At 40.5% G+C, this 120729-nt stretch overlaps 2 protein-coding genes across 2 annotated transcripts; one reads left to right on the forward strand and one right to left on the reverse strand.

Moving 5' to 3' along the window:
* Positions 1-29728: 29728 nt before the first annotated feature.
* On the reverse strand, positions 29729-96306 carry KRBA1 (KRAB-A domain containing 1). Its single transcript, XM_074269543.1, is given in 23 exon segments — positions 29729-30817; positions 32092-32265; positions 32525-32635; positions 32928-32987; positions 34112-34252; positions 35189-35293; positions 35709-35855; positions 35941-36159; positions 37465-37638; positions 38774-38935; positions 45680-45853; positions 46740-46931; positions 48663-48842; positions 54125-54280; positions 55684-55857; positions 57796-57936; positions 58799-58978; positions 59173-59328; positions 60296-60412; positions 61434-61461; positions 61464-61563; positions 94893-95116; positions 96262-96306. Coding segments are annotated over 23 exon segments (3981 nt in total). The 3' UTR covers positions 29729-29996.
* ZNF746 (zinc finger protein 746) lies at positions 95005-108222 on the forward strand. The gene is made up of 7 exons (XM_074267580.1): positions 95005-95435; positions 98146-98445; positions 98574-98700; positions 101021-101134; positions 104280-104465; positions 105461-105586; positions 106838-108222. The coding sequence occupies exons 2-7, from the start codon at positions 98161-98163 to the stop codon at positions 107896-107898; spliced, it is 1899 nt and encodes a 632-aa protein (XP_074123681.1). The 5' UTR covers positions 95005-95435; positions 98146-98160; the 3' UTR covers positions 107899-108222.
* The last annotated feature ends 12507 nt before the right edge of the window (positions 108223-120729 follow it).

The following is a 120729-nucleotide window of genomic DNA, read 5'->3' on the forward strand; positions in this document are numbered from 1 at the left end:
ATAAAGGAAAGCAAAAGATGTCCCTGCCCTCAAGGAGTTCACCATCAAGTGGAGGAGACAAAAAACTATGTACAAACAAAATACAGGATAAATTGGAAATAATAGAAAGAAGGCACTAGGATTAAGAGGGACTGGGAGAGACTACCCAAATTTTAACTGGGACCTGAAGGAAGCCAGGGAAGTCAGAAGACCCAGGGAGGAAAGTGTATTGCAGACTAGGAGAAAAGTCAGGGAAAACACCTGGAGTTGGGAGCCAGTATTTTGTTTAATGAATGGGTTCACAGATTATGTGGAAAGCAGTGTAAAATGGCTGGAAAGTTGTCTGGGAGTGGGCTGGAAGTAGGGTTAAGCAGAGGAATTTTTATTTGATGCTGGAGACAATAGGAAAACATTGGAATTTATTGAGTGAGGGAAGAGGGGATTTAGGAAGCTCACTTTGACAGAGGAATGCATGATGGACCAAAGTGGGGAAAGACTTTTAACAAGGGACACCAAAGACAAAGTTTGCCCACTTCCTCTCATGGCCATCCATTGTCAGAGGAATTCAGGCAAAGGAGTTGAGGCTTATTTTATTCGTTCAGAATTATAAGAGGAATAACACAGTCCCAGTTAATAGTCCTCCCTGGGACCCAAGATATAACAAAGAACACACCTCACACAGACTTGCCCCCCAGGGCTGAAGGAGACACAGAAACACAAACTTGGCTGTCATGGTCACACCGTGGAGACACACTCATCTCCATCCAACCAGTCAGTGGATAAACATTTTATCAAGCACTCTACTAAGCATCCGGACACAAAGAAAAGCAAAAGAGGGTTGCTGCTCTCAAGGGGTTCTCAACAAGCAAACAGCAATCTATAAAGTATATAGAACGGAAGAAATGGAGAAAAGCAATAGAAGGGAGGCTCTAGGATGAAGAGAGATTGGGAAAGGCTTCCTTATAGAACACAGAATTTTAGACAGGAATTGAATGAAGTGAAGAAGCAGAAAGGAGGCAGTGTGGAGAGAACCAGTAAAAATGCCCAGAGCCCAGAGATGGAAGAGCAAGGAGGCAAATGTCACTGGACTGAAGATGAGTCTGTGTGTTGTGAACAAGCAATGGTGGGTCTCCCCGACATCCCCATTACTGTCATTGCCCACCCACAGACACACACAGATCTGTTACACGGATCTCATTCTAGATGGAGGGCAGTGTAAGGAGTCTCAAAAGTTGCGGAGAGGGATGAGGTTACAAAGGGCCCTGAATGCCAAACAGCATTCTGTGGTTAAAGGATCTGGACATGAGAGAGGGCATTGGAGCTGATTGAGTTTGGGGGAGAAGGGACTCTCTCAAAAAGATCCCTTTGAGATCTTAAAGAAGGGAAAGGGACCTGTATGTGCCAAAATGTTTGTGGCAGCCCTTTTGTAGTGGCCAGAAACTGGAAAATGAATGGATGCCCCTCAATTAGAGAATGGCTGAATAAATTGTAGTATATGAATATTATGAATATTATTGTTCTGTAAGAAATGACCAGTGGGATGATTTCAGAAAGCCCCAGAGAAACTTACATGAGCTGATGCTGAGTGAAATGAGCAGGACCAGGAGATTAATATATACTTCAACAACAATACTGTATGATGATCAATTCTGATGGATGTAGCCATCTTCAACAATGAGATGAACCAAATCAGTTCCAATAGAGCAATAATGAAGAGAACCATTTACACCCAGCAAAAGAATTATGGTAAATGAGAGTGGACCACAACATAGCACATTTTTACTACTCCTGTTTTTTTCTACTTGCATTTTTGTTTTTCTTCTCAGATTATTTTTACCTTCTTTCTAGATCCAATCTTTCTTGTGCAGCAAAATAACTGTATAACTATGTATACATATATTGTATTTAACATATACTTTAACATATTTACCATGTATGAATCTATCTGCCATCTAGGGGAGTGAGTGGGGGGAAGGAGGGGAAAAGTTGGAACAAAAGGTTTTGCAATTGTCAATGCTGAAAAATTACCCATGCATATGTCTTATAAAAAGCTATTAAAAAAAAAAAAGATCCCTATGATTGTGAAATACTGGAGTGGGGAGAGACTTGTGGCAAGCATTCCAAGCAGCAGGCCATCACAAGAGGCCAGGTATAAAGTGATAAGGGCCCGAATGAGTGTTGTGAGAAAAGGGGGCTTATAGGAAAGATGTTCTGAAAGTAGGAACAAAAGTTACACAGACAACACCACCATGCCAAAAAGATAGCTATTTGTGTCATCCACATTCAGCAAGTGGAAATAAGATTTAAGTGAACCATACTGACTCCATCTTTTCTTTTTTAATCTTTTTTTATTTTAAATGTTTAAAAACATTTTATTTTTCCAATTTCATGTACATTCAATTTTTTTAAGATTTTGAGTTTTAAATTTCAATGGGGAAAAAGCTGTCCTTTTATTTCCCTGAATGTGGATGACCTCACTTCAGGGAGTCCCTTTTTCCTACAATCTACACAGACTCACAAGCCTCATAGTGCCACCCTGTGGTTCAGACTCCTATCAAAAGGTAAAACTACTTTGGGTTTTGCTGAACAAGCAAAATCTTTCTCATTTGGTATAAATGTCTGAATAACTTGCTGGCTTTGCTCCCCAGATAGGGCACGTCGTAAGAATCATGTAGACAAACTCTTCTTCCAAGAAGCCCTATTACACCGAGAAATTCTCTCTCTTCCTCTAGCAAGTTTGGTGCCTAGACTCCTCAAAAATGGTTAGAGACCCTTAAGGGTCTCTTAGAACAGTGGAACGGGGGGAGGGGGGGGCTAACCCTGCTCCTCTTCTTCCTCTACGCAGGATTTTGGGGCTCCTTTTTGGGCCACATGCAAGTATAAGCTTCCCACTGCCACGAGTTCCTGTTCCAAGTGGCCACTGCTACTTCCTGGCGGGAGGTGCGAGAAGAGAGATAAAGCTTCATTAATTCACCCTCTTACAAGATTTTAGAAGAAGTGTAAAAGTTGAGTTCTCAAGATCTGAGAGCCCAGAGGGTGGGTCTTACTTGTTTTTAAAAAGAGAGGCAGATTCTGAGTAAGTCATTTCCTAAGAGTTTTCTGTGTTCCCTCTGTTGTCTTCAGATAATACTCAGAAAACTGCTCACCAGTTTCACCAGAGAACTCTTCAGTTTGGTCAGGGACCTTTCTGATCTGCTCCCTTTATACTGGAATTTAGAATAACATTATCTTTATTTTTCAACATGATTTTCTAAAGGGAACTAGCAATGTCTGAGCAACCACGCCTCTGTCTATTAAATTATTTCTGTGGAGTATGGTGGGTAGAGAAAAGGCGGGGGGGGGGGGGGGGGGGGGGGAGTGTGGAATGAGGAGGAAGAATGGGAAGAATGATTAAGATTTGCATGAGTGTTGGGGGAAAAAAAGATATTAATATTATACTCTTTGACTTTGGCCCGAGTCAACCAGAAACAATTTTACTTATCATTAATCCATATCCAAGTCATTTCTACCTTGGAGAGATAGATTTCCATACTGTCATAATTTCTTCATCCCCTTTGCCATGACTGTCTGATCCAAGACAATGTCAGATAATATTTATAAGAATTTTGAACCAGGAAACTATATTTAAACTATCGTCTGGGTTAACATTCCAGAATCTGAGAAGCAAGTCACTCTTCCACTCCTTCCAGTCCACTCCTCCTGTAGGAATCAATGGTGAAATTGGTTTTCAATTTGTTTATTCTGAGAATCCATTCTGATTAAATATTTTACTGTTTAAAAGACTCTTTCTTTCCTGGCCTGTTAGCATGGTAAAATTTGGCTTTGGAAAATAAAATAAAGGATAAGTAGAGGCAAAATGGAGACAATTATAGTTTACTTAGAAAATCCTAAGGAATCGACAAAAAATTTAATCAAGATGAGCAAGTAATTAAGACAAGTAAAGTGACAGGATACAAAGCAAATAGCATTATTATTATAAATTAGCATTTCTATATGGTAATATGCCATATGTAATACAAAATAAAAAGGCAAAAAGAGAAAATTTAAAATAACAAAATGTAATAAATATCTGGGAACAAACCTAACAGGAAATATGTAGAATTTACATAAATATAACTATAGAACAATTTTCATCATCATAAAGGAAGACCTAAATAAGTGGGAAAATATCCACTGTTCTTGGTTAGAATAGTCAGGTAAATATCATTTTAAAATGGTGTCACTTCCTTAATTAACCTAAAGATTAAATATTGTTAATCAAATTTCCAACAGGATACTATATAAAATTTGACAAGATAATAGCGAAATGTATATAAAAGAAAATCAAAAGTCAAAAATATTTAAAGAAAATTCTAAAGAAGAAATAATGAAGAAGCTGCATTAGAAAGCAATAATTATCAAAACTATCTGTTTTATAAAGATAAAAGTTTAGAAAAAAAAGAAACAAACATAAAAAAAAATTAACCAATATTCTACATATAAGTAAAACTTAAGAGGAAATACATATTGAAGTCTAGTAAACCAAGAATACTAAGAATTGGGGAAAGAACTCATTATTCAACAAGAACAGCTGGGAAAGCTGGATCATGGTCTTTTAAAAAATAATAAATTTAGACTAGCATCTTATATTACACACCAAAATTAATCTCAAATAACTCATTTAAGCTAAATATGAAAAGTTGTGAAGAGTTTAAAGGAGAATAGAAGATTATAGATCTCATGGCTGTGAACAGGAGATGAATTTACAATCATTAACATAGGGATTATAAGATACAAAATAAACCGCCTTGATCACATAAAAATATATATTTTATTCAAATAAAATAACGTCTAGAACAAAGACAAAAGATATAAATGTGACATCAATCTTTGCATAAAATATCTCTGCTAAAATTCTTGATATCCAGTGTCTATAGAGGAATCAATGAAAATGCCTAAGGGAATCAACACAAACCTATAAAATCAAAACCCATTTCCCAGTAGGCAAAAAGTCAAATAATTATCAAAGAAGAAATATAATCAGCAATCATCTTTAAAAGTGCTCTCAGTGCTTTGCTAATTTAAACTATAGTATGGAAGAATGGAACCTGAAAATAAATAACGTGCTCTTAAGATTGCTGTCAGAGAAATTCTAATTAAAACAACCCTAAGATATCACTTCACACCCATAAAATTGGCAAATATTTTTAAAACTGGAAAAATTCAATGTTTGAAAATGAGGAAACAAGCATTTTAGTTCAGTGTTGATCAAGTTGTGAACTGATGAAACTATATGAAAAACAACTTAAAATTAAGCAAAAAAGGTAATATAGTAAGTCAGTAAACATTTGTTAAATTCTTTCTATGTATCAGGCACTAGGCTAAATGCTGGGGATACAAAGAAAGGAAAAAGCCCCTATCCTAAAGGAACTCAGTCCTAATAGTGGAAAAAACATGCAAATGACTATGTAGGAACAAGCTGTACATGGAGTAAACCGGAAATAAACAAAGGAGAGGCACTAGAATGAGGGGGACTGAGAAAAAGGCTTCCTGTAGGAGGTGAATTTTAGCCAGCACTTAAGGCAGTCCAGGAGGTGGAGATGAAGGTAGGGCACATTCTAACCGCAAGGAAGCCATGTCATTGGATCACAGAGAACATGTGGGGGAGGGGCTGTGGGGAGTAGTTAGGAAGTAAAAGTATGGGGGCTGAAGAGGGACAGGTTTTAGAGGGCTTGGAAGGCCCAACGGAGGATTTTATATTTGATCCTGAAGGTAACTGGTGCTGAGTAGGGGAGTAACATGGTCAGCTATGTGCCTTAAGTCACTTTGGGGGAAGCTAGGTGGTGCATTGGATAGAGTACCAGCCCTGAGGTCAGGACCACCTGATCAAATTTAGCCTCAGATACTTAACATTTCCTGGCTGTGTGACCCTAGGCAAGTCACTTACCCCCATTTGCCTCAGTAAGTCACTTTGACAGATGAGTATAGGACAGACTTTGCTGATGCAATAGTCCAAGCATGAGGTGAGGGCTGGAATCAGGGTGGTGGCAATGGCAGATGAGGCTTTCCCTCCTTTTGAGGCATTTGAGAGAATATATAAAGGTAAAATTGGCAACAGAGTGGATATGGGGAGAGGAGAAGGGAAAAAGTAAGAAGTCAGGGAATGGTAGTCATAGTTAACATTTATATAACATTTACTATGTGCCAGGCATTTTGCAATTAAATCTCATTTGATCCTCAGAACAAATTGAGGGGTGTTTCTAGAGGAGTTCTTGGGTGTTAAAGTCTGGAAGATTCATCTTCATGTGTTCAAATCTGGCTTCGGATACTTACTAGTATATGATTCTGGGCAAGACATTTCAAGCTGTTTGCCTCAGTTTCCTCATCTGTAAAATGAGCTGGAGAAGGAATAACAAACCACTCCAGTCTCTTTGTCTAGAAGAGGCAGTGCTACTGTTATGCCCATTTTACAGATGAGGTCAGGGTCACTTGAGGTCACATTTGAATTCAGGTATTCCTGACTCCAGCCTCAGAGCCACTGTACCACTTAGCTCCCTCTAGAGATACAGCCAGGTTTCAAACCCAGATAACTGAGAAGATGGTGGTGCCCTCAAAAGTGATAAGAAAATTAGAAAGAGAGGAAGATTTGGTGGGAGGAAATAATGTTTGGTTTGGGACATGATGAGTTTAAGAGATCTATGGGACCATCACTGAAGATGACCACTAGGCGCCTGGAGATGTGAGTGGGTAAGTAAATTTGAGAATCATCAACACAGTTATAAAAACTGAATCTATGGGAGTTGATGAGATCACCAAGTGAAATAGTATAGAGGGAGAAGAAAAAAGGGCACCAGACAGAACCCTATGAGACACTCAAGGTGTGACCTGAATGAATATATAAGGAGATTGAAAAGAGGTTGAATTGGAAGAAAGAGAATCAAAAAAAAAGTAATCTCCAGAAACTTCTCAGAAAGAATTATTTACATCCTTTTGTATGGAATAGAAAGATAAGGTGAAGAACTTACAAGAATGTATGAATTCTTTTTCTGTATTTTATTGTCATTATTTCTGTGTTTCTCCTATGACCTGTTAATATGTGCAGGCCCATATTTACTTAAGCCTTGGCCAGCTATAAACTTATTTACTTAACTTGAGCTGATGACATTTATCAGTATTTGACATTTATCGATATTTAGTCTATTAGCTTGACCACTAATCTGAAGCCTGAAGGCCTGATTTTCTGATTTTGGGGAAACAGAAACCTTCCATTCCAATCTCTCCAAATAGCAACAACCAATTAGATGCCTCCCCCTCCCCTTCTCAATGCTCTCTTCCTTGTGATGTAATCTCTTGTATAAAAGCTGTGTATCTTTACTACTTCTTTAGCCCTCCTACCACAAGCTTTCTCTTTCTTATCTTGTGTTGGGAAGGCTCATCCTCCGGAGGTTTTTAATAAACAACTTTTCGGTTTTCTACGAGTGATCTTTGAATAGTCATTTTGGGTAAGGGTCTTCTACATCCCTTACACTTTTACCCAGAAATCCAATTACTGGCTGTATACCTTGGGGGATTATTGACCACAAGACCTATAATTAGACAATACCTACAACAATATAATAGCCCTATTTTAGAAAACAATTTCTATTGATGTCTTTGTTCTTATATTGCCTAAATTTCCTCTTTTCTCTCCCAGAAAAACATCCTTTATAATTTTTTAAAAGAAAGAAAAAAAAAATAAGAAGAGAAAAAATGTCAGCAAAATTGATTGCTATTTTGAAAAAACTAAGCTTTGTTCAACATTAATGGCCCCCCTGGAACCATTACCACCTTGAGAGCACTATTTTTAATAGCAAATTTTTAAAATTAGAAACAAACTTCATACCTAATTATAGTGAGAAGACTGGTACAGTACAGTGCATAACTGCAATAGAAAATTACTGAGCCATAAGAAGATGGATGTAGATATATAAGAAAACAATTAACATATTTAACCAAACTTTACCAAAAGGTCATTGTACAAATTTGCTATAACTACATAAATGAAAACAATTTTAAAAAGCAGCAAAACTCAGAATTTTAAACAATGTCATTGTTGTTGATTAAACCTCTTTTGAGTTGAAAGCTTTCGCGCTTTGAGGTTAGGTTTAGGATTGCATTTGAAACCTAAGATTTAAAGCAGAGGTGATCATTTTCATTTGAAAGAAGAAACTGAAGGCTAGCTAAAATTTAAATTAAATTAAAATTTAATTTAAAACCATTCTCTGTGAGGAGACACTTCTCCGCAGCCACTTCTCCCTAGGAAGCTTACTTCCACCTGGGAAATCGTACAGTGAATCACCTTTGTTCCTCTACCTCCCGAAGGTTTCTGTTTAAGTAGGGTTCGGGAGCCAGACGTGGGATCCGAGCTCTCCACGGATAACCCCGGACTTTCTCTACCGTGCCTCAGGGCTGAATATTTCCATAAACTCCGCTTTCTCTTTTTAAGTATCAAGTTCCCTCTAGAATATAAACTCCCTGAGGGTAAAGACGGATTTTCTGCAGGTTTTTTAATTTCCTAAATTCAGCACAGCGCCTGCCTTTTATAAGTGCTTAATAAATATTTGTTGATTGAGAAAACTACTAGGAGTTGGATTCAAGTATTTAAGGGCTCTTTTGTAGAAAAGGAGTGACTTGGCCCCCGAGGGCAAAACCAGAAACCGCTATATATAGAAGAACCCAGGAGTTACGGGGAGATTTCATGTCAATGTAAGGGGAATCTGTGCCACAGTTGCAGCGCTCTGGCTGCCCCCGAAAGCACTGGGGCCCTGCCGGGGATGGAGGACGGGTTGTGATTCGGGGGCAGCTCGGATTGGAGGAGGCCGTTTTAATCTGAGTTCCGTGAAATTGCTTCCAATTCTTACATCCTGAGTCTGTGACATCTAACTTAGATTAAAGAAACTGGAAAACACCTCATTCTAGGCAAACTTTACAAACGAGAAACAGATTCAAAAAGAGAGGTAGCTCTTGGCCACCCGAGTGACCACAATGACCAGCAGGGGTAGAGGCTTCAACTCCCGCTTGACCGGGCTTTTTCCCATCTCCTCCTCGGTCCCTTCTTATCCACTTTCTCCTAAGGACAACTACGTGATGTCAAAACTCCAGCCTCCCGGCCAATAGCTGGGGTCAATGTCTAGAAGAAGGGGGAAGGGAATCTTGTAGGAACTACAATTCCCGACGTCCACTGCCGCTCAAATTGACCCTTCACTTCAAGGAGAAGCATTGCATACTGGGACACTTAGCACCTTTAACGGGTCAATACAGTGTATCCTGGGAGATGTAGTCTTTCACTATGACTACAGCCACTTCTGTAGTCTGATTTGAGATGGAGGCTCAACTTCAAAGGAGGAGAGGCGGAGGCATTCTTCGAAAGGGGATGGAGCACATCAAAGGAAGCAGAACGCTTATCTTTCAAAGAGATGGTTATCTCTTCCGGGGGAGGAGAAAGAAGGCGCGTTTAGAACGAAGCGGTTGCTAAGAGCTGGTTGTTTAGACAATAGAGACTGTCCTGGGTACCCGGATGTTTGTTTCTTTGTCCTCAGTCCCGGAGTACAGATGGTATCTCCTCTGACCAAGATCCGCCCCCAAAATAGCTTCCTCCTCGCTACATTCTCGCTTGGGGGAGGGGGGAGGGGCTAAATGTCGGTGCCTAGTTTTTTCGAGGAGCTTAATACATTAGATATCCTCCATTTAGAACCTCAGGCTTTTCTAACCTTAGAGAAGCCCTCTGCCGGCCCTCTTTTGTTTCTCCAGACCAGGAAACTGAGGCACAGGAAAGTAAGTCATCTCGCCAAAATCCAAGGCAAGAACATTTGCTCCATACGTCATTTGCTCCTCAGGACAACGTTTAAACTTTAGATTTGAGGCAGAGGTGATCATCTGAACTTGAAAGAGGGCAAGGCACCTTATGGGGAGGGGAAAGTTTAGAATGGTAGAAAAAATGCCAGCTTGATAAGGGTACACAGAGCACATTTAGCACAATTCATATATGGGGGATAATCCCCTCAAGATATATGGTCAAATACCCAAGGAGTAGGGGGTGTTCCTTGCTCCCTAGAGCAACCTACTCCATTTAAATTATTACATTATTTTATTGTACAGTAAGCCTAAATCATCTTCCCTGACATTTTCACTTATTGGGCCTACATCTAGCTTTTATAGAAAGTTAAGTCATGACCTGCCATCTGGGGGAGGGGATGGGGGGAAGGAGGGGAAAAGCTGAAACAGAAGTTTTTGCAAGGTCAATGTTGAAAAATTACCCATGCACATGTTTTGTATATAAAAAGCCATAATAAAAAAATTAAAATTAAATAGGTAAATAAATAAAATTTTAAAAAGAAAGTTAAGACACGAAGAATTTTTTAAGTACCTACTATTTGGCAGCCAGTGGTGGGGTGACAAAGGCCCCCCAAAAATCCTTTCAAGGAACCCCAGTCTAATAGGGAAAACAACAATGCACAGAGTTGATATATACAGGAAAAAAACAGAGACATCACCAAGTAGACAGAAGTCTCATCTTTTTTTTTTTTTTTTTTTTTTTTTTTTCCCCCAATTAACAGATCTTCAAATAGATCAAAGCCTGCATGTAAATAGTGGAATTAAAAAGTGAATCAAGTTCTTGTACACTAAATTAAGGACACTAGAAAGATGGTCCTTTTTCCTTCTAATATTTTTAAAAGGCAAAGGAATTTAAATATACTGAAAAAAGTACTACAAAAATGGAGACTTTCCTCTTTCTTTTTCTTCCTTTTTTTCTTTCTCTCTTCCTTCTTTCCTTCCTTCATTTTCCTTTCTTTGTTTCTTCCTTCCTTGCCTTTTTTCCGTTGAGCTAAAATTTCCATCTATGAAATTTTTATCAATCGCCACTAATTCAGCCTTTTGGGGGCAAGCAGGATACACTTGTTGAGAATCAAAAGGGACCCCAAAAGATTGGAGTCACAGACAGGTGTTGTGAGGTATCTCAAAAGAATTTTCAGGTTTGAACCCATCTCCAAGTTAAGGGACAAAGTTTATTGTAATTGGAACACCAGTGAGCTATGTTCCAAAAGGATTTTAGCAAAGAACCTGGAGCAAGAAGACAAATTTAGAGGACAAGACAGAGATCTGGTTCTTCATGTCACTAATATGCTCTTTTCATGGCCCAGAGATAAAACTGAGGAGTAGTCTGGTATGCACCTCACCATTTGTTATCACTGACCAACATCTTATCTGGCAGTCAGCAAAGTTTCTAGGACCATACTATATTTCTAAAGCCAGGAGACTGACAAATATTGCTAGAACAATACCACTCCTAAGGTCTGGGGGCCTCAGAATTACTGCTATATTTCTCCTACAAGCTTCTTAGTAACACACCAGATATTTGGAGAGCTATAATTCCTCCCTAAAACAACTCCAGACAAAACATTCTCATTTCCTTTAACCAGTCCAGCCAAAGTCTTCAGTTCCCTCACTGTCCTTTTCATCTTTTGCTGAGCATATTCCAGCAGGACAGTCTTTTTCCAATCTCCTACCATCTAGCTATGTCCTTAGGGAATGAAACACAAGATAGGTAAATTTGAAGAGAAAGTAGACGATGCCATAGAGAAGAGTACATCCTGAAAGGGACATCTCAGGAAAGACCTGTGTTCTACACTCCAGTGGTTCAATTTCAAGCTGATGGAATTATTGACCATGTTGCTGACCATGGCCCCAACCATTACAGATAAGGAAATGGATGCTCTCTTCTGTGAATGTGCTGATGCTTCTTTAGATGATGTATTTCAGTGAAGAGAGACGTGTATTCAGGGAAGAGGAAGGACCATCTGCCAGTGGTGATTATCATTAGGTCCCATTTCTGGTCACAATGGTGTCCACAGGGTAATGGTCACATATTAGTGTGCACACACTGGTACTTCTTTAGTTCCTGCTTTTAAATCAAGTGATGCTCAGCACTCTAAGGAATGGTCCTTAGTGTTCCCCCAACAGACTGCAGAGACCACCAAGGCCTGCCTTTGTCAAAAACCAAAACCTTTCTTGCACTCGGGGAGTCCAATGAACATGACAATCACATGACAATCACTTCTGCTGACAGCACTCAACACAAGAAAATGGCTGTAACTCATACAGCCTCACCAGAGCTCACTTCACCCAAAAGCACCTCTCACATTTGTGGCAAGAAAGGAGGTTTTCACCACTCTGAATCCACTGGTGCTTTTTCAAATCCTACTTTTGGATGAAGTGCTAAAGGGTAAAATGGGTACGCACCATTGTGCATATGCTACTATTTCTTGATGTCTTGATTTTAGGACAAATACCACCTGTTCCAGGCAAGGAAAAAGATGTTAATTATTTTACATCCCTTTTGGTATTGTTTCTGGGTAAAGCACCACCTGAGCTTAAAAAGGGGAGGAGATATGTATAGAAGAATTGTACATGTTTAACATATATTGGATTACTTGTCTTCTAGGAGAGGGGGTGGGGAGAAAGGAGGGAAAAAATTTGGAACACAGGTTTTGCAAGGATGAATGTTAAAAACTATGCATGTATTTTGAAAATAAGCTTTATAAAAAATTTTAAATAGATTATTAAAAATGTCAGATTTGAAAACTCATTAGCAGTGGGGTTTTAATTATGAATTCTTTATACAAGAGAAAACTGCTTTTCCTATGGCAGCAACATTTTATATAATACATAAACTCCGAAGTAGAAATATGCTCAAAGACTTTTGAAATAATATAAATTACTTGTGATGCTAAAAAAAAAAATAGAAAAGGGGAGGGGGTACTCATTACTATAGTGAGTCATCAGGACTGAGTTCTGTTGGAAGCACTTTCCATGTTCTGGGCAGGAAAAAGGCTATTCCTTTGCATGCCATCTCATGACACTTCCTGAATGGTTTTTTAGGGTCAAGACAAGGCTAAGGTTTCAAGGGGACATTAGGTCCCTTGGTGCTTTGAGATTAATATTTCTTGATATTTAAGCTTCTCTGTGTCAGCTATTTCACCTGAAGAAAGGATGAGAAAAGTCCTATCATGTATCCCAAAGCCTCTATTACTAGTTCCCACCAAGCTATCTATCTGTCCTAAAGACATGGTTTCTATCCCCTAGACTATATATGGTTTAGGACTAGAGAACTTGCCTCATCTTGTCCCACTGGGAAATCCCCACCTAATTGCCATTTCTCAGGATCATCCTGAAAAGCCCATAAGAGAAAAAGAAGCCAGAATTACTTGCAGAATTCTTAATCCAAGGTCCCTGAGCTTGTTTTCTTAATATTTTGATAATTATGTATCAATATAATTGGTTTCCATCATAATCCCATATGTAGTCTATTTTATGTCTTTAAAAACATTACTCTAGAATATCTAAGAATAAAACTGTCAGAGAGGTCTGTGACATGAATGAATGAGGGTGGGGCTGCTAAAAATTGTATAAACATAGAATCATAGGACTAGATTTAATATAAAAAGGTCTGGCAAAGGAAAAATTGATTTGCCCAAGTCACATAGGGTGTGACACTGTGTGACATACAGTGTAGCTATAAAATTAAGTAGGCTTCAAACTTTACTAGGCTAACATGAATACATGTGGGACATACTCGTTCATCCAAAATCCTGATTTTCCTTCAAGGTTTTCCTCAGTTGCCATCTCCTTGACACATTCTCCCAATAGTAAATGCCAATCCCAGTTGCAAACATAAAATTTCCCCCTTCTCAAATTACCTTCTATGCACTTATCTCTGTACTTGTCCCAGTGCCCTTTGTTTGCCAGCAAAATGGAATCTTATTGCCCTGACTAGTGTCTTACTGTTTTTGTATCTCTGGTACTTACCTAGATCAGTACTTTGCAAATAATGTTTAATATATATTTATTCAATTTAATTTCTCTTGATAAATCATAAGATGTCCAGCTTTTTGAGGGTAAAGACATTCTTTTCTCTGTATTTTTCCTTGATAGCTAGTATTATAAACACATGGGTACTCAATCCAAGGTATTTGTTGAGTAAGCTCCTGGCCCAAATTGGTAGTCCCACAGGAAGATGGAGGAACATAATCACTCAAGCATTCACTCTCCAGCTACCTCTTATCAGATCCTGCCTTTCTGTGTTCCAGAAAACCTTTACTAGCCTACAGAACATGTCTGGAAGGACTCCCAACCTGTCCATTAGAAGCAAAGTCAACAAAATATCAACATGTGATTCTATTATGCCAAGGTTTATATCTAACAAACATCTGCTTTCTTTCTTTTTTGTGCTGAGGAAGTCATTGCTCAACCCAAGCCATTATTGGTTCAGATTAAGAGAAAAAGAAATATATCCATTGCTCTCTGCACTTGCATCAACACATCCATCTTAACATCCTCTTGTACTTTCTAAGAGTTCATCCTAATCTGGTTCTTGCTATTTCCTCTTTACTGCCCTCCCATTACCAAAATCTGTTCTTTTTTAATTCACACTCTTGGGGACTTCACCCAGACAGATTTCCTTATTCCCTAAATGAATGTGTCAAAAATCTCTACTTTTTCTAAAATGTTATCTTCCCCAGAGCATAGAACACCAAATTTAGCAATACTCTAACAACTCAAGTCATCATCTTTCTCGTCCATCACATCCTAGTACAGCTCTTGTCTTCAGATAGTCAATATTCCTAACTTAGTCTAAAAGTGACAGCGACATCCTTCATCTTTAGGAAGACCTGAAAATACCAGTCATACAATTTTCCCCCAGAGGAAAACCTGTTCAGAGGAACACCTGTTTGCAAGAGTTACTGCCCAAGGTCTAGAATATTTCTGATCCCTCAACCCCATTTTGAGATCTTTTCTTTTTATTATTTTCTCCTCAGTTCCCTTGCTATGGATCCATGAAGACAATACTGATTCCCAGTTGATTTGAACAAGTTATCGTTTTAGATAACTTATGTTTGAAAAATAAATAAGAAGATAGTCCAAGTATTATCCCATTTTACAAATCAAGAAACTGAGATAGTAGTAGTTTGACTTGCCCATGATCACAGAGGTAGTCAGTGTGTGAGAAAAGTCTTGAACCCAAGATTTCTGTCTCTGTCCACTTATTTCCTACAATCTGTATTCCTGACAAGCAGGAAAACAAGCAAGATTGTCCTCAAGTAGAGAGCTCTCAGATTCTTGGTGGCTTCCCAACTCAAGTCCTCCTTCCAATCTTCCACCATTACTCTTCTTCAGAGCATTAACACCATATGGGGCAGGAATGACATATAATGGATACAATGCATATATATGCTTATAAATGCTCATAGACACTAAAATAAAAATATATTTGCTTAGCCCTGAAAGGAAACATATTCCTTTGGACAAACTATTAGATCCACAGTTAAAATAGCAAGTAAATTCTTATATTAACCCCTATAAACCCATCAGGGCCTTGCCTATAACTAGTTATTCTTATACTAAAAGAAAGGAATAATTGTCCAATGAGTCTTGTTTCCTAGTCCAAAGCCACCCAGGACTGGATTATTATATAGAATGACATAGCTAGTCATATTTCTATTAGGCTGCTTTTACGGTAACTCAGTCTGTTCATAACTTTTGTGTTGCTGATTCAGCCTTTAAAAAGGAATTAACCCACATACAAAAATGAACTTGTAATTTCAGTAAAATCTCAGCTAGTGATTGCTTCTGTTTAGTGACATCTACATGGCTCAGTGGACAGAATTTGGGACTTGAGTCAGGTAAACCTGAGTTGAAATGTAGTCTCAGATGCTTCTTAGCTATATGATCCTGAGCAAGTCACTTAACTCACATTTGCTAACATCTCTTTAATCTGTAAAATGGGAATAATAATAGCCCCTACCTGAACAGGTTGTTGCAAGGATCAAATGAAATATTTCATTTTTGGTTCCTGTTTTGGGAAAGAATTATGATTTTAAAGAAAAAAATTTAAAAATACAAAATACAAAAAAAAAAAAAACTTAAAAAATAAATAAAATAACAAACAAAAATAAAATACTTGAACAGGATATATGATGTATAATTTATGTCTCTCAAATAACTATTCCTATGAAAAGCTTCACAGTTTTATGCCATACACAAAAATAGCACCACCCACATTATAGTAGCTCATCCTTACTGCTAATTGAGTACCTACCTAGGAGGGAAAAAAAGCCCTCCTGAGTTATTGTATTTCAAAAACAAACTTATAAAAGAATTGTAAATATAAGCATTTGTTTAATATGTTTTTATTTCTCTTTAAGGGTTTATCATTATTCTTTCTGGATTCAGTACCAACCAGTAAACATTTATTACGGGACTATCCCATGTCAGGCTCTATGCTAAGCACTGGGGATATAAATACAAAAAGGAAACTCAACTCCAGACCTAAAGAGTCTATAATTTAGTGGAGAAGACACACAAAAGGAAATTGAAAGGGGGAAAGAAGATGAAGGATTCTGAGGATCTTCTTTGTTTTTCTGCTTCCACAGAGGCTATATTATTTTTAGATATTGCAACTAATCTTCATCTAGAATTCCATCACTAGGTGCAAGTTTTTTGCACCTTTATTAAGGCTTGATGTTTGCACCTTTTTAGGTATTGTTTTTGTATTCTCTATCATTCTTTGGCTCCTCCCTCTTTGACTGGTACACAGAATCCTAAGATTGGACTTCTGAGATGTCTCAGGCTTCTATTGAAGGATATGGGATCTCTAGGATAGGACCCTGCTTTGAGGAACTTCCAGAGAGAGAGGCTAGCCCTAGTTGCTTTTCCAGTCTCATTTCCATCAAGTTTGACACTTTGCTTCCTTCTGCCTCATACTTCTGAACATTTCCACATAACCTGCCACATCTGCAGCCCTACCCTATTCTTCCACCCTCTCTCTTCCTTTCATTTTCTGAACAGAATACGAGGGAGGTAAAATTCAGGTATAGTCACTGATAAAAAAGAATTCTTTTATAGGGAGCCCAGTCACAAACCTGGGACTTTACTTTTATAAATTTTATACATACAGAACCTGTGAAGCTGAGTGAAGACTAGTAAAAAATTCTAATCAGGAAGCTGAGTGGAGATTGATAAAAATTCTAATCAGGAAAATTCCTTGGTGTAAATTATGGAATTTTAAACTTTTTAACTTTCACTTATTTTGTGGAATGATCTGTACTTTAAGATAAGTCCTTTGTTTTAAGGTTTAGGGGTTGAAAAAATTTGTAGAAAGTGACTATTTCACATCCTTCTTAGAAGCTTCTCAGATAATCTGTCTGGACAAAAATGTAAAATATCCCTATTTGAGTGCAGAGCCAAGAAGGCAGAGCAAGGAAAAAAAATATGATTTAAGCTTAAAAAAAAATTCCTTCAGAGAGATCTGGAAAACATACTAAATCAAATTCTGATAGAAAAAATGGAAGGGAAGAGGAAGAAATCACAGTGAATCATTTTTCCAATCTATGTCAGTTCAGGGAGCCAGAGAGGTCTGCAGACATTGGAGATGAGATCTGTCTAGAAATTCATTGTATCAGACATCTCAGAATAGGAAGATATTGTGCTCCAGGACAAAAAAAAAGTTCCTAAATCCGACATAGTGGGAATTAAACTTATGCATAGTTTGGGAACCGATGCCAGTTGGAAATTTTATTATTATTCACTTCCAAGTCACAGATCCAAAGTGGACTGAGAAGACTTGAACTTACTGATGGAATTCTAGGTGAAGAGTAGTTGCAGTAACTAAAAGTAAGCAGCAGTTGTGTCTCAGATCCCAGGAATATAGCATATTTAGCATATATATGTTTTTAAAATTGAAATGTTTATTTTTCTAAATTAAATGAGAACACTAATGGGGAAAATTGGGAAAGGAAAGTTATAGAAGAAATAATTAAAAAGGGAATTAACATAGGGGAGAGAGAGAGAATTAACCCAGAGATATAAAGACTTATCCAAGAAAAAAAAAAAAAATACTTGGAAATTAAGAGGGAAACAAGTCTCTGAGATAAAAAATGAGACAAATAACTGAAAAATAGAACATATAAGGTATTTCGTAACAGCCTATCTGGAAAATAGATCAAGGATAGATATTTAAAAATCTTAGTCTTCCCTAAAAGCTACAACCAAAAAAACCCCTGAGATATCCTATTTGAAAAACATCATTGAAGAAAACTGTTCACATCTCTTAGAATCAGAGGACAAAGTGGAAGTATAAAGAATCTACCAGTTGCTTCCTGAAATTGACCAATGAATGAACATATTAAGCACCTACTCTTTGCCAGGTACTGGGCTAAGCACTAAAAGAAACCCAAAATGAAAACTCTGTCCTGGGATATATTGGCTTGTACATATCTCCTGACCCTTTCCCATCAGGATGAAAGTTTAAGGACAGAGATCTTTATCTCTAGCAGCTAGCTCAATCCCTTTCACATAGTAGGTACTTAGCAAAAAAAAAAAAAAAAAAAAAAAAAACATTGAATGAAATTTCCAAACTACATGGACTGCTGGTGCAGGGTATCCAACACAAACTTTGCCTGACAGCTTAGAAATAAACCAATCATGTGGTCACTAGGATCTTTAAGTTTGCAAGCACACACCCACAAAGCAAGATACATAAATAACTATCCTAGATTCATAGATAATGTTGCAGTTAGACATAGTACATAACACACAATGTGGAGGGAACAGTCCTCATGAAGGAACAGTCTAGTTCAAATTGCTTTTTTTACCCCATTCTCTACCCTTCCTTCCCACTCTGGAAAGATTTGTATATTTGTATATTCTAGTTAATATAAAAATTACAAGTAACTTTGATAGAGCAAATAAATGAGAAAGGGCAACATGGCAACCAGGTGGGTAGAGTGTTTGTGAAAGAAAAAGAGAAGGGATACGACCTCTTAGTCTTGAGGGGGATTGAGGAAAGATATAGAGTGGGACAGAGGCTTTAGCATCAGCTGAATAAGCCATCTCTTCCTCTAGCAACTGCTCTTCAACTAAGTCAGTTACCAATCTGGAACTATGGCCAGAGGGCTATCAAACTGTGCATACCCTTTGACCCAGCAGTGTCTCAGAGAGATCATAAAGGAGGGAAAGGGATGAACATGTGCAAAAATGTTTGTGGCAACTCTTTTTGTAGTGGCAAGAAACTGCCTATCAATTGGAGAATGGCTGAATAAGTTATGGTATATGAATGTTATGGAATATTATTGTTCTGTAAGAAATGATCAGGAGATTTTAGAGAGGCCTGGAGAGACTTACATGAACTGATGCTGAATGAAATGAGCAGGACCAGGAGATCATTGTACACAGCAACGGCAAGATTATACGATGATCAATTCTGATGAACATGACTCTTTTCAACAGCAGGGTGATTCAGGGCAGTTTCAAAAGTCTTGTGATGGAGAGAGCCATCTATACCCAAAGAGAGGAATGTGGGAACTGAGTGTGAATCGTAACATAACATTTTCACCTTTGTTGTTGTTTCCTTGCTTTTTGATCTGATTTTTCTTGTGCAGCATGATAATTGTGGAAATACTTATAGAAGAATTGCATATATTTTTTTCCAACATTATCGCTTTTTTATTAATTTTATAATTGTACACTTTTTGACAGTATATATGCATGAGTAATTTTTTATAACATTATCCCTTGTATTCATTTTTCCAGATTTTCCCCTCCCTCCCTCTACTCCCTTCCCTAGATGACAAGCAATCTCATACATTTTACATGTGTTACAATATAACCTAGATATAATATATGTGTGTAAATCCAATTTACTTGTTGCACGTTAAGTATTGGATTCCGAAGGTATAAGTAACCTGGGTAGATAGACAGTACTGCTAATATTTTACATTCAATTCCCAGTGTTCCTTCTCTGGGTGTAGTTGTTTCTGTCCATCATTGATCAGCTGGAAGTGAGTTGGATCTTCTTTATGTTGAAGATATCCACTTCCATCAGAATACATCTAGAAGGATTGCATATATTTGACATATTAGATTGCTCACTATCTAGGGGACGGGGGGGGGGAGGGAGAAAAATTTGAAACACAAGGTTTTGCAAGGATGAGTGTTTAAATCTACCTATGCATGCATTTTGAAAATAAAAAGCTAAAAAAAAAAATTTAATTACTAAAAGACCCCATCGCAGCAGGGGAGGTTAATGAGGATAAGGTCTCCAAAAGGGAAAGGATAGTTCTAGTCCCATTAATACAATTGTCATCCAGATAACACTCATTCAACATGCATCCAGTACAGAATACAGTACCTTCAGGAAGCATGCTACACATTATGGTCAAACACTCAAGAGTCACAGCCAGAAGTTCTCTTCACCCTTCCAGTGCCACAGTGATATTCAAGGAACTGAGCTGAGCTGCCTTGACCTCTGCCATGTCTCCTCCTGTTTCTTCTTAACCAGCCTGCTTAGGGGTGAATCCATGCCTGTGCAATAATGATGGGACCTTGTCTGGAAGAAATCCAAGAGCTACATGCTTCTCCTGTCTCTCTGGCTTCAATAGAGCAAAGATAAAGGGATTTTAGGAGGGGATTAAGGTTGTTGGTACTTTGGTACATAATCACATCAATTCTTCCTTTACCAGTGCTGGAAAAGAAAGGGAAAGGAGAAAGGGAAGAATTAGGGCTAGAAAGAAGGGAAGAGAGAGTAAAGAGAAAATATAAAAGGTCCACAGAAAGGGCTCATCAGTCCCCCTTATCCTCTCATCTGGGCATCCTATACAAAGGTGATCAATGAATACTTGTTGAGGGGTTCAGTTTCCTTCGGGGTCATATCACTGAGTCACACAACTTAGTGCCCGGGCTTGGAGAGAAACTTTGGGTTGTCCTGGAAAGAAAGCATAGAACTCCAGATCATCTGCCAAAATGATCTGCAGATCTGAGGAAGTGCAAGTAGCATTGGAACCCCCCACACACACACACAGATTTCTAGGAATAGAGATGGAAGATCATGTTGCTGGCTTCAATTGTTATAAAGTTGGTGTGGCTCAAAGGAGGGGAAAAAATATCCAATCCTTGGCTGTTCAGGAATGCACTCTGCCACCCAAAGCAAAACATTTCATTTCTCTGGGACTCAGTCTTCTCTGCTGTATAGTCAGAAGTGTGCCCTGGAAGCCCTTCAGTTTTGAATAACCAACGATTCCACAGATTTACTGAGGGGAATGCAGGAGGGAAAAGGAAAAGAAAAATATTTCTGGGAGCTGAGAGAAAAAAAGCAGACTCCTGACTTCTACTTAGCAGCTATGATGTTATTGCATAGAAGAGAGAGAAAATGATAATCAGGATTGCCAGGTATGACTCTGGGCAAATAATTTCATTTCTTTGGCTGAAAAAATGAATATACAAAAACATTAATTTATTTGAGCAGATAGGCAAATAGTACATGGATAGTCCCTTCTAGCTCTGATGTCTTATGATTCTATATCTGTCAGTATTTCAAAAATATCTTGATATCAGTACTTATCCTAAAGAGAGGCTTAAAAGAAGCTACAGAAGTCCTTTCAAGTCCTGTACCATCTCTTCCTTCTGGGACTCAATCTGCAACCATCTATAAGGGGTCTCTTACTATCATCTTAGCCATTCCCTCTGCAAAAGCCATTGAGTATCCATTTTTTATTGGCTCAATAAGAAGGAAAGAAATAACCACTTTCTCTAATGATTGGGAAGCATGGGAGAAATTCCTACCTGGTTAAAGTCCAAACTGATCCTCAGTTTTTGTATTTAAAAATCTATGTTATTAGTTCAGAGTGAACTGATTTGTGTTAAATCATGTCTCACTAAGAACAAGATGGTGCTCTTAGAAATTACTGGGACATGAAATATAAATTAGAATAGGGATTAGTCCATAAGATGGTTATAAAATGCTATGAGAATAGTTGAAGGAAAAATCATTTCCATCTGGGGGAATCAAAGAAAGTTTCATGGAGAAGATGGTATCTGAGTTGACAGAAATGGAGGACTTTCCAGGTATAAGGAATGTTGCGAGCAAAGACACAAATGTGAAAGGAAAGGACATATTTACTTTATTCTCTTACGTGTGACATCTGTTTACAAAAGAAAAAGTAGAGAGAGAAAAATCTAGTGAGTTAGACTGAAGAGGATCCAGAATACCAGAATCAGAAATTTGTACTTTATTCAGTAAATAATAGAGATATGGAAAGGTTTTGAGCAGTGATACAATTGACTATATATATTAAAGGCTGGAGCCATAAGTGCCCTACAGAGTTTCTCTTAATCTTAATGCCTTGCTACACTCACCACAGTAAAGCAAAGTACCAGAAATTCCCCGTTCATAACAAACCAACTATAGCATGTACTTTGAAGAGCAATGGGAACAGAGGGAGAAAGAAATAGAATTGATGAAGACAAAATTCTTGGGGGACACTGTGCTAGTAGCATCAAAGGGGAAGTTGCATTGGCATATTTTAAAAATCTTTATTAGTAAAACTGAAAAAAAAAGAAATATTTTCTCTAGAGTGATAAAAAAAAAAGCCTTTTACTTTCTAGTTTGAACATGGGATAGATCAAGATAAAATGAAAAAAGGCCTTTTATAGATGAATGCATGAGGCATTATTTGGCTGAGTGGATAGAATGTTGTCTGGAGTCAGAAATTCAAATTTACCCTCAAATGCTTCCTAGTTATGTGACTCTGCAAAAGTCATAACCTCTGTTTGCCTCAGTTTTCTCAACAATAAAATGGGGATAACAAGATAATCAATAAACACTTATTAAGGGCCTACTCTGTAGCCTGAGTGCTAGGGACACAAGAAGAGGCAAAAGGCAGTCGCTGCCCTTGAGGAGTACTAAGCATTGTTCCTTTCTCTTTGTGACCCCATTTGGAGTTTTCTTGGTTTGTCATTTCCTTCTCCAGCTTGTTTTATAGTTGACAACTAAGGCAGACAGAGCTAAGTGACTTGCCCAGGATCACACAGCTAGTAAGTACCTGAGGCTGGATTTGAGCTCAGGAAGAGGAGTCCTACTTCAGGCCCAGCATTCTACCCACTATATACTACCTTGTTGTCCTGCATTAGACTTGCAAACAAATAAATGCAAATGTGATATTTGTAAAGAGCTTAGTATGCTGTTTGGCACATAGTAGGTGCTGTACAAATGCTTGTTTCCTTCCCTGAGCGGATGAATGGATGAGCGGCAACTTTAAAATTTACCTCTTGTTTAGCTACTGCTTTTCCCCATCCTATGATATTATGATACCCATAGATAATCTCTTTCTATCAACTGAAGGGATTAGACTGGAGTTCCCCTCTTCACATTCAACCATACCTATTCAATTTTTCTTCTGATGTAGATCTTTGGGAAAAACCCTCCAGGAGAATGGTTTAGACTCTAGGTAGAAGAAGATAGAAATTGGTTGCTAACTATTCTGAATGCTAACCTATGACTATCATGTTATATATCTTGATATTATTTCTTGGATTCCTATGAACATTACCTAAAATTGCCTTAGGACAGAGACATATAAGAAGGAAAGGGAAAACTCTGCCCTTTTTGAACATCCAAGTCAGAAATGACTTGGCATTAGACTAAAAGGAAAAATTTTCTGGCAGACAGGTGCAGAGAGCAGTTAATTATTTTTCTTTGGCAGAATGGGATGGCAAGGGGAAGGGGAGCCAGCTTGAAACTAGGGATTGCTGTTATTGGTCCTTCATTCTGACTTCTCACATAATTAAAACATAACCAGAACCAATGACACGGAAGAGATCTCTTGACTTTCAAGGGAAGTAGATTTAAGTGAGGCAAAACCACCAGCCTCACTCTTTCCTCCCCGGTAACCTCAGTCTAGAGGCAAAAGCTGCTTCTGGGAAGCCAGCATGACAAGAAATGGAAGTGTCCTACTCCCAGACTGGAGTATGAATAGCCATTCTTTAGCTGATTCTAGGCTGCTCACCATGAGATAGGGAGTCAAAACAAATGATTGATTGCACAGCCAAAAACTGGGCTGCTTTCAAAAAAGCACTTATCAGTCAGAGCCTGGCTCTTACACGGCTCTTATTTTCCCTGCTTGGCTGCTGTTCGGATGAGAGCCAAGAATATAAGCTGTGGTGAACATGTTGCCCATGATTAGGAAGCTCTCTGTTCTTTGCCTCTTTGCATTTGCTGTTTCCTATTTTAGGTGAAGAAGATTGAGATGTCTAGGATCTTGCCTTTAGAAAGCTCAGGATTTGGGACCACTAGGAGGCTCAATTGAATAGAACACTAGCCTGGAATCAGGGAGCTGAATTTAAATATGGCTTCAATCACTTACTAATGTGTGACTCTGGGCAAGTCACTTAATCCCCAATTGTCTCTCACACACACACACACACACACACACACACACACACACACACACACACACACACACACACATTCAGGAGAATGAGCCACCAGAGTCCTGGAGCAGTAGTACATGCTGGGATTTGTGAAAAGTCAGATGGAAAGGAGAAAAATTCTCAAGTAACTTGTTTAACCTAATTCAACAGGAGCAGAGATGTGGGCTCCTCTGTCCATTGGCTATACCAATGGTGGGGCTAATACTATGTAGAAATTTCATTTGAACCCATTCTCCCTAGGGAACTAGATGGCATATAGAATATACCCTCAAATGTCTGGGGGAAATGTATTTCTGTTTTGTCATATTTTCTAAGTCAATATCGATTTGTAAAAGCCAAATGATGTTAACAGGTTAAATGGAAAGGAGAGAGAGATAGTGGGAAGATAATACAATAAATAGAATGGGCTAAAGCTGAGAGCACGAGAGAAAAGAGACATTCAAATTCTTCAGGGAAGAATGAGGCCAGAGTTAAATCAAAATATTAAAAAAATCATGTAAAACTTAAAACAATATCTAAACAGTATTATTACCTTACCAGTCTTCTCACACTTTGCTCTCTTCCACATTCTCTATAATACATCAATTCTAGACTTCTTGCTACTTGCAGTTTCCCCTGTAATTCTGTTTTCTGGCTTCCTTCAAGATTCAGTCCAAATCCTATTCAAATTCCTAAATCTAAATTCCCCACACTGAGGAAATCCCTATGAGATTACTTTCCATTTACACATGTTTCTTCTGTAAAACTTTTTGCATGTTGTCTCTCCCCTTGAAACAAAAATTCTTTGAGGGGCAGCACTGTATCCCCAGTTCTTGTTGAACCATTTTTTCAGTCAAGTCTAACTCTTCATGACCCCATTTGGGGATTTCTTGGTAAAGATATTAGAATGGTTTGTCATTTCCTTCTCCATCTTATTTTACAGATAAGGAAACTGAGGCAAACAGGGTTAACACAAGAATTGAAAGATGAGTCTTCTAGATTTCAACCCCAGTGTGCTATCCACCGCATCCCTCGCTACCCTATCCTCAGTTCTTAGCACATACTAAGATGTTTTTAACTTACCAGTTTGTTATATGACTTGTCTAAGGTCACATAACTAAGGTCCTTTTGACTTTAAGTCTAGTACCTTGTTCACTACATCATCCTACCTCTTTAAAATTTCCTGAAAAGGCACTACTCGGTTCATAACTTTTTCTCCTAGCCCTTTCCTATCATTCCACAAGTATGGATTAATGTATCAGATTACATAATTGATGGTTGAGGGATACGATAATGTTAAGAGTTCTGTGATAATGAATAAATTCTTGATGGACAGAGATGACTTTATGGAGGTAAGGTTTATAAAGGAAGGAACTGAGACCCAAAAAAAGGAACTGATTTGTCTATGATTTACGACAAAATTGAAAGTAAATCCTGTTTTCCCTCTTAACCCAGTATTTTTTTAGTAGAGAGCCTGGTTTAGGAGGTTACAGTGTTGGACAGATAGATTTCAGTGTTTTTTTTAAGAGCAATGGGAAGAGAGGATGGGCTGGAACATGGGGAGGACAAACACTAAGTGGGAGCCATATGTCGTTTTATAGGATTTAGAGCTAGAAGGAAGCTTAGAAATTCATCTGTTCCAACCACCCTAATTTAAAGAAAAGGAAACTGAATTATATAGAAGAAAACTTTTGTTCTCAATATCTCACAGCTAGCTTAGTCATAGGCACAATTGTGTAGTAGAAGGTTTCTTTTCGTCTTCCATCTGTTCCCAATTGGAATCCAATTTCCTCCTTAGGTACCAGTGTCACCCACACAACATGGTAAGTGACCTGTCATCCCTGACAACATCCCATGAACCAGATCACATAGATCCTGCCCCATCAATCAAAAGTTGATATATTAAAATATGGAAGGTCTAGTTAGTTCTCTCTGTATCTACATAACCTCCTTGAACAGGTATCCTTTGACATATCTTGAGTTGTCTGAGCTTGCTTTGACAAGTAGCAGCTCAACTGAAAGACAACATGTGTTGCCCCAGGATTTTATACCCAGAACATTATAGCTAGAAGTGATAAGGAAAACAAATAGTTAGAAATGTGAAATCACCTGTGCATGGTAATATAGCAAGTGAGAAGCAAAGCTAAAACTACAACCAAGTCGTCTGACTTCAGGGTAGAATCAGTCAGGGATTCATGACTCAAGGCAATATAGGGAAATTTAGGGGAGTACAATAGAACTCGGGCTTTTAGGAAGTGAAGATGGGAAATCCTATTCTGGTTCCTAGATATGACTACCCTTTATATCTTTTAAAATTCCCAATTCAACATGTATTAAGCACTTCTTATATGCAAGGAACTGGGAGGTGAAGGGGCTCTCAAAGAAACTCTTGCTAAAGCAAGAGATAATGCCAACCCAACTTGCTCCACCTCTACATCTGTCTTTATGGATCCACCCTCAACAATCCAGGGTACCTTCTGTTCTTCTTTCTCAGCCCCTTCTTTCGTTAGCTGCCATGGAGAATTCTTCTTTCCCATATTAATGTGGGGTTCACAGATCACAGAGCGTCATAGAATCTTGGATGTAGAATTAGAATTTTAGAGTTGACCCAAATCCCTTGATGGTCAGGAAACTGAAGCCCAGTGTTAAGGGATTTAGCCAACATTAGGCTACCTACCTAAAAAACAGCTACCTCCACCTCAATGGATATTTTATCCTGGCAAGTCTGTGTTCCCTATTTTACATCCAACATGACCATAAAATGAGAAACACATTAGAATGTAAGCATTCAGATGAGCATCTCTGTTCAAAGCTTCTTCTGGGAAGCCATAACTCCCATAGTTTGGTCTTTGCTCAGAACACACCTGGGATTCCTTCTCCCACCCCCAGTATCCTCAGAGCTCATTTGGGAGCCATGGAGAAACCTTAGCCCGTTATTTTATACCTTAAATATACCTTTATTCACCACACCTAAAAGGGCCTCGTCCCCCCACCCCTTAAGTTTAGAGACACTATATAGTGAATGACTAGTTAGGTTTGTTCTTAGCAGAATTTCACTGGAGAAGGTTTCTTCTTCTCCTAACCCCCTCCACCCTTGGCCTACTCTTCCATCATTTTCCTGGATATTCAAGTGATTTCGTGCCCTGTACCCAAGGCACTTCAGTGCCCTGCCAGACCTGCTCTTCAGAGGGTAGCCTTCACTCTGGTTCTACTCTGTTCCCTTCACCCACCCTATTTATTATCTCTGGGGACGGATCTGTTAGGAACAGCTAAGGCTGGGCAATGCCATGGGTTCAGTCAGAATTCTGGGCCCTAACTTTGACACTGGCCTAGTGACATGTGATGTAGGTGGGGAAATTCATTTCATTTGAAGCTGATTTCCTGAGCCTCTGTAAAATAGGAATGTTTGCTCTCACAGAGTTTGTTAAGTGAAGAAAATCTTCACTTATAATCTAAATTTGCAAAAAGAGTACAAGGCACTGGACTTACATTCAAGACCCTAAATTCAAATATGGCTTCATTTACTAGCTGTGTGACCCAGGTGACCTCTTTTAACCTAAGTTTCTTCATCTGTAAAATGGAGATAAATAGCACCTACCTCTGAGGATTGTTGTGGGGTTAAAATTGGATACTTGTAAAACGCTTTGCAAATCTTAAATTACTATTTAAATCTTAAAATACTATTATTAGTGGTGGGTCAAAGGATCCTGGTACAACAGGTTTCTCAACCAATAGGTGAATGGTAACAACGGGCTTTTGGAGACAATGTCAACCTAAAATATGTGTTAAAGTGTAGGTAGAGTAGGATATTTTGAGGCTGAGATTAGCTTGAAGGGAGATATTTTTAGATAAGGGACTATTTTGCCTACATATAAGACAAGACTGGGGAAAGATGTGAGGTACAGAGGGATTGTTATAGGAATACCTACCACAAATACACAGCACCGTGCCAGCTGCAACCATCCCACGGAGAAGAGCTTCAGGGTCCTCCTCCATCTCTCCCACAGAGAATCCCCGCGGACCCCTCTCTGCAGTGAAAGTTGTGCCCCAAAGCATCTCTCTATTCCCACAGGGTGGGAGGCTGAGAACTGACAGGAATTAAGCGTGTTTATGCCCTTCACCACTCATCTCTTCTGGATGCAAAGCTTTGGACACACCGTTCTCTACATGTTTACTTTGGTCCGGGTTTCATGCTCTAGCCCAGGGGTTCTCAAACTATGGCTGCGGTCCGCTGAGGACTTTATGGCCCACCGGGTTATGGCAAACGGGCTGAGGCGCGGAGACAGTGCGAGCTTTTGTTTTTACTGTACTCCGCCCTCCCACAGTCTGAGGGACAGTGAACCGGCCCCCTGTTTAAAAAGTCTGAGGACCACTGCTCTAGCCTAGTCATTATAGCGAGCCTTCTACCATTAGTGAACACTGTATTTGTGGTTTTGTCAGGTGGCTGTCCTGGAGGCGGTAAGGAGTTCCCCACATAAGGAGAGCCACAGCCCATTCTGGGTTCCCACCTCTTCTGTGAGATCCCGCTCCAACTGTTGCTCTTTCATCCCTCCATCTCCACTTGTCTCTGTCCAGAACCACAATGTCTGAGTGAGAGGTCAGCGGCCATCTCACCCAACCTGTTCCCCCGAAAACCCCACCCCCTCCCACGGGAGGCCATCCAGTTTCTGCCCCTTGTGGGGCCGGCCACAACTCGAGGCAGCCCGCTCCACTCGGGCTGCTCACTGACACGGAGCCTGCATTTGCTCCTTTGAAACTTCCCCCCGAGGCTCCTACTGCTTGCTTTTGGAGCCCTGAACGCGTCCGATCCTTCCTAGTACTGGACAATACCCTCAGGTGCCGCCCCACCCCCAACCCTTTCCTTTTTCAGACTATCCCCAGTTCTTTCAACTGAGCTTTATCCGACACTGACTCACGGCCCTCTCCGAAGTGAACGCAATATTCCAGCTATTATCTGAGCCAGAGGCGAGTACGGAGGATTGGACGATACATATATTCCTACAGCCTAAGGCGTTATCAGCGTTTCTGGCTCCCCCGCCGCACTACTGACTGTCGGGCTGGCAGGCCACGGGAACCTCCAGGTTTCTGTCAGACAGGGCCCTGAAATGGCGTCTCTCTTCCAGCTGTACCGTAATACTACCCGTTCTCCTCCGAGCGGCTCCCTGCCTCGCCTGCTTCAGTCAGCTACTCCATCCGCGAGGGGGCTCAAGCCGGGCCGCCTCTGGACCTGACAAGCGTGATGGAAGAGGGGTCGGCCCAAGGCTCGCCTACCCGCCCGTTTTTCAGCCCACATTTAGTCTCAGCCGCCGAGAACTTTAATGACCGCGTCTGACCCCACGCCCTGAAGCCAAATTATAGCCAGAGGCGGACGGCGGTACCCGGGGCACAGCTCGCCCCCTGGTCAGCAGAGGGACAAGAATGACTGAGAGAGCTGAGGTGGGGGGAGGGGTACGGGAGACAGGGGGTGTTGCAGCCACCCGGGTAACACAAATACGTAGACTCTCGCGTGTTTACTTGGCAGTTCTTGGGAAAGGGATGATGGTGGGAGGATACATGGAATCATGGTTTAAGCTAAGGAAAAGGGAAAGAAAACATCCCCAACAGTTGCTTCTTCTCTGAAGAAAACGTCCCCAAACGGCTGGGAAAGCCTAGGACTAATAATAACAGGCAGGAACCCCGGCCTCCACGCGCCGTGACGTGCCCCTCCCCCAGGCGCCGCTGTAGAAGGGCCTGGGCGTCCCAGGGGCATCCCGCGAGAGCTAGCCCGGGCCTCCGTGCAGGGCTTTGGCGCTCACTTCCCCGGGCCTCCGGGCGGAGGCCTCGCTGGATTGCTGGGACCAGGCTCCCTTCACCCCCGTGGCCAGGGCCGGTTTCCACGTGCACGGCTCCAGTTCCCGCCACGCCTGGAACCCTTCCTCCGGGCTTGGAGGAGGGGCGATGTGGGAAGCGGAGCCGGCCACCGGAGTAGGCGGCGGGCTCTGGTCTTCCAGTAGCCTCAGAGGTGAGCGCGCAACGGGCAAGGTGGGGCAAGGCCGAGCTAAGAGGAGCGAGCAGGGGGAAGGGCCGCCCAGGGGGGTCGTCAGCACCACAGGCGTCCCAGCAGGGGGCGCTCCGGGAGGCGGACGGGGCTCCTGCTGCAGGAAGCTGCCCGGGCCTTTGGGCCCACACTGTGGGGATCGGGCCTGCGCTGGCTTCTTTTGTCCCAGTCGGGATCCCCGAACGACGTGACAACGTCTGCGGTATCCGCTGCACGGGTGCCAGGGTCGGGGGCGCCTCCCCAGCCTCTGGTGCGACCGGAAGTCCCGCCCCAGCGACTTCACGCGGGTCTTCACCACCGACACGTCCTGGGACAGGCTGGCCAGGGCCGAGGAGAGGCGGGCCAGCTGCTGGGTGAGGGCGGCCCCGAGGCTGAGCAGCTCCCCGCGGAGGGCGTCCCCACAGCGGCAGGAAGCCTGGGGGGCGTCAAGGGGCAACGTGGCAGGGGAGGGAGCCCCGGGGGGCAAGGCCAGACGAGGGGTCTTGCTGGGGGTCTCGGCCAAGCTGCGAGTCTGACCGCTTGAGAATCTCGTGCCCGTCTGAGCTGAAAGCAGAAAAGAGAGAGTTCCGACATCACCTCAAGCGGCCCCCACCTCCGGCCGGGCCTTCCGGAGGGGGGGTCCGGAGGTCTTAGAAACAGCGTGCTCCGGTGGAGCTGCCCGGGCCCTCCCGAGGCCCCTCCCGCCTCCATCAGTCCTGTCCATCACAAGGCTGAGTCACCAGTTCCCTGAACCCCGCCCGCTACCGCTCGGGAGCTCCTCTGGGAGAGACAGCAGAGAGCATTTTGTGCGGGCCTGGAGGGGGCGGGGCGGCCTTTGGGACTGGCATGGAGAAATGCACCCCCTGCAGGCAGGGGAGCTCTCAAAGCCAGCCAGGGGTCCATCCCCACCCCGGAAGGGCAGCGCTCCTCCTTCCTCAGCCCCTTCTGGTCAGTGCCCCAAAGTCCCCCCCCCCCAGGCCCACTCAGACGGCTAAAAATGGACACCCCGCTTTCTTTCCTTCAGTATGTTCAAGACCAAGATGGAGTTTATCTAAAGAACTTTGTGGGTTAGAACCTTAAGATAGGGGGCGCAGTGCATAGCTTACCAGCCCAGGAGTCAGGAGGACCTGAGTTTCAAATGTGACCTCTGACACTTAACGCTTCCTGGCTGTGTGACCCCGGGCAAGTCACTTATCCCCAATTGTGTCAGAGGGAAAAAACCCTTAAGAAGGAGGCAAGTGCCCAATACTGGATAGAGTTCAAATCCTGACTCCAAAACTTGTTCCCCCGGTGGTCTTGGGTAAGTAAGTTCTTTCAGTGCCTTAGACCCTTTTCTAAGCAGAACAGAGCAAGACTTAATCTGGTCAGGAAATGTCCCCATGGGGAGCTCCCTATAGCAAAGGTGTCATGGTCTCTCATTATCTCTGTCTTTGTTCTTTTGGTGAGTCAGGGATGAGGATGGAGAAAAGGGCTGAGAGCAATGGAATACTTCAACACTAGAAGGCTCCCTGATTCCCCCTGCCTTGTAATAGACAGTCATCACTCAGGGGTCAACCTCCTAATCTCTTTCCGACTAGAGTTAGCTCACAAGACATTAGAGAACTTTAATAATGGTGAAAGGTAAATAAGCTAAAATGAAACTTAGAGTCCATAATGGGGAAGGTCAATCTAAGTCCAATGTAACCAGATCTCTGTCCTGACTTGGATGTCCAGCCCCTGAGCATCCTCTCCATGACCTGACCCAAGTTCCACTCCACGCTAGTGCTCCTTCTGGCCCCTCCCTCCAATTTGTGGGGTCTTAATTATCCACAACCCCAGGGTGGGTTATTTCTTCATACCTGCAGAACAGCCAGCAGCAGGATCACCCAGAGAACATAGGCGCTTGTGCCCCCTATCCGGCCTTGGGGGTGATGGGGCGTCCTGGGAGGTCAGGGCAGAAGGGCCAGCCCAGCTCCGGATGCCCTCAGGAGTTTCTGGCGGGTGTGACTGGGAGACAGCTTCAGCATCTGGCGCTGTTGGTTATAAGCAAGTGGCAGTTGGCTCCTAGGGCTCTACCCTCTGCCCTCACCCATTTAGAATTCACAACTAATAGATGAGAAGAATCAAAATGAAAAGAAAGGGGCCTCTGAGCAATATATAAGGATCCCTATGGGCTGCACTTTGACTTAGAAAACCACATATTAGAAAACTACCATTTAGCTATGGTGTATTGTATTTTTACTTATTTTAAAAAATTTTTTCCAATCACATTTAAATCTGGTTCCTCCACACCTGAAAGTGTTGCAGGCAGTCCACAGGCCATGTACTTGACACCTCTGCACTTAGTCCAGAGCTTTTTGAGGTGGGGTCTACCAACCCTGGAAAGATCAGGGGGTTGATGAACTTGGATGAAAAACAAAATTACATCTTTTTCAATATAATTGGTTTCCTTTGTAATCTTACATATTTTGTTTTGTGTATTTAAGAACATTAATCTGAGCAGGAATTTATAGGCTCCAACAGACAACCTAAAGGTCCAGGCAGGTCTAGGAATCTCTGAAAGCACCTTATCCCCTCAAGGTCTATAGAACTTCTGTCATCCCCAACTAGGAGAGAGCTCAGGAGGGCCAGCTTACAAGGGACTCTTGGCCGGCATGTTCCAGCACTCTCTGCCTGGGGCCCTCAGCCTACTTACCAAGTCCTGTCAAGTCCCTGGCCTTTGTCCCTGCTGGGTCTGGCTTCGCATCCTTGGGACCTGGACAGAGAGAACATGGAAAGCTGAGATACTGGAAAGAGCCAAGCTCCTGCAGAGCAGGTCTGTTGAGCATTAGCCCTCAGCAAGGAATGGGGAGCCTCTCCGGATGGCTTCTATTTGAGGAGGAAGCTAGTCCCACGGCTGGGCCTAGTCCTCAGGAAAGCATCTGAAGGCTCAAAGCAGACATATTTTCTTACCTACTCACCAGCTCTGTTCCTCTGGAGGGGGGAGGGAACTGTCTCTATTTGTGTATCTAGGGGTATACTTGAGCAAATCTGCCTTCATATCAAAGGGTATCTCTTAGTAGGCCTACATATTTAGCCCTGTTCCTGGTATTTCTTTGTGTCTTTGAATAAAAGAACTTCAAGACTATGTAGATGCCTCACTACATCAGAGTCCAACCCAGCAGTAACTGAATAGAGCTGCCAAACTGCCTCTGAGGCTCTCCAAAACTGGCTGGGCTAGTCCTTGTGTAAGGGACACACATTCCATCCCTGAGCCTGCATGTCAGCCTTTCCCCTTGTACGACTGGCCAGATCCCATCCTCTATTGGTGGTCTTTAAAAATCCAGGATTATCCTCCAAACATTCTCTCTCTCTCCCCCACCTCCCCCAAGGCACCAGAGGACTTTGGTGGAGACTTATTTAGTATTTTACAGTGTTTTCTCCATGACACGCATGGAGAACAGGTTAGCACCAGTATCAGACTGATTTGACAAATGAGGAAACTAGGGCTCCAAGAATTGGAGTGATTGCCTCCAGACCAAGTGCACATCAGAGCCAAGACTTCTGTCTTCAAATCCAGGGCTCTCCCACTATGAGAGCCAAGCTCCCGCACTTTGGGCCCTTTAAACAATGATCCCGGCCAAGGAGTTGAGCCAAAGAATGAGAGCAAGTGCTCACTATAGCACAAGCCAAGCTATGAATGGAAGCCCCAGCTCAGGGCTCAGTGTCCTCTCCAGCCCTGCTGGGGACAGCTGATCAGAGGAAGCAGTTAGGAGAAGCAGAATGGGTGCTTCTATCAGTCATGTTGGGGTCTTCACAGAGCCCTCCCCTGCCCCGGGAAGCCATGCCCCTAGTGGCTGCTCCATCTGAGGAGAAATGAGGGGACACTGACTAGCTCACTTGCGACACTCAGTTCTCCAGGCACAGCCTTCGGGCCATCAGCATCTTCATCTACCTCAGGCTCTCCAGAAGAAGGGGAGGGGGTTGGCACATCAGGAGTTTCTTCCCGGTCAGGGGCAGGACAGGTATCTGCAGATGACCCTATGAGAAGACAGTTCTCTGAGCCTCCACAAACCTGGGACCTGCCATGAATGAAGGCTGTCTGTTCATGAATCTACCTTTGTCCCCACTGGAGAATGGGTATCTGTCTGTTTTAAGGGACCACATTTTCCTTAGCTGTAATATGAGAGTTGAACTACATAATGTAATTTATAGTGCTTTAAGGATTGCAAAGTGATTTACATGTGTTGTTTCATTTGAAGGTACTCATGCTATTATTAGCCTCATTTTACAGATGTGGAAACTGAGGCTGAGAGAATGACTTGCCCAGTTAATAAATCTGAGATGGGATTTGAACCTAGGTTACTCTTGATTCTAAATACAGCCCCTCTATTTGCTATACCATCCACTTGCCTCCTCAACTAGACTAACCAGGCACCTCTGATTTATGGGCTCTTTTGTTTAGGGAAATGGGCCTGCCTAGGCCACGATATGGGAGACAGCCTATAAGCAGCACTGGGGAGCCCCAGAGATCACACAGAGTTTGGGGAGATTCATCTTCCTCTCTACCTGCTCAGCTCATGGCCACTGCACTAGAGCCATGACTACAGACTATCAATCGAGAAAAGTAGAATCCTAAATTATTAGGATTATATTAACATTAAGGTTTAAAAAGTATTTTCAATTCATTCTCATCCTCAGAATAGTCCTGTGAAGTAGATATTATAAATAGTATTATCGCTATTTTATAGATGAGGTTGAAAGAGGTTCAATGCCCAGTATCACAAGTCTGGAAAATGGCACAGCAGGAACCAAACCCAGGTCTGTCTTCTGACTCTGTGTCCAAGTCTCTGTACTCTATCATGAAGAGATGGGTTCTATTACCTCTAGAACCCATCCTTTTTCCTATTCCTTGCCCCCTGAGACCCAGTGCTCTCCCCTAATCTTAGGCTCTGCCCTCCACCTACTGATTCTCACCTGTTTCAGTGCTGCTAGGGCTATGAAACCCACTAGAGGCCTCTGAAGGCACATCCTTTCCATGGAGCCTGGGGCTACAGCGTGAAGTCTCCTCTGCTTTCAGAGCTGGGAGAAAAAACAAGGCTCAGCAAAACCAGAATGATTTATATCATCATAATAATATATGGATGGCTATGAAGCCTAGTAAACAAAGATCTGAATTTGAAATCAAGAAGCCACTCTCAGTTCAAATCTTGTCTTAAACAATGGGCAAGATGTATGAACCTAGCCATGACATTTAAGGTCTCTAAAAAACTAATTTTCCTCATCTAGGCCAGTCTGACTATTCCCATTTTATAGAGGAAAACTGAGGGAAAAAAAATACAGAGACTGCTTGGAAACAGGTCAGCAGGTCACCAATTGTTAGAAAGACAGTTTATTGCACTCCCTACTACACATAATTTTTTCTCTTTCCCTTTCTCTTAAAGAAGCACAGAATGCCCCCTCCATTTCTTCTTCAATAAGAAATTCCGAAGATCACCTGCATTGAGAGTTCTCCAATCCCCCGGCTCGGTCCTCTTCCCCTGGTGTCTGTTTGTAGCAGGGCTATTGGTACTGCTGGTGAGAGGGCTGGGGTGGCTGCTGGCCTGAGAGACAGGGCCCTGAGGGATGGGGAAGGGGGAACACTCTGCCAACAGAAATCAAAGCCAGGGTCAAAACTGGGATCCCACAGCTTCTCCGGCTCATTCTTCTCGGCCCTCTACAAAACTCACCTTTAAGACGAGTTCTCCACAGCTCAGGCTCCAACCTTTGATCTTCTCCCTCTGAGCCACCACCACTGCTGCTGCTGCTGCTGCTGTGGCTGGAGCTCGGGCTGGAGCCGGAGCTAAGGCTAGGGCTGGCCAAACAGGAGAAGCGCAGGGGCCTCATGGCCGAGATCTCCCTCAAGGAGTTTTCCAGACAGCGAAGTGGAGAAGGCTTGGGAGCTGCCCCTGGACAAACAAGAAGGGCCCAAACCCATGGCTCTCTTACAAACAGGCGTGCTCACACCCGAGCCCAGGACCCAGAGCTTACCAAAGTCCAGAACTCTGCAAGAGATGTATACAAGGTGGAGAAGTGACACAGGGATGCAAACAAATGCCATATTCCCCATCACCATCTTCCTATCTAAGAGACCTTTCACTAGGCCAAGGCTGGAGGGAATTATTTTGCTAAATTACACCAGGCTTTAGTTGTTGACTGGAGGGGGAGGCCCAGGGAATTCAGCCACAGCCTCTTCTTCCCCAGAGCGGCTACAGAAGCCACACTTAGGATTTAGAATTGGCTTTGCATCTCCAGTTCCAGTATGATTTGATACAGAGTAGACAATTAACAAACACCTGATTGATACACTTTTAAAAATTAGATCCAGGCTGGATATTGGAGATTACCTGGTCCAACCTTTTTATTTTATAGATAAAGAAAATGATACTCAAAGAAATCATGAGAGTGTCCAAGATCATACAGTAACAAGACAGCATCTGAATGGCACAGTGGATACAGCCCTGGACTTACAGTCAGGAAGACCCAAGTTGGAATCTTGCCTCAGATATTTACTGTTTGACCCACAAGCAAGTCACTTGACCTGTCTGTCCTATCTGCAAAATGGGAATACCAAAAGAATCTACATTATAGTGTCATTGTGAGATTCAAATTAAATAACAGAAGTGCTTGGTAAACTTTAAAGTACTATATGCTAGCTATCATTATTATTAATACTGCTGCTGCTGTTACTACTGCTTCAGCTGCTGCTGCTATCATTAAATAGCAAAGCCAAGATTCAAACCCAATTACTCTGACTCCTAATACAGAGTTCTCCCCTGACTTTACCACACAGTTCTTTTTATTTAAGAACATTTTAATTGATATTTTCTTTTTCCCCAATTACATGTAAAAATAATTAACATTTATTTAAAAAATTTTTTGAATTAAAAATTCTCTTCCCCCCCACTCCTCCCCTCATTAAGAAGTCAAGCAATCTGATATACCACACAGTTCTTAAGTACCTTCCATTTTTCTCAATTATCCTTCAAAATTATCTAACTTTTCTTGTTAAACTTTCAGAATGGCTATAATTGACAGTAAGGAAGGAAAAAGATACAGGGGAAAAGCATAGAAAAAGACCTATTTTCATCTTTTAATTCTTCAAGAAGTAGTCTTCTTGGCAAGGAAATGTGGTAAAGATAAAATATTGGTCTCAGGAAGTTCATACTCTAATGGAACCAATAGGACATGCATACAAAGAAATTTAATTTTACCTTCTCCAAAGCACTTCCAAGGCCCTGCTTCAGTGGTCCTGCCTTTGTCCCCAGTCTGGTGCTGAGCAGACCAGCAGACTCTGGTCTGTGTGCTGCCTAAGTTCAGACTCTCAGAGGGCACCTCCTTTCCACCTTGCCTCAGGCAGAGAGAGTCATGGGACTCACCCCCCAGTCCTGTAGGCAACAAGAAAGGCAGACCTGTTGGCTCCAGAGGACTAAAGATTAAACACACTACCTAGACCTTCTGGGAGAGAGGTGATCACCTTAAAGTAGAGACATTTTTAGACATGGTCAGTGTGGAAATGTTTTGCTATATTGTACATATTTTCTGTGAGGTTTGTGTTTTGTTTTTCTTTGTTCTTAAATTGTTTAATAGGAAGGAGGGAAGGAGGGAAGGAGTGAGGAGGTAAGAAAAATCAATAAATAGTAATTTAAAAAACCCAATAATTTTAAAAAGGTCCATATTCTCAGGGGTTTAGCACCCTAGAATCTTCCAGGATACTCTTTGCTTCTAGACATGGCTCTTTTTTTTTTTCTCCTGGGAAATGGGCCAGGACATTTGGGAGTAAAGAAATAGCACAGCCAGTCCTGCCAATTCACCCACAATTGAAAGGGATTTAGTTGGTAAGCACAGGGGCCACTGATGCTGCCAAAGGCTTAGAATCCAGCTCATATTGTAGTGGAAACAGCCCAGCTTAAAGAATGAAGAATATGAAGAATTCAGAGAAATATGGCAAGCCCAATAGAAAGTTGTTTAGGGTAAAGAAAACGGAGTCTAAAGAATTAACAATGACTACAACAATGTAAATAAAGTCAGCATAGAAAGCCAACAAAACTGGTTCGTATCACTGGCAGACATTAGTACCAGGCTAGCAAAATGTTCATTCTGCTTTGGCAGGAAAGAGAACTGGCTTTGTAGTTAGAGAATCTGGCCTCATGTCCTACTTGTGATGTTTCGTACAAGATATTGGGCAAATCACTTTAGGGGATCTCAGTTTCTTCTTCTCTAAAATGGTCAAGTATTGGGCTGGCTAAAGTTAGCCACAAGCTCCTAATGGTCCAGTCTGACTTGGGTTTGGATACAGATCTTTTAGAAATGGGAATTTTTTTCCTCTTAAATCCTGGACCAGATGACAGATCTCTGAAAGAAAAAAGTTCAGTTATTAGGACGTCCCTTTTCCTGTTCCCATAGCACACTAGCACACTCTTTTTATGTCTGTCTCTCTGTGTCTGTCTGTCTGTCTGTCTGTCCATCTATTTCTCTCTCTTTCACATACACATACACACCTCAGGGCAATTTCTGGTTTACCTTCTTTGGGTGTAGTCCAACTCCTGGGTTCCACTCTTGCTGATATCCCATATCCTGCTGGGACCAACAATGGGGCAGGCTGGCTGAGGTGGGGCCTGTTTGTGGAGATCTCTTTGAGACAGTTCTCCAGGCCCTGGAGGGGAGAGCTTCCAATTGGACTTGCTGCAGAAACCAAACAGTTTTGGCTTTAGCTATGCAGTTTGAAGTCTGCAAATCCTGGGGTTCGAGCTGCCAATCTCTACTCAGATTGGCTGGGGTCCATGAGCAAATGGCCAATCATTTTTGTCAAATCAGGGTAAAGTAGCACCAAATGTCCTTGTAAGTCCTGGCTTAGTTTTATGGACAGTACAACTTAACAAACATGAGCATTAGTTGAGACTAGTCTCTGTTGCTTAAGGAATTTACAGTCTATTAGAGAAATAAGATATCAAACAGATAAGTCTATAATACACAATATTATGTAATTATTTAGTAATTGCCTTAGAGCATTACAAAGTATAATACAACATCTGAGGAAAGAAAGGCTTTTAATGACAGAAGGATGGAAGGTTTTCTGAATGATAAGGACTTTGAGAGATGAGTTAAATTAAACAAATTAAGAGAGAGACAGAGTATTCCTGGTCTAGGAAATAATATAAGCAAAGGTATGGAAGCATAATAGTATAAATTGCGCAAAGGTTGGGATGGGACATAGGATAAAGAACAGTGCAATTTGGCTAGAACACAAAATATACAGAAAATATTGCAATAGGTGACACCAGAGGGGTGGAAGCCTTAAATGAGAGAAGAGTTTAAGATTTTCTGAGCAGAAAAACAGGATTAAACTTATACTAGACCTAGGAGGCAGCTGGATGGCTTAGGAATGAGAGTGCTGGGTCTGGGTTCAAATTGACCTCAGACATAACCTATGTGATCCTGGGCAAGTCATTTAACCTGTCTCCTTAAGTAGGAAATGGCAACCCACACTAACTAATATCTTTGCCAAAAAAATTCTATAGACAGTTCTGGTGTGCTGTGGTCCACAAGGTCAGACATAACTAAACAGCAACAAAAGCTTAGATAATAAAATTTAAACAACACCAATATTTTTGTCCATCAGAGGACATTTCAGTAGTGGTATGAAGGATTGATTAGAGCAAGGATATGGGCAGGAAACACTGTACGGAGGTAGTGAGATATGGCAGAAATAGCATGGCATTTAGAGTGCTAACATCTATTATTGGCCGTATGATGTTGCCAAGACACTGCCTACCTGGGCCTCAGTTTACTCATATGTAAAAGGAAGCTGTTGGGTAAACTCTCCTTTCCAAATATCTAGTCTAGACTTTTTTTTTTTTTTTTTAAGAATATACTCAAGGAGTAATGAGTATCAGTGGGAACAGAGGTGGGGACATATAGTTGGAGAAGGAGTTGCAGAAAATGGATTCTACATGATGAGGTAACAATGTATAAGTGTTGAAGGAATGAGAGTTAAGAAGAACCCTGAGTCTTCCAATATAGGAGAAAAGGTAAATAATGAATAGAAATAATAAAATTGAAAGGAAGACGGGTTTAGAAGAATGATGACCTCAAATTGTAACATGTTGAATTTGAACTCTTGGAGGACATCCAGGTGGAGATATCCTGCAAATCAGTGGATTTATGTAGATCCATGGGTCTAGGAGACAGATGAAAAATCAAGACTTGAGAAAATATCTGGGAACCATTTAAATGGAAGAAGTTCAAAAGCCTTGGGAGTGGATGTAACTTCCAAGAGAGAAGAGAGCCAAGCAGAATTTCTGGAAATAGATTGAAAAGTTGAAAAGAAGAAGATGAACTAGAGGAAGAAACAGAAAAAGAAACATTTAAAGGGTTAGAAGGAATATTAGGAGAGTAAGTGGCAAGTAGGGAAAGATTATCTAGTGGACAGAAATGGTCAGAATGTATGAAGACTGAAACAAGGCCATCTTGGCAATTGAATATAATTAGGAATTATGCAAATAAAATTACTCTGACCCAGAAATTCAACTACTATACCTCAAGGAGGTCAATGATTAAAAAAGAAAAGAAAAAAAGAGGGTCATCAAGACTTTATTGTTAAAAAAAAAAAAACAAAAAAACGACCAGAAAGAAGCACAGACAGGTAAGACAGCTTTGAAAATGTTAGGTTTAAGAAAAGCAAACTTTTCATAAGAGAGTTTCATGTATAAGGCTTTTTTTTGTGCTCACCATAAATTAAAAAGGTCTATAAAAATAAGTTTAAAAAAAAATAATTGGTTGCAGGACCACATGCATTTACATGTGAATTCTACCAAACATTTAAAGAACAATTAGCCCCAATGCTATATAAACTGTTTGAAAAAATAGGGAATGAAGGAGTCCTACCAAATTCCTTTTATGACACAGACATAGTACTGATACTTAAACCAGGCAGATTAAAAACAGAGAAAGAAAATTGTAGACCAATCTCCCTAATGAATATTGATGCTAAAATCTTAAATAATATTAACAAAAAAACTACAGAAAATTATCCCAGGATAATTCACCATGATCAAGTAGAATTTATACCAGGAATGCAGGGGTGGTTCAATATTAGGAAAACTATTAGTATAATTGACCATATTAATAACCAAATTACCAAAAACCATATGATCATCTCAATAGATGCAGGAAAAGCATTTGATAAAATCCAACATCCATTCCTAATTTTTTAATTTTTTTATTATAGTTTCTTATTTACAAGATATATGCATGAGTAATTTTTCAGCATCAACAATTGCAAAACCTTTTGTTTCAATTTTTCCCCTCCTTCCTCCCACCCCTTCGTCCAGATGGCAGGTTGACCAATACATGTTAAATAAGTTAAAGTATAAGTTAAGTACAACATAATATACATGTCCATACAGTTATTTTGCTGCACAAAAAGAATCGGATTTTGAAATAGTGTACAATTAGCCTGTGAAGGAAGTCAGAAATGCAGGCGGACAAAAGTAGAGGGAACATCCATTCCTATTAAAAAACACTTGAGAGTATAGGAATAAATGGACTTCTCCTTAAAATAATCAGTAGCATCTATTTAAAATCAACAGTAAACATCATACGTAATGGGGATAAACTGGAATCATTCCCAATAAGATCAGGAGTGAAACAAGGTTGCCCACTATCACCATTACTATTCAATATTGACAATAAGAGGGGAGAAAAGAGATTAAAGGAATTAGAGTAGGTAATGAGGAAACCAATTTATCACTCTTTGCTGATGATATGATGGTATACTTAGAGAACCCCAGAGATTCTACTAAAAAACTATTCAAAATAATCCACACCTTTAGCAAAGTTGCAGAATACAAAATAAACCCACATAAGTCATTAGCATTCTTATATATCATTAACAAAATCCAACAGTGAAAGTTACAAAGAGAAATTCCATTTAAAGTAATTACCTATAGTATAAATATTTTGGAATCTATCTGCCAAGGGAAAATCAAGAACTATATGAGCAAAACTACAAAACACTTTCCACACAAATAAAGTCAGATCTAACCAATTGGAAAAATATTAAATGTTCTTAGATAGGGCGAGCAAATATGATAAAGATACTACCTAAACTAATCTATTTATTTAGTGCTATACCAATTGGACTCTCAAAAAACCATTTTAATGACCTAGAAAAAATAATAACAAAGTTCATAGGGAAAAACAAAAGGTCAAGAATTGCAAAGGGAACTAATGAAAAAAAATCAAATGAAGGTGGCCTAGCTGTACCTGATCTAAAACTATGTTGTAAAGCAATGGTCATCAAAACCATTTGGTATTGGCTAAGAAATAGACTAGTTGATCAGTGGACTAGTTTAGGTTCACAGGACAAAATAGTCAATAACTATAATATTCTAGTGTTTGACAAATCCAAAGACCCTAGCTTATGGGATAAGAATTCGCTGTTTGACAAAAACTGCTGGAAACTAGTATGGCAGAAACTAGACATTGACCCACACTTAACACCATATACCAAGATAAGGTCAAAATGGGTTCATGACCTAGGCATAAAGAATGAAATTATAAATAAATTAGAAGAACATAGGATAGTTTACCTCTCAGACCTGTGGAAGAGGATGACCAAAAGAAGAATTAGAGATCATTATTGATCATAAACTAGAAAATTTTGATTATATCAAATTGAAAACTTTTTGTACAAACAAAACTAATGCAGACAAGATTAGAAGGGAAGCAATAAACTGGGAAAACATTTTTACAGTCAAAGGTTCTGATAAAGGCCTCATTTCCAAAATATATAGAGAATTGACTCTAATTTATAAGAAATCAAGTCATTCTCCAATTGATAAATGGTCAAAGGATATGAACAGACAATTTTCAGATGATGAAATTGAAACTATTTCCAGTCATATGAAAGAGTGTTCCAAATCACTATTGATCAGAGAAATGCAAATTAAGACAACTCTGGGATACCATTCCACACCTGTCAGATTGGCTAAGATGACAGGAAAAAATAATGATGAATGTTGGAGGGGATGTGGGAAAACTGGGACACTGATGAATTGTTAGTGGAGTTGTGAAAGAATCCAGCCATTCTGGAGAGCAATCTGGAATTATTCCCAAAAAGTTATCAAACTGTGCATACCCTTTGATCCAGCAGTGCTACTATTGGGCTTATATCCCAAAGAAATTTTAAAGAAGGGAAAGGGACCTGTATATACAAGAATGTTTGTGACAGCCCTCTTTGTAATGACCAGAAACTAGAAACTGAGTGGATCATTTGGAGAATGGCTGAATAAATTATGGTATGTGAATGTTACGGAATATTATTGTTCTGTAAGAAATGATAAGTGGGATGATTTCAGAAAGGCCTGGAGACACTTGCATGAACTGATGCTGAGTGAAATGAGAGGATCAGAAGATCATTATATACTTCAACAACAATACTATATAATGATCAATTCTGATGGACGTGGCCCTCTCCAACAATGAGATGAACCAAATCAATTCCAATAGAGCAGTAATGAACTGAACCAGCTACACCCAGCGAAAGAACTCTGGGAGATGACTATGAACCACTACATAGAATTCCCAATCTCTCTATTTTTGTTCGTCTGCATTTTTGATTTCCTCCTTCCTTCCAATATATACTATTTCAAAGTCCAATTCTTTTTGTACAGCAAAACAACTCTATGGACATGTATACATATATTATATTTAACTTACACTTTAACATATTTTACATGTATTGGTCAATCTACCATCTGGGAGAGGGGTTGGGGGAAGGAGGGGAAAAACTGGAACAAAAGGTTTTGCAATTATCAATGCTAAAACATTACCTGTGCATATATCTTGTAAATGAAAAGCTATAATGAAAAAAATAGAAAAAAAAAAGTAATTGGTTGAACAATCTTGCTCTTTTGCTATTGTGTCATTTCTTCTCTTCATGACCCCATTTGGAGCTTTTCATGGCAAAGATAATAGAGTGGCTTGCCATTTTCTTTTCCAGATCATCTGACAGATGAGGAAACTGAGACAAAGTTAAGTGACTTACCCAGGGTTATATACCTAGTAAGTGTCTGAGGCTGGATTTGAACTCGGGTCTTCCTGACCTATCCTGACTATTCTAGTCTATCCTTTCTGACTAATTCTTGACTTTATCCACTCTGCCACCTAGCTACCCCAATCTTACTCCTAGAGAATTGATAGATTCCTTCCTCATTTCAGCAGAGAGGCTGACTTTGAAAGGAGAATGGATATGCACTGTTAGGTGCTATACTGCATCAGTTTTACTTAAAAGTTTTTCTTTATCCATTTATTGGTTATTTTGATATAAGGAAGACTTCACTTCAGGCTTAAAGAGAAATATTTGTAGTTAAAGAACAAAGGCATAAAAGAAAGCAGTGAAGGGTTCTTGTTCAGGAATTAGCTTGGACTGGGCAGTCCTTTCAGACTCTGTGATTTTGATTCTCAAGTAGTGCCAAGGACCTATTTGAATGAGATTATATAATGCTTTTTTGTGGTAAATTGGATAATGGGAGTTATCTAGGGATGAAGCCAAAATAGGAAGTGAAGGCCTAGGGTAATGAAACTTTAAAATGGAAGGATATGGGGTCAAGAGTAAGTACAAAGCAAGAGAAGCTAAAAGGGGGGAGATTAAGATGGCTTGCAACAAAGGCAAGGGTAGGTTTAGTGTGAGCAAGGGAGTGGGAGACACAGAAGGATAAGAGATAGGATCTGGAAGTCTGGAAGGGGAAATTTTAAAATCCTGAACCTTAAAGTTGGTACAATCCCAAGAGAAAATGGGATCTAAGTGGTGTTCCAGTCCCTAGATGATTTAGGTCATTAAATGACAGCAACAAAGGTATTAGTACAAGTGAATCACATGGACTTTTAAAGAGAAAACACGATTAAGGGATGGTCTCTGGAAGTGAATTGGAGATCAAGGTGTGTGTAGCATGGGTTTTATGTCCATTTTACAAATGTTGCTTAAGAGAAGCTCTGTGATGTGGAGAATGGACACAGAAATGATCTCTGAAAGAAAAGACCCCAAGGAATATGGTGTCCTCAGGGCAGCAAATTTTGGCAAGCTTTAAGGTCAAAGGGAACTCTAGTGGGGGAAGAGAGCCTTACTCTAGAAATGGAAACCTCAGAGTCACTTTTAGCTTCACAACCTGTAATGGGCTGTGGCATTAGTTTGCAAATTCCTTGTGGGCAGGAACCAATTCGGTTACTCACCAGCAATTCAAGTACTCCCCATTCAGCTGTGCCTTGTGATTAGGTGAGACGCTCCCAGTGACAGTGACAGAGATGGAATGATTCCCCAGACTCCTTCCTCACAACTAATCCAGACTACCCTCACCTCCCCCATCCCATCTTCCACCCTCACTGCAGCTGAATTGCTGAAGACAGGGCCTGGAAGGCCCAGCTCACCTTCTCTGCCCCATCGTCCCCGGCTCCCTTCCGGGCTCCTGAGATCCAGGTCCCCATCTGTGCTGCTGGCTGAGGAGAAGCTACTGGGGGTGTTGAGGTGGCCTGGGTGGCAAGCAGAGAGATCCTTCACACAGCCATGAGGCCCCAGAGAAGGTAGAATGCCTGTGGTCCCCGCTGTGTGGAAAAACATACCCCCACCATCGAGTTTTTGCCAGAAATAATGCACAGTGATCTACCATGGTGACAAATCCTTTCCAAAGTGGGAGAAACAGGCTAGACACGTGGTGGGACCTGGAGGAATGCATGAAGAGGATATGGCTTAGCTGGGTCTATTCCAGGATAAAGCAAAGATAATCTGGAATAAGACCCGGCAGCATCATGGAATCAAAAAAGGGGCTTCGAGGACATTTAGCCCTTCCCCTCTGTTTTACAGATGAGGACATTAGAGAGTGAAGGGGCTTGCCCGGGTCACACAAACAGGACAGCTGGCACACTCAGGTCCTCTGACTTCCAATCGGCTGTGCTTGCTGCTGTACCACTGTCAGGGACAATCCAAAGAGCAGCAAGAGAAGCCCACGAATTCTGTAGTGCTGTTCGGTCTGTGGCTCAAAACCTCTCCTTGACAGCCTACCACAGGGCCTAAAATTCCCACGATCACTCCTTCTGGCTAAGGCACTGAAGGCCACTAATATGCAACTGTTGCCTAGATGACCTAGTTGCACTCATTCACATACTCAGTGAGCACCCATTTACCAGGTTCAACAGCAGAAAGTTGAGGGCCCTGTGAAACTGGGATGGGACAGATGCCTTTGGATGAGAGGACAGGCCTCTGTAGGGCACCCTACTAAGATGGGAGCAGCCTGGAACTTTAGCACTCTGCAGAATCACTACATCAGGGAACCTCACATCAGGATGTGAGGGGGAAACCTTAAAGAGTGCTGGGGTCAGAGATAAGGACAAGCTGATCTGTGGTTGGGGTGTACCAGTTCGGACCAGAGGGACCTCTCTCTCCCTCATCCCTTAGTATCTGTCACTGTCTCCACAAGCACCACACACTTACCTTCCATGTGCCACTTGCGGGCCCGAGGGTCAGACCTCCGCTGAACCATCTCCACCTGGCCAGGGCTCAGGCACCAGGGGTTGCTCAGTGGCTGAGGGCGTATTGATCTGTTCAGGGGGATGTCCTTCAGATAGGTCTCCAGGGCCTCCAAAGGCGAGCTCTGGGCACTGCCAGCTAAAACAAGAGACATCCCTGCACAATCGTCATCGAAAGCGAGATACCAAGGGTGTATGATACCAGCCCAGACTCTAGATTCACCAAAAGGAGCCCAGGAAGAACTTGGCCCTGGGGAAGCCAATTTATAAAGGAAATTCCCTAAAGGGCAAGAGTGGGTCTCCTGTCTAACCATGCAGCCATAATCAAAGCACCCATGCTTCACTCTGGGACCAGATAGAGGACTTTAGCCTCATATTAGTCATTAAATCATTACAGAGGAGAGCTGTGAAACCAGCCAACATGTCAAGGAAAAGGGGTGAAAAAAGGAAACGAGAAGGGGTTTTGGTCCATACCAAATCATTTATCAATGGTTTCCAGCTTTCCTTCATCTCAACAAATCACAGCAAAAGCTCCTCAGAGATCATCTGATCCAGCTCCCTCATTTTACAAAGGAAAAAATGGATGCTAAGAGATGGGAAGAAATTTGCCAAGTTCTCACAGCTATTAGATAATAGACCTAGATTTTGAAGCCGAATCTTCTGGCTTTCAGGACAATACTCTTTTTGGCTACTCCATGTTGTATCTTCACTTAATAGTGAGTAAGAGGTAGCTAGGTGGCGCAGTGGATAGAGCACCAGCCCTGAAGTCAGGAGGACCTGAGTTCAAATCTGATCTCAGACATTTAACACTTCCTAGCTGTGTGACCCTGGGCAAGTCACTAACCCCAGTTGTCTCAATAACAACAACAACAACAACAAAATGAGCAAGAAGGGGCCTAATCTGTAGTATGAGGTATCTGGGTGAGGGACTAAAGTTCACTTCATAATACTAGGGACTTCTCATCCATTGGAAACATCCGTATGTTTTTGGGTATGCTCTTTCTCTATTTAACATTTTATTTTTCCAGTTATATGTAAGACAATTTTTGAATTTGTTTTTAAAACTTTGAGTTCCAGGTTCTCTTCTTTCCTCCCTCCCCATCCCCTCATGCCGCACTGTGAAGGCACATGTGAAGTTATGTAAAACAAGGGTCTGATCTTTCTCAAGATAAAAATAAAAACCTGAAAACTTGTGGAGAGCTTTCAGAGTCCAAGGTCTCTAGGATTTTCAAATAACAAACAAACTATTCGAAAATGTAAGGACAGGCTTTACTTCCAGCAAAGAAGGAGCACTTCTTTCTCAATTTACACCCAGTTCTTGATGCTGAGTGAAATGAATAGAACCAGAATATCACTTCAATGCTGTATGAAGAGGTATTCTGATGGAAGTGGCTATCTTCAACATAAAGAAGATCCAACTCACTTCCAGCAGATTAATGATGGACAGAAACAACTACACCCAGAGAAGGAACACTGGGAAGTGAATGTAAATTGTTAGCACTACTGTTTATCTACCCAGGTTACTTATACCTTCGGAATCCAATCCTTAATGTGCAACAAGAAAATGGGATTTACACACATATATTGTATCTAGGCTATACTGTAACACATGTAAAATGTGTGGGATTGCCTGTCATCTAGGGGAGGGAGTAGAGGGAGGGAGGGGAAAATTTGGAAAAATGAATACAAGGGATAATGTTATAAAAAAAATTACTCATGCATATATACTGTCAAAAAAATTTATAAATTAAAAAAAAATTTACACCCAGTTTTGTGAGGAAGAAGATAGGAACTAGGAATTCCGGGGCTGAGACAAGGAACCTGATGCACCCAACTAGACTAATTCACTTCTACCCTGCCTTGTGGCGCACTGGTTCCCCGGTCTCACCTTGGTTCATTGGAGCCCAACCCGGCAGCTCTGGCACCCTGGGGTTCCCGTCGCTGTCTATGCTGCTACTGGTGGAAGAGCTGTGGTTAAGTGTGGTGAGCTCACAGGACACAGGAGTATCATGGATGTAGCTCGGTGGGCTCTGGGTCCAAACATCCTCAGGGGTTCCTTCCATCTTCACTGTAGCAAGAATCCCATGATTAGAGCAAGAAAAGAACTTGGAAATCAACTAAGCTAATACCTTCATAGTTGAGTCTGTAGTAACAGAGACATATACCCATCATCCTACTGCAACCCAAAGAAGCTAGTAACTCCTCAAGGATTTGAATCTAAATTCTAGAATCTGAAACCAGTTCTCTTTCTAACAGCATGAATGTACTGACCTATAGTTGGCAGATTCCATTCTTTCCTTAAAACAAAACAAAACAAAATGGCAGATTTCCCTTCCTCTGTCCTCGGACTCTATTTTTTTTTTTAATCATTTTTATAAGATTCCTACCGGTGACTCAGAACCACGCCTGCCAGCTCTAGGTCTGGTAATGTGAGCTCTCCAGGGGCATGGAACTGATCCCCTACTTCTTCTGGCTAGAGAACTCCCTGCTAAGCATTTTTGTTTCATCTTTTTCAGACTGCACATCATTCTCCTTGGCAGAGAAAACAGATGCAAAATGAATATTGAACAGTTCTGTCTTCTCTCTGCTGTTCAGATTACCACCCCTACCTATGCCAGAAGCAGCACTTTTACTTCTTTTCCCCAAAAATGCTAAAAAAAAAAAAAAAAAAAAAAAAAAAAAAAAAAAAAAAAAAATCCAAATCCTTATTGTTGTTCTTAGCTTTCCCACCTCTGCTCAGTGGTCATCCTTTCCAGTCCAATCTCTATAACATTACAGAAATAATCTGTCTGAGGGACTGATCTGAGTCACTCCTCTACTCAGTCACTTTCAGTGGCTCTCTAGGATAAAATACAATCTCCTTAGGCAGGCATTTAAATTCTTTCTCAGTCTGGCTCCAATTAAACTTTCCAATCTAATTCTAAATTCCACATTACTTTACAGCCTAACAAACTACCACTAACAGCTCCCCAAATTACAAGTTGAAAGCCATTCCACATTCCTGAAATGAACTCCCTTCTCCTATGTCTACTTTATGGAAACCTTATCTTCCTTCAAGGACCAGTTCAGGTAACGCCTTCCTGAAGCCTTCTCCCATTCCTTCTACCTAAATATCTCACTCCAGACAAAAGGGAACTTTCTCTGCACGTTTTCCTAGAAAATTGTGTCTAGAAATTTCCTTTGTTTCCATCATTTCCTTATCTTGTATTATATTGATCAATAAGTCAATAAACATTTATTAAGTACCAACTCTACGCCAGGTACTATATACTAAATGCTAAAGATTCAAAAAGAGGCACAAGATGGTCTCTGCCCTTAAGGAGCTTACAATTTAACAGGGGAGACAATATACTAATATATGCAAAGCTAACTAACTGAAGGATAAATAGAAAATCATTAACAGAGGGAAGGCACTGGAATGAACAGGGATTGGGGAAGGCTTTCTGCAGAAGATGGAATTTTAGGTAGGACCTAAAGGAAGCCAAGTAGGTCAGTAAGTGGAATGGAAGAGTAAGAGTAGTCCAGACATGGGGAAATACCCAGAGCCAATCCCTGAGTGGAGAGATGGAATGTCTTGTTCAAGAAATAATCAGGAGGAAAAGACTCACATGAACTGATGCTGAATGAAGTGAGCAGAACCAGGAGAACATTATACATAGTAATAGCAAGCATATGTGATGATCAACTGTGATGGGCTTAGCTCTTCTCTGCAATGCAGTGATCTAAGACAATTCTAATAGATTTGGGATGGGAAATACCATCTGCATCCAGAGAAAACTGGAAATTAAATGTGGATCGAGCATACTATTTTCACTTTTTTGTTTGCTTTTTTTTTCTCCTGGTTTTTCCCTTTTGTTCTGATTTTTTATGACATAACTAATATGAAAATATGTTTAAAATTATTATATATGTATAACCTAGACCAGATTGCTTATTGTCTCAGGGAAGGGAGAGGTAAAGGAGAAAAAAAAATTTGAATTTAAAATCTTTTAAAAATTTTTTCAATAGCTGATCACAGACACACAAATTAAGACAACTCTGAGGTACCACTACACATCTCTCAAATTGGCTAAGATGATAGGAAAAGATAATGACAAATGTTGGAGGGGATGTGGGAAAACTGGGACACTGATACGTTGTAGTTGGAGCAGTTTCTGGAACTGGAGAGCAGTTTGGAACTATGCCCAAAAGGCTATCAAAGTGTGTATACAGCTTTGATGCAGCAGTGTCTCTATTGGGCCTATATCCCAAAGAGATCTTAAAAAGGAAAAGACACACCTGTGCAAAAATATTTGTGATAGCCCATTTTGTAGTGGCAAGAAACTGGAAATTGAGTGGTTGCCCATCAGTTGTGGAATGGCTGAATAAATTGTGGTATATGAATGTTATGGAATATTATCTTTCTGTAAGAAAGGATCAGCAGGATGATTTCAGAGAGGCCCAGAGAGACTTACATGAACTGATACTGAGTGAAATGAGCAGAACCAGATCATTATATACAGCAACAAGAAGATTAAATGATGATCAATTCTGATGGATGTGGCTCTTTTTAACAGTGAGGTGATTCAGGTCAGTTCTAATAGGCTAATAAATGGAGAAAGCCATCCAAGTCCACAGAGAAGATTGTAGGGATTAATGTGAATCACAACCTAGGATTTTCACCTTTTTATTGTTGTTTGCTTGATTTTTTTTCTTTCTCATTTTTTTTTGCTCATCTTTAACATATATTGGATTGCTTGCTGGGGAGGGAATGGGGAAAGGAAGGGAGAAAAATTTGGAACACAGATTTTTGCAGGAATGAATGTTGAAAACTATCTTTGTATAAATTTTGAAAACAAAAAACTATTATCTTAATAAATAAAGTTTTCAATTTTATTTTTTGAAATACATGTAAAAGTAGTTTTCAACATTCATTTTTCAAATTCATTTCAACAAATTTTTCTCCTAGCTCCTTGGAGACAGAGACAGTATCACTTTTATTATTTATATTCCCCAAAGCTAACATAGTGCCTTGTATCTATGTAGAATGAACCTTGTATAAAAAATCCATTGAATTGAATTGTAGAAAAAGAACCATTAAGTCAGAGCTATGTTCTCTACTCTTGCCCACAACTCAAAAGTCTCTTCTCCAGCTTTCCTTATCTCCTCTATGGCTGTTCACCCTGATAACTGTTAAAAGCAAAGTTGGAGGGGCAGCAAGGTGGTGCAGTGGATAGAGCACCAGCCTTGAAGTGAGGAAGACCTGAGTTCAAATTTGACCTTAGATACTTAACATTTCTTAGCTGTGTGACCCTGGGTAAGTCACTTAATCTCAATTGCCTCAGGGGGGGGGGGGGAACATAACTTGGAGAAGAAAAAAGTGCATTTATTTGACATTTTAATTAATCCTCAATCCTACAGCAGTATGACCTAAGGCTGTAGCAAATACTTAGTTCTTCCCATAGGCCCAAACCTAAAACTTAAGAAGACACAGAAAATCCCAAATAAATCACCACTTTTCATTGACTCTGCAAGTCAACTTGCACTCTTATTGTCACCTCATTAACACATTAGTTTACACTCACTAACATCCCCAAACAAAGATTCCTCTTGTATTATTATCTTACTTATTAGGAGGAAATAGTTTCCAGTTCTCTCTCCTGCTATGTAACTACAGATGATGCTGTCCATTAGTAAATGGAAAAGGCTAGGGATGCAAAATTGTCTTATCCCACTATAGAATGAAAATAAATAATCACAGAATCAGAGTTAGTACCTCAAAATTCATCTTGTCCATCCCCTATCCAAATGTTAATCCAGCCTTCACTTAAAAGCCCCTGGAAAAGTACTGTATAGTATATTATTGTATTATATTGTACAGTATTATATTGTATAGCAGAAAAAACTATATAAACCAGAGTCAGAAGACTTGAGTCGAGTCTCAGATCTTTTACTTACTACCCATATGTCCATAGGGAAGTGACTTAATCTCTTTGTGCCTCAGATTCCTCACCTGTAAAATAAGGAAGCTGAGGCTCTAAGGTTTTTTTTTCCCCTAGCTCTCATCCCTATAGGAAACTTGCCACCACATAAGGTAGACAATTTCATTTCCAGTTGCTTTAATTGAGAATCATAAGCTGCAGATTTAATAGAGACTTTTATTATATAAATGAGGAAATTGAGGTCCACAGAGGTTGAGTAATCATCTCAGATTGCCCAGCTGGTAATCAGCCCACTCAGAAATTGAAACCAGGTTCTTATCCCCCAAATCTGGCCCTCTTTCCATCAGGACCCCAGAGGTAGCCAGTCTGGCAACCTTTCATCTCCACTGCTACCGGCAACTTCTCTACATCAAGAAAAGCAACCCTCCAGACACAGACCTTCAGACTGTCCCACCACACACATTGTGGTCACAGTTAATCTCAATTTAGGAACTGACCCCTGCAGCTGAGATGTCCTAGATCTGAGAGTGACCGAGTCAAAACTCACTCAGTCCAGTCATCTCCCAGTCTAGGCAGATGTCACACACCAGGGCTTAACCAGCGTAAGCATCCTATCATCTTACCCTGCTGTCACCTGTGTTCTTCCCCAATCCCTAGCTTTCTCCCTCTTGCTCAGAGAGTAATAATCAAGTAAATTTACCATAGTTACTGTAAACAATCCCGTTATTGACACAAAATAGCAAGTGAAAAATGAGGTTTGGAGAAGAGAACTTAATGCAAGTTAATTAAATATACTCGTACAGTCCAAAGTCAAACATCAATAGTTCTAGGATTTCCCATTTGCAAATGAAATTGATTGGAAAAAAATATTGTTTTCTCTTTTCACTATGTCCTATCTTTTCTTCTTGAATTTCCTGTGAACTGGATGCCAGAGCCTGAGCCTTCTCATTCTTAAGTCCTATCAGGGTTCCTAATACAGGGATACAAGCAATCACACAAGAGATATTCTCTTAAGTATTTATGATTTGCCCTGTATATGTTCGGCTAAGACACAAAGGCTCAAAATCAGGTTCATACTTATCCCTATACAGTACTCAAAGAGCACTGAGGATCATTAATCTCAGTTAGGTATAAGCCTATTTGGAGCAAGGAAAACAAGTGCCAGAAGACTGTTAGAGTTATAGATTACAACTATTACCTTGCTTGATCCTCACAATAAATCTAGGAGGAAGATGTTATTATTATTTTTGTTTCACAGCTAAGGGCACAGAAGCAGATAGATTTAAATGATATTCTTACAGCCACTTAGCTAGAATGTAACTGAGTCTGAATTTGAACTCGGGTCTTCTTGCCTCTAGACCCATCACTGTATGTTCCTCTGGCTGCCTTTCTAGTCCAAGGCGTAGGTACGTGATAATCCACCCCTTACCTCCAGAATTCTTTTGCCAAGTCCCTGAACCATCTGTCTGCCTTTGCATTGCTCCTCCTGGGAGGCCAGCACATGTGGTCTGGGCTTCTGGGATTTCTTTAAGACAGTTCAGCAGACCCTGGAGTGGAGAATTCTCTGAAATGGCTTCTGCCTTCACTAAGGGAAGAAAAAACAGGCTTTTAGCCACAATTCTACAAGCATGTTTTTGGACTATGTGACCCTCAGTCATAGGGACTACAAGAATGTGAAATGAGCAGCCTTGGGAATTGGGAGTGGGGAAGGGTATAGGGCTGGGATTTGGAGATCTGGGTTCTGGTTCTGGCTCTGGTTCTTCTAGTAAATTACTGCCTGATCCTGGGGAAAAGTCACTACCTAAGTTAGTCAACTTCCATGTGCTTCAGTTCCTTCATCTGAAAGATAGTAAAAAAAAAATAATACCAGTCCTTCTTACTCCATAGGGCTATTTCTGGGGATTGAGTTGATAAATTGATGTAGCAGTGTAACACAAAGTTCAAAGGCAGAGGGCATCGTAAATGATACATGGAAGTTTGGGGCAGCAGGCCCATGAGGCTGGTACCTTTACCTAGCTTTCCTATGCCTAGGAGCCAAAAATTCACTCCCTTACTTCAGTTAGTGTCATTTTCCCTTGAGACCCTAGATCATGTCATGTATATATGCATGTATATGTGTATATATAGGTATATGTAAACTATAGTCTGTCCAAACCTGTAGACTTAATAGGTATGTGGAGAAATTCTCTCTACCAAGTTATCGGAACTTGTTCAATAACTTGCAATTTTACAGTATCCTGGGGCCCTGAGAGTTCAAGTGCCTTGCCCTGTCAGATGTCAGAATCAAGACTTTAATCCTGGTACTTTCTGATTCCAAAGTCAACTCTCTAACAAGCCCCCTGACTCTCATGATGATAAAGAATATATTTAATATTAAAAATAATAAAAACTGAGTGACTTTAAATAAGAAGTAGTGAATAGAAAGCTGACCTTGGAACTACAAAGACCAGGGCATAAGTCCTGCCTTGGACATAAATACATACACATACTGGCTGTGGGACTTTGAGCAAATGTTGGCAGAGGCAGTATCCTTTGCTAATGAGATCACAAGTCCAGCTCCCATCCTCTAAAAATGACTGCATGTCTCCATGGAGAATATAGCAAGCACTTAATAAATTCCTGTGGACGGGTTGACTATACAGACAAACATATTGCACCACTGAGTGGCTGGACAATCACAGCTCTGGCCATTCCCTCCAAACCCAAAGTGGGTCAAGGCCAGTTCAATCACAGATTGAAAAAGAAGGGTGGGGAATCATTCTGAGAAGGGAATCTGATCTAGCTCCCTCTTCCTTAGAGGTTCTTAAATGACAGGTGGAAGAAAGCCCAGAGACACCTTTCTAACTAATTTCCCCTTCATCATTGCCCCCAACACCAAGAACACAAGACACTGCGACAACCTGGACTGATGTCTCTACCAACAGGACTTAGCAGCTTTCGCCACAGAGGGCTCAGCACCCTCAGAGACGATGACTATATGAGACTCACCAGCCCATGGGGGGCCTCTGGGTCTTCGGTCGGAGGTTATTAGTCTCATTTCCCTTGGGCTGCTTTGAGGAAATGATCCAGTAGCAAGAGGCTGTGGGTGCTGGGGTCCCTGGACAAGAATTTCCTTTAGGCAGTTGATGAGGCCTTGGAGAGGGCTGCTTTCAGAAGGACTTCCTATAACATTTGTCAGAGCAAAGACAAAGTCAGCACAAAAAATTTTGTCATGGTCAATCTTGGTCCTGGAGAACAAATAACAAGATATTCCCCTCCTAGGCTAAGAGAGGTGAGGACATACCTATGCTGTCATTTTATCAGTTTTATTTGAGGAAGAGCTCATGGAATATGTTAGGGAAAGACTGAGATAAAAGGCATTAATGGAACTTTAAAAGAAAGAAAGGAAGGACTGGTTCTGGATTTAGTAGCCCCAGCTTCAAATCCTAACACTTTCTAGCTGTGTGGCCTTGGACAGTTAACTTTTCTGTGTTTCAGCTCCTCCACAAGAATATAATACTAGCACCTACCTCTCAGGATTGTAAGGGAAAAAGTACTTTGTAAAACCTCAAGGTACTCCATACATTTGAAGTTGCTGCTGTATCACAATGATTCAGATAATTTAAAACAAAGCCAAAATTTATTGCCATGATATTTTTAAAAATATTCAATTTTTAAAAATGTGGGCAGTGTGATAATAAAGGGAACAACAAGGAAACATGCGGTGTCTGAGATTAGACCTAACGAATTCCAACCACCTAAAAAGTAGGAAAATGATAACATTAGTCAGTGAGAAGCTGGAGAAGCTCTTTCCTCAGAGAGCTTTAAAAAATACCACATAGGCAGCTCTTTTTGTTGTAGCTAGAAACTGGAGGATGAATGGATGTCCATCAGTTGGAGAATGGTTGGGTAAATTGTGGTATATGAAGGTTATGGAATATTATTGCTCGGTAAGAAATGACCAGCAGGAGGAATATAGAGAGGCCTGGAGAGACTTAAATCAACTGATGCTGAGTGAAATGAGCAGAACCAGAAGATCACTGTACACTTCAACAACAATGCTGTATGAGGATGTATTCTGATGGAAGTGGAAATCTTCAACATAAAGAAGATCTAACTCACTTCCAGTTGATCAATGATGGACAGAGGTAGCTGCACCCAGAGAAGAAACACTGGGAGGGGAATGTAAATTGTTAGCACTAATATCTGTCTGCCCAGGTTGCATGTACCTTCGGATTCTAATGTTTATTGTGCAACAAGAAAATGATATTCGCACACATGTATTGTACCTAGACTATATTGTAACACATGTAAAATGTATGGTATTGCCTGTCGTCGGGGGGAGGGAATAGAGGGAGGGGGGGTAAATTGGAAAAATGAATACAAGGGATAATATTATAAAATATATATATATATATAATAAAAAAAATACCACATAAGGTACAGATAAAGAAAGGAGACTGATTTTCAAAGAAGAAATACTAGTACCCAAATATTTAAAAGTATGTTACATCCCCTTCAAAGCAGTCTTCTTGAGAGGCCATGAACTTATTCCAATAAGGCCATCTTTCTGTTCTCCTGTAGAACCTTAGAGTTGGGGACTCTTTTGGAATTGCTTTCAGTGCTATTTTCTGTTCAATATTCTCCACATTCATCTTCTGAGAGTGGCTTTAATTTTAAAAAATAGCCAAAAGTAATTAGGAACCAAGTGTGAGGAGTAAAGTGAGTGAAAAAATTGGTTAAGACCATTGAAGCACAAAAAGCGATAAATGATTACAAGATTAATTCTTTCCTATGGAGAGAAGTTACTCAGCCAAATACTATATCTTTCTTGATGCATTGGGCTTCTAGTTTCATGTCCCATGTTTTATGGAAGAGAACCACGGTAGAATGCAAACACTACAGCATTGGAGGACCTGGGTCTTGGTCAAGCAGGAATTCTCTACTGTTTGCCCTACTAACTGGAAGGGATATGGTCTGATCACTTTATTTCTATAATGTTGAAGAAAATGTTCATTGCTTTTAACAGATCTTGGTAGGATTCAATCCCATGTTTGCTTGAACCACTCCATTGCACCACCTCCTCTGCTTCGCCCAGGGTCTAACTAACTCATGTCTCACCTCGCTCCATGATCCTCAATTGCTTCTGTTCCTGAGTGCCAGGGAAACCAGGAGTATTGAGTTGGTTAGCTGACGTTTCTGGATTTCCTTTACCACTAGGGTTCCTGCTGATGTCCAAGGGACTAGTTTTGGCAGCCAGTTCTAATAAAGGAGATGACAGGAAATTATTTCCAGCTCTCAAAATGCCCATAAATTCTAGGCAAAACAGCAGGTATCTGGGTGATGGCTAAGCTGTGGGCTCTGGGCCTTGGTGTGGGCTAACTCCTTTAAGAATCTCACTGGGGGGATAGAGAAGAAATCTTTTCCTTACCCTTCTGCTTTAACTCTAAAAACACTAAACGGTTCACGTAAAGTACTAAAGGGCACCTGCCTTCTAGAGTACCTTGGAGCTCAGGCTAATAACCAAGGAACAAGCAGAAGTTGTATATAGCCATCAGTGTGGATAAACTGTCCAGCTGATGCTTGAACTTCCAATAGTAAGGTCTGTAAAGAAAGGAACCAAGTCTTATCTGTTCTTCCCTCTTTATGGCACAACTCCTTACCCCTAAGCTTGGTGGTTAGCATACCACCTTCTTGTATACAACTGGCACTTAATAAATTCACATTGTGGTAGCTGCCTATGGATGCATGCTAATTGCCTCCTTCCTTCTGAGGCAATTATAATCTCTGTTGATAATGCTTTGCCTTTATGACCAACTTCATTTCTGATAGAAATCTCTTGAGAGCAAAGGGACTATGTCTCATCATTAATCTGCAGCCCATCTGCTATGACCTTTGTGGGCTCAATAAATATTTCTTAACCTTCTCACTACTCACCTGATGATCAGGCAGGAAGTCTTCTATTTTTTTAAGGAGAGGAAATCTAGGCCCATCAAATAGGAGGGTATCTGTTCAGGGTCCTGCTATCTATCAATCAGGAGCTGAAGACCAAAGGGATAGTTCTGGACCTCACCCATCCCTTGACTTAGAGGTTGCTTGTCCCAGTATTAGCAAGGAGTCTCACCATAGGGATATAGGGTCTGGGCTCCCAGCTCTGGGGTCCTCAGCTCTCGGTCCCCATCTCCTTGGAGACTGCTGCTTGATGAGCTGCTGGCAGGTGTGACAGCCAGGGCAGGCCTGCTGACAGGAATCTCCGGGAGGCAGTTCAGCAAGCCCTGGAGGGGGCTGGAATCCACAATCATGGCTGTTATCATGGAAAGCAGAAGAGAGGGTGAGATTCATCTGATCTCACAAGGGAAGGAACTTTATCTAAATGGCTTTGCACACAGTGGGTGCTCCATTCACAGTATTGGCTGATTATGTGAATGGTCTTCTAGAAAGAAGAAAAAATTAGTGAAAGCAGCAAAATCAAAACCCTGTGCCAGCTGCCATACTCACCATCCAGGCTCAGTTTCTCCCCCTCTGAACCACTTTCCTTGCTCTCAGGGGTTTCCGGGGTTTCCATGGCCTTGGTCTCACCAAACAGGAACTCTGGAATCTCCTTCACCAGACGGACGAGGGCATTGAGGTGAAGGCTGCCCTGCTGTTGACCCACTGGCAAGATTAAGGAACATAATCTTTGTTATTGTAAACGGTTGTTATCATTATCAGCAGCAATACTTCATGATGACATAATTCCTATCATCTCATTTGTTTGCCACAGCAATCTTGAATTGGGCAAAGCAAAATTGAAGATGACAAATGAAAAGATGAGGACCTCAAATTTTAAGGGACCCACTTAACATTTTAGCATAATTCAATAATTGCTGAATGCCGACTCCACACTATGCTAGGTGTCAGAGGGGCAAAGACAAAGATCCTTGCCCTCAAGGAGCTTACATTCCACTGGGTGGAATATAGCATGGATTCAAACACCTGATAATATAGACACAAAATAGTGTGAGGAAGGAGAGAGCACTCACAACTAGGGGCAGGAAAGACTTTGCAAAGGAGCCTGGAAGAGGATCAGAAATAATGTCTAATAATAATAATAATCGCTAACCTGCAAACAGCCAGAACCGGAACCTAAACTCTCTGGATTCCTGTTTCTTTACAGAATACGGTCACCCTTCCCTTGAACCTCCATGATCCTGTGGGGAAGGCCATAAGGGCTCCCTGCTTTCCACTCCACTGCCTTGGGAGGTCAGCCTTACCTCCACCTGCCCCCTGAGCCCCACACCCTGGGTACAATCTGTAAAAGCATCAGAGACCTCCAGCGCTTCTCCTGGGGTGAGGAGGAGGGGCAGGTGTGGGCATGCTGCCAGTTTCTCTGCCAAAGACATGGCCCGGATGACGCTGGTGAAGATTAGGAACCAACCACTGAGCTCCCAAGACTTGCACTGGGGAGAACTTCTCATTCGTGGACTCAAGCTACAGTCTGGATTGGCTCCTTCCCTGCTTCCTTCCCTGGGGCTGGGGAACTAAGAGCAGAGATGGGAGCTGAGGACAGAAGAGCCACGGAGGGTTGAAGGAACCAGTAAGGCCTAGGATGTGCCCTAGGGGGAGGCCTCTTCTCACTCACCCTGGAGTGCTCCACCAGGCCTCTCCCATTCTCCATCAGAACAGCTACTGTCCCCCATGTCCTCGTGGGGTTCTGTCAGGGAGAGGAATGCAGAGAGTGGAAGCAACTGAGCTGTCCCTGAGGAAGAGAACAGGAAGCCTCACCCCGGGAAGGGGCTCCCAGCACTGTCCCTGAGCATGCAAACATGCACTGACATGCTCACCGGTTACAGCATGGACCAGCCCTTTCCTTCCCCCCACTCCCAACTGTGGGCAAACCCTTGCCCAAACTCCTATGCACTCTGATATTCTCGTTTGAGGATTTCTCATCTCCCCTCAGGCTTCGGGAGAATGCCCAAATACTATGGAAACCACACTCTTTCCCCACCAACAAACCCTTTAGATAAATGGTGACATAGCCAGAAAGCAGCTATTGTCTGAGCAAATATTACACAGAGGTCCTCCTTTATCTGTGTTAAATAGACCAATCCCCTGCCTCCCAGAGACTCCCGTGGTTCAAATCTGCCTAGCAAAGGGCCAAGACAATGCCAGGGAGAGTCAAGGACAGGAACCAGCTTCATAAACGCCTCACTTCTTTTTTATTGGCACAATAAGACCACACCGTTCTGCCTAGAAATCAAAGAATGTCACTGATACAAGAGGACTTAGATCATCTATTTAGAGATTCCTTATCTTTTTTTTTTTTTTTTTTTTTTTTGTGATAGACTCCTTGGCCTTCTGGATGAAGTCTATGGACCCCTTCTCAGAATGTTTTTAAATATTTAAAGGAATTTAAATTTTTATATTTAATGTAACTTTTTTATTAAAATTAAATTTAAAATATTTAAAGGAACATTTAGGTTTCACTTAAAGGTTAGTGAAAATAAAGATTTTTTTTTTCCTCATCTAAGTTCACAGAGTGTGAAATCTATCTGTACATCCCTTGAAGCCCATGGACCCTGGATTAAGAACTCTCAAATTATTCCAACCTCTTTATTTTAAGGTAAGAAAATTTAGGCCCAAGGTCACACAGTACAGAGGTACAAGGTGCCTTCCAGTATCATGCTGTCTTCTGAGATGAGACTTGAAATCCTATGGAAAGTCCTATTTGGCTACAATTCCCAGATACCATACCACACCATCTTCTGCCAGCCTCATACCCAGGGAGACTAGGGTCTCATAGTTCTCCCCTCATCACATCCCCGGTGGAATTCCCTCTGCCATTCCTCTAGGAGGTGCCATTCATCAGCAGAGAACTTGACAGCCAGATCTTCAAAGGTCCACAGGCACCTGTGGGGGAGAGTCAGTCACTAGGGAAGCTGGAGCAGAGACTTGACCTACAACAGCCCTTAGATTCCTTACAACAGCTTCCTAAGATATCCTGAAAGGGTTACCAGGAGCATCAAATAGAGTAAAAGGATGCCTTCTCCTGGAACAGGGCCTGGGAAACCTTTTTGTCTACCAAGGGCCATTTGGAAAAGTGTCACCGGCCATACACAATCATTGACTTACAGAACTCAAGCCATGGGAGGCTGCTGTACCTAGCTTTCACCTCCTCATCCCCTGTGACTGATTGCGCAAGTGACTTTTGTGGGTCTTACACACAGCCAGGGACCTGACATTCTCCCCCCCCCTGCCCCCACTTAGAAGGCTGCCCAAGGATCATCTAAGCCACAAGCGGCACAGGGGATATAGTGAAGGTAGGACCCCCCCGCCTTCAAGTCTCTTTCTTACACTGTCTAAATAGGTTTCACTCACCCTTCTCCCTCTGCAATCAAAACTAAATGAAGTTTTGCAAGGGTGAATGTTGAAAACTGTCTTTTCATGTATTTTGAAAATAAAAAGCTATTGTTTTAAAAAAATTTCATTTAGAACATGCCAAATCTTTTGTTTTTTTAATTTATTATTATTTTTTAATGCAAAGATTTGTGGCTCTGTGGGACTAAATAATGGCTCTCTAAATTGATTTTGTGATTTTTGCAAACCAAAGGTGTTCCCCAAGGTCAAGGAGAATTCCTGAACAAAATCCAAAGCCAAGAGGAGTTCCCTATCCTTAATCCATCTAAGTGTAAGTATGGAGGTTCCATTAAACAGAATTTATGTCCTTCAAAAAAAAGACCATTCATAGGCCGAGCGAATATAATAAAGATGACAATACTCCCCAAACTAATCTATTTATTTAGTGCTATACCAATCAGACTCCCAAGAAACTATTTTAATGACCTAGAAAAAATAACAACAAAATTCATATGGAAGAATAAAAGGTCGAGAATTGCAAGGGAACTAATGAAAAAAAAGTCAGAGGAAGGTGGTCTAAGTGTACCTGATTTAAAGCTATATTATAAAGCAACAATCACCAAAACCATTTGGTATTGGCTAAGAAATAGACTAGTTGATCAGTGGCATAGGTTAGGTTTACAGGGCAAGATAGTGAATAAAAATAGCAATCTAATCTTTGACAAACCCAAAGATCCCAAATTTTGGGATAAGAATTCATTATTTGACAAAAACTGCTGGGAAAACTGGAAATTAGTATGGCAGAAACTAGGCATGGACCCACATTTAACACCACATACTAAGATTAGATCAAAATGGGTCCAAGATTTAGGCATAAAGAACGAAATCATAAATAAATTGGAGGAACATGGGATGGTTTACCTCTCAGACTTGTGGAGGAGGAAGGAGTTTGTGTCCAAGGGAGAACTAGAGACCATTATTGATCACAAAATAGAACATTTTGATTACACCAAATTAAAAAGTTTCTGCGCAAACAAAACTAATGCAAACAAGATTAGAAGGGAAGTAACAAATTGGGAAAAAATTTTTACAGTTAAAGGTTCTGATAAAGGCCTCATCTCCAAAATATATAGAGAATTGACTTTAATTTATAAGAAATCAAGCCATTCTCCAATTGATAAATGGTCAAAGGATATGAACAGACAATTTTCAGATGATGAAATTAAAACTATTTCCACTCATATGAAAGAGTGTTCCAAATCACTATTGATCAGAGAAATGCAAATTAAGACAACTCTGAGGTATCATTACACACCTGTCAGATTGGCTAAGATGACAGGAACAAATAACGATGAATGTTGGAGGGGCAGTGGGAAAACTGGGACACTGATGCATTGTTGGTGGAGTTGTGAAAGAATCCAACCATTCTGGAGAGCAATCTGGAATTATGCCCAAAAAGTTATCAAAATGTGCATACCCTTTGACCCAGCAATACTACTACTGGGCTTATACCCCAAGGAACTACTAGAGAAAGGAAAGGGTCCTGTATGTGCCAAAATGTTTGTGGCAGCCCTTTTCATAGTGGCTAGAAGCTGGAAGATGAATGGATGTCCATCAATTGGAGAATGGTTGGGTAAACTATGGTATATGAATGTTATGGAATATTATTGTTCTATAAGAAATGACCAACAGGAGAAATACAGAGAGGCTTGGAGAGACTTACATCAACTGATGCTGAGTGAAATGAGCAGAACCAGAAGATCATTATACACTTCAACAATGATACTGTACGAGGATGTATGCTGATGGAAGTGGATATCTTCAACATAGAGAAGAGCTAATCCAATTCCAATTGATTAATGATGGACAGAACCAGCTACATCCAGAAAAGGAACACTGGGAAATGAATGTAAACTGTTATTTTTACCTTCTGAATCCAATTCTTCCTGTGCAACAAAAAATTCGGTTCTACACACATATATTGTATCTAAATTATACTGTAATATATTTAACATATATAAGACTGCTTGCCATCTGGAGGAGGGGGTTGGGGGAGGAAGGGAAAAAATCTGAATAGAAGTAAGTGCAAGGGATAATGTTGTAAAAAATTACCCATGCATATGTACTGTCAAAAAATGTTATAATTATAAAATAAAATAAAAAAATTAAAAAAAAAAAAAAAAAAAAAAAAAAAAAAAAAAGACCATTCAACAAACATTCATTATAACTGGTCTGCTTGGGCTGGTTCAACATTAGGAAAACTATTTGCATAATCAACTATATCAATAACCAAATTAACAAAAACCATATGATCATCTCAATAGATGCAGAAAAAGCATTCGATAAAATCCAACACCCATTCCTATTAAAAACACAAAAGTGTACAGGAATGAATGGGCTTTTCCTTATGATAGACAATAGCATCTATTTAAAACCATTCACAAGCATCATATGTAATGGGGTTAAACTGGAACCATTCCCATTAAGATCAGGGGTGAAACAAGGTTGTCCACTATCACCATTACTATTCAATGTTGTATTAGAAATGCTAGCTTTGGCAATAAGAAAAAGATTAAAGTCATTACAGTAGTAATGAAGAAATCAAATTATCACTCTTTGCAGATGATATGATGGTATGCTTAGAGAACCCTAAAGAATCAATTAAAAAGCTATTAGAAATAATCCACAACTTTAGCAAAGTTGCAGAAAACAAAATAAATCCACATAAATCATCAGCATTTGTATGCATCACTAACAAAATCCAACAGCAAGAGATACAAAGAGAAATTCCATTTAAAATAACTGTTGCTAGTATAAAATATTTGGGAATCTATCTGCTGAGGGAAGTCAGGAATTATATGAGCAAAATTACAAAACACTTTCCACACAAATAAAGTCAGATTTAAATAATTGGAAAGACATTAAGTGCTCTTGGATAGGTCAAGCAAATATAATAAAGATGACAATACTACCTAATCTATTTATTTAGTATCAGACTTCCAAAAAACTATTTTAAAGACTTAGAAAAAATAACAACAAAATTCATCTGGAAGAACAAAAAGTCAAGAATTTCAAGAGAACTAATTTAAAAAAAAAAAAATCAAATGAAGGTGGCCTAGCTGGACCTGATCTAAAACTATGTTATAAAGCAATGGTCATTAAAACCATTTGGTATTGGCTAAGAAATAGACTAGTTGATCAATGGACTAGTTTAGGTTCACAGGACAAAATAGTAAATAACTATAATATTCTAGAGTTTGACAAACCCAAAGACCCTAGCTTGTGGGATAAGAATTTGCTGTTTGACAAAAACTGCTGGGAAAATTGGAAACTAGTATGGGAGAAACTAGGCATTGACCCACACTTAACACCATATACCAAGATAAGGTCAAAATGGGTTCATGATCTAGGCATAAAGAAGGAGATTATAAATAAATTAGAAGAACATAGGATAGTTTACCTCTCAGACCTGTGGAGGAGGAAGTAATTTGTGACCAAAGAAGAACTAGAGATCATTATTGATCACAAAAGAGATAATTTTGATTATATCAAGTTAAAAAGTTTTTGTACAATTTGTACAATTTTGTACAAAATTAATGCAGACAAGATTAGAAGGGAAGCAATAAACTGGGAAAACATTTTTTCTTTTTTTTTAATTATAGCTTTTTATATACAAAACATATGCACAGGTAATTTTTCAACATTGACCCTTGTAAAAACTTCTGTTTCAACTTTTCCCCTCCTTCCCTCCACCCCCTCCCCTCAATGGCAGGTAGTCCCATACATGTTAAATATGTTAAAGTATATGTTAAATACAATACATGTATACATATGTATACAGTTATCTTGTTGCACAAGAAAGATCAGATTTAGAAAGAAGGTAAAAATAATCTGAGAAGAAAAAACAAAAATGCAAGCAAACAATAACAGAAAGAGTGGAAATGTTATGTTGTGGTCCATACTCATTTTCCAGTGTTCTTTCTCTGGGTATAGTTGGTTCTGTTCATTATAAATCGATTAGAACTGATTTGGATCCTCTCATTGTTGGAGAGAGCCATGTCCATCAGAACTGATTCAACAACAATACTACATGATGATCATTTCTGATCATCATGTAGTATTGTTGTTGAAGTGTATAATGATCTCCTGGTTCTGCTCATTTCACTTAGCATCAGTTCATCTAAGTCTCTCCAAACCTCTCTGTATTCATCCTGCTTCTCATTTTGTACGGAACAATAATATTCCATAACATTCATATACCATAATTTACCCAACCATTCTCCAACTGATGGGCATCCATTCAATTTCCAGTTTCTAACCACTATGAAAAGGGCTGCCACAAACATTTTTACATATACAGATCCCTTTCCCTCCTTTAAGATTTCTTTGGGGTGCTCCAAATTATTATTTATCAGAGAAATGCAAATTAAGACAACTCTGAGATATCACTACACATCTCTCAGATTGGCTAATATGACAGGAAACAATAATGACAAATGTTGGAGGGGATATGGAAAAACTGGGACACTGATACATTGTTGGTGGAACTGCAAACAGATCTAACCATTCTGGAGAGTACTTTAGAACTATGCTTAAAAAGTTATCAAACTGTGCACACCTTTTGATCCATCAGTGCCATAACTGTGTTTGTATACCAAGGAAATCATAAAGGAGGGAAAGGGACTTGTATGTGCAAAATATTTGTGGCAGCCCTTTTTGCAATGGCAAGAAACTGGAAACTGAGTGGATGCCCATCAATTGGAGAATGTCTGAATAAGTTATGGTATATGAATGTTATGGAATGTTATTCTTTAAGAAATGACCAGTAGGATGATTTCAGAGGGTCTTGGAGAGACTTACATGAACTGATGCTGAGTGAAATGAGCAGAACCAGGAGATCATTATACAACAACAAGACTATGATGATCAATTCTGACAGGCGTGTGATTCAAACCAGTTCCACTTGCTTAGTGAATAAGAGAGTCATCTACACCCAGAGAAAGAACCATGGGAACTGAGTGTGGAACACAACACAGCATTTCCACTCTGTCATTGTTTGCTTACATTTTTGTTTTCCTTCTCAGGTTTTTTTTTTCTTTCTAAATCCAATTTTTCTTGTGCATCAAGATACCTGTATAAATATGTATACATATATAGGATTTAATATATATTTTAACATATGTAACATATATTGGACTACCTGCCATCTAGGGGACGGATTGGGGGAAAGGAGGGAAAAATTTGGAACACAAGGTTTTGTAAAGGTCAATGTTGAAAAATTATACATGCAAATGTTTTGAAAATAAAGCTTTAACAAAATTAATATATATATATATATATATATATATATATATATATATATATATGCTCCAATCTCGCTATCAGCTCTATATCTGGAAATGAATAGCATGTTTCATTATGAATTGTCTGGAATCTTGGTTGTTGTATTTAACAAAGTTCCTGATCAGAGTACCAAAGTCTTCCCAAGTTGTCTTTATAATATTGCTGTTAGTGCATATATTATTCTGATGATTTTACTCACTTTGTATTAGTTCATAAAAGTGTTCCTAGGTTTCTCTGAACAAACTTCCATCATTTCTCATTGTACAACAGTATTTTTCCATCACATTCACTTGATAAAGAGATGTTTTTTTGTATGGATATCTTTTTTCTCTTTCTTTGATTTCTTTGGGGCATAAACCTAGTAGCATTGGCTCAAAGAGTATTCACAGTTTGACAACTCTGGGAACATATTTCCAAGTTAGCAATTCATTTTAATAGGCATTTATTAAGTACCTATTATGTATAAAACTCTTAGGAAAGCAGTGAGGTGTAGTAAATAAAGAGCTAGCCAAAGCGAATAGAGCCCCAAGCTGGAGCAAGGAAAACCAAAGTTCAAATCCAGCCATTGACACTTATTAGCTATATGACTCTAGGCAACTCTATCTGCTTCAGTTTCCTCAACTATAAAATGGAGATAATAATAGCACCCACTTCACAGAATTGCTGTGAAGATCAAGTGAAATAGTTGTAAAGCATTTTTAACATAGCAGATAGTACAAAAGGCACTATGCTATTGTCCAGTCCTGTCATTCATGTCCAGCTCTTCCTGATCCTAGTTGAGATTCTCCAGCTCATTTTATAGATGAGGAAACTGAGGCAAAAGGAGTTAAGTAGCGTAAGTCACCAGGCTAGTCAGTGTCAGAGACCAAGTTTGAACTTGGCTTCAGTTCAGGTGCTTTACCCAAGGCAGTCTCATTGGTGTTATCTGAAAATTCATTACCTGCCTTCCCCTCCCACCACCTGGCTGTCAGCCAGAGTAATCTCTAACTGCCTCGGGCATCCTTTAAGACTATAGCTTTCAAACCCCATCAAAGAAAAAGCCTAAGACTTTGTACTTTGTGGGAAAATGAGAAGCTCCAGGTCCAAAGGAACTAAGTTTACAGAGGGAGACAACATATAAAACTGATACAAGGGAATACAAGTCACAAGCACCAACAATACAAGGCACAAGTCAATAGGAGGCAATTAGAGGAATAAGAGATCATCAATAATGCTCATAGGCAGAAGACAGAGAGAAAGAGACTGAAAAAAAAAAAGAAGGAAGTAAAGAAGGAAAGAAAAAAGAAGGAAGGAAAGAAGGAAAGAAAAAAAGAAGGACGAAAAGAAGGAAGGGAGAAAGGAAGGAATTTAAAAAGGCAGCCTGTAACAAAGCAAAGATGCAAGAGTTAGAATAGCAAGTTCAACCAATAACTATTAGGCCAATGTAACTGGATTGGAGAATTCATGAATAGAAGCAACATATAATAAAACTGAAAAAATAGCAAGGTGGAAATAAAATTGTAAAGAATTAGAAAGAAAGGAGGAGAGAGAAGGAGCACTTGTAAAGACACTTATATGCCAGGCACTGTGCTAAGTGCTTTACAGCTATTATTTCATTTGATTCTCACAACGATCCAATGAAGTGGGTGCTATTATCATCCCCATTTTATAGCAAAGGAAGGGGGCAGCTAGATGGCTAAGTAGATAGAGCTCCCAGTTGGAAGTCAGAAAGATTCATCTTCCCAAATTCATTCCAACATTTATTGTTTAAATGTACTCAGATACAACTCTAAGTCGCTTCAACTTATTTGCCTCAGTTTCCTCATCTATAAAATGGGTTGGAGAAGGAAAAGGCAAACTACTCCAGCATCTTTGCCAAGAAAATGCCAAATGGATTCATGAAGAGCCAGACACAACTGAATAGCAACAACAATATAGTTGAAGAACATGAGCCTAACTTTTAATTAGTTGCAAGAGTCATTCAGTGACTCGGAATTTGAACGCAGATCTTCCTGGTTTTAGGCCCAACAGCCTCCCTATAGATTTTGTGTTTTATCCTCTATGTTCAGGTCCCAAGCTGTACTCCCAGGCTTGCAAACTCCTAGGGATAGTGGGATTTTTTTAATTTTTGAGGGAAACAGAAATATATAACATCTATCATCTGATACTATACCAAGTGCTAACTCCCAGTTGCAAGTGGTTCATTCAACTGAGCTACTTCAATGAAGATGACATTCTTCAATGTTTGAGACGTTTTTGTTTACTTGTACTTTGAGCTAGCCAGTAACTTCTTGAACTTTGTCATTTGCAACATCATATTTTTGTGAAGCTGGGTTTGGAGAAAATGCTGTGATAAAAAGAAGTACCAAGTGAAAAGCACTGTGGAACAGGAAATGAAGGCAGCATCGGGCACCTGATTCCAAAGTCTGAGAAGCTGTGCATGCTCAACAGAGGCACAAAATTAGGCTATGTAAGAAGGAAAGGAAACAATGATTATTTTCCTTTAAATTTACATGTTATTTTTTAAATGGCTATTAAATTATTAAATTGTTTCCACCTAACTCCTTAATAAATAGAACTATTAGGGTTTTTTTTTGGGAAGGAGGATTAATGGTCTGGAGGTGCTGTGAAAAAATTACCAAGATTAAGGTAAACCAAGAAAGTTTGGGAGCCTCTGCTCTGTGTAAGGAGGAGCTACTGAGGACTTCTGAGCAGAGGACTGGCGTGGTCAGACTTGTGGTTTAAAATTATCAATCTGACAACTATGTAGAAGGTGGATCTCTACATCCATCATTCAGCTCTGGAGGGAGAGCTCTCAGAAGGCCACACTCCAGGGATGAGATCATGAAAGCCCGAGCCAGAGCACATGATTGGACAGGGCAGGATGGATGCAGAAGATGTGGAGGTAGGAGACAGACTTGGAAAATGACTACCTATGACTTTTCATCTCAGGCAATTCCTCCCTCCCTCTTTCAAGAAATCCTCCAGCAATTATCTACTCCATATGCTAAATATATTCCTCTAGGTCCTTTAATTTTTCATGGGTATTCACCCAACCCTTAGGCTGTCCATCTTTTATTTTTATCCTTCCCTCTCAATACTTAACCAACCTGCCTCCTCTGGTCATGAACATTCTTGATGACCTTCCAATTATTTGTTGGAGAGAAGATGAAGACAGTCAATTCAATGAATTGAACCTATAGTAGGGTTTTTCAGCTTCCAAATGGCTGGGAATCTTTTGCAATCAGAAACAGACACCAGGAAAGCATCTCTGCAGACAGCAGAACAATCCATCAAGCACATGTCTGCTCTGCATTTCAAATTCTCCATAATCTACCTGACCCAACTTTCTTCTTCAATGTCATTTTCCTACTGCCTCCTCAATACCTATCCTGAGCTCTCATTACCACCCTCCTTTCTCTCCTCCCACATTTCCCCCTCAAAAACTTTTCCTTGACCTTCAAAAGCCCTTCTCTTCTTCTCCATCTTTTTAAAGTCAATCAAGTCTTTACAAGTGAAGGCCTACCTATTTTATTCCTGACCACCCTAGTGCCCAGTAGTCTCTCCTTCCTACATTTTCCTAGAGATGCTTTCAATAGGTGTCACACATCTTGGTCCATAATCTATTCTAAATTGTGACCCTCTTATTTCCCTGGGAAAGGTGCCTCTAATGATCATCATGGCCATTTTTATTAACAGATGAAAGTACTGACTCTGGTGATACATACTGGCCCCCATCTCTGACATAGATTGGGTGTGGGACATGAATAAGATGAATAATCTCTCAGTGCCCCCAAAGGAATACTCTAAAATTTCATGTTAAAAAAACAGTCATAATGTTAATAGTGGATTTTTAAAGAGTTAAGTAAAGAGTTAAAAACTGATACAACTAACTATATTTTGTTCTGCATTTGCTATTTTTGCTGTTTAACTTCTGCAAGTATTTCGGGACCAGCTTACAACTATGACTTTCCTTCAGTGCTTAATTTCTTAATTGTCCTGGAGACTCAATTTCTACAAAGGAGGAATTCAAGAGCCCAAGGATTTGGGGTGCAGTGAATGAATAGTGCTGAACCTAGAATCAGGACGACTACTCTTCATGAATTCAAATGAGTAGCTGTATAACCCTCAGCAAGTCATTGCAGCTGTTTGCCTCAGTTTCCTCATCTGTAAAATGAGCTGGAGAAGAAAATAGCAAGCTATTCCAGGATCACTGGTCACTGGACCCAGAATGGAGCCATGGAGAGTCTTCTTTGCTTTCGTGCAACTGGCTATACAAACAAGGATACATTCCTTCTTTATCTACTGTAACCTGTACATTCTCCTTAACAAGCACCCCTGTTATTCTTTTTATAACCAGTTGCACTGAAACAAGCAGCTATTTTTATTTATTTATTTTTTTGTCTTGTGTAACTTATAAATATTACCAACCAAAATGTAAGGGGCACACTTCTCCATATAATTGCTGATGAAGTATGTCTCAGTCGGAGTGAATCAACTTCAGTGAGACAGTTTCAATTTCTTTCTGGTTTAATAGCATTGGCTCCTCAAAGGATCTAATTTTTAAAAAATCAAGTAAGTGATCTGCATTGGTAAGCAGTATTTCCTCAGGGAGAAATCACTAAAACAATGAAATCATAGGTCTGGGCCATCCCCGCCTCACATCACCCAATTTTTTTTAAATTTTATAATTATAATTTTTTGACAGTATATATGCATGAGTAATTTTTTTTATAACATTATCCCTTGTATTCATTTTTCCAAATTATCCCCTCCCTCCCTCTACTCCCTCCCCTTGATGACAGGCAATCCCATACATTTTACATGTGTTACAATATAACCTAGATACAATATATGTGTGTAAATCCAATTTTCTTGTTGCACATTGAGTATTAGATTCCGAAGGTATAAGTAACCTGGGTAGATAGACAGTAGTGCTAACAATTTACATTCACTTCCCAGTGTTCCTTCTCTGGGTGTCCAAATTTTTGACGATGTTTTTCAAGTACCCTTCTCTAAGAATTTCACCAAGACCCTTTGGGCCCATGTAACATCAAAGCCCAAAAGTTGTGGGTAGTTAGTTCTGAGTCCAGTAACCTCAGTATTCATGTAAACAAGGTACAGTGATGTAACTCAAAAATATGTATTTCCAATCTAGAAAGGAAATCTACCAACTAATAAAAACTGTTTTCCTCACACCACATCCACTCAACTTCAGGTCCCTCAGGGCCTCTCAGTAGGACTGTGTCGCTGGCTTCTAAGTGATTTCACTGGAATTCTGCCTGGGCTTCCTCTAGCTCTCCTGAACCCAGGCAGAATCCCTCTTCTTCCCCGGAAGCTAGCTGGGGAACCTCTAGGAAGAATTACAAACTCCTCAGTTTGGCATTTAAATAAGCACTTTACATATCTTAGCTTATTGAAAGTCCTTCCTAATGGGGAGGAAGTCAATTCCGGGAAGTCCAAATCCAATACATTACTCCCCCTCAAGTCCAGTACCAGCAGCCAAAAGGGCAGACTGAGCTGTTTCCTGGCATTAAAACTCTCCATCTCTCTGGAAAGCAGAGGCTTTCCCCTTTGCATAAAAATGCTTCCTCCCCCTCAAGGAGCCCCATTTCTCTTCCAGGGTTACCTTAAGTGCCATCTTGTAGAAGAAGCCTTTTGTGATCCACCCTGTCCCCCAAATCACTTGATTTTTTTTTTTTTTCATCTGTGAACACATTGTAAAATGTAAGCACTTCCAGGGAGCAACTGTCTAGTTTTTCTATTTGAATCTCCAGAGCTAGTGTATTGTAAGGGCTTAGATAATGATTGTTGTTCGACTACACTTAACTTGATATAGAGTGTCCCAAAAGTCTCTGTGAAGTCTTAAGTTTTAGCTTTTAATAGTTTAGAACTATATGTAAACTTTTGGGGCGCTCCATAGAGCACTTCATGGCTTGCAAAATGCTGCTTCCTTCACAACAGCCTCACAGAGGCAGATAGTTTATTATTATCCACTGCTCTGTGGATGAGGAGAATAGGCTTAAGAGCTGCCCAGCCACAAAGTCACAACTCTGATTTTTTAAAGGCTTTTAAAGACTTCTGTCTGACCCTTTCTTCTACTCCATTCTTACCTTCCTATAGCAAAATGCAGTAACTATTAAATGGATGGAATAAAATCTCATTGAACAAACTACAAAGTAATAACAAAGTTATTAACCAAGAGCTGTATGTTCAATTACTAATTCAACTACTTCAAAAATGTACTTTTTACAAAATCATGACCTTGTCTTCGAAAGCCCTTCATAACCTGGACACTTACTAGCTATCCAATCTTCTTCCAATACAGACCGGTCCAGTGAAACTGGCTTCCCAACAAGAGACTCCATCTCCCAATTCCCTGAATGACTCACTGGCTCACCTCTAAATCTGAAATTCTCTCCTCCTACAGGGAAGCTTCTTTGGCTTCCCTCAAGGTACAGATAAATCTCACTTTCCTCAAGAAGCTTTTCCTTTCCCACCCCCCACCCCCCCAAAAAAAAAAGTTGGAATCTTTCTCCTAAGATTATCTCCAATTAATCAGCATAGATTTCACTTGTTCATCCTTATTTGCATGTTGTCTCTCCCATTATAAAGAGATTTACTTAAAGACAAAGGATTGTTTTGACCCTTCTTTGCATGCCCAGCAGCTAGCACTAGCAGTCATAATATAATCAGGTACTTAATAAGGGCTTGTTGTCTTAATTTGTTAGTGATATTTGTGCCACTCCCCAACTCTATCAGTCACTTTCTTGGCCTCAAGCACTAACAGATTTAGAGCTGGAAGAGATCTTAGATCTTAAAGCTCTAACCACGTAGTTATACTAAGTAACTAAGTGTCCAGATGGTACAACTAAGGTCCAGAGGGTAAAATGATGTGTCCAAGGTAACACACAAAATAAATGACAAAGCTGGTATTGGAACTAACTAGGCCCTGGCAACACTGCCCCTTTCTCTACCTCCCTTTTAGTGTCAAATAATTCCACTAAAACTCTGATTTTCTTTTAACCCATTAAATATTTCACCAGCTGTTCTGGTCACTCCTAAACAGCAGTCAGTAGGCACTTAATAAAATGTTTATTGACTGCCTAATTTCTTTCCCTAGGCCTATTTCATCTTTCTGAGTCTCAGTTTTCTCATCTATAAAAAACGGGGATACTACCAGTTGCATGATGAGGGTTGTCATAAGGAATACATTTACTGTCAGACTTGAGAGCCTGCTTTATTTTATCAGGAAGATCTCATTTTAAGGGTAAAAGGGAAGGTCCCATTATCTGTCAAGATAAAGGCACAAAATATCAGGGGAAAGAATTGTAGAGAAATAGGCCCAGAGGATGCAGCTGCTTCTATATCATTGTCAGTATCAAACTTGAGTGACCCAGTCAGTCCAGGGTGATGTAGAAATAACCAAGGATAGGTTCTGCTGCCAATTATATCTATGGACATGAAGAAATACTTTCATAACTGGCTTATTAGGTGCTCAGAGTATAGGCTTATAGTATTTGAATGACCACTGAGGGCTGGATAGTTCTTTTAGTGATAAAGGCTCCCCTACAAGAAAGATACAATTGGAATTTGTGGGCCAAAAAGGAAAGGTAAGGATTTACATTTCAAAGGTAAACTTGTAAAACTTATAGCCAGCAAACAGAAAGGAAGAAAGTTTACAGATACATAAGGGAGAAATTTACATCAGCTCAAGTTGTAAACTGATCAAGAAACCAGGAGAGGATTTACTCTGGAATTTACCACCAGCAAGGGAATGCTTATCCTAAAGCTGAGCCAGAAATTCTTTTACCCTTAGACAGTTAATCATCTGGGTGAAATTTTTGGAGATCTCAGCTAAATTCCACGGTATAAAGAAAACCTCAGACAGTTACATGCTTTTCTTTACAAACAAAATTGCTGAAGCCAATAGAAAAGAAATGAAAAATTCTTATGATAAAGGTCTACTTTAAGAGTTAGTTAAAGTTTATACTTCTTAGAAAATAGGTGTGAAAATACCTAGATGGACAGAATATAATGGTTCTTGAGGAAATAAAAGGTATCCATAAAGAAAATGGGAGTTGGAGGAACTCCAACACACTGCCCAATTCTGTTCAGAACTCTCAGCAAACAGCAGGGTGGGGACGAGTTCACTCTAGCCATCAACAAGGGTCTTCACATATAGTTAAAGGAATAGAAGTTAAACAACTATTATGGACTTCTGGTTAGGGGTAGGAGAATGGTTTCAAAGAGAGGATCTGGAAAATTTGCCTTAGAGCAGGAGGGTCACAAGTCATAAAAGATGTCTTGCCAGACCTTTGTTTAGTGAAGTGGCCAGGATACTGTTAAGAATGCGGGATTTGGAGTTGGAGAACTAGCTTTGTAACTCGCTTGAATGGCCCGACGAGTTATTTACTCTCTTGGGACCTCAGTTTCCTTATCTCTAAAATGAGAGGGTGAACTAGAAGGTTTCTAAGACTCTTTCTGGATCTTTGTCATTAAACAAGCTCTTTTTCCTCAGTTTTGCTGGGCCTGGGCCTGTGTTGATAATAAAACTTTTTAAAATACATAATTAAAAGTCTCAGCTTCTACATTATTCATCCTCCCTTACCTTCTGGTGCAGAAGTTTGGATCTTTTTTTGTGTGTCCTGCTCTTTGGCAGTCTGGTGAAGTCTACATACCCTTTCTCTTAAGTGAGTAAATGGAAAATACATAGGATTATAAGGGAAACCAACTCTTGAAATGAAGATGTGGATTTGTTTCCCATCCAAGTTCATAGACCCCTTCTACACACCTTACATTAAGAAAATGGCTTTTTGAGGGTAGGTTCTATCTTTTGCTTCTTTTTGCAGCCTTAGTTCCTGGCACAGAGTAGACAATAACATATTTGTTGATTGGCTAGAACTTTGTTTCTTCTAATTCTATATTGTCAGTCTGTGAACTCTAAGTAGGTGAGGAGAGACCATTAAGGAGAACTGAGAGACAAGCATAGTTTGCTAATGGCCAGCATCAGATACAGATAATTATGCTCCAGTCCAGAATGAGCCAAAAGCATCCAGAGCTGGGTTTGGCCCTCCTGCCCTGACCTCCCAGGACACTCTTATCACCACCAAGGCCAAATGGAAAGAACAAACTCCTGCTGCCAACTGTTCTCCAGATGTGAAAAAAATGACCCTTCCCTCGTTGTCAATCAGAGACTTTTTAATGAGGCCGAAGAGGAAACAGGAATGCAGAGGTTAAATGACTGACCCCAAATAACACAGGAGGTAAATGGCAGAGTTAGTTCTAAACCTCTGACCCCAAATGTAGAAGGAATCTTTGTACTCCATACATACTCCATACATACATACATACATACACCATAGCTGCTTTTTCATGCTTTTTTTTTTCAGACACACAGACGAAGGTTTGATATAGTCTTTAAAAGGCCCATTCCAGGATTCTTGAAACCACATAAACTCCTTTCTTTTTTCCTTTCTCTAATACCTCTCCTCAGTGAATTGGGAAGGTGTCAGAATGGACACTATATTGAAATTATAATTATAATAGCAATAGAGACTTGAGGCATTAGATACCATTTTGGCAGTATTTCCTATGTGGTAGCTACTTTGCCAGGAATAAAAAGAAAGACAAGATTAATATCCCTGCTCTCTTGGAGTTCAGATTTTAATGGGAGAGACAACAGGAGAATACATATAGATAGAATATATAGAATAAATAATAATAAATAAAATTAAATAATAGAAGTAATGAGAATACAGTGTACATGTATATATACACAACATATACACTTACACACTCACAAATGACACACTCTCTCTCACACACACACACACACACACACACACACACACACACATACCAGACATTAAAGGCAATCTCAGAGGGAAAGCTTCTAGTCCTCAAAAGGACCAGGAAAGGCTCCTTGCTTGGATGACGGAGAATGGCCTCCTCAGCTTTTGGAGATTCATCTGATCTTGCTCTTTTGGGCCTATCCATGGATATAGGTATTATTAGCCTAATTTAAAGGAGAGAATATTTGCAAAGTGCCAGTGCTTGGCAAATAATAGTTGCTTAAGAAATATTTATTTCCTCCCTTACCTCTTCACCCAAATCGTAAAAGATTACAGTTCCAGCTTTTGCACAGCCTTCCTCTTAGGGATTTTCCCTTATCAGGTCTAAGCTTCAAGTGTCCTATAGCTAAAAAGGTCAAGGTCATGGGTTTTATCCCCTTAGGCCACAGACCACTTCTAAGTCAGCTTCAGGTGATACCTTAGCCCTGGTTATAGACAGACCCACTTGCTTCAGTCAGATCTTTAATTCTCAATTCATCCTATAAATGCTTGCTCTTGGTCACATGTTAATGGAAGAATGCCTACCTTAGCACAAACTCTTCCTACAATTACAGAAACAACCCACAGGGCCCAACCTCCCAAAAAAGGAGTCCAGCATTCTGCCAATCATATCCCTAGAGAAACCCTCCCCTCCAAAGCTGCAGCACATGGCTGGGGCTGTCTAGGACCTGCTTCCCCCAAAAGCCAAACGGGCGGTCCCCCATTACTGATCCCACGAGGGTGCTTCCCTCCTCCAGCCTCTCCTGCAGGTCTCAGAAGCCACCTCTCTGTGACTCCACTTTTCAAGTGAGGAAGGGGAGGAGTTGGACAGTCCCACCCCTGCGGCCTCCATCAAACTTCAAGCCTCTTCTTCTCCTTTCAGAAGTGCCTACGTGACACACGCATGCCTCTGGGCATTTTTCCGTGGGCTTTCACTGTGGCTCTTGGTTTTTGGAAAACTCCTCAGTATTTCAGTAACCAGCTTCCCTGCCCCCTCCTCTATGGTATTTCTCGGCGTGCGTGTTGGGGGCAAGAGGAGAGGGGGGAGAGCAGAGAACTGAGGGCTTCACTGAACCAATGAATTTCTAGTGCTGGGGTTTCAACCGCCTAGAAAGGGATTTTAGGGGAGGGACGCGGTGTCTCCGGGAGGCTCCTCCCGAGCTTTTCAAACCACGCGGGAATATGGCCAAAGTCTGCCAAGCCCCCCCAGGTCCACGCAGCTGGGGAGCGGGAGAGCAGGGCTCACGCAGATGCAAGATCTCGGGGCTGTCCCAACCGGGTGGAAAGTTTGTAGATGCTCTGCATCCCAGTCCTGGCCTCTTCTTCTAAGGGAATAAGGGGAGGTGCCCTACTAGCTGCTCGGGGTCTCCACTCCCGGGGGTTTCCTCACTGGGGTACGCGTCTTGGGAGGGAGGGAGGAGGCAGACAGAGGTACAAGGCTCACGTCCAACCCCACCCCCACCACCCATGCACACACAGCCTTACCTGGAGAGCCATCACCGCCAGAGGCAGCCTCCCCACTGACTTGCCCTCCGAGGCCGAGGCCAGGAATCCCCCTACCCCAGCCACCAGGCCTTTGTTTCCCCCAATACTTGGGGGTGGGGTGGGGAGGGTCTGTCTGTCTGCTTGTCTGTGCGTCCCTCCCCTTCCAGGGAGCTGGGCTGTGCAGTGCAGGGGCGATGACAGAATGGCACAGCAGCAGACCCGAGGGCTGGGGGAAGGGCTGTCCGACCCCAGCAGGGTAACGGGCTATTGGGGAGGGGCGAAAGAGGCTCGGGACGGCCACAGGAACACGGGAGTGGGGGAAGGATGCTAAAGGGAGGAGGGGAATGTCTGAGAGCAAGGAGCTCTCCTCCAGCTGATTACCTCGCCGGAGTGGAACCGCCTCCCCACCCCAGTCTGGCATCCCGGGAGTTGTAGTTCCGTCCCTCCAGTCTGCGGGATGTCTGTCTAGGTAGCCCACCTCCGGAGTAAAAAAAAGAACTACAAATCCCAGAAGGCCCCGGGGTGACTGTGTAGGGGCGGAGGGAATCTGGGGCTGCTGTTCCTTCCCCTGGACTGGGACAGGGTAGGGGCTGTGATGGGGGAAGGGAGCCGAGGGGAGGCCCCAGGAACCAAATGCTAATCTCTAACGGCTGCCCCTGGTACTTGGGTTCTCCAAGTTCCGCAGCTCCCCAGCATGTGGAACACACACACACACACACACACACACACACACACACACACACACACACACACCTGCAAGCCCTGTAGTTTATACTTACTCCCAGAGATCATGCCCATAGTAAATACAGGAGCTGGATGTTAGCCAACAAAATCCAGAAGTAACCCAAGTTTGTCTGGGGCGTCTCTGGCCACTACCCTTCCTCTGCTGTCAGCATCGTACCAGTACCCATTCCCCCTTTCTTTTAACCTCCGCAAACGCATTGGCCCGGACTTCTTTTCCCCACCAGCGTGAAATTCCACTGTTAGAGCTCACGCAGATACTTCTGGGAAGCGAAGCACCAGTGCCGGTCCTAGGCAAGACAAAGTCAGGGAAGTTCATCCTTGGTGCCCTCTCCTTCCTCTCCAGACTTTCCTCCTCCTGCCATGACATAGTGGAAAGAGTTCTAGACTCTCCAATCCCATCACTGATCAAACTGGTCTTTTCCTGGTTTGGGCAAATGACTTAGCCAATCCCAACCTCATCCGTGAATGGATGGCCCATTGTTTTCACCTCATGAGGTTTTAAAGAAGCCCCACAGTTAATGAGTGCTATTATTTATTTACTACTTGGTCCATTCTCTTAGCCACCTGTCCATCAATCCATGACCCTGTGCTCCTCTAGAATGCCTGAGTTCCATGAACTTATTTTAAATATCCACATATATACTTATTTATTGATTTTCTTTGTAATTCTATATATTTTATGCATTAAATGAGAAGAGGTTCATAAGTTGACCAGTCTATCAAGTCTGTCTCTCCTTCCCTCCCTCCCTCCCTCCCTCTCTCCCTCCCTCTCTCCCTCCCCCCCCCCCTCTCTCTCATACACACACACACACACACACACACACACACACACACACACACACACACGAGGTTAAAAACCTTGCTCTTGGCTTCCGGTGTTATCTGAGACATTTTCTTGACCAGAAAACCTTAAAAATCAGAGAACTAGATCTCTAATAGAATTTCAGACCTTGGTGTGTGGGCGGATACTTGCTCCAGTGGTTTACCCATAGAATAGCTCTGCCCAGCCATTGTCCCTCACTCCACAATGTTGGTGACTAGCAGTCCTGTGACATGGAATCGCAGGTTCAGAACTGCAACGGACTTTAAAGGTCCTCTCATTTAGTCCCTCGTTTTACAGATGAAGAATGTTGCCTAGACAGAGATCACAGATCTAAGTGTCCTTGAATGGGAGTCTCAGTTCAAGTACTACCCTCTACCAAAGTCTTTTCTCCGTAATCCTCGGTGTTAATGTTTCCCCTAGTCTCTAGGTAAATTACTTTGTATTTATTTTGCCTTCGCTTACTTGTGTAACTGTTATTATCTCCCAATAGACTTAAAGGTCCCGGAGCAGCCAAGCCTATCTCCTTTTTTTTTCTGTTTGTAACTCAAGTGCCTGGCACATAGTGGGGACTTTAAAAAATGCTTTCCGAATTGAATTTAATGAAAGAAAAGTTTTTTATATTCTTTGACCCAGAGATCAACTTCTCAATTTAGTTCAGTTCAATAAGCATTCACTAGGCTCCTACTGTGTGCCTTGTCCTAGAAACTAAGAGCAAAAAGACAAAAAAGAAGTAGTTCCTACTTTTAACAGAACTTTCTATTTTATAACTTGAGGATATTATTGATAGGAAAAGGCAGATCTGTAAAAATAGCTTTATTTGTAACAGCAAAAACTTGGAGAAAATTGGGGAAAATAATTAGACAAGTTGTGGTATATGCACTATAAAAAAACAAGGCTCAAAAACTTTGAACTAAGTGAAATTGTAACTTAGAGTACTTTCATTTAACACTATTTTAACAAACAGAAAATTATTGTAGTACAAGGTTGTAAGAACTCCTTGGCAATAACCATCATTTTTTGGTATTGTTTTGCTGGGATTCATTATACATGGTAAGAGACTCAAGTGGGAGTATAGTATTAAGTGTCAAAAAATTATTAATCAAATTTTAAAATGAATATTTTTGCTCTGTGATATATTATACTGTTAGTTATATTAATAATATTTATGCTATATTGAGTAAAACTAATGTACATGTGGGCTACTAGTTGTGAGGGGATGGGAAAAGGAATATGGAGAGAAGATTTGGAAAGACTGTATGTTAGTGGGAAGGATAGAAAAGTTATAAAAAAAACATCTTGTCAGATTCCTCTTCAAAGAGGTCATAGAATCATAGACTAAGAGTTTAAAAGGATCTACATGGTCTTTACCCAGAGAATATAAATAACTTGGACAGGCTCATAGAGCTCATGATCCTCTGAGGCAAATTCCAGTTCTGATCTTATTTTCTCTTAAAGCCTGCACTACATCCGTGGGAGTCACATAGGCTACCCATACTTCGGAGTCCCACTAGAACCAGATTCTAATGTAATTGGGGAATATTTAACAAAATACATAAGAATATAATAAAACATAATTTTATTTTATTTTTACATTAAATAAATTTAAAACTTTTAAAACTAAGTTAATTGTGCCCTGCCTAGATCTTTAGGTAGGGATTAGTGGTTTATATATATATATATATATATATATTTTTTTTTTTTCTTTTTCTTTTTCTTGGTGAGGCAATTGGGGTTAAGTGACTTGCCTAGGGTCACAGCTAGTAAGTCTTTAAGTGTCTGAATTTGGGTCCTCCTGATTTCAGGATTGGGGGGTTCTATCTACTATGCCATCTAGCTACTCCAATGGTTCCTTTTTCTATGAGTCCAACACTACATTACCACAGAAGATTAATTATAGAAAGCTGTGCAACTTACTGTCTTGAACTCTACTAGGCTGATTTTGGGAATAAAGTTTCTAGAAGATAAATTAAAGGTTTCAGTTTCTGTGTTAACTTACATATAATCTCATGAAGGACAGAGCAACAGGCCTAGAGTCAGGAAGACCTGAGTTAAAATCGGTCCTCAGACACTTACTGGCTGTATGACCCTGTTTAAACCATTTAGCCTGTTTGCCTCAGTTTTCTCATCTGTAAAATGGGATAATAATGGCACTTAATATGAGGATGAAATGAAAAGATAATTGTAAATGGCTTAGCACAGTGCCTGGTACATAGTAAATGTTAGCTATTCTGAATGATGATGATGATTTCTAGGGGAAGTGAAAGGAGGGCATAGCTAGACCACAGGATAGAAAGCTAACAGGCCACATCTTCATATATCAGAAAACTGACTGAAAGGTGTAGAGAATACTAAATTTATTATTTGTTGACAATAAAAAAGCATATGACTCTGGGAAAACAAAACAAACTTCCAGGTTCTTCACCAAAAAAGGGATACCATGCACATGTAAAGACCACATAAGATTTCTTTTTTCCTACTTTAAAAATTTTTATTTTTAACAATTATTTTAAAAAAAAAAACCCTTTGAATTTCAAATTCTTTCTCCCTCCCTCCAGCCCCTCGGGAACCCGTTAAAAAGACAAGCCATATGATATCCATTACACATGTGAAGTCATGCAAAACATATTTCCATATAAACCACATACAAGATTTCTTAATAGACCTATCAACAGAAATAGGTTTGATCAACAATCTTGTCATAGTCAACACTGAACAAGGTATAAACCAGGGAATCAGGGATGTTTGACTTAGTGGAAGGGCAGTTCCCAAATGGGAAAAAGAAAAAAAAAAAAAAAAGAAAACTCTTAACCACCCAACTGGAGAGATCAGAAAAGAAAATAAACGATAAGGATAGTTTATGAAGGGCCAAACACATCCCCCCAGGGCTATCTCTATATCTCTATCCCACACTATATTTAGGGATTCTTTGTAGATAGCAAAATTCCCGAAATGCTCCTGCCTGTGTGTATCCTTGTGCTGACTGCTTGAAGCCCCAGAATAAGGCCTCTTCAATGAGATGTATTATCATTCAAAAGAGATTGGCTTAACAATCCACACAGAAAAAGGCAAGTGAATGAAAATGCCTATTATTCACACTAGGATATGCAGTTATATGGTCATCCACTGAGTTTCTTAGAACATAAATCTTAGACAAACACTTCAGATGGAAAATGAGGGAGCCTAGAATTGAATAAGGGAAACTGCTCCTTCAACAAGGTGTATTAAGATCCTACGAGATTCCTTAAGAAAGATAAGCATAGAGATAAATATTCAATGAGCCTCTGATTATCACTATCAAATTAGGCTTTTGTTCACCAAAGGTACTAGGTATTTTCATCAATCAATCAAAATTTGTTTTGATTGATTACCTACTAGGTAATCAATTGATTGGTACTTACTAGGAGCTGGGCATTATTCTAATCACTAGAGAAAAAGGCAATCAAAAAAACCCAAAAAACAAAACCCTTCCTGCCCTCAAGGAGAGACAATGGCAAATATGCACAAAACACCTACATAGAGGATAAATACAAAATAATTAACTGAGGGAAGGGACTGGAAAGTAGAGGTGGAGAAGACTTCCTGTAGAAGGGGGAATTTTAGTTGTGGATTAAAGGAAATCTTGGAGATCAATTGTCGGAGAAGAGAAAGTGTGTTCCAGGTATAGGGGGACAGCCAAACAAAATGTCTGAAACCAAGTGGTGGAGTATCTTATTCATGAAATAGTCAGGAAAACAGTGTCACTGGATAGAAGAATAAGCGTTAGGAAGTGAAGTATAAAAATATTGAAAGGTAGAAAAAGTCTACCTTATGAAGGATTTTAAATGCCTAATACAGCATTTTGTATTTTATTCTGGAGGCAAGAGGAAGTAGAGGGGTAACATAATTGGACCTACACTGTAGGAAAATCACCTTAGTGCCTGGAGGATGGACTGGAGTGGAGAGAGACTTAAGGTGGACAGACTCACCAGCCATGAGGGCCTACACTAGAATGGTGGCAGTATCAGGGGAGAGACACAGGATCAAAGAGGGACACATACAAGAGAGATCGTAATGGTTAAATGACAGACTTTGTAAACATAGATGGGGGATGAGGGATAGTCAGGAATCCAGGCTGATTGCTAGATTATGAGCCTGAAGGACTTTGAGATGAAACTATCCTAGAAGGGGGGGGGGTTTAGGAGAACAGACAATGAGTTCTGTTTTAGACACATTGGGTTTAAGCTGTTTATTGGAAATCAAGTTTGAGATGCCAGAAAGGCATTTGGAGATTTGAGATTGGAGGTTAGCAGACAATGAGGCTGGAAAGGTAGTTTTAAGAATGTTCAGCATAGAAGATGACTGGAAAAGATAATGATATAGGTTGGAGGGGATGTGGCAAAACTGGGGCACTAATGCATTGCTGATGGAGTTGTGAAATGATCCAACTATTTTGGAGAGCAGTTTGGAACTATGCCCAAAGGATATAAAATTGTCCATACCCCTTTGATTCAGCAGTGTCTCTATTGGGTCTGTCACCCAAAAAGATCATTAAAAAAAGGAAAAGCACCCACATGTGCAAAAATATCTGTAGCAGCTCTTTTTGTTGTGTCAAGGAACTGGAAATTAAATGGATGCCCATTAGTTGGAGAATGGCTGAATAAGTTATGGTATATGAATGTAATGGAATATTATTGTTCTAAAGAAATAATGAGCAGGCTGATTTCAGAAAAACCTGGAAAGACTTATGTGAACTGATGCCGGATCAAAGGGTATGCAAGGAAAAATATATCATTTTAACACAGATATTCTTTTGATGAAGAAACATGAGAAACCCTAATTTCTTTTTTTTTATTAAATATTTTTATTTTCAAAACATATGCATGGATAATTTTTCTACATTAATCTTTACAAAACCTTGTGTTCCAATTTTCCTCCCTTTCCCTTACCCTTTTTCCTAGATAGTAAGAAATCCAATATATGTTAAATATGGTAAAATATGTTAAATATGACATATGCATACATATTTGTATTATTATCTTGCTGCACAAGAAAAATCAAATCAAAAAGGAAAAAGAATGAGAAAGAAAATAAAATGCAAGCAAACAATAACAAAAAGAGTGAAAATGATATGTTATAATCCACACTCAAATTCCCACAGTCCTCTCTGGCTCTCTTCATGATCTTGATCACAAGATCATTGGAACTGGACTGAATCTTCTCATTGTTGAAGAGAACCCAGCCATCAGAATACATATGTGTAAAATAAAATGGAGCTAATCATTAGATCAAAGGCACTAGCATTAGGGGGAGTCTAGGAAGGCTTCTTGCAGACAGTTAAGACTTTACTGCAATTTAAAGAAAGCCAGGAAAAGGAGATAAGAGAGAGTGAGAGGGGAGAGGGAAGAGGGGAGAGGGGAGAGGACAGAGGAAAGAGGGGAGAGTGGAGAGGGGAGAGATAGTTCCAGTCTTGGAGGAGAGCCAGTGAATATGCAGGGACATGGGAGATGGGAGTTACTTCAAGTAAGAAATGGCAAGGAGAGAATGCCTTTGAGCCACTGAGTATGTAAAGGGCAGGAAGGTCTAAGACTGGAAAGGTAGAAAGGACTGTTATGAAGGATGTAAAAGCCAGACAGGATTTTATGTTGGATCCTGGAGGTTAATAGAGAGCCACTGAAATGGAAGAGATTGATGTGGTGAGACCTTCACCTTAGGAAGATCAGTCTGACACTGATGAGGACGGACTGGCATTGGGAATCCAACCAGAAGTGTGAGGTGATAAGGGCCTATACCAACGTAGGTACCAAGGCAGTCACAGAAGAGAAAGGGGAATACAGGAGAGAGGGTAAAAAGATAGAAAGAAGGGGATTCTCAGTTCCAGCCAGATCTGTGTACACACTTTTTGTGCTATATCCTAGATTTCCATACACACATCCACATTTGTGCCTTTGCTCATGCTGTAATTCCAGTCTATATGTAATTCCAAACCTTCTCCATCCCAGTCCTGTTCATTCTTCAAGGCTCGGCTCACATCACCTCCTCCAGGAAGCCCTATTCACCTGTCCTGTCCTGCAGTGACCTCTCCTTTCTCTGAGCTCCTGCTGGATTTATAGGTCAGACCACCCAATTTGATCCTAGTGCTTGCTTTCTCCTTCATCTGTATGCCCCACAGTACCTGTCTAAGCCTGAGCACATGGTGATTTCCTAGGAAGGATTTGTAGACTGAATAGATCAGGCCAAGCCAAGACTGGGAGAGATCTGTGTCCCAGGCATGTTTATTTCTGGATTTTCAATTCCATTCAATTCAACAAGAATATTATATATCCAGCACTGTGCTAGATACCGGGGATACAAAGACAAAATGAAATAGTTTTTGTCCTCAAGACAGGAGAGAAATTATATATACACACACAAACACACATACACAAAATTAAATGCAAATTATGTACAAAGTAATTTCCAGGGTGAGGACATAGAATATGAGGGGCAATTTTGAGCAATGGATCTGGAGTCAAGGAATTTAAATCTTGCCTCAGACCCTTTACTAGCTGTGTGACCCTGGACACTTCACTTCATCTCAAACTCAATTTCCTTATCTGTAAAATGGGGATTAATAAAAGCCCTTATATCTTAGGGTTGTTGTGAAATTTAAATAAGATCATATAAGTAAAGCACCTTACAAATTTAAAATGCTAATTAAAGTTAGCTGTTATTATTATTATAAACAGGGATATTCCAGAGGACACAGGAAAAGCCTGGGATGGGAAAAGAACCTGGCAGGAGTGAGATTCTTAGGGATATGAAGGAATGGTGGCCAAGAATGGGGGGCTTTCCACATCATGGTTTGTTTGATGTAACAGAAGACAATGCAGAGAGTCACAAGATGATATTGCACTTATTCACTCAGAGGCTTCAAAGAATTGACTGATGGCTCTGTCTAATAAAACCTCCAAACCTCTGGGAAATATGAATTAAAGACAGAGTCATAAGCTTGCTGCTGTTACTAATTACGATTATGGTTGGATTTTCCTCCATGGAATGGTTCCTGAGTACATTCTGTATTAACCTAATTTCTACACACTGGATCTGCCTATTTTAGATGAATAAGGGACACTGAGTAGCTAAATGGCTTGTTTTTCCAAAGCAAGTGATCCTCTCCTAATTTATCTTTTAAATGGATCTGAACTTTGATGTTCTTGAGTGGATTTGCTTAGAACTGGGCTCACAAATACAGGTACATTTTCTGTTCTGGTGATTGGCATAAAGTGCCCTCCTTTGTCCCAGGGCTGTGTCTGCTTTCAAGGCCAAAAGAACTCCTTGGGGACACTGATGTGACTATCTGGAAGCAGGGATTGTTTCTTCCTTTCTTTGTATCTCCATTGCTTAGCAAAGAGCCTGGCACTTGGTAGATGATGTCTAGAGCCTTAAAACTCTATTGAGAGAGTGGTGGGGCCCGTGGATCACAGCTTCACACTTTGCCTTAAGAGTCTGAGGGCTTTGTGAAATGAGAATGCCTCTGGGAAACAATTCTCTCTTGAGAATTCTCTACACTAATGAAGTCACAAGCCCAGGCCCTACATCCTGTCTCCTCTTTCCGTGGGAAGTCCAGGGCAAATAGTTTGGGGTGTCATTAGGTTCTGGGTCTCTGTCCTTTACAAGTGACCACTTAATATATGAATATTATGGAATATTATTGTTTTGTAAGAAATGTCCAGCAGGATGATTTCAGAAAGGCCTGGAGAGACTTGTATGAACTGATGCCGAGTGAAATGAGCAGGACCAGGAGATCATTATATACTTCAACAATACTATATGATGATCAATTCTGATGGATGTGGTCATTTTCAACAATGAGATGAACCAAATCAGTTCCAACAGAGCAATAATGAACTGAACCAGCTACACCCAGCAAAAGAAGGTTCATAGGAGATGACTATGAACCACTACATTCCCAATCCCTCTAATTTTGTCTGCCTGCATTTTGGATTTCCTTCACAGGCTAAATGTACACTATTTCAAAGCCCGATTCTTTTTGTACAGCAAAACAACTGTTTGGTCATGTATACATATATTGTACCTAATTTATACTCTAACATATTTAACATGTGTTGGTCGACCTGCCATCTGGGGGAAGGAGGGGAAAAATTGGAACAAAGCATTTGGCAATTGTCAATGTTGTAAAATTACCCATGCATATATCTGGTAAATAAAAATCTATTAAAAAAACAAAAAACAAATGACCATCTAAGTAGAACTGATAAAGTGTATAAATAAAGGGAGATACTGAGGAAGGAAAACAAACGGGAGGGGGAGGGGTTTAGAGAATATTGAGGCTTTTAAATGGACCTCTGGTTTCCTTGGTTCAGAGTGCTTTCAGTGAGGAACTTCCTGTACTAATGGAGATCACAGATTGAAAATTTCTCTGCAACCTACAATCTGAGAGAATTGCTTGGGATACTAATAAGTTCAGTGACTGCCCATGATCACAAAATGGTTATATATCAGAAGTGGGATTGGAACCCTGCTCCTCTTGCCTCCCAGATACAATTTAATGCACTGCTTCCCGAGATGCTTCCCAACAGAGATAAAACATCCATACTCTTTGACCACTGCTAGGCACATACTCCAAGGATATTACAGTCAAAAAGAAAGGTCCCACATACACCAAAATATTAGAGAAGCATTTTTTGTAGCAATGTAGTATTAGTAATAAAGATGTTCATTGATCAGGGAAGAGCTAAAGAAGTTATGGTACGTAAATAAGGCAATATTACTGTTGCTTCACATGTTTAACATATATCGCATTACTTGCCACCTAGGGGAGAAGGGGATATTTGGAACATAAGATTTTGCAAGGGTCAATATCCATGCATATGTTTTGAATAAAAAGCTATAATAAAAAATATTACTGTTGCTTCTCTGTGTAGTTTATGATCATGGAGGCTATCCCTTTTTCAGATGGAGGGAATAGATTATTGATCTCAGCTCTTGCTTTAGCTTCTTCCACCATTACCCATATTTAGGACCTAAATTTTGCCTGGCAATAAGGCAGGACTATATTTGACTCAGTAGTATATGATATTCTGAACTTGGTCAAAAATCATGAAGATATTAGAAAGATGGCTTCCAGGAAGAAATTTCATAAACACACCCATACACATCCTTAATGTATATCTTCTAAATGCTTTGATTAAAATCTTGGGGGGATATCCATTCCAATTTGAACAAAAAGATTTTATTCTTACTTTAAGACAGGGTGATTTTCTTTACTGAGAATACACTGAGAGAATACTCTAAGCAAGCATGCAGCCCCACCACCAAAACAACCTTGTTCTGCTATTCTTTACTAACCTCCTGGATTCTTCTGACACTCATATCTGTTTGGGGGATTCTGAGACTTGAATCCATGGTGCTTTGCAAGAAATCCAAATTCTTATTAGTACTCTCTGCCCTAATCTCTTTATAACTGTGGGTTTATAGTAATTTTAAAATTGCTTTCCTCATGGCTAAACAGATAAGAATACTACTAATTTTCTAGTTTTGACTATCCACAGTTTGCTTTAGAATTATTTAATAATAAACAATGTTATACCAAATCAATTAAGACAATTACCTAGCAATTTAAAAAAATCTAGTTCTATTTTGTTTTCATTTCTTTTCCATTTCCATTTCTGGTTTTTTCCCTTTCCTTTTCTTGGAGTTGTAATGGAAGTATGGATGGATAGTTGGCTAAAGACACAGAGAGAAGCTTGTCTAATTTCTCAATATTCTATCTAGACTGAGATTGCAGGGTAAGGAATATCATTGACAGAAGGTGTTTATAAGGCCTTCAAAATTAGAAGATGGATAATCAATCACTCATAGTTTAGACACTCTTCTAGCACCAGCTTTGGCTGCATCCAGGGCTTGGGAACTCCTCAATAGCCTGGCTAAGCCCAATAACACCTAATTTCTCAGGAATATGGTATAGAGTTCTTTTCCAAATTCTACAACCAAAAAATCACATGGGGTCTCACTGAGAAGAAATTTGGACCACTACTGATGATCTAGAGATTTTCCCCAAACATCTTCCTTTATTAGAAGTCAAGAAATAATGGTTATTGAATTGAAAAGATATTTTGGGATTATATTTTTTAAGGCCCAAAGTACCAGGCTAAAAGCTTCTTTGGACTTCAGATTCTTGGTGTGTATGGGGAAAAAGGGAGAGGGGAGGAAGATACTTGAGCTCTGCCAAGCATTTCTTAAGGGGCTTCTTTCTATGATTATCTCCAATTTGTCCTGTGGCCATCTCTAGGCATCCTGATCTCTATCTGGCCACTGGATGACACTGGAGGAGAAAGTGAGGCTGGTGACTTTGTACAGCCTCTCTCACTTAAATCCAACTCACCTGCAAGTCATGGTGTCACCTCCCTATTGTCGTGGTATTCTTCAAGAATGGAAGGACAAACAACAACCTCTATGAATCCAGCTTCCCTGATGGGGAACCAGCTAAAACAGATCAATTGGACAACACAGCTCTTTCTTTCTTTCCTTTGATTTATTTTTTCCTTCTCTCCTACCTTTTTTTTCTTCCCTCCTTTTTTCTTTTCTTTCTCTCTTCCTTTTCCTTCCTTTTTCTCTTTTTTTTCTTTCTTTTTCTTCCTTCCTTCCTTCCTTTCTCCCTCCCTCTCTCCCTTCTTCTCTCTCTTTTTTCTTTTCTTCCCTTCCTCTCTACAGATTGGCTTTTTTTTTTTTTTTTGATTAGGTAAAAGAGGTCATTCTCTGCCTCAGTTCTTACCTTGCCTTAATCACTGATTGGGTATTGCCTCAATCAAGCAGAGACCTATTAAAGACCTAAGCTTAAAAAGCGCAAGGTCTCCCACTGCATCTAGGGCCATCTCCAGTCATCTTAATCTATATTTTGCCATTGGAACTGGATGGCTCTGGAGGAAAAAGTAAGACTAGTGACTTTGTACAGCCCACCCTCACTTAAATCCAACTCACTTGAATGTTATGGCATCATCTTCCTGATATCATGGTCTTTTTCCAGAATTGAAGGACAAACAACAACAATCTTCAATTTATCTTGCGTAAATCTTATTTGTACAAGCTGTTTAGATGTTATCTTTGCCATCAAACTGTGAATTCCTTGAGGGCAGAGATTCTTTTTGCCTTCCTTTGTATCCTGGATACTTAGTTACTTAATAAATATCTGTTGATTTGATTTGATTTGGGGACATCAGATTTATGTATACATAAATATACATTGATCAGCCTTGGTTTTGAGGCAGAGCAACTGATTAATAGGGAAAGTCATAGAGTATCTTAGATTTGAGCTTGGGGTGTGTGTGCCTCTTTTTGCTTTTTAAAAAAATATATACATTTTTCTAAGTATAATTCATCTAAAATGATTTTTGAAATTTGTTTTTCAAAATTTTGAGTTCCAATTTTTCTCCCTCCTTTCTTTCCCTCTTCCTTCACTGAGAAGACAAGAAATTTGATAAAGGTTATATATGTACAGTCATGCAAAACATATTTCCATATTAGCAATGTTGTGAAAGAAAATCCAGACCTCTAAAAATCTCCAAGAAAAACAAAGTTAAAAAACAAAAACAAAAAAAAAAGTTGCTTTGATCTGCTTTCAAACTTCATCAGTTCTCTGGAAGATAGCATTTTCATCATAAGTTCTTTGGAATTATCTTGGATCATTATATTGCTAAAAATAGTTAAGCCATTTATAGTTAATTATTGTTTAATGTTGCTGTTACAGTGTACTCTGTTTTCCTAGTTCTGCTAACTTCATTTTGGATCAGTTAGTATAAGTCAAGGTTTTTTCTGAAACATCCTGCATCCATCATTTTTTAATAGCACCTTAATATTCCATCACAACCAAATACCATGACTTGCCCAAACATTCCTCAATTGATAGTCATACTAAGGGGTCTCTTTCCATGAACTGTTTGGGCAGAGGCTAATAGAAATCAACATGTCAAGAAGAGATCCTTCTAAAATAGTACAAGAGCCTGTGGAGAGACAGTTCCAGGAGAGAATCTATTTTTATAACCAAATAAAAATGAATCTATGTTGACTGATGGATCCTAGGACAAGTTCCAGCCTAGCTTAATGAAGGATATGGGGAGGCTGAGAAAGTACTAGGTTATGAATCTCAAGGTTTTCTAGATAGCCTCATAATGGGACAAGTATTCTCATTTTCATAATTGGGAAGCTGATTGAAGGACCTGGTTCCCCACCTTCCAGGTGAAGATCTGAGAGGGAATAGAGACCTTTATAGCCTCTGCATGGAACTGTCCCCATTATTAACTCTTCCAGTCTTGGCTGGCTTTCTTATATTAGTTCACTGATTCATTATTATATTTCAAGTCAAAGTCCCTCCCTGAAGTTGCTTTCATTTCAAAGTTTGAGGAATAGCATGTAATTTGGTCTAAGAAGGCTGAAATTTAGGCTCCAAAAAGAAGTTTACAAAGGTATCTGTATCAGCACACTTTTATTTTGATTTATGGGTATTGAAATCTAGGAACTAAACATGTAATTTTAGAGAGGAAAATACTCTTCTAGATCATCTAAAATTTTCCTACTACAAATTCATACATTGCCCTTTTCTAAATAGGAAACCAAAGCCCAGAGATGACATAGCTAGTTAATGAGAAACTTAAAAGTTGGACTTTTTTTCCCCATATACCCACTTCTGGGGCCAACCCTGAGCCTGGTGTTGAGGGGATGGATAAAAGAGGAGCACCTGGCAGAGTCCTGCTTCTGAGAACTGAGTCTTGTTGAAGACAAAGGAGTCTTAAAGGTACAATTCAAGAGCAGGGAAGTAAATGATGAAGTTTAGGACATCAGAATGGGAGAGATCCATGTGGGCTGGAATTACCACAGAAACCCAAATTTCTCAGAAGTAGGAAAGTGAAATTCCTACACAAATCAGGAAGCTCCTCATACCATTCCAGAGTTATCCAGCTTCCATTTGAAATCTTCTACAATAAATTCACTGTTATCAGTTGCCAGCACACCTCCACCCAAGAAATGCATTTCATTTTGGAAAGAATTTTTCTTTGTGTTGAGTTAAACATTTCTCTGATATTTCCAGGACCTCAGCATTTCTGACTTCTCTTCAATGTTTAGTAAAATATCATCAGTAAAACTGAGGCAGTAAACAACAGAAATCACCAATCTCACAGGATTTAAGCTGTTTTAGGAATAATGGGTCCTTTGAAGAGAAATCCTTCTGTCACAATCCACTTTCTGGGAGCCTATATTTTAATGAGAACAAATCTTTGTCTTTTGAAGGTGGAAGAAATCAGGTCTATTCAAAAAATTCCTTGGTCCAGCTGGATAAAAGAAGTCAGAAACAGGCTGAATAAAACAGGCCACCTTCCCTGACTTCACCTTTTCCCTGTAAACTCTCAAAGCACTTGGTTGAATAGAATGTAATTAGAGAAATGTAAACTAAAGTAATTTTAAGATTTCAATTCACAAGAGGAAAATGACAAATGCTGGAGGAGCTGCAGGATAACAGGTATACTAATACACTGTTGGGGAAGCTGTTAATTGGTCCAGGCTTTCCAGAAAGCAATTGGAAGCCAAGCCCTCAAAATTCCTAGAAAGTAATTTGACCCACCTATACCACTACCACGCCTATCCTCCCTTACCCCAAAGAAATCAAAGGAGGGGGGAAAAAAAATCTATCTTTATAAAAATACTTATAGCAGCCCTTTTTGGAATAGAAAAAAAAAAAAAAAAAAAGAAAGAAAAGAAAAGGAAACAAAGTAGCATCCTCCTACAGCAGAAGACAAATTGCTGCGATTCAAATGGTGAAAGATTATTGTACCCTAAGAAATGAAGTAGACAGTTTTAGAGGAAACTGATCAAGATTGAAATGAACAGGATTAGGAAGACAATTTGTTCAATTGCCTTTGGAAAAACAACTTTGACAAAGTTTAGAATCCTGGTCAATGCCATGGGTAAACCGCAATTCCAACATGTGATCCACTTAAAATCCAGAAAGATACATAATTTTGGATTTGGCCAATGTAGGATTTGTTTGCAGGACTGATTCAGCTAGGGATCGAGGGTTTTATTGTTTCCTTTTAAAGATTTTCCTCAATGAGGGGGTTGTACAAGGAGAAATTAATTTTTAAAAATAGAATATAAGTTGATTACATTTCACTTTTGTCGTTGCGTGCCCAACGATTAGCAAAATATTTGGTATGTTACAGGAACTTAATAAACGCCTTTTGGATGCTCTGATCGAAACCTCGGGATAATTTTCTTTGCTCCGAGAACACAGATTGTTTTACAACTTTCTAGTGCTCTTTACCTACTTATGCTACCATGTAATATTGTGCATCCCCTGTGTTGAAGCTGGAGTGATGTCCAGGTAACAGGAGAAAATGCATGTTTACAGATCAAGGCACAACCAGGGGAGATGAGGGAGCTTACCTAAACCTTGCCTTGCTCCTCCTCACCCTGTGCAATATGCACGGAATAAATGATGAGAAAATCAAACATTGCACAGTCTTAAAATAAGAAGTATAGTTGGGTGAGCGCGGCCCGGAAGGTGATCCGGGCGGGAGGGTGCAAGCACGGCCTGGGCAAAGGCCGCACGGCTGGACGGGGGAGCCGGGGCCGGCTCCGACTTGGCGGGCCCAGCGGAAGGGGGGGGGGGGCAGCCGAGCTGTTTTGCATGCGGCCCTCGCGGCCTGCCGGAGGCGGCGGGCCGGGCGCTGGGCGGAGCCTGACCGGGCCGGGCCGGGTAGGGCCAGGCAGGGCTGGGCGGTCCATTGGCCGGGCCGCTGCTGTTCGTCCCTTCCGGTGCAGGTGGCGCTGTGCGGGCCGCGCTGCCTCCAGGAAGCCTCTCGGGCGTGGGGTACCGGGCTCCCAGGCTGCTGTTTTTGGAGCGACCGTAGAGCAGCAGCAGCAACAGCTGCAGCTGGAGGAGGAGAAGGAGGAGGAAGAAGAGGAGGAAGAGGAGGAGGAGGAAGAAGAGGAGGAAGAGGAGGAGCGTGGGTCCCCTATTCCTAGGCCCGAAGCCGCAGCCGCAGCGAGCGCGGGTGGAGAAGGGGCCCTGCATTCGAAGGGAGAGGGGGAGGAGGGGGAGGAGGAGGAAGAAGGGGAGGAGGAGGAGGGGAAGGGCCAGCTCCAGAGCCCTCCCCGCCGTCCGCCCGCCCGCCCGCGCGCGCTGCTGCAGCCTCCCCGGGCCTGGGAACGAGACCAAGGGCAATGGCCGAGGCGGCTCCTGCTCGGTGAGAGATCCCCCCGCGCGGCCCCGGCCGGGGAGGGGAGGGGGAAGGAAGCACTCGGGGGCCCGGGGGGGGTCCCCCCTGCACCGAGCTGGGCCTGGGACGCAGTGTGCGTGTCTCCGGGCTGGGGCGGGGGTGGGGGAAGGGGCAGTGAGGTTTGGGGTAGGGGCCCGGGCTGGGGCGGGGGCTCTGAGTGGAGAGCGGGCAGCGCCGCGTGACCTGCGTTTCCCCCGGGAGCTTGGCGGGGGGTGGGGGTAGGTGTGGGAGCTCCCCCAGCTTTGTGTTGAAGTAAGAGATCGGAGATTACTCGAGTGACCGAGGGACGCGAAGCCAGGAGGGTTGCCGGGAGCTTGGGAGGGCCGTGTTGCTCATTCTCTCCGACCTCCCTGGTACACACCTCTTCCCCCCTCCCTCCCACCATGTTTCCCTCTTTTCCCCTCCCATCTTCTTCCTCCTCTCCCCATCCTCCCTCCCCTCCACACCCCCTTGATCCGTCTTCTTTCTCTCTTCTTACTTTCCCTTTTCTACTTTGCACTCTCCTCACTTCCCCCCCCCACACACCCTCCTCTTTCCTTTCCCTTTCCTTTCTTTTTTCTTCCCCTCCCCATCCTCCCTGTTCCATTTCTCTCTCCTCCATCCTTTTCTTCCCATCCCCTCACCTCCTTATCTGTTCTCTTTTCCCATCTCTCTCAGTTCCTCTTCACTTCCCCCCTCTCCCCCTTACTTCTCTTTCTATCTCCATCCCCATTATCTTCTGCAGGCTCTTTCCTTTTCTTGTTTTTATTCCCTCCCTCCCTTCCATTCCTCCTTCCTGCCTTCCATCCCCTACTTCCTCCTTTCTCCGTTTCTTGTCACCCAGAGCCACAAGTTCCATTTTAGTATGGAAAATCCAACTTTATTGTAACACGAGTGAAATCTAGTCCAGACAGCTTTTTCTGAGCATCTGCTGCATGTCTGCCTAGCTAAGCCTAGTCTACAGAAGCTGTCCTAAAAGAACTTGTAGGGAGCAGGGGAGATGTGTGACAAGGGCCCAGAAAATAGTAAATATCAATATTAGACAATACAAAGGCTGTCACAAGGCCGTAGAATGAGTAAGTACTGAGTGCCATAGACAAATGCTGTTTGTTCCTAGAGATCACTTATCTGGATGAGTCAGGGAAAGGCTTTGGGGGGGGGGTAGCATGCTTAGGAGTAAAACAGTTGTAGTCTCGACATTCATATTTCAAATTCAAGCGCTCTCCCAAAACCCTTAACTATTTTATCCTTGAGATACAGTAGAAAGAGCATTAAATTTGTTTTTAAGGTTCTAATCTGGTTTTGCTTTTTACTTTGTGAACTTGGGTATGTCACAAACTCTCTGGGGTTCAATAAAATGGGCATAGTAAATAATAGATACTATTCTTCTGATAGGAGTGTTATGAATATCAGTCGAGAATAGTGTTTCATAAATCCTAATGGGAATATTATAATATATAAATCTTGTTTGTTTTATGATTATTCTTTATACCACATGATAATTGGAACCCCTTTCTGCTTTGAGTAGACGAATTTAAGAATAGTTGTAGCTAAAAAGTTGTCACTGTGCAGTTAATTAATGATGAGCCTTTCACACCAACTTAACCTGGTCCTCAGACAACGACTTTTGAGTCTGTCACTCACAGCTTTTCTGAATTGGGATTTGCCAGAGCACTTGTGTTCTGCTGGCATGGCCTTCAGAAATCCAGGGTCACCTCCACATCAAAGTAACGCAGTAAAGTAGGGCTTTAGTAAAAATACAATAATAACAGCAATTTCATAGACAAGGCAGGTCTTAATTGTGTCCTTGAAAAATGTGGATGGGAGTAGAGAAGGAGAGAAAGCAGTCGTAGAGGAAGGAATCTGCTCAAAGAGCTCAGAGATGAGAACTTAGAATGGAGTGTGCAGGACCAGGATAAGGAATTTATATTGGAGCAGGGTGCTAACAGTAAATGGCTCTTAGCCAAAAAAGATCAAGATGTCCACAGTTTTGCTTTGTCCTAGGAACCATCCTGGTCCTGAAATCCTTCCCTCAAAGCCATTCTCTCTCAGAACCATCTCTGAGAATCTCAGAATTGAAAGAGCCATAAGGGGTCACTTTATACAATGCCAGAATCCTTTATGTAACTCCTGACAGATGATCACGCCACTTCTACTAAATAACCATAGTGACAGCAAGCTCACCACTTTCTGAAATACTGGGAAGTCTGATCTCCTCTGAATTCCCATAGTACTTATCATCTACAACGTTTGTTTACCACCTCATAAGATACTGCTTTTTGGCATCTCGGGTTGTTATTTAGGGTGTTTTCTCATTTCCAGTGGGTACAAGATCTCATCTCCTTAACAAGCTCTTCTTCAGTGGATGATACTACTACAGCTACAAATGCCTAGAAAGTTCAGTGTGTGCCATACTAGTTGAATGAATAGACTGTTCTTTGGCTATATCGTCATCTCAACAAACGTTTATTGAATGCTTGCTATGTGTAGGGCACTGTGAGAGTCTGTGACAAATCTGTAGTCTACTCCTTCTCCCCCAATCTCAGTTTATGATACAATAATCCTGCATCCTCATTTTCCACCTCACTCCCTAGTTCTGCTTCCCCCTTGCTTATGATAGTTATAGTTCTGGGGCATCCAGCTGGGGAATACTGTAAACAGAAGGAGTGAAACTGGTCTTTTTTATCATTTCTGGGAGATTTCTCCATGGACAATGGCAGCAACAATTCAGGCCATGGAAAGAAAGATTGAATCCCAGGCTGCCCGCTTACTGACCCTGGAGGGACGGACGGGCACAGCTGAAAAGAAGCTGTGTGACTATGAGAAAATGGCAGTAGAGTTTGGGAATCAGCTGGAGAGCAAATGGGCCGTGCTAGGCACCCTGCTTCAGGAGTACAGGCTGCTGGAAAGGAGACTGGAGAACATGGAGAATCTACTGAAAAACAGAAATTTCTGGATCCTACGGCTGCCCCCAAGCAGTAAAGGGGAGGTCCCTAAGGTAATAATACCGGGTCTAAAGAGATGGGTGGGCAGGCAACCCGGAGCAGAAAGAACAGATGAGACCCCCCCTTCCCCCCCAGCTTATGTATATATGTGTGTGAAAACATCTAATCTTTGTGGTTTTAGGTGCCCCTGACATTTGACGACGTGGCTGTGTATTTCTCGGAACAGGAGTGGGGCAAGCTGGATGAATGGCAAAAAGATCTTTATAAGCATGTGATGAGGGGCAACTATGAAACATTGGTCTCCCTGGGTAAGATGCTAGACTTTTTTTTTTTTCCCTATTAGCAGTTATCTGTGGTCTCAAAAGTTTAGTCCTGCTTTCCTCCAACGAAGATTCTACATAGATAAATCAAAGAAGTTGATCAGGAGCCTTCTTTCTCTCTTTTGGCCTGGTGTAGTTATGAGCCTGGCTGACCTCTCAGCTGAGATGGTGTTGAATCAGCTAAAGTCAAAAATCCCATTCCTACCTATTTGTAGCCTAGCACTTCAATCTTACCAGAAACCTTGAGCACTCTCCTGTCGGTCAGGATAGGTGAAGTAATTGGTTTGAAGGACAGAGTCTGATTTGCACTGTGGCCACCTGTCCTAATGTCTGGCCTTTTTATGAGTAGTAAGGGGGTGTCAATCTAATGTAAGATTTTGTGCCCTCTGATCTTCAAGGCTATTCAAAATATTCAAGCTTAAATAAAAACTTGTCTTTACTGACAGATAGCTTATATAAAAACCTGTTTGGTGAAATGATTCCTAACAATTAGACTGGCCCAAACAAAATACAATTCAGAAGGTAGCACGTTTCCCATTACTTTGTCTTCAGGCAAAAGCTAGATGACCATTTGTCAGAGATAGCATAGAGAGTGAGCTGGAGGAATGCTTGTTTGGATAGTGTTTTCAGTTGATGAATTCTTAGGTCTCTTTGAGACCTAACAAATCAGCTACTTTTATCCCCTTGTTTTATAGACAAACTAGTTGAGGCCCAGAAAGTTCAAAGGATCTGCCCAAGATCATGTAGCTAGTATCATAAGCATGTGAAGAGCTAGAGTTGTGATTAAATTCCCAAGCAAACAGTGTAGGCAGAGCTATGGGTTTTCAGAGTGACCAGAGAAGACTTTAGAAAGATCAGGCTTGGTCTGGGCCTTGAAGAGTGAAAAAGATTTGTTTAAGGGCTTTGTCTTTTACAAAGGAACAGAACATATCAGGCCGTGAGCAAAATGATATAGTATATGTAATATATTGGGAGAGAATAAGAAGACCAGCTTAAACCAGAGTTTGATTAATGGCTAGTAAGAGAGGAGACTGGAAAAGGAAATTGCCACCAGGTAAAGACCCTGAGGAGTTTCTGTGACATTGCTTTAAATGAGGTCAGAGACCTTATCGGTGTTTTTAGTGTAAGATTTATTGATATAAGGTTCCTTCATGTAAAGTGGATTGTAACACTGTATCATTGAACTGATTTTGTAGTAAACAACTGCTCAAAGAACACTAAAATGAAAGACACAAAAGTGGGAAGTGACTCCTGCGAATACCACACATTCCCTCTTCCCCCAAATAACTCTTCTTCAGGACCCAGAAGGAGGCCTGATTCCCTTGGATGGATCTTGCTTTGGTCTTAAATATTTTTAATGCAGATAGGCTTGATTTGTCTGGTGAAATTGGTTTCTCTGCTGACCCTGGTCCTGAAATGTCTTTTGCTCATGTTATTTGCATAAGAGTTGCTGGCCATTATCACAGCCTTCTCTGCCAAGCCTGTGGATAAAGTTTAGTCATCCTCTTCCTCAAAGGAAGCTACAAGTCCAGACAGCTTATTGATCCCTGCTCTGGGTATGGGTACTTATGTTTATGATCAGGTTTTGCGTATCAGCCAATATATGTGACTCATATTTGAAATTCAAATTAAAGTGTCCAGTAAAACTTGATGGCAACTGACTTCCTCTGTGTAAACAGTGCTCACCCCAATATATGAACTGATTAGAATAATGAGTAGTGATTATTCCAGTCTTTCTATTTCTGCTTCTCAAGAACTCAGTGGTCCATGGATTTAATGCTTTTGTCCCCAAAATACTGCTTAGGTAGAGAAGACTTGAGCTAGCTATATTCTTCAAGTTTGAGGATTCTTTCTAGCATTTTTCAGTATTATGCTCAGGGTTATATGGAGGGTTGAGCTGAATGTCCTTGAGAAAAATATCTTATCTCTCCCACAGTTGTTTATTTCCCTTCTCTTGACTCCCTGGGCCAAGTTTTTGGAATCTCCGCTTGTTACCAACTAGTATTATTCTGCTCTGTTCATTCCATGTGACCTGATAAAGTAATATTCCTTTCCTCTACCTTCCTCTCCTTATTTCATGATTCTCATTAGTCACTAAATGTCTGAAGGCAACAGTCTATTTCCTAACAGAGTTTCACCATGAAATAATCATCTTTAATATACAATATGTAGGCAGGGTTAAGTGGTACACCCTATTGCCTGAAGAGACAGAGAAACTGGCCTCTCTAGGAATGAGTCTTTCTTGATTCACTTCCATCTGCCTGGTTGCCAGTCTTTGACAGTGGATAACTTCTCTCTCTTTTGTTAGACTATGCCATTTCCAAACCTGAAGTTCTATCTCGGATTGAACAAGGGAAGGAACCATGTGGCTGGCGACGTGCGGGTCCCAAGAATCCAGACATCCATACAGACCCAAACCCAGGTGAGGAATTGGGGAGAAAGCAGAAGAAATGGGAAAATTAAGGGAGATGGTAGGAGGAAGACTGCTTTCTGAAGATAATGTTGAACTTGAAAGTCAACTATAAGAAGTTTTCATTTTATATTTGAGTTATTTTTTAAATTAAAGCTTTTTATTTTCAAAACATGCATGGCTAACTTTTAAAATTCACCTTTGCAAAACATATTTTGTGCTATTATGAGAAGAGCTTGGAAATGTAGTTAAAGCAAGGACACCTAGGTTTTTGTTTTTTTGTTTTTGTTTGTTTGTTTGTTTGTTTTTTAAATTAACGCTTTTTATTTTTCAAAACATATGCATGGACAATTCTTCAACATTAGCCCTTGCAAAACCCTGTATTCCAATATCGCCCCCCCCCCCTTTCCCCATACCTTCCCTAGATGACAAGTAGTTTAATATATGTTAAACATGGTAAAAAATATATATTAAATCCAACATTTGTATACATATTTATACAATTATCATGCTACACAAGAAAGAAAGAGAAGCAAAATAAAACACAGGCAAACAACAACAAGAGGAGTAAAAACACAATGTTGTGCTCCACATTCAGTTCTCACAGTCCTCTCTCTGGGCGTAGATGGCTCTCTTCGTCACAAGATCATTGGAACTAGTCTGAATCATCTCACTGTTGAAGAGCCATGAAGGATGACCAGACTTAGGATGGAAACATCAATTCTTAACCATCTGTAATTTTTTTTTCAGTGTGAGTGCTCTCCTTATTGACATTGATGCCAACCCTGTTGTGACTTAGTCAGATGGCATTTTTGAATGCCTGTGACTAATTCCTTCTTCACTCTGTGGTCACAGCCTGGTGATGAATCTTTCCTAATTTAGGTACCCTATTCCTTAAGTGACAAATATTGAGTCCAGTCTGGGGCCCATGCTTGAAGCCTTGCGAGCTAGGTAGGACTTGTAAGAACTTATACCTGCTGGCTGGCATAGCCTTCAAAGAGCCAGTCACCTCTGTTTGATGAAGGGTTAGAGAAGCTAGACTCTTCTATCAGAGGATGAGTCTTCTCTGAACTTTAGGACTTCCTTGATATTTACCTCTCTAATCTCAACATAGGGCCCATTATTTCTCCCATTGCCTGTCCCATAATGCCTGAAATTTCACCATTGAATCATTTCTTTGGGTTCCAAAGGTTTTTTAGTCTTGCAGAGCCTGCTTTGAAAATGTAAATACTCTTAGGTTCCTCTCACCATAAGTCATCATAAGCTTACCTTTTAAGTAATTACTCTCTAGTATGAGACATTGAGGCCTTCAGGAATAGGATTTGGAAGGAATGAATCAGGAAGGCATAGATGAGAAACAGTGAAGGGGGAAGCCTACAACTTCTTTGCATCTTTTCACGGTTTTCTTATGGATCAAAATGTCATTGAAATGCAGCAAAAAATAATAAAATGTTCCCATTTGAAAACACAGTTGGTTGTCCATGTTGTTTCAAGAAGATGGGACTGAGGCACCTTCAAAGTGTAATTTTGTTATTTCTCCAAAGATGTGATTACATATTGTAGGTGTGATCTGCCTTCTCATGTCATTGCTTTCAGGTTGTTAAATCAAGGAGCAAGCCGATTGTGCCCAGTGGCTAGGTGAAAACTAGTTTCTTTGAGAGCTGGGATTTCTTTCTCACCCTTTTGGAAAGCAATTCTTGGGCAAATCACAATCCTACAATGTTTTTCTTTTTCTTATCCATCTGTTCTTCTCAATTTCACCATTCCTTTTTTTGGTGAGGTGATTAGGGTAAGGTGACGTGTGGAGTTATACAGCTAGTGTTAAGTCTTTGAGGTCAAATTTGAACTCAGATCCTCCTGACTTTAGGGCAGTACTTTATCCATGTCGACATTTGCTGCCCCTGTTCCTTCACCATTATTTAAGGACTAGCTCAAGACTTAAGTTCATGAGTGGCTCTCTTCAATAATGAGAGGATCCAGACCAGTTCCAATTGTTCAATAATGAAGAGAATCAGCTACACCCAGAGAGAGAACTATGGAAAATTAGTGTGGACCACACCATACCATTTCCACTTTTTCTGTTATTTTTGCTTGCATTTTTGTTTTCCTTCTCAGGTTTTTTACCTTCTTTCTAGATCCAATCTTTCTTGAGCAGCAAGATAACTGTATAAATATGTATACATGTATTGTATTTAACTTTATTTACCATATTTAACATGTATTGGACTACCTGCCATCTAGGGGTACGGCTGAGGATGGGGGGAAGGAGGGGAAAAGTTGGAACAGCAGGTTTTGCAAGGGTCAATGTTGAAAACTTACCCATGCATAGGTTTTGTAAATAAAACAAAATATATATATTATATATATATATAAGACTTTGTAAGTTCATGAAGTTTTTCCTGTCTGCTCTTTGTGCCTCTTAGAATACTTCAGTTCCTGTGGCACTCAAAATCTGAATCACTTAGACCTGTACTTAATCATCTATGTGCCTATGTTTAATTAATTTCAGTGAACATTTTTAAAATTTATAATAATAATATAATAGCTTTTTATTTACAAGATATATGCATATGGTAAAAATTGTCAGCATTGACAATTGCCAAACCTTTTGTTCCAACTTTTCCTCTCCTTCCCCCCACCCCTTCCCCCAGATGGCAGGCTGACCAATTCAGTGAACATTTCTTAAGAATCTTAACAAAACCAAAAATGAAACAGTTTACCCTGTTTTATAATATGTTAATCTTGTCTTCCTAACTAAGTAGCCATCTTCTTGACAGCTATATCTGGTATTAGTTCAATATTCCCATGTTGTTGAGGACTTGACTAAACAAGGCATTGAAGACTTTTTAAAAACTGTTTTGAAGTTGCCAAGCAAGGCAACAGCACAGTCTGAACTAGAACTCAGAGCCTTGGTGAGAGTGGGGGTGGGGAGGGATGACAGTCAAGGTTCTTACATCATAATAGCACCATATAGCTATCATTTTCAGAGTCCTTCCACATCCGTTATCTCATTGTATGGCCTTTATAACAATTCTGTGAGGTAGGTTGGGGTACGAGTTATTATTCCCATTTGACAGATGAGGAAACTGAGGAGAATGTTTTGTTTTCCTTCCCAACCCCAGAATGTATAAATGTGCTGTCTGTTTCTCTCATGCAGGATCTCCTGTTCCTGCTCCTGACCTTTTACTTCAGATCAAGCAAGAGGGAGAACTGGGACTCCAGGGGCAACAGGCTTCTGGGGTAGAGGCATGGGTGGCCAGTCAGCCAGACACTGGAGAAGAATCATGGGCCCTAAGTCAGCTGAACTCTGGGGCAGCAGAACTTTCTACTGATGTTAGTCCTGGTGAGTCCTTGAGAGGGGGATAAAGGGGGACCCAGGGAGCCAAGGGGACAAGACTACTTACCTACTAGAAGCAGAATTCAGAGGAAAGTGCTGGGGTGGGTGGGCCAGGTTACCTCTGATGAATAAGGAGCCATCTGGCCTTGTTAAGACCTTTAGCTGCCTGAAGGCAAATGATTTCTGGAAGCTTCTGGCTCCTATGATATAATGATCACTAACTTCTAATCCTGGCTCTTCATATGATATTTTGCCTTGTTTGTGTCCCTTGGACCAGTTGTCCCTCTTCACTTCTGAGGGCTCTGTGGATGAAACTTGTATTGTCCATAAGTTCTTGGGTGCTTTGGAAATAGGAACAAGAGAAATAGAGTTGGAGGGTGATAGTAGAGAACCACTGTGGCCATTCAGAACACCTCCAGCCTTAGATGTCTGCAGGATCTGGTCTGGTCTGCTGGTCTTTCCCAGGGGTCACCTTTCTCTTCCTTTCCCCTCAGTTTGTTTCCCAGGCATTACCTTTCTTTTCCTTCCCCCTCAGTTTCTGTTTCCCAGGGGTCACCTTTTTTCTTCTTTCCCCCTCAGTTTCTCTAACCCAGGGGTCACCTTTCTCTTCCTTTCCCCTCAGTTTCTCTAACCCAAAGGTCACCATTTTCTTCCTTCCCCTTCAGCTTCTCTAACCCAGAGGTCACCATTTTCTTCCTTCCCCCTCAGTTTCTCTAATCCAGGGGTCACCTTTCTCCTTTCCCCTCAGTTTCTCTAACCCAAAGGTCACCTTTTTCTTCCTTCCCCCCGCAGTTTTCCTAACTCAGGAGTCACCTTTTTCTTCCTTTTCCCTCAGTTTCTCTAACCCAGGGGTCACCTTTTTCTTCCTTTTCCCTCAGTTTCTCTAACCCAGGGGTCACCGTTCTTTTCCTTCCCCTTCAGTTTTTCTATATCAGGGGACACTTTTCTCTTCCTTTCCCCTCAGTTTCTCTAACAAGCACTCTGGTCTGTCCTGTCTACAGGTATGCACCCTAGTTTTTCCACTGCCATCCCAACCAACTCATGGCAGGCAGAACTGCCACCCCACCACCCTTCTTCAGCATGCTCAGATGGAACCCTGAAACTCAGTACTGTGGCCTCTTCAGAAGGTATGATGGGGAGCTGGAAGAAAAGAAATGTCATACTTGTAGAACACATTTGTAAACTTTAAAATGTGTTTAGAAATATCAGCAAATCATAGCTATAATAATAATAATAATAATAATAATAATAAAAACCCTCTACCCTAGTAATAGATGTCAGTATATGCTAAATAGTGATATCTAAGTTTAAGGCATTTATAAGCATTAGCTATGGGCTTACCATGTGCCCAAGTACTGTGATAAACACTTTGCAATTTTATCTCATTTGATCTTCACAACAGTACTGGAGAGATTGATTGTATTATTAGTTCCATATAAATGTGGCAAACAAGTTAAGTGACTTGTCAGGGTCACATAACTAGTATCTGACACTGGATTTGAGTTCAGCTTCCTGACTCCAGGCCTAGTGCTCTGTCCATTGTGTACTACCCAGCTAAGACTCGTTTCATGTTGAAATGCAATGAATTTAAAACATTACTCATGTGAAATACTTTTGAGGACTGGGAAGAAAGAAAGGGCACACATGCCAGATCTGTGATTTCATTGGCATAGGGAACTTCCAATGAGGAAACCTTCTAACAGTACAAATCAGCACCTGTTAATCCTAGAAAGACTTGTCTGGGGACACTTAGAAATCTCCAGACTTTGCCCAGGGTCTTCCTGACTATATTCACATAAGAGTATTCAAATTCACATCTCCTGGGAGACTGAAATCCTCTGTTTATTCCATCAGCTATTCCCACACCATCTTGCGTGAAGATGAAATTAAAAAGTGCTTAGAGAAACTCAAACACATTCTTCACTTTCTTGTGGCGATTACTAATATTCTTCATTAAGTCAGAATGTCTTATTTGAAACAAACCATTTGAATTATTAATAGTATAAATGGAATCCAGATTAATAAACTAATTGGTTTTCCTGCTGTGGACATTAGTCTGATAAAAAAAATCTGGAAACACACATCCTACTTCCTATAAGAAAGTCCCATATTTTTGTCGTGGGTCACAAATTTTTTGGTCAAAAATTTGCATGTCTCAGTAGTGGCTATTTTAGGTTTATGAGCATTTAGTTAATGTTTTGAAATTAGTTACTTCAGAATTATAGCTATAATTTTTTTTGGGGGGGGGGTTACAATACATCTATACAAAAGCTCATTCTTGACATCTAAGTCCTCAGATTCCCACATTTCTGATTCTCACATCTTTTCCAAGTTTAGTTAATGAAACCAGTGACATCTAGATTCTTTCTGTCTTTCAGCGGATGTGAAAATCGTGATTAAAACGGAGGTCCAAGAGGAGGAAGTCGCTGCCGCAGCAGCCCCAGTCCACCCTGCCCACTTGGAGGCCCATGGGGCTCTATTTGAACCGGGCCAGGTCTCTAGGCTCTTCCCCAATACTGTCCAAGATACAGCCTGGGAGAATCAGGGTAACCCCTTTCCTTCCCAGGAAACCTTGCTGGGGCTAAGGGAACCCACCCGGCCAGAAAGAGATCTCAGTGAGCTCAACCCAATTATGGCCCCGGAAGAAACCCTGCCTGGAGATTGGCTCTTCGGTGGAGTCAGGTGGGGATGGAATTTAAGGTACAAGCCTCCCATGAATCTTCCTCCCAGGACTGGTCCTGAAGGGTTGACTTATTCCGCTCCTGATCATGGGGGAGGCGCTCTAAATCCCAGTCAGAGCCCAAGACCCTACAGTGAATCCTGCAAGTACCCAGGCCGGACAAAGGGGTTTGGCCACAAGTTGGGTCTTAAAAAGCATCCGCCGGCGCCCCCTGGGGGAAGGCCCTTCACCTGCAGCACCTGTGGGAAGAGCTTCCAGCTGCAGATCAGCCTGACCATTCACCAGAGCACCCACCAGCGGGGATGCGCCAGGTCGGGCCAGGACTCGGCAGCCCGAGACGGCAATGCCTTGCGGTGTGGGGAATGTGGACGGTGCTTCACCCGGCCGGCCCATCTCATCCGGCACCGGATGCTGCACACAGGTGAGCGGCCATTCCCCTGCACCCAGTGTGAGAAGCGCTTCACGGAGCGCTCCAAGCTCATCGACCATTATCGCACCCACACGGGAGTGCGGCCCTTCACGTGCTCGGCCTGTGGCAAAAGCTTCATCCGTAAGGACCACCTCCGCAAACACCAGCGTAACCACACAGCAGGGCCTAAGGGGGCGGCCCTCGGACCACCCCTCCCGCCAGCCACCAGCAGTCTCCCAGATCCTTTTAAGAGTCTTGGCTCCAAAGGACCATTGACCCCAACGGAACTGGCGAGTGACTGGACTTATGGTCTGAATGCCCTAGGACCTACAGATGGCAACAGTCTGTGAGGTTGGGCAGATCAGGAACTGGGCAGCTCCCTATCCCGATGCTGCTGCCAGTTCACAAATTGAAAAATAAAATTTCCAGATACCAGGATATTAGGAGGAGAATGGAGACAGCAAACATGGCAAATATGAAAAGAAAATAGCAAATGTAAGATGACAAATAGTAGTCACCTAAAATTGATCATGACAAGGAGCGAGAGAAGCTGTCAATAAAAATTCCACTTGCAAACAAAATAGAATTCTTAGATTGTGCATTCGCACTGTAGAATTTTTAATAATTTAATATGAAACTTTAATTTTTTATCCCTAAATAAAAATCCAGGAAAATAACAACAGCAATGACTTACCTTTTTGCAACCTCGGGCAAGTCACTTTTCTTCCCCCAGGTATCAAGTTTCCTCATCACTAAAATCGGTTTTTTCCATTTCCAGTTACCTACGATTTGACAAGTTAGAAAAAACATTTTCACTTTTGAAATTGGGGTCTCCTATCCATATCAAATGTGAAAGTGAATGTACTTAAAAGACTATATCAGCTAGAGAGAAAGGGCAAAAAGGACTTGACCCAACCCTGAAGCTGACTTTTCCAGTGTCAAAAAGGATTGCAGGTTTGCAGCTCTAGGCTATTGAAATGATAGCTTTGACCTTAAGGACTGGATAGACAGACCCCTTGATAGCAATAAGTTCTCAGGGTTTTGAGTGTCATTTGTAAGGTACCCTCGTGGAATGAAGGCTGTTGGGTACATATATCTTTGTAAGAGTGGGGAGTGTGGAGGTGGTTAGAGGGTCTCCATCACCTAGGAAAGTCAGATTCACATTCATGCCTTTTAAAGGAAATCTGGTGAAAACGGGGGCCCTAACATAGGGTTACCATTGGGCTCCTTGTAGAAAAGAATCATGGAAAATTAAGAGATGGAAGAAACCATAGAGAGCATCTAATTCAAGTTCTCTGTTTTATAGAAGAGACGAGGTTGCACTGAGGGGTCTTGCCTCTAGTTCTCATAGCTCACTAGTTGGTGGTAGAGCAAGAAAAAGTCAATTCTCCTGCCCAGGTCTAGGGCTTTCCCATATGAACCAGCTTGTCTTTTTGTTTACCTTTTCATGCATTTGTAGAATGCTTTATTATCCCTCACAGTAAGTCTGTAAGGTTGGTTAGGTAATATGACCAAACAAGAAAGCATCCCCAGAAAGGATGGGACTTACTCTAAGTAGTTGCACAGCTAGAATCCTACTCTTAAGATTATTTTTGTATTGCCATAACCTATTAACTGGTTTTGATTTAACCAATTACCTTGGAAAAAAACTAGTCAATCATCCCAGGAGAGTTCCGTGTCCCAAGTGGGAAGAACTTCATAAAATTATCACTATAGATGTTTCTTTCCTCTTTGAGGGAATGAACAGGACAAGTTTTATGGAGAGAAAACTGATAAAGAGAAGAAAAAGGATTATATCTATATATTTCCTCATACATATGAGATTGGTGTTATTTGTTAAGGGAGGGGGAAAAAAGCAGATTATTTTTAATAAAAATTAAAACTTAAGCCCCAGACCATACCATATAATGGTAGACCTGATGTTTCAAAATATATTCCTGGGATTAGACTGCCTGCATGCCCACCCTGGGGAATAATAATTGCTGATTTTTAGTTTATGTTAGGGCAAATTTTTTGGGAAAATCAAAATTTAGTTGTTTTTTAATACCCTTTACACACTTTAAGGTGCCTTGTTTAATTGTAATCTTTTGATAATGTTATCTCACTGGTGTGGGTGTTCCTTTTAATGAAAGTCCTTCATTCTGTCGATATCCTATACATCCTCTACAGACAATTTACCCAGGATGCAAGGGGCCCATGGATCTCTTAAAATAAGATGAATCTCAGATATCCAAACTATCTCTCTGTTACTCTTTGTTCTCGCTGTCTTTTTTTTTTTTTTTTCTATTCATCTGTTTTTTTGATAGTGCAGAATTTTTTGTAAATCTGTCTTCCTTGCAATTCTTTTGCTCTGGGGAAAGTGTTTATGTTTGTGTGTGTTGAGGGGCAAAACACACAAATCTTGTTCTTCAGAACCCCAATGGTATTCCATGATGCATAGTCAAATAGGGTCATTGGAAAAAGAAATAGCAAAAGTCTTAAGAAATAGATCCAACCCCCCTCCAAATGGAGAGAGAGCCTAGAGTAATTAAAAAGGTTATGAAATTTCCCAAATGAAATCCTATGCTCTTTCCCTTACATTCTGGGCCCATCTCATTCATTTATAGAGTCTGGCTCTAGATTTTCCATCCAAATGCATATTCTAGTCTGGACACCAGGTATTCTTCATCCACTTGGTTTTTTTCCCCCTAAGTGAATAGTTAAGATGAACTCTCTTATGGATCTAATTTGGAAGCTCTGGGACTGATGCAATCAGCACAATGTCATTTGTGAATGGGAGCAACTGGAAGCCCTCAAGTCTATAGCCTAGACCTTTTTCTATAAGTGACAGACCCTTTTTTTGGCAATATGCCTTCCTGTTTTACGCCTTGCTTAGTTCAATCATGGGGTGGTTAAGTAGCTTTGTCTCTCATTGATCTTTCAAGGACACTAGGATGGTTTTACATTACATATGCAGAGGAATAAGATACTTGTTAGAAGACATTTTCCACTCATTCAAATGTTTTTTTGTTAATTTGAGGATGTGAAAATAGATTGTGTTTAAGTTGATTAGCTCATGAAATAGTCATGTTTGATTTGTTTACATTTTGGAAAACCTAGAAGAAAAAAACGAAAACTGAGCTATCCATCTCCCTTCTCATCCTGCCTCTTCCCCACCCTTTTAAAAATTAAGCAGTTTTTGGGGAAACATTTTTGTCTCCTGAATTTTTGAGCCTGTATATCTCATCTCTCTCTCTCTTTTTTTTTTTTTTTGGTATATCTCTTCTTTGGACAGAAATCTGACCTTTTGCTGCTACTCTTTCTATCTCTGTCTTCTAGAATGAGTGATATTCATTTTTAGGGACATCCACAGAAGATGTACTATCCTAGCCAGAGAAAGAAAGAAATACAAGACCTATTTCCTGCTCAGTCTTAACATAAGCCATATGACAGCATGGAAAGAGTACTGGATGGAAGGTCAGGAGCCCTGAGTTCTAATCCCATCTCTAACAAGCAAAATGAACTTGAAAGTCACATAAACTTTGTTCATTTTCTTCCTTTATCAAATGGAAGGGTTGAACTAGCTCTGTGCCCTGAGAAAGTGTGGTCAAAGCTGTATTAGCCAGCCTTACGGGAAAGCTGCAAATTGGTTTATGTACATATGCCCTGAGGCAGATGGACACATAGGTAGTTGAAAAAGCCAAGACCTCATCATCAGCATGAATGTTACATCAAGGCAATGTGGTCTGGCCCAGTTGTCTTTTTGTGTTGTAGCAGGGTGCAAGGGTTGCCATGGAGATTAAGGTGGAAATCTGGGATTTGCTTGACTCCATACTTGTTCTGAGTTTTGTTTTTCTTTTTCCCAATGAGGAGATTATGGTGGAAGGACAAGGAAGGATAGGACTAGAGTAGCAAATAGAAGGGGAAAAAAAAGTGATCAAAACTTTTTTATAGTACAGAGAAGAGAACAGAAGGAAGGCCATAAAGACTACAGACTAGCAAGGTCAGCTTTGAAAACTACAGGTTGAATTTATATGCTTAAGAAAAGTAAGCTTGTATATAATAGAAGCAGTGGGGATAGCTAGGTGATTTATTACCAAGAGCACCGGATCTGGAGTTAGGTAGAATCATCTTCCTGTGTTCACATCTGACCTCAGACACTTCCTAGCTGGGTGAGCCTGGGCAAGTCACTTCACCCTGTTTGGCTCAATTTCCTCATCTGTAAAATGGGCTGGCGGAGACAAACCATTCCAGTATCTTTGCCAAGGAAAGTTGGGTCATGAAGAGTTAGACATGAATAAATATGACTGAAAAACAATACATAAAAGAGACCTGAAATTTCATGGAAAATCTTTTTCCTATTCTACTATGCCTATGGAAATATCCCTTTAATTTGTTTTTTGTTCACCTTAGAATAAGTCACTGTGGCCAAAATAATGGATCCAGCTGTGGTCAAGCTGGTGAAAAACTTCTCCAAAGTTAGGCCGGTTCTTGAATGACAGAATCTGGCCATGAATCTATGATCAAAGCCTTTGTGGCCTGGTAGGACCTTTCAGAATTTTTCTTCCATTGGCGTGGCTTTCACGATTAGGCCTATCTGTATGAGTGGATAAGTGAAGAAAGTACTAAGCACTTGCTTAGTGCAAGTACTGTGTACTGGAAATACAAGTAGAAAAAATAAGATGTTTCCCACTCAAGAATTCTGTGTCGCTTGAGGGGCTGCCAGACTTCAGAACATAAATGACACAGAGACTGGACCTGTGATTTCATTAGTATAAGTATTTTCATATTGTATAAGAGTATTCCCTGTCAAGGGAGGGAATGCCCTTTTCTAATACAGGTCAGCACCTTTCTGTAAGATAAGAGTCTTGTAGACAGCTTCTCACAGCACTGAGAAGTTAAGTTACTTGTTCAGGGTCACACAACCAGCATGTGCCAGAAGTAGGCCTTGAACCCAGGTCTTGGTTTTAAGGTCAGCCCTCTAACCACTACATCATGCTGCCTTTCTGTGTGTAATCTGTATGTGTATTTATGTATGAATTTATAATATAGAATATACACATATAATAATAAAATATATTATACACACATGTGTTATATATGTATATTTATAGGTGAATATATTCATATATGTTTACATGTATATGTATACACATACATCTACAGGATATTCCAAAAGGGATGGTGCAGTTTTAAGCTTAATGCTCATACTTTATGCCCTTTATTTTATACATTATATATATTTAAAATGTGTAAAACATTATTTTATGTATTATCTATTTCTAAATACGTTTATTAGATAGTGTGGAAGGAAAGATGAATGCTAGGTTTGAATTTGCTGGTGTTCAGTGGGAAAGACTTTTCTTTTGGAGGTAGTCCTCGAGTTTTGTTAAAACATGGTAAATAGGCCCTTCCATGAATGTGAGCAAAGATTTAGACACTGGAAAAAGTGCGGGCAAAATGCTGATTTGGTTGGAATGGAAGGTGTGGGTTGAATCTGGTGGGAATGGCTAGGAAGGGATCAGAAGTTAGGGGTTGATTCAAAAGAAAAGAGTTAAGTCCACAAAAAGCTTCAAAGGCTTCCCCAAGTGTTGGACAGTGCTAATTCTGGCAGTTTCCTGAACCCATAGCAAATGCTATAGGTGAATGCATGCAGAAAGCAGTTTTTCCATCAGGGAGCCAGCTGTTTAGCTGATTAACCTCAAATATGGAGAGCCATCTGTGGCAAAGGGAGTGGGAAGCTGTTACTGATGGAAAAGAAGTCCATTTCAGAAGATTGATAGAGGAAAATGGGAATGGGTGGATTCGGGTGATGTGAGGAAGAACAAAGCTGAACTGGCCATCGACCATGGGAAACAGGGGGATGAAAGGTGTTGTAGACGCCAGGAGGTTTCATATTTGCCTAGAGGTGTAGCAGTAGGGCAGTGAGAGTGAATTTTTTCAGGGTGTTCTATTATTGCTGAGCTGACTAGGCTATTCTTGGAGCAGGAGCTTGGAACCTATAAGCAAGATGGTCCAGGCTATGAGGGATAGAGATGGGGGGAAGAGAGATTAGGGAGTGACCAAAGAAGCAGTGAGGCTGATTAAGCCTGGGAGAATGAGGACAAAGGCAGAATAGGCAGTTGGAGTTACAGCATTTGGGCAGGGATTTCAATTTTTAATTTCTTTCAATTCCTTTGGGGAATAAACGACTCACTGGACCACTTAACTCATACTTTTTTGGCTCATTGTCATATATACAAACTTACTAAAACAAAGGGAAAATGATGCTACTTTAAAAAACCTAAATTGGGAGGTGATGAAAGTTTTTTTTTTAATTGAAGATCCATAGTTTATAATCTTTCATTTGTGCCCGAGACAGAAGTGTAGACCTTGTCTTAATATTCCAGTTAATTAAGTGCCTTCTTGAGGACCATGCTTTGAAGATACCTCAAAGAAAATTTGCATTAATTAAAAGCATAGAAAGAGGAGAAGGGGGGAGTCAGAGGAAAACTAGAATTTTACAATGCCATTAAACAATCATGTGTTCAGTTTTGCCAGTTCAGTGTGTTTGGATCCTGGACCTTCTAGCCTTGGAGAATGAAAAAACTTGCACTACCTTTTTCACCAAGGCAGCTAAATGGTGAGGGGATACAGCATTGAAGCTGGAGTTAGGAGGACCTGAGCGCAAATCTGGCCTCAGACACTTCCTGTCATTGTGACTCTGGACAGGCCACGTAATTCTGTTTGCCTCACTTTCCTCAATTGTAAAATGAGCTGAAGAAAATGCCAAGAAAACCCCAGATAAAGTTGCAAAGAGTTAGATATGACTGAAATGAAACCACCTATCTCACCCAGTTATCTGGAGGAATGAATGACGATGTGTATTAAACTCTCTGTGGGTCACAAAGTGCTATGTGAAAGTAGATAATTGTTGCTATATGCAGGTACTATGCAGCAGGTACTTCATTCTCACCTGTAGATTCAGCTCTGTCCTGAGAGAACTTACCTTCTTCTTCCTGTAGAAGAAATAAATATAAGATGAATATAAGATAAATACCATTGGAGAAGATTACCAGTGGATAGACTAGTTTGGAAAAGCATCATGAAGAAAGGAAGTTTGAGCTATTTAGGAAACCATTGCTCCAAATCCTGTGATCCAATGAAAGCTTCATTCCTTTGGATTGTTTTGCCTCAGTTAAAATACAAATAAAACAAAACTAATTGTTTTTTCTGCAACTCCCTTGCTTTCTCCATAACCTAGAAAATGTTGGCAATTTGGTCTCTAGTTCTTTTGCCTCTGAAAACCATCCTGTACTTCTAGTAATTCTTGGTTCACTTAATTGCTGAAACCTACCTTGCAGAATCACAAGCATAAACCTGGGTGGCATGTGAAATGAATACAATTGTTCAGTAATTTGAATTTTCTTTGATGTTATTCTTCTTCAAGATTAAGGCTTTCTTGGGGATACCTACATTTTTTATTTGAGGAAAATGTTTATTTAAAATTAAACTAACTTTTTTTAATGTTCAAAAATGTTTCTTTTCTCACTCTCCCCTCCCAATTAAAAAAAAAAAAAAGCAAAACAAAACCCTATGCATAACAGATATGCAGAACAAATTCCTTCATTGATTATGTCCAAAAAATGTGGCTCTAACATGAATCCATCACCTCTCATCAGGAATTTTTTTTGGAAGGTCTCTAGTGGATCATTATATTAATCAAAGTTCTGAAGCTATAAAAGCTTATAGAAAATATGCTAAATGAGATATGCACTTTTGGATGTGATCAATGTGGAGATTTGTTTTGCTTGATTGTATAATTATTACAAGAACTTTGTTCTTTTTTTCCTGCATGTGTCCTTGTGTGTGTATACATATGTGAGCAAATTCAAGTAGGAAGAGATTTTTTAAAAATTGAAATTGTTTTTAAAAAGCTTATGGTAGAGCATCCAACTTTTGAAAACTAACCAGTCTTTTCATGGCACACTTACCTTTGGCTAGAAGGATCATTCTGGGCTAGCCCCAACTTTCCTGGTGCCCCATTCTTGACTTCTGATAAGACCCAAGCAAATCTCCAGAGGCCCACTAATTGCCTATAGAGGCTCCAGTGCAAAGTGTGACCTTTTCTGTTGCTGGCTGGCAAGCTGACCAAATTCAGAAGAGGAAAGAGCCAAGAAAAGGAAGGTGATTAAGACTAGACCAAAGAGGGGAAAGTATATTCCTTAGCCTGCATTTTCAAGCAGAAGAATTTTTTCTTCTTTTTCAGAAAAAAAAAAAAAAAATTAATTCCATGGGACAAAGGAATCGGCTTTACTGCCGGAAGAGTTCAGAGGCCATTTCTTTCAAATCAGAGTTCTTGCATAGGATATGGAGAAATTTTGAGACTCACCTTTCCAGTCCAGAAATGAGAATCTGATTATCTACTTAAAATTTATCTATAGGGGAGAGAAATGAAAATTCATTACCAGTAAGTTTCATAAAGAGGCTATCTTTAGAGTTTCTTGAACAAGTAGAAAATACAAAATTTTCTTGAAGGACTTAAGAGATATATTTCATATATGCAAATATATAAAAATCATCAACAATGAACATTTATTAAGTGCTTATTATGTGCCAAGCACTGTAATGGGGATATAAAGAAAAAGATGACATTTGAACCATATGCATATATCTTTACACACACACACACACATATTTCAAAATTTAAAAAGTATGTTTTGTCACCCAGAAGAAACTGAGAATAGGATGCTGGTTTATATGCTGAGATATATCAGCAGCCATTTGTTTTTAGTGTCCTCATTCTTTGTCATACTCTTTCCTTTCTAGTTTACCAGGTACCCCTCCATCATTATAATGCTCTCTCTGCGTCTAAGGTGACACCCTCCCAGGCCTACCCTAACAGAATAACTTTTCTTTTTTTTAATTAAAGCTTTTTATTTTTAAAACATGTACATAGATAATTTTCAACATCCATCCCTACAAAATCTTGTGTCCAAATTTTTTTTTCCTTTCCTTCCCCTAACCCTCTCCCCTAGATGGCAAGCAATCCAATATGTTAAACATGAGCAATTCTTCTATACATAATTCCACAATTATCATGGTACATGAGAAAAATCTGATTAAAAATGAAAAAAAAAAAAAAACCCAAAATGCAAACAAACAATAAAAAAGGTGAAAATGCTATGTTGTGATCCACACTCAGTCTCCACTCCTCTCTCTGGTGTAGATGGCTCTCTTCATCACAAGATCATTGGAACTGGTTTGAGTCATCTCAATGTTGAAGAGAACCATGTCCATCAGAATTGATCATCATATAATTTGTAGTTGCCGTATACAATGATCTCCTGGTTCTTCTTATTTCACTCAGCATCAGTTCATGTAACTCTCATCAGTTTTTTCTGAAATCATCCAGTTGGTCGTTTCTTTCAGAACAATAATATTTCATTGTTCTGTAAGAAATGACCAACAGGAAGAATACAGAAAGGCCTGGAGAGACTTACATGAACTGATGCTGATTGAAATGAGCAGAATCAGGAGATCATTATATACTTCAACAACGATACTGTATGAGGATGTATTCTGATAGAAGTAGTTATCTTCGACAAAGAGAAGATCTAATTCAGTTCCAATTGATCAATAATGGACAGAATCAGCAACACCCAGAGAAGGAACACTGGGAAATGAATGTGGACTACTTGCATTTTTGTTTTTCTTCCCAGGTTATTTTTACCTTCTGAATCCAATTCTTCTTGTGCAGCAAGAGAACTGTTCGGTTCTACACATATATATTGTATCTAGGATATACTATAACATATTTAACATATATAAGACTGCTTGCCATCTAGGGGAGGGAGTGGAGGGAAGGAAGGGAAAAGTTGGAACAGAAGAGAGTGCAAGAGAAAATGTTGTAAAAAATTACCCAGGCATATGTTCTGTCAATAAAAAATTATAATAAAAAGAGAGATAGAAAGGTTAAAAAAAAAGAACAATAATATTCCGTATTATACCATAACTTACTCAGCCATTCTCCAACTGATGAGCACCCACTCAGTTTCCAGTTTCTTGCCACTACAAAGAGGGCTACCACAAATATACCACATGTGGGTCCCTTTCCCTTCTTTAAGATCTCTGGAATATAAGCCCAGTAGAAACACTTCTGCATCAAAGAGTGTGCACAGTTTGATATCTTTTTGAGCATAGTTCCAAATTGCTCTCCAGAATGATCGGATCTGTTTACAACTCCAGCAACAATGTATCAGTATCCTAGTTTTCCCACATTCCCTCCAGCATTCATCATTCTCTTTTCCTGTTGTTTTAGCCTTTCTGAGAGGTGTGAAGTAGTACCTCAGAGTTACCTTAATTTGCATTTCTCTGATCAATAGTTAGAGCATTTTTGTAGAATGACTTTACAATGGCTCCTGAATCCCAAATTACCTCTCTCATCTCCATCACATTAAAAATCCCATTTCTTCGCCTAGGTGAGTGAGTGGGTGTGGAAATCTTGTTAAAATACTTCACATTAAAATGTAAATGGATGATTCTGGTTAGGGTTCTTTGCTTTGTATCCCTCAGACTTCAGGTGGGTTGTCCCTGAAAGCTTTTTGTCTCTAAGCAACAATTGGGCTACTGCCAGATATTCCCTTTCAAAAAAAAAAAATAATAACTCACAAGTATTTACTACATCTTTATCATATGCAAAGCTCTGCCCTTGTTAGGTGCAGTGGGAGATTTAAAGAATAAAAATATGCAAACCCTATCCTCAAGGAGTTTACAATTCAGTAGGAAGATTGAGACATCAATTCAGGGTACATTTGGAAAGTGAAATTGGAGAGGAAAGGCCTGTTGTTTTAGTTGAATTGAAGAGGAATTAGATGAGTTGAGTTTGGAAGGGAGACAGAAAAGGGGAAAAACATTCTAGACTGACCATTGAGCACCATACCATTGTATCCTTCAGGAATAGGAGGTATGTGGGAAGAAGGGCAGAGAAAGTAGGGAAAGATGGATGGAGGATGGAGAGAATAATAATTTTGGAAATTTTGAATAAATGTCCAAATTTTACACACACACACACACACACACACACACACACACACACACACGTCTAAGAAACAGCTTAAAGTGCTATATAAGACCCAGGGAGATAAGGTGCTTAACCAATGGGAGAATAGGAGCAATTAATCAACAAATATTTATGAAGTATTTACTAGGTGCCAGGAATTGTTATATGTTGGAAACTCAAAAACAAAACAAAACAAAACAAAACAAAACAAAAAAAAGAAACAGTCCCTACTTCTCAAAGAACTTACTGTGTGTGAGAAAATGGGAAGAAAATGTATACAGTGATAAGTACATACAAAATAAACATATTGTAAGTGATTGGGGAAAGATTTGGCATATGGTGAGATGAGGATTTTTATGGGAGAAGTATCTCTTGAATAGAGTTTAGAAGGTAACTAGGGATTCTACAAGATATTAAGTTAAGACAGAGATGCATTCCAGGCCTAGTAGACAAAAACAAGGAAGGGCCTTTGTTATCCCATTCATTTGTGCATAGACCCTTGGAGATAACAAGATGCTCAGAGGTCATCCAATATACAGAGGAAGTTAACTGAGGTTAACTCCTTTATTACAAAGATGGGGAATTTGGGGTGTGTAATATTACAACTATTGTCAGTCAGTATGTTGTTTTTGCTGAATTTTTAAAAAACTCCTTGTTACAAAGGAAGTCTCTATGGGTAGAGGTAAGATCTATATTCAGAAATAAATGTGATGTAAAAACAAAAGGCATCCATAAAATAACAGCAAAAAAATGTAACTAGAATATTAACTGCCTTCTCTTCCCCTTTCTTCTCTCCTCACCCAGATTGTTTTGATAATGATAGCTAACATTTATATAGCTTTGTAAAGCACTTTGCAATTTTCATTTGATCCTCTCAGCAACCCTGGGAGGTAGGTACTATTATTATCCCCATTAGAAAAAGAACTGGAGCTTTTAGCAGGATGTAGATGTAATGAGTCAAAAGTGTGATATGAGGGATAAAAGAGCTCACTGCATCTTATACTGCATTAACAATAAGAAAGTGTCTAAATTAAAGTGTCCCACAGAATTGTTTTAAAACTCAGCTTGAATACTTCCTACATGAGGCTTTTTCTGATTCCTCCAAATGCTGATGCCTCTTCCACAAAATTACCTTGTGTTTATTTTCTACTGACATTGATGTACACATTTTCCCCGATAGAATATAAGTTCTTTGAGGTCACAGACTCAAGTTTGTCTTTGTATTCCAAGAATAGTGGACAGAGATGGCTGTTACCTTTGGCTTGACCCAGTGTGGCCTTGGCAATCAGTCTATCCTGTCAGTGCTCTAGGCAATTGGATGAGCCTCCACATTGCAGGTAGCATTAGTAGAGTTTTCTCACCTGCAAGTTCCTGATCCTGAAGGGAATGACTGGTCTAGATCCCTATCCCCATGACTATCCCTAGCACAGGAAACATTTTTTTAAAATGCTGGTTAATTGAAAGAAGAATGACAAAATCCCCCTTTTCTCAGAAATCCCACATGAGGAGTACTATGTTCTACTCTGGGCACCACATTGTCAAGAAGGCCCACAACAAGCGAGAGCTTGCCCAGAGCAGAATAAGGGTGCCAAGGGAAGTGGAGAACATGTCACAGGAAAGCCATGGATGGAACTTCAGATGTTCCACTTTACCCCCAAACCCAAGAAAAACCATGCATGGTCTGAAGAATGAGGGCAAGGTCAGTTCTTTGCATCCTCAGCCATGAACACCACATTTGACTGACTGAATTGAACTGTAGACATGATGTCAAATATTTAAAGGGTCATCTAGGGTAAAAAAGATAAATTAAATTTAATCTCTTTAAGTTCTGAAGAGCACTGGGAGCAGGCTGCAGAAGAGCAGGCTTATTAGGGTCTTTGCAAGGGGAGAAACTTCCTGGTCCTCAGCTAAAAGCTGAAAAAACACTTTTTTTTGGGAAATGAAGCAAACCTTTATACGGCTTTAAGATTTGTAAAAAGCTTGCTCGACAATTGACAGGTATTGTCCCAACTGTTTCATAAATTTCCCATGATAGGAGTTTGTCACCTGAGATCGCGCGCACACACACACACACACACACACACACACACACACACACACTCTCACACACGTACATACACACTGCACTCACACGTGTACATGCTCTCACACGTATGTACAC

The sequence above is a fragment of the Sminthopsis crassicaudata genome, chromosome 5 (genome assembly GCF_048593235.1).
Source record: "Sminthopsis crassicaudata isolate SCR6 chromosome 5, ASM4859323v1, whole genome shotgun sequence".
Classification (NCBI taxonomy): domain Eukaryota; kingdom Metazoa; phylum Chordata; class Mammalia; order Dasyuromorphia; family Dasyuridae; genus Sminthopsis; species Sminthopsis crassicaudata.

Excerpts from the sequence above, each read along its gene's own strand:
- ZNF746 (XM_074267580.1), top strand. The coding sequence starts at position 98,161 with ATGGCAGCAACAATTCAGGCCATGGAAAGAAAGATTGAATCCCAGGCT. Across the intron at positions 98,701-101,020 it reads TGAAACATTGGTCTCCCTGG|ACTATGCCATTTCCAAACCT; the intron begins GTAAGATGCTAG and ends CTCTTTTGTTAG. Across the intron at positions 105,587-106,837 it reads TACTGTGGCCTCTTCAGAAG|CGGATGTGAAAATCGTGATT; the intron begins GTATGATGGGGA and ends TCTGTCTTTCAG.